Raw genomic sequence first — 144,179 nt, forward strand, 5'->3', positions numbered from 1 at the left:
CTTGGCAGAGTTTCCCTTTGCCCTCTCTCATACCATTCAGAATCAGGTGTGGTTATTTGGATGCCCTTTCCCATGCTCCCTTCCTTCCAAGGACTGAGTTGTCTTTTACTTGTTTCTTATCCCTTAATGGTTCTGGTAAGAATTCTTGCACTCCTCCATCAACATTATCCTTGCATTCCTCTCTATATACATATATCCCTTGAATGCCGCCCACACTTATTCCTTCCATTCTTCTGCTTTTGTACCACTTTGATGATGAGTTTGTTAAACTGCAATGCTTGCAGTTCAGCTATGGACTAATGAAAGTACTTGCCTTGTTATGAATTTTTGAGACATTAAACACACCTTGGAAGAACTACTTTTGACTAGCTGAATCTACTGTAGATCAAGTTCATTAGCTGACTCAGGAGTCTATTCCTTTTATTCATATTTATATTATCAGCCCATGAAGGGCAGGATATGAAAAACAAGAACAGAGTCAGCTTGAAAAATGTATTTTAAAATGATCACCTCTAGCAATAATTAATGTATAAGCTCAAAATACTGAAATAGAGCCAAAGATGAATTGGGCACTATGCCTTCAGAGAAATAAATGTTAATGCAGGAATGAAATAACCTTTCATCTTCAGGAAGATAAAGTATACATTCATATTCTAAAAAACAACTGGAGGCAAGCATGTTAAGCAAGCTTCGGCATGTAAACCTATCTAATTTTTATTTTCAGCTATTTATTTTGGTTTTTAATTATTTTCATGCAGAAGGGATGAAACCATATGACAAAGGAGTCATTGTTTCAATTGCTATCCTGAAATCTATGGATTGTTATGATGCTCTGTGTCCTACTTCATTTAAAACTTCCATAGGATCCTCCTGTCATCAGAAAACTGAAAGTCATGACTTCCGGGGAAGAAATGGTGAACTGAAGATGGCACTGCTAAAGCCTCAGGGGAATGAAGAGCCAGCAAGTAGACCAGCTCTTCATACTTCCCCTCTGGAAGAGGAGATGACTTGAGATCACCCACAAGTGTTCTCCAGACAGTTGCTCCTCACAAGGAGACCACAAGACAGCGGTCTTATAGCAGGTTTAGAGCTCTGGGAGATGACAGAATGATGTCTTCGCTTAAACTGCAGTCCGCACCTTTATGGACAGTGGGTGCACATACTTCCTTTTCTAATCACTTTTGAAAATTGCTTGTTAACTGCTTTTCAGCTATTAGGAACCTTTGGATCAACAGGTTTTATAGCACCAGTGAGTTTCCTTCAATCCTTAGTGAAAGAAGTTTTAAATACAAGTTTAAGGACTTTAAAAAATACTGTTTTTAGAATAAAAAGCAAACAGGTGATTGCTTCAAGTTCCCAGCCATGTCCAGAGTCTCCAGTCCAGCCTTGTCATGCCTCAAGTCCTCAGCCTTGCCTTGAATCTCCAGTTCAGCCTTGTCCAAAGTCTCCAGTACAGCTTTGTTGTGCTTTAAACCTTCAGCCTTGCCTTGGATCTCCAGCCCAGCCTAGCCACACCCCGGTTGCCCGACATTGCTCAGGAACTTCACATCTATCTTGTTGTGATTCGGGTTTTCAATCTTGCCTAGAACCTGTGGTCCAGCCCAGTCATGTTTCAAGCCCTTCGCCTAGTCCAGAACCTCCAGTCCAGCCAAGTCGTGTGCCTAGTCTCCAGCCCAGTCTGGAATCTTCAGGTGAGTCCAGCCTTGCTTCAAGTTCTCAGCCTTCTTCCGAGTCTCCAGTTTCGAGTATCAGTCCAGCCTGAGTCACAGAGCCCAGTCCAGTCCTGTCATTAGAGCCAAGACTTTTCCAGTGGGTCCAGTTCGGTCTCACCAAGTTTCACGGTGCCAACCTAGTTTGATTGGTGTTCCAGATCATGGACGTTCTTCTCCAGTCTCAGTAGTGCCACATGCCCTGGCTTCTTCCAGTCTTCCAGCTCCCGTCAGTGAATCCTGCTCTGCTGTTTTACCAGAGTTTCCTCCTGCAACCTTGATGGTCTCCTCGTTGCTACCCAGTTGGTCTTGATCGAAACCAGTCTACCTCTTGACCATAAGGACTTGCTTATTGTAAATAGTTATTTAATAAAGAATATTTTTTATATTAAATCTGCCTGGCCACCTCATAGTCTGAACAGGATAGACAGGCTGAATTTGAAGCCATTTATTCAGAATGAAGCAACTCACCATCTGATGGGGAATACTTAGGAATGATCTGCATCTCCAGTACATGAACATTTCAAATCCACTGAATATCTGCGCATTTGAATATCCTAAAAACAATAACAAAACATGAAGGTTTTAAAAGGGAAGGCAACTTTATATTTTAATGTTCTTATTTTAAATTCATTCACTGTGTTAAAATTCTATTATTACATCAGTAAGTATACTGATAAGAAAATAATTCATAGAGCTTCATTTATGCAGCTACTCAAGGCAATACTATTTATTTCCTTTGTATACAGGTTTTGTTGTTTATTTGTTCAGTCACTTCCAATTCTTCGTGAATTCATAGACCAGCCCACGCCAGAGCTTCCTGTCGGTCATCACCACCCCCAGCTCCCCCAGGGACGAGTCCGTCACCTCTAGAATATCATCCATCCACCTTGCCCTTGGTCGGCCCCTCTTCCTTTTGCCTTCCACTCTCCCTAGCATCAGCATCTTCTCCAGGGTGTCCTGTCTTCTCATTATGTGGCCAAAGTATTTCAGTTTTGCCTTTAATATCATTCCCTCAAGTGAGCAGTCTGGCTTAATTTCCTGGAGGATGGACTGGTTTGTTCTTCTTGCAGTCCAAGGTATATACAGGGAGTCCTCATTTAACAACCACAATAGGGACCAGCAACTCTGTTGCTAAGTGGCACGGTCGTTAAGTGAAACACCACGTGGCTGCACCGGAATTACGTCAGTTCCGCTGCAGTTGTTAAGTGAATCACCTGTGGTTGTTAAGTGAGACATCACATGACTGTGACTTGCAACTTCACTGCCGGCATCTCCATTGACTCTGCTTATAGGAAGCCAGCTGGGAAGCACACAAATGACAATCACGTGATTGTGGGGATGCTGTAATAGCTGTAAGTTCAAGGACCGGTCATAAAGTCACTTTTTCAGTGCCGTTGTAACTTCAAATGGTTGCTAAACAGGGCAGTCATTGAGGACTTTATATGACAATTCAGCAAGCTCATGTTTATTCCAATTTTCTCCTTCACATTTTTCTAAAAGAGAGTGACCCATGAAACAGCTTATATGAACTAGTCAGATTTAATCCAAAACAGTTCCACCTAAATCCTATCAATGAAACCCAATATTTGGACTTAAACTCAATTAAATATACAACTTTAATCCTACCAAATCAGCTTAAATATTCAACTTGTTTATGGACCAAGCTAATAATGTATTTATGAAATAAAATAGTCTTACGCTATGGGTTTATCTTCTTCGCCTTGTTCTGCAAAGTTATATATCATTTAGTTTGATTTAGAAATTTCTTGGTGAGACTTTTGTTAAACGTAAAGACTATTTGTTCCCAGGTCTATCCTTCATTAAATTCCCAGGCTAAAAGTGCTCTTTAATCCTGATTTGGAATACAATTATATGTTAAGTGAGTCAAAGAACATAGTGTAGAAGTTCAAAGTCATAATGAACATGGGGCTGATCTGCACAAACAGATTGCCCCAGCATCACTATGAGCCACTAGCTAGTTCATGAAGATATGAAAGTACAGTGTCATCTTCTACCTGTGCCAAGCTCACTGGGAAGACAGCCTCCACCCAGCATTTCTTATTACACATCAAAAGTTGTACCTTCCAACTTGTGCCAACACAACTGAGCCTGTCTGGTTCACCTTTTGCATTTTATATTATTATAGGCAACACCTCCATTCTACCTGGTTTCTGTGCACTGTGGTAGGAACACTCTCTCCCCCCACTGATTGCTGTCCTCCATTTTGTTTTCAACTGGCAGGCTGCCTGTAGCTCTTTTATTTGTTTCCATGATGGAGCTTTTCAAAAACAAACAAATAAGGATACTGATGAAAGAATAAAAAGACTTTCCAAGCCCTTTTTTAACCAGATGAAATTGGCAAGATTTCTGCCAGTTTACCCTTCTAGCCCATGTGATACAAGGAGAGCTAAAAGTCTTTTTTTAAACCAGTCTATCAGACAGGAAAGTGTCAACTACAGGGGGGAGACAATGGAGGGGGACTCATACAAACGGTCTATCAATGTAAATTCAAAGTTCTGTGAGCTAAAAATTCTTACAGATCCATTTAAAAAACAAAGCAGTTGGTGCTTGCTTTTCTGGCACAGGTGGGAGAGGTAAATAAGCAGGGGAATCCACCAATCAGATGGGATAAGCAGTAAATCCATTCAGAACCCCATGCCGCTGCAGGCAGGGCAGAAAAACTCTTGGACAGGTCATATACTTTATACTCAGTGCTTCCAGCGCAAAGTTCACAGTGCTGTCAGCCAAAAAAAAAAATCCCACTTACTTCCCACCAGCTAAGGGAATCTAACACTCTTTGGTATATGCATTTTACTGTGTTCCAGCCATACAATATGTGTGACATATGCAAGCAGGCAGTGTTGTTTTTATGACATCTCAGGGTGACCATATTTTCTCACCACCACCCACATTCGCTCAACATGTTGTTACTAGTGTTTCTCCACAACAATTTTAGTTCTTTTCTGTATGTTTTGGAAGCAATATAATCTCAGAATAAATGTGGTTATAGTGTAAATCCTGATTTTTTTATATACTGCAGATAGTTTCTCAACACAGCTAGTCAGTTGCAAACTCACTGCCTCAGTCCACCCCACCTGAGCCCTGCCCCAGTCACTTTTACAACCTGATTACAAAACCTTCTTTTTTTTCCTTCAGTCAGCCTCACAAGCAGACTTGAAACCTCAGTTTGTCTGATAGGAAGATAAGATCCCTCCCTCAGAAATAATGTGTCTGTGACTGGGATAAAATAGAAGACATTGTTGAAAACAAGGGAATAAACAGGAGATTTAAATAGCTACAGACATCACTGCTGAAAAGTGTGACTGCTGCTTTTCAGAATTAACTATTGCTTGGCATGGGATATTTGCAAAGTGATTTTTTAATTCTATATGTAATGTCCAAATTTTTATTCCTGTTGAGTTTCTTCTTCCCCTTACCTAATCTCCATTCAGTGTTGTTCCCTGCTTTCCATTTTTGTACATTCCTACTACAGTTTTTCACAACTTTATCCTGAGGGACAGGAATGCAGGTGTGTGCTTTCCTGTTTCACTGCATGAAAGTTTCTGAGAGAGAGAAATGGATGGCATATAGTTACTGGGGTTCAATTAATTTTATAAATTGGTTATTTCATTTTACAAGCAGTTAATTTTAATGAATAATTATAAATTTAATTAATATGTCTCCATGTTTTTGTTGGGACCCCGACCAAGTGTGGCTTCTGGCAATTATGTAATATATGCATACATAGATGCACACACAAATAAAAATTAGTCAGTTACATTGACCACCATATACTATTCTTTTCATGATTATGAATAAAAATGTGTCACGTGTATACATTTATGGGAGAAGGAAATCTCAATATTGGTTTCAGTTGGAGTTGGCAATCCTAAATTAACAAGTGGGAAAGTTGGACACTGAACAAGATCAGTGTGTGTGTGTGTGTGTGTCTGTGTATTCCCATATTTACCTTTTTTTAGGGAGACCATTTTAAATTCAGGGTCATTTTCCCTTCAGATAAAATGGTACTGAAGATATTCCTTTTGGATAAATATGGTGTATTAAACCTTACCCTCCCCCTTCTGTAGGTATTTTGAAAAAGCTTATTTGATTTGTTTTCAAACATCCCAGAGAAATAACCAGGACAGTTGCTCATTTTTTCCAGTGACAATTGCCATAAGGGGGATTAAATTTGGTACTATCAATCTGGAAGCTAAATGTTAATCTTGAATACATTGCTATGTATTCTATCAATTATTTAATGTGCTTTATCTTGTTACTGCTTTTCTTTTCTTTTCTTTTTAAGTTATTATACTTGATGTATGGGTCTTTGTAAATAAATATTAATAAAAAGACGAAGTACTATTTCTTCAAATGAAAAAGTGAAGGCAGCAATTGAAATAAGACAAGCTGTGTCTCAATATCATTTTCTTGTTACCTTTAAAAAAAAGTGGCAGCACTATACAGTTCAGGATGCTCCCTATTCTTGCATAATGAAGCTGTTTGTTTTAAATTGGCCATAGGCTAGTAAGAGGCTGGCAGCGTTACAGCTAGATCAGGGGTGTCCAGCCTTTTGGCTTCCCTGGGCCACACTGAGTGAAGAGGAATTGTCTTGGGCCACACATAAAATATAGAATAATGTATATAAGTAATAAAACTTCATTTATTTTTTTAAATATTTTTATCATATTTTTTTTAAAAAGAGGACAACATAAAACTAGTGGGATAGTTGACTTTGTTTTTGTGAAACTAATGCATCAATGAAAGTGGTTTGCAATTCTCAGTGAGTTTTCAAGGTGCTTGTCAGAAATTTTAATTCTAATTTTACTCTTTGTGTGCTTCATCCTTGAAAATAGTTACTCACAAATGTATGTGCTGCCAAAAAGTGGTGTCATGAATAAGGTGTGATTGTGAAGCAAGGGATATTTTTCTCTGGGAGGATAGGTCTTATAAAAGTCCAGTAAAGAGACATGATCAAATTTTTCTTTGAGATGAATGTCGGATTGCAACTCTATGCATTCCATTTGAAAATTCAGAGGTAATGTAGTTACGTTGACTGAAAATGGAGTCAAAAATATACCAAAATATTGATGATTTTTCCAGAAATCTTGAAACCTGTTCTCAAATTCCTGTATCAAACTGAAAACCAAGGCTGCATATTTCTTGCTGTTCACAGGAGAAATGTGTTTAGCCAACATATTAAAATGTATAAAATTATTTTCCATAACTTGAGCTTGCCATACTATAAGTTTCATTTTAAATCCTGTTATGGTTTGAAACATTGCAGTGATAAGTTGGTTTTCACCTTGAAGATGCATGTTTAACTCATTTAAATGAGCGGTCACATCCACCAAAAATGCTAAATCTGTGAGCCATTTTTCATCTTCAAGTTCTAGCACAAATTTTCTTTTTGATTCCATAAATGACTTGATTTCCTTTTGCAAATCATAAAATCTTTTCAGCATTTTACCCCAACTTAGCCACTGTACTTCAGAAAAGTAAAAGATGTTCCCATAATCAGCATCCATACTTTTAAGAAACTCCTGGAATTGGCAATTATTCAATCCCTTGGCCCTTACAAAATTCACTGCTTTGATGACAATTTGCATGACATTATCCATTTTTAAAGCTTTCACACATAAATTTTCTTGATGTAGAATGCAGTGATACTTCATCAAACGTGAGTTGCCGATCGTACTTGCATCTTTGCAAGTCCCTCACTTTTACCAACCATCGCCAGGGCATCATGTTGACAATGGTTAAAGAAAGAAAATTGCTTTAATGTCATTTTTACTGCTTTGTACAAATCAAGAGATTTAGTTGTGTCTTTTAATGGCACCAAAGAAGCCATTTCTTCACTGACATTATATTTGTTATCAATACCTCTAATAAAAATGGCAAGTTGAGCTGCATTTGTAGCATAAGTATTTTCATCCATCGCCAAAGCATAAAATTTGAAATTAGCCACTTTACTCTTCAAACTTCTTTCAATAGATTTTCCTATTTCTTCAGTTCGCCTAGCTATAGTCTGGTGAGACAAACTGATTTTAGAAAAATCGCTTTTTTTAATCAGGACAAATTATATCTGCCACACCTTCCATACATTGCTTAATAAACTCACCATCGGTAAATGGTTTTGAATTTTTTGCAATTAGATTTGCTACCAAATAACTAGCTTTTATAATAGAGTCCTTTTGAGTTGTGACTTTTAAAAAAAACATTGTTGAGACGACAGATTTTTTTTCAGTTCCGCTAATTTATCTTTACGACAAATTCCTTGATAAGAGTCGAATTTGGCAGCATATTTTTCCGTATAATGCCATTTCAAATTGTAGTCTTTGAAAACTGACACATTTTCCCGACAAATTAAGCATAGTGCCTTAGTATTTGTCTCGACAAAAAAGTATTCATCTGTCCATTTTTCATTGAATACTCTTCCTTCATCTGTGATTTTTATTTTTTTCTTTTATTTTTTGGGTTCTGTTTTCTGTTGAAACGATGTTGAAGCCATGCTGGAATAAATTTATTTAGGAATAAATATAAATAATAAATAAATATATTTTTTAAGAAATAACAAAACAAGCCCATTGTACATTGTTAGGCAGACAAATAAACAAAGCAAAGTTTAATAATCAAGTAAGAGTTTAAAATGGGTGAATTTAGGGGCACCCAACACTACATGCATGACTGCATTCTGGACCAGTTGTAACTTGTGGGTGGTCCTTAAGTGCAGCCCCATGTAGAGCACATTGCAGTAATCCAAACGAGTTGTAGCTGAAACACCATCATCTGGGCAAAAAGGTGTTGGAGTAAATTTATATTTCACTGCTGCCATGGTAGATCTCAAAAAACCCTATATCAGAATACAAAATGTGAGATTTGGTAGTTTCATGAATTCTGGGGGATTTTTCCCTCTTAAGAATATTTTAAAGAAGAACATCAATGTCCTATTTTATTTTGGAGATCCATGGACATAGTCTAGGGGCCCTGATGATCCATGACATAATGGATCTTGGATTTATTAGTTGCAACCAAATCATAAATTACTTAGCTATTAATTGGTTAGGCCTGGTGAGAAATGTAGAGGAAAACAGGAAGAGAACTGAAGGAAACAAAGACTATTGCTATTAACATAGACTTCAGCTGTGTCAGAGTGTGCTGGAAAGCATTTGGCCCAAGAGATCAGAAAAATCACACACCAGGCATTTCTATAAAAATACATGTATTTACAGAAAGCACAAAAAACATATTTTTACAAGCTGTGCATTCACATGCGCTCAGAGAAGACTGAGCTGAGAGGCTGCAAAAGCGAAACTAAACAAGTCCAGGCAGGTTCCTCCCCCAGGCAATGCAGCTTTTAACACCCAAACTGAGGACAATTAAGTTCGACCTCTTCCCCCTGCCGATACTTAAGGAAGCACTCAATTACCATGGTAACCTAGTGGCTTGGTCCGAGCAAAAACAAAGAAATGCCAACAAGCTGCTCTCAGACAAATGTTGTGTAATTGTCCTTCTTCAACATCAGACCCATAGTATTGACATCATTGGGTCCCCTTGAAACTTCTTGATTTGGACAAAAGCTGTTCTCTAGCACCAAATGAGATGTCAGGGACATAGAGGAGCTAAATTTGTCAAGTGCAATGTGGCTTAGTTCCCCACTTTTCTAGTTTTGATATGCACACTGTCACACTTTCTCCCCGAAGGAGACCTCCAGCACCACGTCTCCCAAACCCCTCCTTTGGGAGGAGAGGGCTGGGCAGGCAGCCCCCTGCCCTGGCTTCCCCACATGGGGACACCTCCACGGCCTCGCCTCCCCGGACAGCTGCAGTGCAGGCAGCCCTGGAAAGGAGGACAGGAGGGCCGATCCCTTTCTAGCCAAAAGGGATTGGCCCTAAATTCCTTCTTCCACCCTCCCTGGAGACCTCCAGTGCCAGGTCTCCCAAACCCCTCATTTGGGGGGAGAGGGCTGGGCAGGCAGCCCCCACCCTGGCTTTCCGGTGCAGAGATTTATAGGCTAAGCCTCACCAGCTGCACCAGGAAAAGAAAGGAGCCCACCTCGTGCTTGTTGCCCATTGCTGCAAACGCCTGATGGCACGCTCGCCCCAGCAGCAATCTGGGGCTGGCCAATAGCAACTCACTTCTCCACCTTGTGGCTTGCAGTGCACCCACCGCCCTACCCCCGGCCTCCTCTTTCTTTGACGCCCAAATCTGCCCTCTGCCGCTCATGCCCTACCCACACCTTCCCTTGGCTGCTGTTACCTGCTGGTCCGATCGCAAGGTACGAGTCACGAAAAAAATTGCAAAATAATGTTTTGGGGCCGCATTACTAGCTGTTCAGGGCTGCATGCACCCCACGGGCCACAGGTTGGACACTCCTGAGCTAGATCATCCATACAGTGTTAACTCAGATGTGAGCATTACTATGTTCAGAGAAATCACTCTCCATTTTAAAGCTCAGAATATTTTTTTTTTATCCCAGCAGCACCGTTAGTGGCAAATAACTATGGGAGTTGTATCCAAATCACTGTGAGGGAACCTTATTGCCCATTTGTGTTTTAAGACTTTATATTTATTGTACAGGAGTAGTGGAAAAGTTTCTTCACATTAGCATGTAAGGCAAGATCAGTGCGTCCATTTCTATTAACAGGTTTAAAACCTTGATTTTTTGCAAAACAAGAAGAATAAAAAACTAGTCTATTAGATAGCCATACCATTTGAAACTAGAAGTAGAAATCAACTTACCCAGAATGCATTAAACTGACATCACCAGAGGATCCACTTATGACAAACTAAACAAGAAGACAATATATTGGAAAATTGATAGAGAACCCGTATCTGACTAAAATAGGGTAGTTAAAATATTATCAGACAAGCATGTCCACCATGCTGGGGTGAAAGGCAGACTTTTCTCCTGTACTTGAAAATAAAAAGGCACAGCATTAATGAATATTGCAAAGATTTTTAAAGGACAATTCTTATTTGCTCTGGGATAGAAATCTTGTGTTTCATGCACCAGTCCATGAGAATGTACAGATGCTTCCTGTTTTTACTTCTCATCTTCTCCTGGACCTGCCCACTAGACCATAGATTTCTCAGTCTTTGTGTGGAAGACAGAGAAATATGAATGAGGAACACATTGCATCTTTGCCTATCTTAATGACAGATTAAAACTGCCCTGATTGCCTTGTAGTAAACATTATCTGAAATTCTGAAATAGACGGTAGCGAAACAATAGTGATAAAATGTCTGCCATCTTATTTTGTACATTTATGTTGATATAGAGGTGTACTAAAATGAATTCAAATTTCTTTGAATTTATATAAACACTGAAGCAAGAGCTTACACTATGCCTCTACGGTATATATTTCATTTTCTAAATAATGGTAATCTATCCAAAATTTATTTGATAAATGTACTGTCCTCCCTGAGTACATGAGGCTGAAACAATAGGACATAATCATGACTTCCATCTGCTATTGGTCAAAATATATTGGGTGAGGATATGGACTGCTTTATATATAGTAGGGTTTGTTGTTGTTGTTGTTGTTGTTGTTGTATGGGACAATGCTGGTTTCTAAGATACCAGTGGAATTTTAGAGACATTAAAGTCTAGAAGTTAATAGCAATCCTTCCTCTTATTTTTCCCTGGAACTATTTTGAGTATGAATTTGGCTGAGAGAATATCACTAGTCCAAAATCATCCAATGAGCTTCCATGCTGGACGGTGGGCTAGAATCTGGGTTTTCCTTCTCCTAATCCAACACTTATCCACTATGCCACACTGACTTTCTCATCTCACTAAAGAATTGTAGGACACTACATCATATATTCCATGAAATTATTTTGATGGAATTCTATGGATTATATGATTCTATTATTTAGAATTTTTAAGCCTTAGGATTTGTTTCTGTAAAGCATTACTTGTCCTATGTGGTTGTCTCCTTAATAATGAATGATAAATTGGGAGGTAAAGGATGCTTTCAAAAGTTGTGTATTTGGCTTTTTTACACTAGATAGAACTTTATGGCATGACCTGGAGAATTTACTTTGAAACCCATTTGGAGGTCTATACAGTGATAAGGATAACCGTTTGAGAAATAGCACATTTTGGATTAACCCTCTATTAACCCATCTAAAATATAACTAAAATAAATACAGGGCATCTAATTATGTGACCTATCTGTGGATAAAGAAACATGGTGGGAAGATATTTATGGTTAATTGATTATTTGTTATGCTGCTTGTACCATTATAATCCATTGATTATATCTTGAACAACTAAGGAAGTCTGGACCTGGTTAATAATTGGATGGACTGGGAAGTTGAAAAAGCATTTCAGAAGATGACAATAGCAAATCACTTCTGTACTGTCACCAAGAAAACCACATGGAGATGTCCATGAATTCCCCAGGAGTTAAGCTCAACTTGAAATACTGCTTAATCTATAATCATGAGGCAAAATGTGGGTTTTCCCAGTATAATGGGCAAAGAAGGACTTATGAACTGTCCTTAAAAATTTATTACATTTGTACCCCAACACATTCAACCAACTCTCAGTGGGGTGCAAATAAGATTTATTCAACAATGAACATCTGGCATCCCTAGGCAAGACTGGACTTCACAAGCCACTAAGAAGACAGCGACAGAGGCTGTCTGCTCATTCACTGTCTTTTGTGAGCAAGAAAAAATAGCTTTCATTCCTTCTACTCAGAGGCTGGGATGTTGGAGGATTGCTTTGCTGGGCAGAAATTCTATAGGTCCCATGCTCCCCGCAGAGACAGTGCTCAAACTAGGGAACAATGGAGTCCACCACTGCTTGCATACTTTTCTGTCTTTTCTCCACAGTGACACAACTCCCAGGGCAGCAAGGACAGAAAACACCTGGAGTTCTCCGAGGGCCTTCCCCTCTCCTGAACTGGCAGGGAAAAGGAACAGAGGCGGCGACTTAGTTTTATTCTTGCTCGGTGGGCATGAAGCAATACACAGAACTCGTGTCTCCTGTACTTTTCTCAGGAGCATAGTAAAATCGGTTAGCTTAAAGATGCCAGAAATCTCCCCGCTGTTGTTCTTTTGCCGCAAAAAGGCTGCCTCTCTCCTTGGGGGTGTAACCCCCCCCACTTTTTTAAAAAAACTGGCTCTAACGTCATCCGCTGTTAGGCCCCAACTTGTTTCGTACCCACGACCAAGGGAGGGCTGAAGCGGGGACCCAGCCTGGGCGGGAACTGCACGATCGAAACCCCTCCGCTCTTTGTAGTCTCCTTTCAAGTGAAGGGTGTTCGGTTTCAGGCGGCGAGGAGTTACCCCCGCCCCGGGCCACCCAGACCCCTCCTCCTGGTGTTGCGACTGGGAAGGGAAATATGAAGGGGAGTAGTTCTTGCTGCCTCTGTCGCCGCCGCCGCACTTCAGTAAGGACGAGGAAAAGCCGCAGGAGAAGACGCGGAGGGAAAACCGCCTGGAAAAAAGGGACGGGGTAGGCGCCCAAGGCGCGATCTGAGCAGGCAGCAGCTTCGGAAGGCTGGGAAAGCCTTGGGAGCTGCCTGGGCGCACGCCCAAAGCCCGTCGCCTCGGCCGGCACTAGGCGGACCGCCTTTCCTTGAAAACTTTCGGTCGGGAGCCAGTGGGGGAGCTGGAAGACTGAAGCCCGGGGCGGCAGCTGCCTGAAGACGCTGGAGCCTCGCTCTGCCTTCTGCAGTTGGCGTTTGCCCCGTGTTGGGAGAGAAAGGTGCGAGGGCTTGGGGGGGGTTGGATCCCGCCAAGTAGGTTGCGCGGATCCGGACTTCATCCTTGCGCAGAATCCTCGCTCGTTCTCGCGCTGGTTTTTGCCTTTTCTTAAAAAAGCGTGTGTGTTTGGGACTCAGTGTGCGCGTGAGGACTTCGGGGATTTGGAAGAACTTCAGCGGTGCGGAAGAAGGGGATTAAAGCAGAAGAGAAGAAAGTCGGGAGAATTTTTTTTTAAGGCGAAAAACAAGGTTGGAACAGAGAAGCCGTTGGAAAGCTGGAAATGTCCTGTCCCTGCTGCATCCTGGTTGGGTACTTGTTCCTAGTCCTGCTCTTGCATGGTGAGTACTGCAGAAAGAAACACGAATGCATCTGTAATATCCTTTTTATAATTCTTGTTGTAACAATGCAATTCTAGCATTTTCTAGCCAGACTTAAAGGTTGCTACCTCTTACCTTAACTGAAAACATTACTAGCACAGTTCTGATGGATAAAGATAATCGTACTTTTAATGATGGGATTGTCTTTTGTTATCTCAAACCTTTTGTCTTGTGGTGAAAAGGCATTGTAAATGTTTTCTTTTTGCTGTACAAATGGTTAGAAATGTTAGCCTTGATGTGTTTATTGGAGCTATTCTCATGACAGCCAGGTCTCTTATTTCTCTGGAAAAAGTGAAAGAGGCACATTGGAGAACAATTTAAATATGCAACATTTGTGGGGCTGATTTTTTATTAAAAATGTCAGCTCCAAAAGCAGAAATCGCTATATAGATGCATTCATTATAAACTCTGTTTTTTAATCCGTTGCATGATATTTGATATATAAGATCCTGAAAGATCTTATATATCTAACATTGTATCTGGGTAGAGAGAAAGATAAGATTTTGCTTTGATCAGGATGTTACCCATATTAGTATAGTCTCATTTTTTTTTGCCTGTTTAGAAGTTTCATAAAAGAGCTCGCACTTTCATTTTCTTAAATGCCTACCTTAATATACCCATGGGCTTAATTAATAGAGAGGCCAAGTTGTCTTCTGCATACAAGAGGACCTAGAAAAAATGGTCTTAGGCCATTGGCCCAAACTCATTTTTTGCTTCGGATGTATTGTTCACTAATAAAATGATTGTGCATTGCAGTCACAGTTCTTTTTCACTTAATAATGAAATGCCAACATATGTCCTAATTGGCGGTCTAAAAGTCATGTATATAAGAGTAGCCAACAGGATCACCCCAAGGATTTGTGTAGTTTACTTTCTGTTTCCAGCAATGCCTAGCTCAGTAGTCCACGAACAAGTTATGAGACCCATAGTGGTCCTTTGTAGTTTGACCCCAATAATTGGTATCCAAGAGTACTGTACATTGTTTTTACTAATATACTTTCCACCTAGTCATTGCCAAATCTTTTAAATTAATCTTAAAACGGGCATAATCTCATGCTGTAGTAGTGGATTCTATAAGCTACATGTTATGTGAAAAAATACATTTCTTGGTCTGCCTTAAATCTAATGTTAATTAATGCATATTGTAGTGTTATTCCATACTATTAGTGATTTAATTTACCTCTATCATGCTCCCCTTCAATTTTCTTATTTTCTGGAATGTAAAGTCCATTACTTTAGTGTTTTCTCAAATGGAAGATAATAACAACTCCATCATTTTTGCGCTTTTTCCATTGCTGTGATGTCATTTTTGGGATGGGATAACTAGAACTGTACATAAAATTGCAAATGATATAACACCATGCATCTGTGTAATAGTGTTATGATATAGCTGTCTTACTTTCAATCCTTGTAAATGATTTTTTTTACTGCTGATGCAAAATGTGGTATTCATGTTCCCCTGATACAGTTCCAATGTCTCCTTGATAATCATAACTTCTTAATATGTCATCAAAGTCTACATGTAATTGGAATTTTCTGCCTTAAATATCCAATATACTACTGTATTACTTTACATATATTTTTCACATTTTAAATTCTTTTCTGTGATTTTATTGTCTATGTCTTCAATATGAGGAGAGTGCCTTCAATATTCAGGAGTTGTTCATAGTCTGTGTTGTATTTCCCCATCCTGAATAATTTGATTACATCTGCAACCTGGTTGTATCCAGGTTTCTTTGTCTGTTGCCAGACTGGTATCTGCCCACAGAACAAATTCTTTCTGTTGCTTCCCTTTTGCACTAGAGCAAATATCAGGGAATTTGAATATGTGATAGGATTGTAAGGAAAAATTCAATTGTGCAAGAAGCCCATTTTTTGTTGCTTCTACTTCCAGATCATTATAGACCCATAAGGAAACCTTTACTCTTTTCATTCCTCCTTTTTGTTCTTTAGTGATTAATCTATAGGAGGACTTAAGTTTATATAGGAGCCTTTACTGAGAGATTTCATTTAAAAAACTTAGCTATAGACTAAAAATTGTTAAGAACGAGGCTAATATTCTGCAGCAAGGCTTGTTCTTTCATATAATTCTAGATTTGGTGATCTCCAGTTTAAAATGTCTATAAAACCTCTGGGTTCTCCAGTTATTGGGTTCTGATTCCCAGCTAGCATGAATGATGGGAATTCTAGTCCAGTAACATTGTGTTTTCCACCTTACCCTGAATGTTCTTTGACAGAAATATTTATTGAATGAATGAATATCTGAATAGCTGTCCAATATCTATTAAATTAATAGTAATTAGTTTAACATCAGCATATGAACATATATCAGTGGATTTTGTACAGGTTTTTTAAACTTATAGATGATACCTTCCCATCTGTTTGGGTACTCTAAAATGCAGAAATGCCACATCATCATCATCATCAAAAAGAACCTCCTGTACCTTCTAGGTGTCTTGTCATTTTATAGATAAAGAGGACTGTTTTCAAAAGAAGTACTTATTCTCCAATAACTCAATATAACATATATAGACTGTATAAATATATCTGGTTGAGACAGACCTGTTTGGGCGCCAAGGTGTACTTTAAAATTCTCTGATCTGAGAGTCTAGAAGTCAGAACGGAAGGTTTGAAGTTGGAGGCTAAGTAAGGAGAGAAGGTATAATTATAGGGTTAGACTCATAGGCTCATCTGCTTAGAATTACAGAGCTGTTTTAAACTTTGGCTGAAATGTGAAACAAATCAGGGCCAGTAGTCAGATCAAAACAGCCGCTGCCAAGAGAATTTGAAATGGGGAGTTTTGCTTGTCCCTCCCTCAGAGTACTATCAAATTGGGAACATGAGAAAAGAAAAAAGGGGGAGGAGAAAGAATCAATTTGTTGAGGCTATAGTAAACATAGATGTGGAGAGTGTTATAGAAAACCATAACCCTTTTGCATTTAAGTAAGGATAGACAATTGTATGGGAAGTACTTGGCCTCTTCTGTGTGAGTGGCTGCTTTTTTAAATTGCTAAATGTGTGCAATATTCATAATGGTGACATTTGTTTATGAATAAAGGAATCTATAGAGTGAGGCAACTGCCACCTTTATTTTTTATATATAATGCAGCTAACTAATCTGTATCATTTTCTTGTATGTAGAATCCTAAGCCTTTTGTTACTGTCATTAAAGGTCTAAACTCATTTTTTCCTGAACTAGTGTCCCTTAGATTAGTGGTTCTCAGTTGTTTTGTACAATATACCAAACATGGCATCAAAGGGCCTGGGGCCCATCTTGGGAGAAATAAAAGGATATTTTAAGGTTCATATACATTCTTTCATTACATTTATAATTTACAGTCTCAGCAACTTATCCTATAGCCTATTCTTTCTGAGTCCCACCTGTGGTACATATACTGCTAGTGGAGAATGACTGCTTTGTTATTGATCATTTTGGCTTGAGGTGGTAGCTCTTATTCAACTTTTGAGTAAGCAAGTTTAGAATCAATTTGCAAAGTTAGAAATCAGTGGTGGCTATATGGAACAGGGCTTTTTCACTAACTTGACATGTACTGCCCAAAGAGATCCAATTCAGTATATTGTTACTTCAGGAAAGTAAAATCAAACCATTTCTGAAAAAGATAGTAGGCCTGAGTTCACTGGTTTTGTAAGCAGTTCTGTTGAGTATAATGCAATATACGTAATATCTTACACAAATCTTTCAAACTTTGCTGGTTAGGTGGGATATAAATTTAGGGTTATCCAATTAATTCAGGGCAGAGGACAGAAATACTTCACACTATATATAACTAATTTAAGAACTTTTTTCCTTAAGATGTAATGGATTTGTTCACCTAGTTGGAGAAAAGATTTGTCAGACTATTCACCCTAATAATCATGCAGGAGTTTGCATGTTCAGAAATAGTACATTTCTGAACAACAGTTTCTTGCAAGCAAACATACATTGCCTCCCATGCTTGCTTTGTGGGTTTCTTATAAGCATCTGGCAGGCTACTGTTGGAAGTGTATGGCAGAGATAATCTAAATGATGTCTTTGATTTTTGCAGTTCTAAACTTGAGACTCTTTGTCTTTTATTTCTGTGACTCATATTCTCTGAATCTTTTCCAATTCCACCACTGGTCAAAACTTGAAAATCTTGTCTGGAAGATTCTATCTATTGGTGCTGAATAATAGTAATATTACATCCCAATCTCAGTATTTTGCTTTTTCTATGGAAGACTCAAGCTAAATTGTTATTTTGGGTAACACTGTTGCATATTGGCATCTACCATTAATGAATAGTTAGCCAAGATAAAACTGAAAAAGAAATCTGTCAAGATACTAGATTACATAGTTGTATCTAACCAAGGTGGACTACATGTGGCGATCCATAATTTATTATACATGTTTATATCAGAGATAAAAATTCTGCTATATTTTTAAAAAATCAAATTAATCTCTGTATCTGTTGGCATTATAAAATAGAATAAAATGTAAATCAAGAAAATTCATGAGAGAGAGAGAGAGAGAGAGAACGCACACATCATATCTCAGTAACTTAGAAAATGACTTTTAAAGACCTATATTTATTACTTATTGAATGTTAAAGAAGTTTTGCATCATATAACAAATGCTAAAATCTTTCTGCTACAGAAATTCTGATTAAGATGAGCAGTAAAATGGGGCTAATTTATTTTTCAATAAAATAGGAATAACAGAATAATATTCCAAAATTATTAGCATTTGTACATTAAATGCAATTTTGCTTATTTTATATTTTATTTCTCAAAGTAAATTTGTCACTGTTATATTGAGTTTTGAATATTTCAATTTATATTGAAATATCTGAATGTATGGCAAATTCATATATAGTACATATTGTAATTGCTTTTAAAATGTGTATTTGTGAACACTATAGATATTGTTATGAATGCTGTTTTTCTTTTCTTTATAAATTTAGTGTATACATAGCAGGTTACATTATCTAATGTTGTCTGGGCAGCCTACTACTATACCACATATATACATGTGTATAGTGCCTTCAAGTCAGTTTTGACTCCTCTGACTACATGGACAAGTCCCTGCAGTTTTCTTGGCAATGTTTTTGATTGGCCATTGGCCATTGCCTTCTTCCTAAGGCTGAGAGAGAATGACTGGCACAAAGTCGCCTAGCTGGCTTTGTGTTTGAAGCAGAAGTAGAACCCACAGTCTCCCAGTTTCTAGCTCAGTACTTTAATCACTACACCAAGCAGGCTATCACTCCCCACCCCTTCTTTATTTAAACAGAACATTAAAATGTGTCCAATATTAAGAATTAGAATTTGGGCTATAGAGGTATCAAAGTAAGGACCATTCTTGAATTTTCAGTGACATTATTATTTCAAACATCCATTAATGTTGGAAAGTAACCTTTGTTAAACTATATTAACAGTCATAATTATAATTCTAATAAGTAATTCTATCAAATTTTGTTTTTTATAGTTAGTTATTATATGATCTTCTAAGTATATAAATACCCTTATTGACTGAAGATTTTCCTACATAATATAACAATGTTAGTAGCATCTTGTTAGTTGTATACTAGAGATGCAGGCTGTAAAAAAAAAAATTCTGTTGGTGATAAAATATGTGCAAACTAAATATTTGAACAAATGAAATTAAACCATTTTAATCTACATTATTTAAATTTTGGAAGATCCTTACTAAATTATCTTACAAACTCTGCTATACACTGTCACAGGACACAGAAAACTGCTCCATTCTGTTCATTCTATGTTCATTTACCTGCTTCTTCTTATCATTATTATTATTACTATTAGATTTTATATATATATATAATATATATATATATATATATATATATATATATATATATATATATATATATTACAGTTCAGTTAATGTTTATTGTGCACATTGGGGATTGCAAGTGAAAGCAATAGTACACATTGGAAATTCCATATTAAAATGGATGCAGTTTGCCCATTGCTCTGATACTGGAGTCTCCGCTACATGAATCAGGTGGAAGGTTTGAAGTTGCCTTGACATTTCTGAGTTATATGCAATGGGGCTTTTCTTTCCCCTGCATCCCACATCATTGATGAAATGACTTGTCATGCCCTAGGTTGTATTTGTTGCCATATTGCACTTGTTCATGATCTTTGGTGGGCCAAGATGGGGTGGAATATCCATCATTGTCCTTCCTCATCTGTCAAAGACCTTCAATGCCATCAATCATGGTATCCTTCTGGACCAGCTTAGGATGTTGAGAGTGGGGGGATGGTGTTACAGTGGTTTTCCTCCTCCCTCTGGGGCTGGTTCCAATCAAATATTGGTTGGGGGAGAGGCCTGGCTCTAGGCCCTGTTTTGTGGGGTTGCCCAGAGCTCTACTTTCTGCCTACTTTTATTTAATATTTACATGAAGCCTCTAGATGAGGTTGTTCATTGGTATGAGGTTAACTATCATCAATATGCTGATGATACCCAATTGTACATCTTTACCCCTGCCCAACCATGTGATGTCACCTGGGTTCTTTTCCAGTAACTGGGGGCTATGAGTGTATGGATGAAGAACAGGCTTCAAAACCAAGTGGCTGTGGTTTTAGGACTCCCCAGATCTGAGGACTTTCCATCATTGGTTCTGGATGAGGTAGTGCTTCCCCAAACAGAACTGGTACACATTTGGGGATCCTCTTGGACTCACAGCTCCTATTTGAACAGCAGGTGGTTGCTGTGGCCAGGAATACTTTCAACAAACCTATGTTGTGCACTAATTGCACCAGCTCCTGAATCTGGAAGCCCTGTAGATGATCCCTCATACTTAATCACCTCCCCTTTGGACTACTGCAGTGCAAAGTACAAAGAAGTATCCTGGAAGACCATTTCAAGCTACAATTGGTCTTGGGGGACTCTTCTATCAGGCATTGGACTAGAATGTTAGACAAGCCTATTCTCTAAGGGTTAAGAGAGTGGGTGAGGTTGACCTTAGATGTCTTTTTTATTTTTTTATTTATTTTGTTGTCTTTTGTTTACTTGTTTTTCACCTGATGTTAGCTGCTGAGAGCCACAACTGTGAATTGGACAGCCATACAAACTGATTAATAAATTAATTAATAAGATAGTAGCTCTTCCTACTTAAACCAGTAAGATGGGAGATTGCACAATGTTGGAAAGAACAGTATGGAAACTTCCATATGGAGCTGGTTTATGAAAGTTTCATGGAGCTTTTAAAGACAGTAATTCATTAGAGCAAAGTTATTAAAGGACAATCAGATGCTCTTCTGAAATCCTGTGGCTATTTTTTCCTTATGTCTGTCAAAAAATATTTCAATATACATCCCTCAAACTACATGTCTCCTTTTGGAAGGGCTTAGTATGAAATGGAACAACATCAAAACTGAATAAAGGTGGAAAGGGATACTGGAGAATGGCTAACTATTTATGTTATTTTTTTGCTTTGCAATGGCTATATTCATCTGTTTTCTTGCTTATGTTTAAACCTGTGATCATGATGCAAACATACTCTAGGAAAAAAGATTTTAAAAGGGGAGGCGCTATAGCTCAGTGATAGAACACATGGTTTGTACATAAAAGGTCTTAAATTCAACCCCTGGTAGGACTATAAAAACTCTAACCTGAAAAAAAGGGCTGTTGTCAGTCAGAATTGATACACCTAAATTTAGATTATTACTAAGACCCAGTTTGGTGTAGTAGTCAAGCTGCTGGCCTAGAAACCAGGAGACTGTGAGTTGTAGGCCTCCCTTTGGCATGAAAGCCAACTCAGTGACTTTGGGCCAGTCACTCTGTCTCAGCCCAGCCTATTTCAAAGGGTTGTTGTTATGGGGAAATAGGATGCAGGAATATTAAGTATGTTCGATGCCTTGAGTTTTTATTTATATACTGTGTGTGTGTGTGTGTGTGTATACACATACACACACACACACACACACACACTGTATATCATATAATTTTCATATAATTTTTATATTTTAAATTTGGCATATTGTATCAATTCAGATTTCTCTCAGTTTCAGAATTTTAGAAATGAAGTGGGGGAAAAATAAATGGCAGTTCTGTATGTCAACTTTGAAGGGGATCTAGAACTTTTTAAAAATGTATTACAGGATGAAGAGTTTTCACAGGATATTGTATACTATATATAAAGTATACAATAGAGCACAAAGAGTTGGTTTTCCCTGCACAGGGATTAACTTATCAGTGCTGCCTAGAAAGTAATGTAACCCTACTATAGCTTGTCCAAATCTATATAAAAGCTAATTTCTAAACACATTCTAGCATAAACAAGAAATTTAAATGTATACAGATGAAGAAATTGGGATCTGCAGTCAGAAACAACTTGGTTTTTCAGAGGCTCCTGAAAGAACAATCATGTATTCCCTAATTAGAATAGAAGAGGGTGCTGAAAATAGAGGAATTACTGTGAGGTGCAAAAGGCCCAGCAGATGCCCCTGCTGCCCTTGAGGATTAGCTGTAGCTTAGAAGGGGCTGTCTGCCTACCAAATTTAACCCTTTTTAAAATGCCTAAACAGGTGTCTCTGTTTTCTTTCCTTCCTGCCTGGTTTCCTCTTTTCCTTGCCTCATCTTCATCTGGTTTTGTCTCCCTCCCTCCCTCCCTCTCTTCCCTTCCCTTTCTGTTTCTCTTTCTTCCCTTATCCTGTCCAGTCCTTTTTTTCCCCTTCTTTTTGCTGTTTCTGCCAGGAGGGAGGACAAAATATGTATGCATGTATATGTTATACATGTGACATTGGTTTATGCATGAGAAAGAATAGTTGGAATATGCAGATGGGCTCTTATTACTTTTGTAAAAAGGGTAACTTATTTTACTGACAATTTTAGGTAGTAGCCATTAATTTAACCCATATTAACTCCTTCCACCCCAGCCCAGCATTTTGAATTGTAGCTGCTGGCAGTATCCATATTTGCACACATAACAACAAATATGTCATTTGCATCATTTATTGACAAAAAGGAATTTCTAGAATTGTTTTCAGCTGATTCTGGCAACCCCAAGTTGATAAATTTGGAAGCTGGGCATTGCACAAAGTTAAACTTACAATTTTTTTCAGTTTATTTTTTGTCTTTGAATCATCCTCATTTCACCAAGTGTAGTGATAGCATGCATGTAATTTACTATATGTGGGATCCAAGTATTAGAAGCCATCAGTCAGGAAAGTTTTAGTAATATCTCTGCAGTCACTATAAAATTTCACTGATCGTCTCCGTTTCAAGCAAATGGTCATAATACATTTTTCTATCTAGAGGCCTGCATTCCCATAAAGGTATATAGATGTATATATCTCTAATTGCCAGAAACTGGAACTCATTTCTTATATATTTATTTTTATTAATCTAAATTCACCAGAATTTTTATGTTTCATCTTTGATTACTCAGGGCTGGGAGAAGGTTCTGCACTTCATGACAGCAGGACTCATCCTCAGTCATTAGAAAAGAGTGCATGGCGAACTTTCAAGGAATCACAGTGTCATCACATGCTGAAACATCTTCACAATGGAGCTCGGATCACTGTACAGATGCCACCTATAATTGAGGGACATTGGGTCTCAACTGGGTAAGATTTTAGGCAGACAAAATGATCATATTGGAAAATGCTACAGGCTAAAATGATTTAACTTGCAATCAGCTAAAGGATTTGAGTGCATTAATTTTTTCCTCCCCTTTCAATAATAGTAGTCTCTCTCTCTCTCTCTCTCTCTCTCTCTCTCTCTCTCCCCCCCTGTAATGTATAGTATCAAAGTCAGTTCTTACTGTAACATATGGCTGTTGTGACTGGACTGCAGAATTTTGTGACCACAATCTGCGTTTAAGCCATTTCAAATATTTTCTGTCATCCTTACTTGGAAACTGCAGCATAGTAGAAAATACTTCGCTTATTCATATGCTGCTCTTGTTTTGGAACATAAATATTATAGGATCTTGTGAATAACTTCATGGCTACATGCTTTATCATGTGACATTTGTACAAACAAATTCATTTACAAATTGAAATTATGGAGTTTTAGTTGACAACCCAAGCATGTGTAAATACTTAATTGATACCCCCATATAATCTAAATTATTTTCTTAGGATTATTCTCCAGATATACAGTACAGTTCCCTTCAAGCCTAATCCTGCAGTCCTTATTCAGACAAAAGCCATAATTAAAGTTATGGGACAAATACTTCAATAAATTGCAGTCTTCATTCAAGTCACTAAAAAGTTCTGTGAGAAGCTATAGAAGCCAATTACTTAGGCGAATTCTTGCCTACTTACGAAAATAGACAAATTGGTAGGAGTTCATTTCATATACCATCTCTTGCAATTATAATTTTTATACAACTATTTGATATATAATAATTGGAGTTTTATTTTATAACATACTAATTTTAGAATGCATTTATACTACTGATCTAAAATTTGGCAGATGGGTTTAGCCTTTTTATAAGAATGTGGATGAAGCATCTTTACAGAATTGCCATTAAACAAAATATCTGCATCGTGAGAAGTTGGAACAGAGCATACCATGCATCTGAACTCTTAATATGTAAAAAAAAGAGAAAACAATAAATAAAATAGGAAAACAAAATGCAGCATAATAAGTAGCAAGAGAAATGAAAGGCACCTTCCTGAAGTACTCTGTTAAGAAATCAAAGCAAATACTGTTACATGTAGGAAATGTTAAAGGTCAAGTATTCTAATTATCATTATTGAAAATACTACAAATATGTTGTTATTTATAGATACATGAGTAACAATATTAATACTAGTATCTGTTTTGAAAATAGATTATTTATAATTTCATACCTTAACCAAGTTTTTTTTTTCCTGTTTGACTACAGTTGCGAAGTTAGAGCAGGTCCAGAATTCATCACAAGATCCTACAGATTCTACCATAATAATACATTTAAAGCTTATCAGTTTTACTATGGAAGCAATCGATGTACAAACCCAATCTATACCTTAGTTATCCGTGGTAAAGTCCGCCTTCGTCAAGCATCCTGGATTATTCGAGGAGGGACTGAAGCTGATTATCAATTGCATAACATTCAGATCATCTGCCACAGTGAGGCAGTAGCTGATAAACTAAATCAGTTGGTGAACCGTACATGTCCTGGATTTGTACCAGAAGATAAACCTTGGGAGCAGAATGTAAGCTATGATTTATGGAGAGAAGAGAATGGCTATGAGTGCACAAAAGCACTGAATTTTGCTATGCATGAACTTCAACTGATTCGAGTAGAGAAGCAATACCTGCACCATAATTTAGACCACTTAGTAGAAGAACTGTTTCTTGGAGACATCCACACAGATCCTGCTCAGAGGATGTATTATCGTCCATCCAGTTATCAGCCTCCACTCCAAAATGCCAAGGTATGTGAACATTTCAGTTGTATTTCAAAGGCTTGCAAATGAAGTATGTTTTTAAAACTGAAAATGCTTGGCCCAGAACTTAAGTCCAGATCCCATGCAGGCTTTGTCTAATTCTCACTTGTATTCCTTATCAGGATTGCTTATCTCATCTGTCAGTTATGCCTTCTAGGCTTTATTATCCTCACTGTTACCTCTTCCTGTCTGACTAGCAAACTGTTATTTTCCCTTTGCTGGCTTATACATGTTGCCACTTTTCTAATTCATGTCTTTCCAACTTGCATCTTGTTCTTGAAAAGGGTTTCAGACTTCTAGGATCAAATTTGTTTCATGTTTTTAATATTTTAGTTAGAAATAAAGATGCAATGTGTCATTTTTTTCCCAATATATTCCTTTGCAGTAGTGGCATATGGAGGGGGAAGTGGGGGTCAAAATGATGAAAGCAGCACTGCAGTGTCATGACACAAGCCCTGCCTCTTTCATAGGTGTGTTGCAGTGTCACATACACGTACAAAAGGGCTGGAGCTAGCTGGCAGAATGCATCAATACTGCTTTGTCATTTTGACGAAAACAGCAAGATCCTGCAGACATTGCTGCTTGGCAGAATATCTTCCTTGGTGGCAAGGAAGCATTGGCCCATGCTCTCAAAAGTTTCTGCTCTTTAAAATCTGTCTGATAGTAGCAGGAGAATATGTTGCACCATTTCCTGAATGATTGAAAAAATATACCAAGTGGCCGGCCAGCCATCTGCCCACTTGAAAGGAAATTTCAGTTTTTATATTTTATTAAAAGTGAAATATTGTATATTTACAGGAAAGATAAAAGTAGATTAAGGTAAAGGCAGAGTTGTGTCTATAGATGTTCATAATGATTGTGAAAAAGAAACAGTGAATAATATATGCTAGTTCATTGCTTTTTAACATTTGCCATTTCAAAGTGCATCTTATAAGATTTTTCAAGGCCTGACTTTTTTCACATTTTATGCCACATACTTAATTGTTTTATAGTATTTTTACTCAGAATGGCTTACATATGATCAGCAACTGTTCTCCTCTCCCACTGGAAGGAAGAAGGGAAAGTGGGGGAAGCAAACTCAGGCACAATGTGTTAAAATGTTATTAAACATTAGTCTGCCACCACAGCTGATAGTATCTCTTCTCTCAAAATTGTAATAATTGTATGTCAACTCCAGTGCTTTCCTTTCGAAAGGAATTAATGTTATAAAGCAGCCGAACTTGGACAATCCTCCTCAATGCACAGCCTTAGTTTATATAATCTTCAAGCATCTTTGGGTTTCAACAGTTAAATTTTTGGGGGAGATGGCATCCATTTAGAAGATCATGAGCCACAATGAAACAAACCCAGTTATAGAAGCTAATATTAAAGGGGCACTGCCTATAACAGAATAGAATAATACATGATTAAGGATAAGCATATCATCATAAGAATCAAAGAAATAAATTCTTGCCTTACAAGTCTTGATTGAAATGTAGCATCCAAGACTGAAGAGAATAAAAATCAATGGAAGTAATTCCTGAAAAGATTTAATAGCATTTTCTCTATTCACCAATCTATTTATATTTGACAAGCTGAGTAATCAACCTCTTTGCTATCAAGTTGTTCCCTTTTGTCTCTGGTAGTTAATACTGCAGTGATTATAATGCACTACAATATTACACTGCATTATTACAATGTTTTGATATATGCCACGTAATGTGATTAAAATTAAAGCCCAAAAAGGTTGGTGCTAATGGGGAAGAATAATGTCAGTAATATACAATAATACCAATAATATAAAATTGTAAATACATTAAAATAAAATCCAGATGGCTAAAATATTCTCTGTATCCGCAAGCAAACAGGGCAATTCTATGGAGCTAACCATCCCCAAGAAGAACTATTCTCTTTTCCACCCTAGGCATGTTGACAGAGCCAGTTTTTTAAATTTTTTCAGACGTCCAGGAGCAAGGGGACCTGCCTCAACTCCGGGGGGAGAATGTTCCAAAGGGCAGGCGCTATTGCAGAGAAGACACGCTTCTGCGATCCCGCCAGATGAAACTCTTGGGATCCGTAGCATGCCCTCTCTGCATGCCCAGGTGGGATGGGTCAATGTAATGGGAACGAGACGGTCCCTCAGGTAGCCTGGTCCCATGCCATGTAGGGCTTTAAAGGTCATAACCAACACCTTGAATTGGACCCGGAAGCAAACTGGCACCCAGTGCAGCTCATGCAGTAAAGGTGTTACACGTGCCACCCTAGGGGCACCCAAAATGACCCGCGCAGCCACATTCTGGACCAGCTGTAGCTTCCGGATATTATTCAAGGGTAGTCCCATGTAGAACGCATTACAGTAGTCTATGTGGGAGATAACCAGGGCATGAGTGACTGTTCGAAGGGTCTCTCATTCCAGGAAGGGGTGTAACTGGCACACAACACAGTTTCTCAAGTGGTGGTACATGTACCCTTCACAATAACCTGAGGATCATTCCAGCATGCTGGCAGGTTGGTTGTTGATCAGGAGGATCAGAAGGATCACGCAGGACGAATGCACTTCTGTACTACAGCTAGGGGAAAGAGGCCTCCCCAGTTGCCTCTTTTGACACCTATTGGAAGGAGAAGGGAACTTGGGAGGAGCTGACAAGAATACAGAGGGTGGTACTGCTGGTCATAGCTCTGAGATTAGTATTGTATAGAGATTTACTTTTGCATTATGGAGTAACTTAGTTACATCATATTAGTCCAGTGCAGTGGAATACACCAATGTAAGAGAGATTTGGTTTTCTTTTGAGTAAGTTGTTACCACAAGCTTCTCTAATAGTTACCATTATCATTATGTCTAACAATTACTGTTATCACAACTTTCCTGGTAATGATTTCTTTTTCCTATCTTGGAGTTTTACAGCAGTAAAAACTATTATCAATAATTTTATTACTTTTTTTTTTTTTTACTTAGCATTGACTGTACATAATGGCTAAATGACATAATGTATATAAACATGCAAATATCCATTTTGGAAAACCTAATTTCCAAAAAAAGTCCACTTAGAGAATTAAAGTACTAACTCAATATTAAACTATGTGTGATCCAGGAACTAGATGACTGTTTTTTGTAAAACATGCTTCATAAAAAAGATCACAACTGAAGAGTTAACAATGTATTTAAAGAGGTATTTAAACATTTTAGCTGTAATGAAAACTGAAGCCACAGCACCTCAATGACCTATGTTATACACAAAAACATACATAGAAATGAGAATATATTGTTAAAGTTCCACAGTAGGGCTGTATATCTTTTCTGATGACATCTCAAAGGAATGTACACAGCAATTGGAACCACATTTGAGATCAGAGTTGTCATCAGTTATTTCCAGACAGAATGCTTTAGGGTCACTTCTAGTTTATTCTTTAAAGATTTTCATATCATGAAAATATGATCATAACTAGTTTGGTCTTTTTAAAATAAGGTAAAATTGAATGAACATATAAAATATTTATAAGCAAAGCAACTGTTTTTCTCGGTTGAATTGTATTAATCTTTCTGATCTTTTGTAGAATAATTTTGGACAGTATATATTTAAATGAAGCATATGGTATTATTTTATACTATATGTTATTGTATGCAATGTTATGAATTGTTTTATTTTCATGAATGTGCAGTAAGAAAACAGAAGAACTGTCTGGTTCAGATCCAGAGCCTTTTGATGTAATATTCCATTTCAAGCAAAAGTACAGATCTAACTCTGAAGTTTTTGGGTTAGACTGTGCAGTTGAATGTTGAGTTGATAGGGCAGCTTTCCCCAACAAAGTATCTTCCAGAAGTTTAACTACAAGAATGTTGAGCCAGCATAGCTAATGGGAAAATTGGGAATGCTGTGATAAGGTTTAAAAAAAGTAGAACATCTGTTTGAAGTATAATTGCAGTTTGAAGAAAGAATCCATGTGGCTGCAAAGAGTATTTATTACTTTTCCCAGGTCCTACTTTTAAAATATTCAACTTGCCTCCCCATGTTGTTTTTTACCCCAGCAGAACAGTTATGAACATATATCTTTTATATATATAGTCTTCTCAGAGGTAATGATTTTGAAAATTTTTCATGGAAATGTATTACATTATGGTTTCTCACATCTCTTTTGGTAAAAAAGATAATACCTTGGTAAAATATTCACCAAGTGAGCGACTGCATTTTGGCTATTTATGAGATAACCATAAAACAATACCAACATTAAAAATAAAATGGCTGTGCATAATTGTTATCCTTCACTCTTAAATTTCTTTTTCTAATTGCCCACAGCAACACTGATGAAAATCAGCTTAAATACTAACCTAGATTTAAAATCTCTAATCACAATTGCTTCTGGATATGGAAAAGAGAGCCATTAAATCCCCTTTTTTATATCAGATTTTTGGTCATCAAAAACAAAAGCAAAGAAAAAAAAACTCTGAAGCGAATAGAGTGTAGAGAATCTGTCTAGCAAAGATTGTTTGTTTTCCTCTTTTTAAAATTTAAAACATAGATATAAATCTACATATAACAAAGAAGATAGTTTAGAAGATTTTAAAAGTGAGGGACTCCATAGCCCAACTGCCATAAAACAGAACAGTAACCCCCCAGCATCACCTTCTAGAAATGGCCATTGAAATAGGATCGGAACTACCATAATACAGGGCCTTCACCTCCAACTCAGTCTGTCCAGGAGGATATCATGGTATTTTCAAAAGACACTGATAGGTCCAGGAGAACCAACAGGATTGCTATCTCCCTGTCTTTTTCCTGAAACAGGTCATCCCACAGGGCAACCAAGGTGGTTTCTGTTCCATTGCTGGGCCTGAAACCAGTTTGAATCGAATCTAGAAATCAGTTTCATCCAAGAGAATCTGGAATTGATCAGCCACCACCTGCACAAACACCTTGCCTAGGAAGGGAATATTGACCACTAGCATGCAACTGTTTTCATTTACTGGATCCAGGTTTGGCTTCTTCAGGAGCAGCTTGATTGCTGTCTTTTTTAAAGAGGTGGGAACCAAACCCTGTATCAACAAGACATTTACAACTTCCTGGATCTATTGGTCCTGGACTAGCAACAAGGGCCTTGTTAATAAGGATGCTGGTGTTTCTTTCCAGAATTGGCAGACTTTAGACTGTAGAGACTTTAGATTTATTAAATTCTGGTTGTTCCTGGCCTTTTTGGGTTTCCCTGTTTCCCAAGTTGGTGACTCAGTTCAACAAACAGCAGCCCAACGTAATAGCCAGGTCATCTGTTTTTCTTGTTTTATTTTTGAAAACGGAGAGCAAGGACTGAGGGTCTACAGACATCCCCACTGACAGGCATATTGATCTCTTGATCTCCCATATCTTCCAAGATACTGATATTCTAGGATATTCATAAATAAATAAATAATAAATATAGAATAATAAAACTGACAGCCTGAACATCTAATTCCATTCTGCCATTCTGTCAGGATTGAGTGATTGGTTTTCTTCGCCTGTAGGTGACACAGTGTGGGAGGGAAAGGAACTGCAGGGAATTCACTAATCACTACCCTGAACCTGTCCTGCTTTACCCTTCATGAAGTCAGCAACACTGACTGGCTGTGCTTGTGAGACATGATGTCCTAACAGCCAGGAAACACACTGAGACAAGGAACTGGTCTCTAATATTTATTGCTAGTATTTAACAGGAATCCTAACAAACTGAAGAAGCGTGGGAAAACCCAGACATATAAACCCCAAGGGTTAAGGCGGTCCCGATCTGTGTCTCTTTGAATGGCTGACCAATTCCTCAGTGCTACGCATGCGCTTGACAGTCTGGATGGGAGCCCCTTGCTCGCCATCCTTACTCATGACACATGATAAAAATAGGATGTGGGAGCAACACTTTTATATCAACATTCAGTCTCAAGGATGGGAGGGAAGCACATTAATGTGTTGTAAGGAAGAGCCCTACACATGCAGCGGACTGTATGAAAGTAATTTAGGTTCTTCTCATGTTCGACTTTACACAGCTTGCTCAGTAATTTGAAATGGACAAGGAATTAGTGACCAGTTTAGCTACTTCAATACAAGACTAATATAGCACTTACAGGAAGCACCGCAGGCCCTCCTGCTGCCTTCTGGACCAGTTGTGGTTTCTGGACACTGTTCAAAAGAGTACATTGCAGTAATCCAATCTTAAAGTTATTGGCTATGGTTTGTTAATAAAAAAGTCCCCCTTGCCATTTATGTAAAATAACTGCCAAGTGTCAGTGTCAGATTTAGGTGGAACACCAGGTAGGGTACTTAATCCTTAGGGGAAAGGGTCAGGACATCTTCCTAATTTCAAAGTTCAGCTCCCAGAATCAGCAACAACAGCTCTTACCTCATCTGAATTCAGCTTCTGCTTTATCTCTCACATCCAGTCCTTTATAGCCTAAAGATATTATAGAACATAGGAGATGAATAAAATTTGCTGGACCCCACAGATTGATTCCCAAGGGGCTGAGCAAGAATATTCCAACAACACATTTTGATACCTCTCAAAGAAGTATTTTAGAGAGATAGATGCAAAATAATGCTGTGGTTAGTGCATAAAAGCCACGCAGAGACCCTGGCATATCAATTGGATGGCGTTTCCCTTGTCTGTCTCCTGGTATAGACCTCGAGTAAGGCAGCCATGGCCATCATTATGCTAAGTCTGAAACTTACCTATATAATACATTCCCTCTAATCCTAAATATACATGTAAAAGTTGAAACAATGCATTCAAATGGATCTATATTATCAGCTGTTCAGGATGAAGCAACTGAAGTAAGTCAAATGTTGCCTTTCAACTGTTTTCTTATTTGAAACATTATTCTATATTAGGTGTGGAGATTTGTATTAACAAACATACCTTTATTTATGGTTACTATTAGATAATTAAGTGGGTAGGATAGACCATTTGCCACAGAACTCTAGAGATGTTATTGTTTTGGGGCAGTGATTGGGTAAGCAGGAGACCACACTCCATAAACTGATCAGCTGATCAACAAATAAGCAAATAAATAAGATGATGACAAAAGAATCTCTTCATACCTTTCACTAGCTACTGAAACGATTGTAGTAATTGCTGAACTGCATAGATTGAGATACAGTAATTCACCAAGATACTGTTTCAGAAGACAGATTATTTTTAATCCAACAAATTAGCTGTGCTTAAATTGTGAAAAAATTACATTACAATCATCTTTATTCTTATTTCCTGTAGTCTGTAATAGCATGTTAGAATTTTGAAGTATCAGAGTATTATACTGAGGAACTAAAGGAAGTTTTTTTTAAAATACCTTGCTTAAAATTAAGTAAATCCACACCGAAAATATATAGAAAAATCTTGAATTATCAGGCCATTCTAGGATGGCACAGTGCTGGTTACTCCCAAATGTCTGGTAAATCTAAAGGTATGCCATTTGTATCAATTTACTTCAGTTACATAATAATATCATTTGCATAATTACAGTATGTTGACAGATAAATTACTTACATTGACAGAAATAACTTAAAATTAAATGAATCCGGGATTACAATGGATTTAGTAGTTACTGCAGGTTAGAAACAAAGTTTGTCTCTTGCATCTCAGGTTTGTAAAACACTTTGGAAAAGCTTGCTCTGAACTGTATGATACCAATCCGTTGCTCCCCAGATGGTGTGGAATACAGTTCCTATATTTTTGATCGCGTTGACTGGGGTTGATGGGAGCTCTAATCCAAAACCAGGGCATCAGGATGGGGACAGCTCTTCTGGAGAGTCTTATCCAAATGTTATAGCCATAATTTTGTACCATAGTAGCATTTTAAAATACAGAGTACAGAGTAATTCTGACCTGGCATGCCTTTTTCATTATTTGTAACTCGACATTTTATGGGCTACAAGGTTCACAGCGAGTACTGATTTTAAAGCAAATCAAAGTCAGCTGAAATTAAAACAGTTCTCCTGGTTCTATTACCTGTAATAGATAGAATTGCTTGTTTGTAACTCTAGTTTTTTAACCAAAATACGTATCAATTCTTGATCTACAAACTGGAACTAGCATAACTTGACACAGGTTATTGGATAAAAGTTGATATACATCAGAGCATCTGAACATTTTTATTTGAAGTATGCTGGGATGCAGAGAAAAGGACAGGAAAGACATAATTTCTGAAACACTTTACTTTAATCTCACTAAAACTAAGTAATTACTATCATTAACCAAATTTTTAAAAAAGCTATCATAAATTTATTCAGAAAAAGTTACAAAAGAAGCAAATTGCATGTGCATTTTTTATTTAAAATGCTGGTCTCACAAGAGATGTTTTAGAAAAATTCGGTTAAACTCTGTGCAGTTCTTGAATTGCATTTTAATTTCACTGTTTCATCACTGAAAGGAGAAAGAATAAGCAAGGAGTAAAAGGTGACAGGTAAAAAAAGAATTTACTTTGGTTTCAACTACCTAAAGCTAAACTGTATTTCTTAACCTTTTATCTTTTTGGAAAGGATTCACATACCATATTTTAATTTCAGGTCATGTGCATCTGAGGTACAAAATAATTCTCCCTTTTTTTTTCTTCTATGCCAAAATATTCATTCCTTACCTTGTTTCTGATCATTTTCAAATTAGTATCCTTGTTAGAGTGTATGTTATGTGGGGAGTAGCTTTGAGTAAGATTTGGGTTTTAACATAGCGTTTCATTCTAAAATGTATAGGAAACTAACACTTTGCGTTCCCGGATGATTAAGTATAGAAGACGGAAGATCATTCTCCTGAAATGGTCCCACATGTAAAATGCTATATTTGCATCTGTGAAATGGGGAAATGAAGATGGATAATAAAAAGAGGATTCATGACTTGAGATTAAGATAGACTATATAAATCAAGTACAAAGTTTTGGTTTTTGTTCTAGAATATAAAATAGATTCCAGATTATCTCATGCATTTCCAGATTCCATCTTTAACATAGCAAGATACACTCAGTTTAAAACACAGGATTTAGGAGAGCCTTTAAGCAGTGTCCCACAAACCAAATTTATTATCTAAACTGCATTGCAGATTATTCTTTTTTGGGAATGGATTTTTAATCTCTGTCCTGATATTTCAGTGAAAGGAACAGAATTGCAGGGTAGCATTTTTAACAGCCATCAGAGAATAGATAAACAATTTTAATGTACATTCAAATTTCTTCCATTAAATTAAAGTTACCAATCTTAGTCTGGTTGTCTTGAAGGTTGACTTAGAAAAGGCACAGAAAGGTATTGGGAGCAGGGGAGAATTCAGTAGTTCTTTAAACAGAGTATGCTCCCTTAAATTGAGTACCGTATTGTGGGGAAAAAAAAGTTCTTGCTAAGCACATTTCCCTAACCTAACCCTATGCAGCTTTATATTTATCAAGGAATTTGGATTGCTTAACCTTGTTCTATAGAGTTGTACCGCCATAAGCAATAAAATACAACTTTTTCATAGCAATAAGATTTTGCTTCCGTAAGCAAATGTATTTAAATGTTAATGGAACTGAAATTCTGCCATTGTCCTATGTAATTATTGTCCCCTCAAGTAAATACTTGGTTTAATTGAGCTGTGTGGCCGGTCCTGCTGCCATTCTTAGCTTTTAGAAGATGTTTCTAGAGCCTCTTTCCTCTTCCTCAGTAGATTTTTTGTGGAAAGAAAGAAAAAAATAGAAAGGATTGGAAAACACAGGAGAATTATAAATTGTAAAACATTAAAGAAAGATCAGAATGTTTATTTTCACTACTATTAATTAACATGGTAATGCTTGGGAGTGCTCAAAGGCATTTTTTTTTTAAGTCTAAAGATTTACCTCCAGCATGAAATAATCTTCAGGCATCTTCATCTCTTAGGCAGCCAAAGCTAGTTTTGTCTGTTTTTTAGAATCTAGCCATATTTAACCACAGAACCTGTACAATATGCAAAAATTATGAGCATTATGAAGTGAGTTATAGCTTTTTGCCAAAAAAAAAAAAATTGTGTTTTATTTCAGAACCACGACCATTCTTGTATAGCATGTAGGATCATCTATCGGTCAGATGAACACCATCCTCCAATTTTGCCTCCAAAGGCTGATTTAACTATTGGATTACATGGGGAATGGGTGAGCCAGCGCTGTGAAGTACGCCCTGAGGTGCTCTTTCTTACTAGACACTTCATTTTCCACGACAACAATAATACCTGGGAAGGTCACTACTATCATTACTCTGATCCAATCTGCAAGCATCCCACCTTCACTATTTATGCCAAAGGCCGTTACAGCAGGGGAATACATTCATCCAAAGTGATGGGAGGAACAGAATTTGTCTTTAAAGGTAAGATACCATTCTCTTCAGATTCACATTCTTTCATTCTGGGTGACATGGTGATGTAATAAAGTTACTGGGAGAGGTGGAATTTAAGGCATATATTTCCTTCTGTTGGTTGTGGGGAGTGATTTTAAATTTTCATGAGAGGCTTAGTACACCTGTGGGTTTTTGCTTTTCTCTTATTTTCTGTCGAAAATTAGCAGGAAATCACACTGCTTCTGTTTGCCCATTTGTATTGTTGAAATTTGCATCTATAGGACATATATGCAAAAACTAAGTGGGGGGAAGGAGAGTTAAAATGCTTATTATTAAAGGGAAAAGAAGGTAAGGGCAAGTTTATGTTCTACGTAACAAGAAGATAAGTAGGAATTAAATAGTGGTTTAAGGCAGCTTTTCCCAGTCTTCTTCCCTCTTACACTGTGTGCACAATTATTAGGCAAGCGAGTATTTTCACCATATCATCATTTTTATGCATATTTTCCACCTCCAAGCTGTATAAACCTGAATGCTTATTGGATATAAGCATATCAGGTGATGTGTATTTGTGTAATGAGGGAGGGTGTGGCCTAAGGAGATCAACACCCTATATCAAGGTGTGCATAATTATTAGGCAGCTTCTTTTCCTCAGGCAAAATGGGCCAAAAAAGAGATTTAACTGACTCTGAAAAGTCAAAAATTGTAAAAAGTCTTTCAGAGGGATGCAGCACTCTTGAAATTGCTAAGATACTGGGGCGTGACCACAGAACTATCAAACGTTTTGTTGCAAATAGTCAACAGGGTTGCAAGAAACGTGTTGAGAAAAAAAGACGCAAATTAACTGCCAAAGATTTGAGAAGAATCAAACGTGAAGCTACCAGGAACCCATTATCCTCCAGTGCTGTCATATTCCAGAACTGCAACCTACCTGGAGTGCCCAGAAGTACAAGGTGTTCAGTGCTCAGAGACATGGCCAAGGTAAGGAAGGCTGAAACTCGACCACCACTGAACAAGACACGTAAGTTGAAACGGCAAGACTGGGCCAAGAAATATCTGAAGACAGAGTTTTCAAAGGTTTTATGGACTGATGAGAGCGACTCTTGACGGACCAGATGGATCGGCCCGTGGCTGGATCAGTAATGGGCACAGAGCTCTGCTTTGACTCAGATGCCAGCAAGGTGGAGGTGGGGTACTAGTATGGGCTGGTATTATTAAAGATGAGCTAATTAGATCTTTTCGGGTTGAAGATGGACTCAAAATCAATTCCCAAACCTACTGCCAGTTTTTAGAAGACGCTTTCTTCAAGCAGTGGTACAGGAAAAAATCTGCATCTTTCAAGAAGACCATGATGTTTATGCAGGACAATGCTCCATCACATGCATCGAAGTACTCCACTGCGTGAAGGCCTCAAAGATAAAAGAATGACATGGCTCCCTTCCTCATCTGAACTAAACCCTATTGAGAACTTGTGGGCCCTTCTCAAACGGGAGATTTATGGTGAAGGAAAACAGTACACCTCTCTGAACAGTGTCTGGGAGGCTGTGGTTGCTGCTGCACAAAAAGTTGATTGTCAACAGATCAAGAAACTGACAGACTCCACGAATGGCTTATGACTGTTATTGCAAAGAAGGGTGGCTATATTGGTCACTGATCTTTTGTTTGAAATGTCAGAAATGTTTATTTGTAAATTTTGAGTTGTTTATTCTCATTTTAACAGATGAAAATAAACGAGTGAGATGGGGGAATTTTCATTTTTCATTTAGTTGCATAATAATTCTGCACACTAATAATTGCCCAATAATTGTGCACACATAGATGTATTCCTAAGAAAGCCAAAACCTCACTTTTACTTTCTTAAATATTCAGGTTTGAGGTTTATTAACATTTTGGATTGACCGAGAGCACTGTAGTTGTTCAATAACGAAATTCATTCTCAAAAATACTCACTTGCCTAATAATTATGCACACAGTGTAGCTGTATTGTGGCTATACCTGCTGGAGCAGGGTTTCTCTGCTGGCTGGGGAATTCTGAGAGTTGAAGTCCATACATCTTAAAGTCGCTGAGATTGAGAAACACTGTGCTAGAGTTTTCAGGCAGAATTGTAGGCCCAATATATCTGAAGGGCACTCAATTGGAGAAGGCTGGCATAATAAAGACAGATCTTTGGAAGGAACTTTCACAATGTAAGTGCAGAGGTTAATAGAGCTGTTTTGGCCCCTTGATTTCAGACTGGGTGAAGGTAAATACCTGTCACCTACTTAACCCACACAGCTTCTCCTAGGATTATGCTGCTGCTCTGCAGGGCAGCCACACAATCCTGAGAAAAAGAAAATGTCCTGACTACCAGGAAACACACTGAGACAATGACTTGGTCTCTAATATTTATTACTAGTACTTAACAAGAATCCTAACAAACTGAGGAAGCGTGGGAAAAACCCAGCCATATAAACCCCAAAGGTTAAGGCGGTCCCGATCTGTGTCTCTTTGAATGGCTGAACAGTTCCTCAGTGCTACGCATGCGCTTGACAGTCTGGGTGGGAGCCCCCTGCTCGCCATCCTTACTCATGACAGAAAATTTGGCTCCAAGCGTTTCCAACAGGTGCTGTCTGTGAGCTCAGGCATGCGCTGAAACCTTTGAATCAGAAGTGTGGCCCCACCCGATTGGTTGAGACGTTGGACTTGGACCAGGCAGACACATCATAGCACTAAGTCTACAGAGTTGATTAACCACCTTTACTTTGCCTTTTTTAAAATCAAGTGACATCATGCAAAATTTAAAATGTAGCCTTTGCCTGTTAATTATAGAACAGCATCTCTGGCTCAATGGTCAGTTAACTGGTCACAAGTGCTGATTTTGACATTCCTGCCATAAATGTAAAATAAAGTAAAACTTCGTTTTGTTGTTGTTTATTCATTTATTCGCTTCCGACTCTTCGTGACTTCATGGACCAGCCCATGCCAGAGCTTCCTGTCGGTCGTCAACACCTCCAGCTCCCCCAGGGACGAGTCCGTCACCTCTAGAATATCATCCATCCATCTTGCCCTTGGTCGGCCCCTCTTCCTTTTGCCTTCCACTCTCCCTAGCATCAACATCTTCTCCAGGCTGTCCTGTCTTCTCATTATGTGGCCAAAGTATTTCAGTTTGGCCTTTAATATCATTCCCTCAAGTGAGCAGCCTGGCTTTATTTCCTGGAGGATGGACTGGTTTGATCTTCTTGCAGTCCAAGGCACTCTCAGAATTTTCCTCCCAACACCACAGTTCCAAAGCATCGATCTTCCTTCTCTCAGCCTTCCTTATGGTCCAGCTCTCGCAGCCATATGTTACTACTGGGAACACCATTGCTTTAACTATGTGGACCTTTGTTGTCAGTGTGATGTCTCTGCTCTTAACTATTTTATCGAGATTTGTCATTGCTCTTCTCCCAAGGATTAAGCGTCTTCTGATTTCCTGACTGCAGTCAGCATCTGCAGTAATCTTCGCACCTAGAAATACAAAGTCTTTCACTGCTTCTACATTTTCTCCCTCTATTTGCCAGTTATCAATCAAGCTGGTTGCCATAATCTTGGTTTTTTTGAGGTTTAGCTGCAAGCCAGCTTTTGCACTTTCTTCTTTCACCTTCATCATAAGGCTCCTCAGTTCCTCTTCGCTTTCAGCCATCAAAGTGGTATCATCTGCATATCTGAGATTGTTAATGTTTCTTCCAGCGATTTTAACTCCAGCCTTGGATTCCTCAAGCCCAGCTTGTTGCATGATGTGTTCTGTGTACAAGTTGAATAGGTAGGGTGAGAGGATACAGCCCTGCCGTACTCCTTTCCCAATCTTAAACCAGTCCGTTGTATATCTGTCTCTACACTTAGTACATTTATTTTATGGTCTGATTCTAAAATTGTAATATGTATGCATTTGTTGACTTACATGTCTATTTTAGAAAAAAAGTAGAATTACAGCATATAAAAACTAAAAGTAAAACTACTTTTAAAATGAAATTGCATCTGTATTGCTAATGACATGCAAAATAAGAGTTTTTATTGGGGTTTGATGAGTTTTTATATATGATTTTGCCACCTAGAACTGAAATGGAACCAATTTCTGTTCACTTGAGAATCCTTTTGAGGGAGACTATTCAGTTCAGCTGGAAGTCCAAACTAAAAGTCATTTCAGTTAAATCTTAATCTTCTCAGGATCAGGATAACTTGGTTCATGTAAATCAAGTTTGTTTCTCTAAAACACTGGCATTTATAGATTACCTTTTCTTCAGGAAATTATGCCAGATGAAGGCTCAAAAGAGGATAATGTATGTTAATGGGACTGCCATTCTATGTGATATTTAGTTCCCATTTGGCTATAGAAACATCTTTAGATGAGATTTAAGTGAAGTTTTGCATCATCTTCTCCACAATATTTCCATAAATACCAGCTTACAAGCTTGCCTGGGCCAGAGGCATTAAGAAACGAAGTTTTTATCTTCAACTTTCCTACCAAAAAGTAGTTTTTCAAATGGAGCATTCTCTTTATTTATAGCATAGTTATGTGCAAACCCTGGGCTGTGATAGTTTGTTGAATGCATTTAGAAAAGTTTGCATTGTTTTAAAAATGAGTGAATCAAGCACCTAACTGATCCAAAAATAAGTCAAGAATTGTCAATATAGTAGCCTTTAATGAGTAGATGTACTGTATATCTGTCTCTACACTTAGTACATTTATTTTATGGTCTGATTCTAAAATTGTAATATGTATGCATTTGTTGACTTACATGTCTATTTTAGAAAAAAAGTAGAATTACAGCATATGAAAAAATTGCTATCTACATACTGATTGCTTGGTGGAAGGATGGGGAATGGGGGGAAGGGAAATACATTTATCCCACTTTGCTCTCCTTACCAGCAAGAGAGATGAAATGATAGGATTTCTGCATTTCTAAGAGTTTCATATGCACAATTGTGTATGCATAGTTAAGACCAAACTGTGAATTACATTTATATTTTTTAAATGAAAGCTTTCTTTATGCTGCTACTTTGTTCTAATAAAAGAAGCTATAGGGCTTTGTTCCTGATCCAGTTTCCCAAGAAATAGCCTACACTCTCCTCCCAAGTGGTGTTTGCAAAAAATAGTGTATTAAGGGACAAATAAAAGTGTAATAGAATTTTCAACAAAACATCAGCATGAGATTTGTTTTCAAAATGGTAGCTTTAAGTGTACTTTTAAAAACTTAATATAGTTTGAGCATCAGATCAAAACTCTAATGGTTCTAGTAGTTTCAGGGTATAATCTCATGAGTAAGTTATCATGGAGTTATTTGTACCTAAGTTAAAGAAAATTACATGAGGAAGTTTGGGCAATAACTCTCATGGTTTCACTCCAATGCCTGTTTAAGATGAGTTACATTGACACCAGGAGGCACAATGTTACTGATCTCATCCTTATTAGTATTATCAAATGTGGGTAGTCCCATGTTATTCTGTGGGGTTCAACCCTCTACTGGGAATTGAACTCATGGACCTTCACAGTTGAACGACTATATAAAATATAGTAATCTGTACAATATACATCTGTATTTCTCTCCTCTTGGAGCTTAAGGGAAGGTGGATTTTATATACCATTCTGATAGCCTGTTTTGCACATAAAACTTCCTTATAACATTTTCTCCTAAAAGCTTATCTATTTCTATATTTCAGTCAACTCCCTCCTCCTTTAAAATCAAATGCAAATACCCACCTACAGGAAAGTTTCAGGTGTTCACTCTACTCAGATAGACAGACATGCACAGAACTTTGGCAATTAACAAGCAACACAATTATATATTTATAAACACTGTGCATATTAAAATCCTAAAAAAATACTTTGTTGAAATACTTGTTTATGAACAAAACTGATTCAAAACTGGCAGCTCATTACTTTTCTGGCTTCACAATATCCACACATATTGGATGCAGGGTGGTGACCTCTGGAAACTTCAGGATTCAGCAGAGCACAGCTACAACAAAATTGTTATACAGTGTTCCAGGCACATCATCTATTATTTGTAGATCACTAGACTATTGCAGTTTGTCATGATTAATGCAGCAAAAAACATTATGCAGCTTGTTTGCATCTTAGGAACTAGAGTACTAAACCAATGCTGTCATGAAGAGAGACTAATTCCTTTGAGCTTCAAATTGAAGCTACAGTTTGAAAATACGTTGAGGGATGTACCTAAGATAGACCTAAAAGGAATAGGGATGGGCTATTCCTATGGGTTATTCAGGGATGGGCAATAATAGGCTTTTCCACTTGGTTGGAGTTGTCCAGATGGCCAGCTGGGGAAGCATTGCCATCATTCAGATCAGCTCTGTTTGTTCTTAGTCAAGCCACTGCACTCATTACAGCAGCTCTGACTGGAACAATAAAGAAAGAAGTAGAGAGACTGAAACAAATAATAATGTCCAGATATACTGTAAAAGATGGACAGGTGATATTTTAGTTGCCCTCAAACATTCTTTTTAGGCTTACTTCTAAAAAGCAAGCATATATTGGGAATATCCATACAATATTGCAAAATACTCTGCTTAATTTTTAATTTGGTAAAAATGTGAGTTTTTCAGCTAAATATTTGTACAGTCTACAAATTGGTTACAGTGCTTTTGTTAAGTAGTGCAACAAAAAAAATCCAATGGACAAAAAACAAGTAAAATCTGTGTACTTTGCTTTTTATGACATCTGAGAATATTTTCATTCAGTGCATAACAATGCTGCTGCAAGATGTGATAGCCAGTAACTTAGGCACCTTTAAATATTAGTGACATTGATAGAGGATAGGTCTGTTAATAGATGTTAGTCATGAATGCTAATGGAATCCCCAGGTCTAAAAAGTAGTATCTGAAAACCAGTTGCTTAAAAGGAAACAAAAAGTGTTGATTTTTTCAAAGTATCTTGCTGACTACCCTTGGAAATAGGATGCTGGAATAGATAGGCAAATGTTGTAATTCCTTTGAAGCAAACTAACTTTAGATCTATTATAATTATATTAATGTGTAAAAGCTCAATTTAAAAGAAAATACCATGTTTTTTAAAGTAAGGATTTGGATCATTTTCACAAAATAGCATCAAGTTGTTATAAATCAAGACTGAACTATGCTATTAATTGCTATACTTCAAAATGTAATGAACAGTTTCTTCTATTTGCAGTAAATCATATGAAAGTTACTCCCATGGATATAGCTACAGCCTCTCTACTGAACGTCTTCAACGGAAATGAGTGTGGAGCAGAAGGATCCTGGCAAGTTGGGGTGCAGCAAGATGTAACTCACACGAATGGCTGTATTGCTTTGGGAATCCGTCTGCCTCACACAGAATACGAGATCTTCAAAATGGAGCAGGATGCCAGGGGCAGATACTTGCTATATAATGGCCAGAGGCCTAGTGATGGATCCAGCCCAGACAGACCAGAAAAAAGAGCCACATCCTACCAAATGCCCTTAATTCAATGCACATCAGCAGCCCCAAGAATAGAAGGAACATTAGAAGAAAACATACTAGGATGGTATAATAGTAGAGCATCAGCAAGGAATTCCTGTGCATTTGTGCTGGCCATAATACTGGCTATTTATACTGTGCCACACTTGGACCTTCTCAGCTAGAAGAGCATTTTGAAATGTCTCAGATCAGGGCAATATAAGACTTGAGATTCATGAGAATGGCAAAGGAAAAGGGCATTTTTAAACAAAAAAAGGACATTTATTTTCTTGATGCACTTGAATGCCTGATAACTCTTTGTTATTTCCTCATGCTTTCCTGTCTTTGAATCACGAACAGAACTCATTTCTTTGAACTTCATCCAGTCTGATCTAAGGCCTGACATGACTGCACAATAGCAATTGCACTTTAAGACTGCAGTTTCTTTCTTTCATGTTAAACTCTGTTACAACTAACCAGTACATTTTCTGCAACCTTTCTTCCATCAACTTTGCTGTTGCAGCTCGTTGACTTCAAAAAATTTATTCATTGAATTTAATTATCAGGTATTATACTTTTATCGTGCCAATACTAGAAAACTGCATCTTTCTTAAGCTACAGTGTATATATGTATATACAAAAAACTCAATCCATGGATTTATCTAAATATACTTTTATAGATTTTACATGTTAATGCTTAGAATAAAAAATACTGCGTGAAAAATCTGAAATCTTCAAAAATTAGTTGAAAATTTATATAGATGTTATGAAACTAAATTCAATGATACAGAATAACACATGACACATTTTATATTGCTGCTCAATACATGGTAATTTAATGATATGCTGATGTCTAGAAACTTGTAATTAAAGTTTTAAAGCAATATAAAATGGAGGGCAGGGAGGATTACAAGATTTCTCAATAGGATCAGTAACAGCCAAACTATTTTTAAATGTATTTTCATGAAAGGAATTTTTGTCATATTCATTGCACGTACCTTGAATCTCATTTTATTAAACTGGGAAATTTATTGAAACAGGACTAAGTTCTAATAAATGTCAGAAGCTTACAAGGAAGCTTTTAAAACAAAGAACATTTAGCAGTTTGTCAAAGAACAGAAATTTATAGGCAACTGAACCCAAACTACAAACTTTTATTGGTTGAGCAAAGTAGAAGCATTGTAGATTATGAGATTTCTTTATTAGTAATGGGGCAGAATGCACTACAAACACGTATCATTGCTTTTTCTTTAGAGTCACAGCCCCTTCACCAAATATGACAAGCCCAGAAAACACAAACAGTATTCCCTAGATTCTGTAGCTTAGTTACAGTTTATTCCTGTTTAATAAAATGCTTTATTGAAAATCAGAGTATGAAATTACAAGAAAATTCTTACCCATTTTTTTCCAGGAATTATGTCCAAAGCTGAATACACTGAGTACATTGTGATCTTTATTATTTCTCAAATGTTTCTAAACATATGATTTTAAAGATGCTTATCATCTACCTATTTCACTTTGGAAGACAAATGTATAATTCTGCAGTAGTGATAGTTGTACTTAAACCCTATTGTTTTCAAGAGTTTTTAAATTGGTATGGTAGCAGTCAACTAGCAGTCAACTTAAATTAAAACTAAAGTTGAGAAATAGAAGTTAAGACTGTTCCGTGTGCTTAAACTTCCAAGTCAGGACTTTATATTGTGTTTACTTCCATGTATCTCCCATGTACTATTTGAGGATATACGTGCATGTTTATTGACGTAAATTTCCTCTTACAAAAGTTTAGCTTACACACTGAGCTGATTGGCAAAAACCCTTCCACTTTTATTTTTAATAGGGAAGACTATGAGGGTATGACATGTCTCTGAAGTGAATATTGTTTTAAGGCAATGTAGTATATGAATTTTACTGTTTAATACTAATAAACAGAGCTCTGAAAGTTCCATCTCTTCCTGGTACCTGGGCAAGCTACTGAAATTTACACTAGTACTGGCTTAATAATTTCCTTCCAATTGCTTAGAAAAGGAAGAAAATTACTAAAACCAAAGGGAATGGGCAGATGAAATTATAAGCTTCCATTAAGATGTAACAGAAAACAAAAGCAGCCCATGATTGAGCATTCACAAGATATATGAAAACTACAGGGACATTCTTAGAAGCAAGTTTATATCATTTGAAAGATTCCATTATTGATACCCTGGCCCCATATTAATTTCCAGAAAGAAGAGATAGTTCATTTATACTAGGGGCATTCATTTAAATAATGAAAACTGCAATGTAAGCAGCTATATTTTCGGATACTGACAAGCAAAGGTATTTACGTGTGCAAAACTACATAAACCTACTGTATTAAAACCAATACATTAGTCTTCTGCACTAAAGAGTGCTGGACTGTGTGATTAGCATGATGCCATTTGGTGGATTCAAGCGTAGTTTTGGGGATTGGATTTTAAAGTGGCTTTATATTTGCGTACCTTGTAATCGTAAGATAAACTTTTTCTAGCATTTTGTAACTGTTCATTTTCTAATTTAAAGTGCTTTGGAAACTTGAGCACTTGTTAACTATTAAATACATGAAACTAGATACTAGAAGAATAACTAATTCTTTTAACTAGAACATGTTTTTGTCAACTACACCTGTCTCTCATCTGCTACTATCCAGATGTGTTGAGATTGAAACTCCCAAAATTCCTCTAGGAATTGCAGTTCTAAAACCTCTTAAGCGTGCAAGTCTGTGAAGATTGTTTTGTTAGATTGCAAGGTGAAACATTTTGCTCCGTTTTACAAAAAAGCAAGAAATGCTATAGTGAACTAAAACAAAACATTCTACATTCTAGTATGAATTAGCAGATTCACATAGATAAAAATGGTGCATATAAATTAATTCCGGTAGAAATTAGCTTTATCTGATTCACCTAGATGAAATTATCTATATCCAATTATCTTTACCTCTAAAATAGCAGGGCATGCTTACACAAGTAACTTGGCATGACATTGCAGCTAACATTCAAACACTTCCTTTTTGCTCTTACATTCTTTCAGAGGGGATATAAAAAATCTCCACCTACCGTTTAATTGTCCCCAAATCAGGCATTTATCTGTGCTTTGCATAAGTTGAGAGAGTAAATCCTGGTTTTATATTCATTAATCTTCTGCTATGCATACTGGCTATTCTGTAATACATTAAAAGAGCAATATGGCGCAAGCGTTTTTGAATGTACAGCAAATATAGCATGAATATAGCAAGATGATTTATGTTAACAGCTACTAGCACATGCCTCTACTAGAGACCAAAACTACATAGAAAAATGGTTGAGTATCTCCAAAAAGGGTTAAAATATTGCCATCTAGTGGTACCATATTGCCTCTCAAAGATGGATAGATTTCAGAATAGTAATTATCATCTTATCTTACAAATTTATCAGTCAGGAAAAATCAAGCAGCCAAACATTGTAGTAAAGTGTGGAATTACTATTTCAATAAAAAAAAAAAACCTCTGGTCTAGCTATTAGATAAAACTGCCACTAACATCTAGATTGCCAAGAGAAAACCACTTTAAAAAAAAAAGGCTCTGCTCTAATTTTGTTTGGACATGTGGTTTTCAAAAACTCATGATGAAAGCACATTCACTTTATTGTAAAATGCGTCTCTCCTAAGCTGCTAATTTAGGAATGTAATGCTACACAAGAGAAAATACATTGCACAAATTAGGTTGCCTCAGAAAATGTGAATTTTACAATTTGCTGTCTAGTAGAGAAAGTGGTTTTAAGCTAAAACAGGTTTTCCAGCTAGTAAATTTTGTACATTGTAGAAGTAATACTAATGTTTTCAAGATACAATCCCCTTCTCCTTTAAAGTTTATATACAGTTAAATACTGTACAGACATTTCTAAAGGTAATGCTTTCTACAACCCAACTTTCAATTACAAAAACTCAGCATATGATGTCACATCTGGTTGCAAATAGCACTTTCAAAGCCAGCATTTTTGTACTGCTTTGCACCATACAGAAAATAGTAAAAATAAACTTGCTTTGCTGTTCTCAAAGCAAATGTCAGAACTGCTCTCTGATCTCTTATAAATGCTTTGAAAATGTCATTGTACAACTCAGAAAGCTGCAATCTTCAGGACGTTTAAAAAAAAATATTTTTAGTCAAGCAGTACACTACTAAGGACAAGCAAGTAACTGTTTAAACAAAGGCATTTTTAAAAGGTTTTCTGTATTTGTGTTTATGAGATCCAGTTTGGTGTAGTGGTTAAGGCACCGGGCTAGAAACTGGGAGATCATGAGTTCTAATTCCGCCTTAGACACGAAGCCAGTTGGGTGACCTCGGGCCAGCCTCAGCCCTAGGAAGAAGGCAATGGCAAACCACTATTATCGGTCTTGGGAAGTAAGCAGGAGGACTGGAATGGGACTTATTTCTGTTGAACACCTGGATTTCTAAAAGAGTGGTAAAAACTGGCTCTTACAAGGAGCAAGAGGGAAGTGAAAACTTGCTTTGAGTGGATGTGCACGGGGTGCCCTAAGGGACAGATATCCAAGACATCCTTCCTAGCTTTAGGGAAACAGCTACCATTAGATGTCTTCTAAAAAGAATACTTAAATACTCAAGGTCACTGAGCCAGCAGGTCAGTCTCAGAACATTCTTCTAAATTATCTAACCACTGTGAATGATGCAAGGTTTATATGCCAACATTCGGAAATGGCACATCACATACAACTGAAAAGTGCAGAGTAAGACAAATGCCAAAATAAATATATTGAACTTTTCAGAGAAACTTTACCTTAAGTAGCTAATCAAATCCTGTATGACTGATTTTTCGTATTACCTTGAATGCTTATTTTCAGGTGAGCATGTATGAAATGACATGATGCGTCAAGATTATATCAAACATAAATTATTTATTAACACAGCAGATCAAACAAGATGTTCAGTATGGTCTGATCTCAAGTACTATAGTGAAAATACAGTTGTCTAGCCTCTCAAGATTTCTGAAGTCAGACCTTATGCAAAAACAAGTTTTCTAATACAAAATAATTCTGAGATATGTTGCATGAGGAATCACTAGGCCTAGAAAGAATTACACTGCTTTTGATATTTAGGCTGTCTGCAATTATTCTGTGATCACCTTATAGTGAACACTGGTGTGCGTGAAAGAAAGGTACAGACAGAAACAAATGAAAAGGATTGCAATTCCACTAAAAGGTTTCTTGCCCAAGAACTGATTATGCTACTAGAAAATATTCTTAGTTAACAACTTTGGTTCTTACAGATATTGCTACTTTATCACAATAGACTGCCACCTAGTGTATCAGCTTATAATTTTTTGCAGCCAATACAGCAAAAGTAGGTGTAATAAGATACGCATAAGGGAAATGGTTTTATTCTTTAATTTATAAATTCACAAGTTAGATAAAATAATCGAGTTGCTGAGAGTCAAGAACAAAATCAAACAGGGCCTCTCAAATTACCCACATATGTCTTTTCCCAGATAGCTAAGAATATGCATATCCTTAGGCAACATACTGATTCACAAAATATACTTACCTGAAGACGGGTATCAAGTTATCCCAGCAAGCTAGTTTTTACTGAACATGGTGATATTCAAAATCCAATGGCCTTTTTTTTATACACTTGATTACACAGCAGGCTATGTTAAAGTTGTATGATTGTTACTAAGATCTTATGGGGCAACCTCCACATTTTCTGCTTTACATTTCTCCTATAATCCTGGTCTTGGTGCAGGATGTACAGGAATTGTAATCCAAAAAAATTTGTGGGCATGTAGTTGCCAGCATCCCATCAATTGTTATGTACACCAAGTTTTAATTTGTTTTATAAACTTCGCATTGAACGTTAACAAAAATACTATCAATCATGAGTTACAAAAAACCATAGATACCATAACTCCTTTGCATGTTTTGTGAATTATCACTCAGTTCGTAACATATAAGGTGGTGTTACTTTCCCAATATCCTTAATAACACCTGAACGTACAAGACTTTTTGCCCCAAGAAATTAACTGGAAACTAATTTAATTTTACTTAAATGTAATTTTTTTCTTTGAAATTGATTAAACAGATTTTGGGCAGAGCTTCTTTCTCACTTCATACAAGAAGCAGAAGAAAAAACATTTCAGGAATTTTAAATAATTTTGTTTTCTGCCATAGTTTCTTGCCAGAAGCAAAGTCGTCAACCTTAAATATAAGGCTTGCATCACGCAAGCTGCAGGAGCCAATGATTCACTATACATGAGATCTACTGTTGTGAACAGACTTCATTTTCAGATGGAAGCACTTATTAACAAGAACAAATGTTCCTCACATTGATGTACACAAGCAAGCAGGCAAAGTTCTAACCATTTCAGGAACAGACAATTTAATCCATATTACATAATTTCACTAAATACAGTTGATATCATCCAAAATCACTCCTGAGAGTGAAATAGTTCAGCATTACATTTTATACAGTTATGAAAGGATTATTAGAAACTAGAAGCACATCCACATAAGCAGGAGTTCCTCCCTGTACTTACACTAATAGTTGTACCCAAATTCCGCATGAATCATTCCATAGAATTTGTGTTTGAAAGTTTTGCCCTGCTAAGCGGCCCAACTAGGCCCTAATTCTATACTTATGATCATCAGATTACAGGCTGCGGAATGCTTTTCGGGGGTGGGGGGCAGGAGATCATGCCTAGGTTCAAGTACCTCCCCATACTATGTTTCTATACAGTTCACGCTATCTGTAATCAATTCTAAGTTCAGGCTGATAAATTCTAAAGTATTTAGCCAGTACAAACCCTTGTATCTATTACTTTAATAGCAAACATATCTCTGAAGCTTTCCTCTTCCACAGAAATTTCAAAACATATCTAGAAGTTATAGCGTGTACGTAAGTCTTCGTAATCTTTCCCATGATCAACTTCCTTTAAGGAATAAATGCTTTCTTCTGATGTACCAGTGATACAATACAGTATGAACAGTACTGATTTTAGAACCAATTAAGTGAGAACCAGGTATGAACACACTTCTTCAAGTCACCACAGTCAGAGAACTCTTGAATGCAGATACCAGAAAACACAAAGATGAACTGTCTGTATTTGCATGCTTTTAGGTGAAACATCAGGCAGTGGTTTGTTCATCATCTTCTTTGTAAATTGCAAGATGTTTATAAAAGTTTACCACAGAGAATAGTGATGGTACCTGATATAAGTAGATCTTCCATTTAAAAAAGCATTAAAAATCAAAGGCAACCAAGATGTATATTTTTCCAAGAACAGTTCTCAGCTATGTAAAATCTAGCACAGCTTCATTATATCCAAGAACATACAAAATTCTGCTTACAAGTATAAGCCTTCCAAAATATCAATTTCAAATACTTCCTTACGATGGATTACTTTAGAATAGCTGTATTGTGCTTTCAAAATCATCTATTTAATGATGTGAAGAGCAGAAATTAAACAAACCACAAGATTAAGTGCAGAAAAGATATTTAAAACAAATAAAATGAATTTTATAGAATACAGAAGATATGCATAGCTAACAGGCAGCTGTGCCAAGACATTTGCTGAACAAAGCTTAATTTCTTTATGAAACTAAATGATCAACATTTTCTCAATCAGTATTAACTTTGGGCTATTTGGAAACATTACGGGGAATGTTCTTCTATGGAACACTTGGCCTAATAAGTCTGAATGAAAAATCAAGATACAATTGATTCCGTAAATTTAAAGGATTATCAGTGATGCAACAGAAGTACCTGAACATCCAAATACTATTTCTAAAAAGTAAATTTAAAGTATGTGTCCCATGTCCTAAAACAAATCGAATTCTGACCTTTCATTTTCCTAAAAAGCCAGGTAATTTTACAGCTGCTGCTGCACAATATGGAAACTGCTACATTTCTTCTGAAGCTTCACTGGCACCAGTCCAAGCCACAACTAGTGAACAATATAAATCTGTGACAAGAAGCAGGCTGTGTATAGCACATGTTGTGAAATCTTTCTAAAAGAACAATTCACAGAAACAAGCTACCCATCAGAAAGTCTGTTAACAGTTTTATTATTTTGTTAAATACCATGGGACAGGGCTGTCAAGATGATTATTTTTTTCTTCCACAACCACCTCACAAGGGTAAGAAATTTTGCCATGATATTAGCAAAGTAAGGTGAAGGAGAAAATGTACACACTAAGAGGAACATTTCCCCACAGAATGCCTCATCATTTTCCTGAATGAGCGAATTACCATTCTAATAATCATTCTTTCCAAGAGGCAAGAATAACAGATAAAATTTGAAAAGGATTATTAAAATAACATTTACAAGACTTTGAACAATTTTAACTCTTATTAAAACCACAAAAAGAAAGAACATTTTTTTATTTATGACTTTTCATAAAGGACTGAATGTGCAACTGACACCTGCTATTAATGAATTAATATACAATTTTGTCCAGCAGCCGAACAGTTTGTCTTTTTATCATGTTGTCTAACCGTGCAAGATCATTAGAGGCAAAGCCTGTATGATGCTGTACACAAAAATGGTCACTTTGGCCATACTACCAATGAAGTGGTAGGTAAATAATTTTTTCTGGCCAAGAAAAAAAAAAGGAAGCTGCATTCTGCATGCTTCTCTCTTCTCTCTCCCTTTCTACAAGATGAATTTCCCTAAAAAGAATCCAATGAAAATGGCTGCAATTACAACAAGGAGTGAGGGAAGAGGGTTGAAGCCATTATCTCGGAGGGCCAAGCCTGACGGTCCAGGTTTATCTGAGTGGGCCACCTTTCTCAGCCTCAAGCCTTCATCCTGAAAATACATGGAAGAAATCAATCAATAGGGGGAAAAAATCAAGAGACCACATCAAGCCTGAATATAACCAGTACAGTTAAACATTTCTGAGAAGTATTTAAATGCTATCATAGACTTTATTTGTTCATGCATGCTGCCTTTAAAGAGTGACACTTAACATAAAAGGGGCATAAAATATTAATCCTAAATAAAAAATAGGAACTAAGAAATTTCCCCATCCATATGACTGTATTATGGTCCAATATTTAAAATAATTGGGAACAGTGATTTGCCTGAAACACTACACTACTACTTATTTCAGCTTTAGGGTTACAAATGGTGGCACAGAGAAACTTCTAGGCTTTTGAGAACAGCAACCTGGCTTTGCAGAGCGTTCAGAAAGAAAAAGTTAAGTGAAACCTAAATTTACGTGTAAGCCAGAGATGCTACTAAGCTACTAAAATAACCTGTTTCACATTTAAACCAGTTTTTTTTTATCTGTCTTGATTAATGGAAGCCTGGCCTAATTAAATATTTGACCTACTATATGTGGGAAATTCATCGTTTTAGTAAATCCAGTTCCTTTTGTTCTAAAAACAAATTAATTTATCATCATTATTTATTGGATTGGTATTCTGCCCTTCCAGCCAAAAAAACCTGTGTTTATTATAAACAGTTCAGTGTAAGCAATTTTTAATTTCATGAACAAATCTGTGAAGTCCAATTTTACTGATGAAAAGCAACTCATCCTATATCCCGATACTTACTCTCAGATGTCTATTTTCCTCTGATAGTTTCACCACATCTGCCTGAAGTCTTTTGCATTCTTCCACTAGCTTCCTTGTTTCAGTGTCATTAAGCGAAACACTATGTGATTTTGGCACCAGACCATCTTGTTTTGTTGTATTCAGTATTGGAGCAGATTTACTCGTTTCTATTTCATTCTGGAAATATTAAAAAACAGAGATTCAAAACAGGTTTTTCAATGTTAATGTCATTTATTACTTTAAAAAATACAGATAATTTCCAAGATGATAAATCTGAAAAGGGTGTGGGGGAGCAGAACTTAACTTTTTAAAGAAATATTTCTTAGGTGACTGATAAAATTAGTAAGCTGGCAAAATAGAATTATATATTCACCCTGCATCTCCTTCTAAGGTAAGTAAATCCTCTAAAGAATTAATACATTTAGCTCTGAGGATAAAATGGATAGAAACTGCTCAGTTGAAACAATAACCCTGAAGAGGTTGGGAGACCATGTGCATGTCAAGGCTCTTTCCACTGTTTTCTAACTATGCTTTGCCAACTAAAATTTAAAGTTAGTCAGCATTGACATTTGGACAAACATAGCTCTGACAACTGGGACAGAGGGAAGAGGGGTATTTCTAAATCAGTATCATTTCAATTCGAACATCATTGGCATGGTTCGAACATATACAGAAAGTGCCATATACATAGAAAGAGGCCAATCTGCAATACCAATCAAGAAACTATTTACAGCAGATTTTTACTAGATTTTATCACAGTAGATGCAGTATAAACAATAAACTGCAAGAACCTGTTTGCATTTTTTCCACTAGCAGTTTCTAGTTTCTGTTGAAGGAACAGGGAGGGGGTTATTTCTCTTCCCCTTCTCAACTTCCACTATCCTGCTACTGTTGTGGTAGTCCCTAAGCCTTCAGAGCAGATTCTGAGCATACACAAGAGATGCTGCAGTGGGGAGGAGAAAATCTGCTTATTAAATTCCAGATATAAGTATATTCACCCACAGAACTGGGCTTCCTAAAATTCTCATCTTTATGTTAAAAGAGTATAATGTACTCTTTTGTTTAGGCAGTTACAAAGTCCAATTAAAATTGCCCATAAACCTGAAGAAAAACTTTTTTTTATAACAGGCAATTTCTCCTAATATTCTTTTGCTTTAATCAATATTCTTGACATGCCTGTTTTTTTAAGTAACAAAGCAAACCCACCAGTCTATGCTTAGTAAAATCCATAGTTTGGAAATGAATGAAAATATTCATTCTCATAACACCATACACATGAACCAAGCCAAATACCAGATACAGATTATCATGCCTTCACTTAATAATTTTTTGTTGCACATGTTGCCCCTTCGTGCTAAGTGACTGAACAAACTAAAAAATCTTCCATTAACTACAATTTCCTGTTTCAGCCAGAGAGAAATAATGCTTAACACCACGGTTCCCAAATGGGGCACCACAGTGAACTCACAGGGGGCACTGCAGGTTATTTTAAGCTTTTGAGAGAAACACAGTGATACTTGATGTCTATCAGACACTGCACAAGCTCCTAGCCTAGGGGCACAGTGAAACAATTACTGAGACACTAAGGACGTCATGAACCAAGAGGGAACCTCTGGCTTAATGGATTTGGAGTAAACCAAGATGACTTTAAATCCTGCCTTCTCCAAAGTAATTATGCACAATTTCCTACTTTGAGCAAATGGTTAACTGAAGAGTTCTGGATTTAATTTCACCACAAAACAAAAAGCAAAAGGGTTGTATGACCTTGTATAAGCATTGTTCCCATCACTGTTTATTAACCAGATAACTGTCATCCAAACTAGTCCATCACCACTTGGGCATTGATTCCAGTTGCTAAAGAAGCCTTGTAGAAAGGACCCCCACTGGTTCTATAGTCTTAATTATCAATTTGCCCCTTCCAAATAATGTATTTCATTTTACTTCCTTCCTATGCATCTCAATCCTAGCAACTTGCAGCAATCCAAATTTTGCAGAAATATAAATTATGCAAACTTTGCATAAAAAGTTCTATACAAAAGAGAATAAGCTTAATAATGTAGCTTTGTTTTTCATCTTGACTGAATTATAATATTGTCCTTGACTTTGAGCCTCTTTTGATTTTTTTCTTAGCTAGCTGCAACTGCTTTAATGAACCACTGAAGAACTAGAATAATCTTGGAGCTCTCAGCTCCCTCAAACAAACCTGATCCATCTTGTGTTTGACCTCACTGCCTGGTTCCATCATGTCAACCTTCTGGATATAATTTGCAGGCTTCTGAAGGAAGTTGCTGTTGGCTGGAGTTATGTATACAGATCCTGATAAAGGTAAAGCCTGAGATGGCAGGTGAGACATACCCTCAGCACTCAGGAGATCTCTCATTGCAGGACTTAAGGGAGTGACTAAACCAACGGCTAAAGGATTAGAGTCTGCAACCCCATTCTGCTACTTAGAAAAACATAAATGTTATGTATAAGCAGTCAAGCAATAGCTTAGAAAGCACTGGAATACACAAAAATAAAAGTTGTCTTTAGACACTTGAGTTTTACTGACTAAGGATGAAATCCTAAATGCACTTTTGCAGGATTAAGCCCACAGAAGATAATGTGATACAGAGTCATGATACATACTATGGACAGAACTAGAATTTTAGTCCAGGTCAATTTTTGATAGTTTCGCTACCAAGAAACAGTTGTTTCCAAATGTACAAATAGCTTGAAGTTGGCTGCTACAAACTTAAATAGCAAAGACAGCAAACTCAGTTCTGGCTGTGTTTGCAGCTCTAAGGATCTTACATAAAGATTAATTTCTATGATTATAAACATAAGCACCCTAATTTGGATTGTTTTCTTTTTTAAAAAAAGCCTTTTTTTGACTTGAACTGCTTTTCCTCTGAATGTGGCCTCACACAGATGTGTTACTTACCAGACTGAATGAACGTTCAGCACACACACATACAACTTATCTAGTATGGTAAATATCAGACCTGTGAAAACTGGACTGAGACCTTTCTGCCTGAATATTTGCTTTACACAAAAGTGAAACCAATGAACTACATCTGAATTGTCAGATTGTTCCACATTAAAAGTACACTAAATTACATTTCAGGGTTGAGACATTATTCCATAGCTTCTAATCATATGCATTCTACAAAATACTGAGACTTTTATCACAAAGGCTTGCACATATATTACGTGAATTTTAACCTCCACATAACTGTAATCAAAATAAAATACAGGTAGTCCTCAGTTAATGACAGTAATTGGGACCAGAATTTCTATCGCTAAATGATGTGGTCATAAAGCACATCATGTGACCACATCGCTTAGCAATGGCAATCCCGGAAGTCCCTGTTGCTGTCGTTAAGCGAGGATCGTGGATTGTTAACTCGTGACTTCCTGATGGCTTCCAAAAAGCAGTCAATGGGGAAGCCAGCAGGAAGTCATAAGTCCTGGGTGGCTTGCAAACAGGCTGGTGGGCAGCTAAGTGGCTGCTGTGGTATGGTGCGAGCAGGGTGAGAGGGTGTGCAAGCAGCTGCTGCAGCCCAACACAAGCACGGACAGGCCGGGAAGGCTGCTGCTGGGGGAGGCAGGGCACACAAGCTGGATCTTCAAGACCCGGTCTCAAGTACCACTCATTCATCACCGTTGTAACTTTGAACAGTCGCTGAAAGAGTGGTCGTTAACTGAGGACTACCTGCATACCATCTTTTACTTGAAATAATGTCATACCCCTAAAAATTTTCAACCTTCAAGTAACCATAATAAAATATATTATTAAAATTTACTTGGAAATATTTTATTCTTGCATTCTGTACAAAATTTTACTTGAGATAAAAATGCGAACCAATGGAAAAAACTGAACTGTGTACTAGAAGGAGTCTTTATATACAGCAGTGTCTCCTTATCAGTGAGGTGTAATATACAGAGAAGTCCCTTTAGGGAAAAAATAAAGTTTACATTGCTCCAATTTTCCTGTCATTTGTAATGAGAGTTAAATTAGGCATTCAGGTCACTTACTCTTGAGCTCTTTAACATTAGTAAAGCAAGCTCATGGTTCACTAAGGAGTATTGATGCTTACCCCATATACAGAATCATAGGGTTAGAAGGGACCTTGGAGATCTGCTAACTAATCCCTGCCCATACCATCCTATACCATTCCAGACAAATCAGTATCCAATCTTTCCTTGAAAACCTCCAGTGATGGAGCACTCCAGGAGACAGGCTGTTCTACTGTTTAATAGTTCTGGTAGGGAAATTCCTCCTTATTTCAAGTTTACAACTCCCTCTGTAAGGCTTCCCCACTTTGGTTCTTGTCCTACCCACAGGTGTTACAGAGAATAAATCCACATCCTCTTTCCTGTAACAGCCCTTCAGGTATTGGAAGACTGCTATCCTGTCTTCCCTTAACCTTCTCTTCTTTAGATTAAACCCACCCAATTTCTGTAACCATTTCTTACAGCTTCTAAGCTTCTTACCATTTTGTTATGTTGAAGATTCATCCTATCATTTATGTCCAAGGTTTATTCTATCATCTAATCAGATTCTACAAATTAACTGCATAACCTCTCCCAGTTAATTCAAATTCACTATGTCTTCTCTCCCACTTTCTGTTAAGCAATATTAAGTTTGACACAAAGCTGAGAGAACAGCCTCACAAGTATGCCATGTTAAAGCAACATGCCTGTTTTATAGCTTTTGTTATAGAATGAAGCTTAATAAAGGAAGTGCTTTATAAATAGAACAAACTAGTAAAAATAATCTTAAAATAATTTAAAATGTAAACTTCTATGCAGGGTAAACAAAGAGCACAACACTCCTTGATATTTTAAAACAGCAGTATGCAGCCTGAGGCCACCATGGTGGCATGCAGTCCCCAAATACCTAGGGCATAAACCTACTAACTCCAAAAAGTTATCAAGCTGTTATTGTTAATAACAAGCATTACTACTAGTAGTTATTTATTATTATTATTATTATTACTAATAATAATATATTAAACTTATATGCCACCTGACTCTGGGCAGCTCACAACAATCAAACAAAGAAACTACAGTAAAATCAGTAAGAGACAAACGATGGCAAGTGCAACAGACCAGATGGAATAAAGCAAGGGGTTTCACTTCACTCTCCCTTGCCCAAAGGCCTGTGTGAAGAGCCAGGTCTTCACAGCTTTTCTGAACAGTAGAGTGGGGCCATCCAGATAGATGCATGAATGGAGAATATATGTCAACTATGTTTCAATACAACGCAAATGTAAATTAAGTTAAATCAAATCAGATTTAATTTTTGTTCTTTTTGATGTGTATCCCCTGGAATATCACTTAAAAGCCTTTCTCTTATGAAAAATTGTGCACTCTGTCTTAAAATTCTTTCATACTAATGGGGAAATCTAGATTATGGATTGCATTCCCTCCCACTTCCATCTTTGTCTATTAGGGAGGCATTTCTGGGTATCTTGTCCTGAGAAACTACCCAACCTGTTAATTATCAGGTGTCTATATTATGTTAGGATACTGCATAGCATTTACTGTCTCTGACATAACTAGCAGACACAGCAATGACCAGCCTGAGAGCTGGAGCTAGACTCAGAAATGATGGCAAGCATTTCCTCAAATACACTGCTAAAGTATTATTTATTCCACATTTCCAAAAGGATTTCTTGACTACATGTTCATCCGTGGAAGCATATGGCAATCGCTTAGACAAGCAATAGAGAAAAAAAAGAAAAACAAACACAATACTAAGGACAACAGGTTTGAACAGAAAGAAGAATAAGGTTCTAAGAATCACATACAGGCAATTATGGTGTAAGTTGCTGGCCTATTATTCATTCCTTATTAATAGATGACAAAGCACATTTAAGAGTTCTCAATTATAAAAAACAGAATATAGAAGGCATTAATGTCATAGGATTCTTAGGCTTTCACAGGAGTAGACAGATTCTTTATTATATAATATTATTATATTATATTATTCTGTACCTTGGCAGTACAGAATTCTACACATCTTATCCAGAGTTCTATATACCATATTGTAGCATCCTTCTGCTTGTCAATATAATGGCATGTTTTCATGAGGTTTCAAGCACATCCATTCTTTGCAAGCAGCATGCCACTCACCTATTACCTTATAAGTATAGTTACAGAAAGCACATGAATATATGATCTAAATGATCGAAAGGAGAATATGGATGCATTGTATTCCAAGGCTCCATTTCTAAGGTATCATATTTTTAATTCTTAACTAAACACTGAGATCAAAAGCACAACTAGCTCCTAAAAAATAATCTCCAAGTTCCATAAATGTATATGCTTTAATATTTAGTAACATGGATTATTGTAGGAGTTCCTTGAATCCAATTGGCATGAAGACCTACAACCTTCACAATCAATTACAGCAGTGGGAAAAGGTGAATTCTTTAGAACTATCCATAATCTGCTCAAGTCTTGAGGTTACAAAGCAGTCCCAAACAAGTTACACCCACTGCCAGGATGCAATTCTTTTGTTTAGAATGCATATTTGTTTCTCAAAATAAAGTTTCTCATTACTGCCGAAAAGTTTCACTTTCACTGCATCTGTCCACAGAATATTGATCCATCAACCTATTCAATCATCCAGGCGGTCTTTGGCAAATTTGATAGACGTAGCATTCTCCCATGCACACAACTCTTGGTCAGTGTTTCCTTATGATGAACTCATGACCAATGCAAGAGTGCCTGCATATACACTGTTATTACCTTGAAGTTCTTTGCAACCCCCTGTAATAATTTATGTCTTCCCCTTGGGAAAGAATTACTATGGTGTTGCATACATTATCTGCCTGACTGTGGATTGATGGAGACCAGGTTTTGGCAGTGCTTCTGTAGCCTCTTCCAGTATCATGAGCATCAGCAAACCCCTTTTCTGAGGTCAAGATCTCTTTGATTAATGCATGGTTCACTTTTATAAACCTGTGTTATGAAGATTCCGATGTGGCAATTAACACATGTATGTTTTTTAATAGGGAAGGGTCACATTTCATTGTCATCTCCTTGACCTAACCTACGCAATTAAGAGAAGGCATCATATACTTTTCACAACAAAAACACTGAATGCCAGCTCAGTGTCTTAATAAACACACAACAGAGTATAACTTTGGATGTAGATAGTTTAACCAGAGTCTTTTTATCTATTGCAGGACTTAGATTAAGCTCTGATCACACTGCAGGAAACCAGAGTTCAGAATTACAGATAATTCTAAGGGGTTCACAAACTCTCTCACTACTCTGTGTGTGTCTGTATCTTAAGAAATTTCACTCTTTCAAGAAGACTGAATGTAAGCCAATTTCTTCTATCCACTTCCAACTAGCTATTTCTCCCTTTGCATATCCATGTTTCTTTTTTGTCTTTTGAGATATAGCCCATTTTCACAAATTATAGGCTTGCACTCATTATACAAACTATACTGCTTTATTGATGTTAAGCCAATTTTTACTTTGACTAAATTAACTGGGAATATACAGGCCCAGTTTCATGACATATGTTACTATAAAAGTAGCTTGATTAAAAGTTTACAAAAGCAGATCATTTCCACATTAGAAATAAGGCTGCAAAGCTTTGGAGGTTTTATTAAAGCACTAATTACAATCTCTGTATTTAACAATAATCAAGAGATCTAGGCAGAAAGTCAACTTTTCAATATATGTTTTACTTACCAGCTTATCATTTTCATTAGGCATTTCAAATACGCATCTCAATTTGGAGTCCATTAATTCCTCAGATTTTGCATCCTTCCACTATGACAACAATGAAATACATTAATTGTGTTACTAGATGTCTTCAAAGAATTTTCATAATATATAAACTCTGCTTCATTTACTGGTTTTCAATAACCAGCATGGCTTAGCAGGCAAATGGGTCTGAAAATAGGAAATCTAGATTGAAATCCTTGTTGTGATATGTAAATCATTCCTCATCATGCGTCAATATTTCTTCCAGTTTTGAATAGTCACAGCTTCCCTTTACATTTGAACCAAAAAGCTACAAATACCAGAATAGGGGTAAATCTACATCTGAAGCCATGGTTGAAGTCTGCTCAGGCATGTACCAATCTTATTAACAGTCTAATTCAGATGTAAAGGGAACCTACATTTAATAAAACCAATGAAGTTGTCTACGTTCATACTATACTGAGAAGGGGAAAGGTGGCATGTGCAGATATACAGTAGAATCTTGGTTAACCGGAACTCAAGCAACCAGCACTCTCAAGCAACCGGCAAAAAAAAATGAAGAAATAATATGTTAAATAAAAATTTAAATAAAATCATTTTTTAGCGGAAAGTAAGTTTAAACTCGGCACGCAGCGCCGCACCAATCCAATCCCCCTCCAGCAGGAAGGCAAGCCCAAACCCTGCGCTCCTCACCGCACCAACCCAACCCCGCCAGCAGAAAGGCAAGTCCAAAACCTGTGTTCCACACCGTGCCAACCTGACCCCACCCCAGCAAAAAGGCAAGTCCAAACCCACCTTTTTAAAGGTAAGCCCAAACCCACCCCTCTGCTAGGAAGGGATCAGCCGATCCCTCTCTAGCAGAAATGCAAATCCAAATGCAAGTGCGCCTATTTTTAATAGTGACCACCCTCAAGCAACCAGAAACTACATTTATCCAGCATCTACCAATCCCCAGGGGTGCCGGTTAACCAAGATTCTACTGTATATATAAATATATTTGATTATATATGCTACCATACTACCTCTGAGTTTAACTGCCAACACAAGGTTATTTCTAAGACAGCGGACAATATATATTTATGAATTCTTTTATTAGGAAATAAATTTGACACATTCTTAGCAAGAGGAAGCCTCCAAGGTTGTAATAGATCACAACCTGTAAAATTAGGGGGAAAAGACAAAACTCTAAATTGTTGCAATTCATATTTTTCTATAGAGCAGGAGAACTCATCAGCCATTTTGTAGTGATTCTCACAACACTGTCTTAAATATCCAAGTATGTCAATAGATTCAAAATTGTTGAAGATCCTCAAACAGACGAAGTACTGAAAACACTAAAGCTGCAGTGAGAAAGAATGCTTTTTCCCCCAAAACAGAAGCCATCCCAATTCCCCTACTTTGTCTCTAAATGGAATGAACATTTGAAATCTTTGATATTATCTGCCACTTCTTTAAAGCTAGCGAAACAGCTTCAGAGAAGTTGGAAAAATTTTGAGATATATGAGACAAAAAGAAGCCCAAGGAGGCTGTTTTTAAAAAGCCAGAGAATTTATTTATTTATTTATTTGTTTGTTTGTTTGTTATTCAAATTTTGTTACTGCCCATCTCCCTCAAAAGAGGGATTCTGGACTGTTTACAATAAAATAGATAGAAAATTCCATATCTATCCATTTACTAAAAATTGAAATTGTAGATAATTACATACCACTGCTTCCATATCTGTAATGTTTGGAGGGGCAAAGATCGTCTGTACCATAAACTTATGTTTACTCTTCTCATTTGGATCATAGTCAAAAGGCTGTAACATAACTGCATAATAGACAAAGTTTGTATTATATAAGAGTATGCAAACTTTTCTTGTGAACTTTTTAGTATATTGGAAACTCAGAAAATACTGTGTATAGTTTAATTTTTTTTTCAATGATCAATTACTTTTATTTAATATAATCACTGATTTCCTCATAACAAGCTATACTCTGTAATTTGAAAAATAAGGTGTTATTTCAAATAATTGTCCTTTTTCACTTAACAATTTCTAGTCTCAAATGAATACAAATTCGGAACAGACACATAATATGAAGTTCCACTAAGAAATGAGGAAATTTTTGTTAGATATTATAATTTAATGTTCTGAAGTCCATTAAAGATCATCAATAACTCTCAAATTAGATTCCAAAAAGCTCTGCATTTTTTCTGTTGAGTGTAGAATATACCGGTCATTCTGCTGACAAAGGCAGGCTGATGGAGAAAAGGAGAATCTCATCACATAAACAGAACTCAAAACATATTACACTGGATGCAGCCTTCTAGTACAGTATGCATTTCACGAAGGGTTTGAGTTGTACTACTTCTCAGCCAAGTTATTTACTTCAGACAACAACGTGCCCTTGCCTTCTGATTAACAATTAGAAAGCAAAGTAAAATAGAACAAAATACCCTCCCTCCCAAAAGCCCAGGCAGTTTCAACAGATAAAAATCATTGTATGAACTCTGATAAACATTTACCTAAACAGGATAAATTTTGCCCGGCAGAAGTATTATTCCTGGTTCATATATAATGATTAGGAAGCAATCAGAGAGCATCTATTGTAAACCATAGTTTATTTCTTGGGATTAGTTCACATACCACACTGAGCCAAAACTGAACAAATCACATTATAATTTTGCGTCATCTGACAGTAAAGTAAGGAAGCAACTGAACCTTCCAGTGCAAAAAATATTATGCATAATATTATAATTATTAGATGAACTCATCTAGCAAGGCACTAGCCACTCATGCCCTCAATATTACTAGGGTTTTCCTCTAAAAATCCAGTGGCTAGTAAACTAGTTTAAATGCTACAAGTTTCAATTCCTCTTCATGAGGAGGGAAGAACATAAAGCAATAGATACTGCTACATGAGGCCCTTTACATTATATATATAAAAGGGTTTACAGTATGTTGCATATATATTAGGGAAGCTGGAATGGAAGAAGATGAACATGGTTTTAAAACTGGAGGAAGAAATATCAATAACTTGCACTATACAGATGGTATTACCCTGATAGCCGAAAATGCAAAGGATCTGCAAGCCCTATGTCAGGGCCAGCCTCGCTTCGCAATAAGACACAGACTCACTTAATAGGTATTAAGGATTTCTGGTTTATTGGAATGATAGCTGACAGAACGAAAAACGGGAACGGGGTAGGTGGTGTGGGGGTGCCCCTTTTATACCCTCTTGTATTGCCCCGGGCTTCCCCACCCTGCTTTGACCCGATCCCTCTTGATGGGACCCTTGATGGCTGCCTGGGCGTTTTCCCGGTGTCTTCTTTTGTCTCCCAGCGACGGTGTGTCCTCCGGGGCACCAGGTGCGTCTTATCTTCGTTCCTCTGACGTCCTTCTTTTCAGCTGCTTATGGGTCCAGGGGTGTGGGTGCTTTTGGGTGCTTGTGTTAATCCCTGGTTTGATTATCTCCTTCCTCTTTTCCTTAATGATCATGATCCACGTTGTGAGGCTCTTTGTGCCTTGCAACGAGGTCATGACACCCTAGTACTAAAAGTCAAAGAGCACAATGAAAAAAAAGGGACTAAAATTAAATATAAAGAAGACCAAACTAATGACAACAGGTAGAACAACCAGCCTTAAAATTGACAATGAAGGTACTGAAGTGGTGGATAGCTTCTGCCTTTTAGGGTCAACCAGCAACAGTAAAGGACAAGCAGTCAGAAATAAGCCTCAGACTAGCACTTGGTAGAGCAGCCATGAAGGCCTTGGAAATGGTATTCAAATGGCACGATGTGTCTATGTCTACAAAGATCAGAACTGCGCAAGCCATGGTATTCCATGTGACACTCAATGGAAGAGATAGTTGGACTTTAAAGAAGCAGGATAGGAAGAGTATTGACGCCTTTGAACTTTGGTGTTGGAGAAGACTCCTGAGAATACCGTGAACTGCCAAGAAAACAAACTGATGAATCATTGAACAAATCAACTCAAGTACTATTTTGTACCTTCTTCCCTCTCACCAACTCCACAAATAATCCACTGGTTCAAAATATGCAGAACTAAGATGAGAATGAGGCTCAGTATGTTCCCTCAATACAGATAGTCTTCACTTACCGGCCAGCCACTTAAAGGCCCTTCGAAGTTACAATGGTACCCCAAAAGTAGATTTCCAACTGGGGCCCAAAATTATGACCCTCACAAGGCCTCTGCAATCATGTGACCTGGATTCGGCCATCCCGGAAGCAGTGGCCATTTTGGCTCACATAACCGTTCTTGGGTACCAGGAAGTCTTCCAGGCTTACAACACTGAATTTCTGAGGCAGCAGTCCCGGTCATGTGGTCACACTACTTCCTGTGATTCAGCAGCCGGCAGAGGGAGCCTAGTGTGTGCCTTACTGTCCAGAAAACGTAAGTACTTTTTTCTATACAGTACTATGTATTGACTTATGCTTGCCTTTAATTTTTTCCCAGTTTTTGTTTAACTTAAGTAGAGATTTGTATGGTAGCATGCATGTTCCATCCTCTGCCTAATTTTTAATTATATTTAACAATACTGAATGCTGGTTTACTGTTTTTAAAACAGTTGTTTTATAAAAATCAGTTATATACAGTACTGTACAGTAACAAAACCTGCAGAGTGTACTACAAGAAAAAAAAGTTACAGTACTGTACAGTACCTTTAAACCTGTTTAGTACTGTACTGTAGAACAAAGATTCCAATGAAAACCTTACAGTAAAAGTTTTTAATAATCAACCAGTAATATTAGTTGAAAGTAACAGTAATATTAACTGAAAATAATACTACTGTAGCCACAGAAGCATTTCCATAGTCATGTTTTGGTGGAAAACATGACTATCACACTGCACCCATTTACTGCAAAGTAACTCCTGGTTCCCTTAACAACCACACTGTTCACTTAACAACTGAAGGAAACCACAAGCCCCGATCTTGAATTGCCTTAATTACCACTGTGACTCGCTTAATTACCTTAATTACCACTGCGACTCGCTTAACAACCGTGGTTAAAAAAGGTTGTAAAAACGAGTCTACACTCACTTAACCACCGTTATGGCTTACAACCAAAAATCTGGGCTCAGTTGGCTTGTTAAGTGAAGACTACCTGTAGACAATTACTCCCTTATTCAATCCCCTCACACACACTACAAAGAGGATACAATTTTGCCATTTATGGACTTACAAAAACTCCATCTCATCATCCTCCTATTAAATATGGGACAGCTTCAGTCAGCAAAATTCATTTGAAGCTACTCATTATCCTGTTACAACTGCTCTTTATACAGAAGAATTTTAATATGTTGAGTTTGAAGTATTTATTTTAAGTTCTGCCTACTTTGCCTACCTAATTTCAACTGTTTTACCTGGATTAGATTTTCTCTGCCTAGAATTGGGCTTGCCAGATTGACAGTGGCTTCCCCTATGAGCCTTAGGTAGCTACAAAAATGGTGGACAGGATAAAGGTAAGAATGCTAAATGCATTCACTCCTAAGTATCATGCTTACTTTAGCCCATCATCTTAAATATTTCAACAAGACTAGACAAAGATGTTTTATTTTTGTCAATGACAAGTTCAAGGACATCTGCCACAATTTAGTAAAATATAACTGATTTTTTTCTTTTATGATTTAAGTCAGAATGCTGAACAACAACTAAAACAAAAAATTCATTGCACTTTAACTAAACAGCACAGCCTATGGGAGGAAACATGTACTAAAAAAAGAGAAAAAAAAGGTAACATATACTGACTAATGTTTATATTATAAAACTTGATTTTATTTTATATAAAACATCTGAACACAAAACTATATTTTTTAAAAAACTAAAATATTACAGCAGCTATAGTAGGAAAACATTAAATCACAGTACACTATCCAGAATAATTCTTTTCCTAAATCAAGGATTAAGAAAATGTTAGTGGCACCACCTTGTGGATTTGCAAAGAATATGGTGATAAAGCACTAGCAGAATTATAATGTATTTGCCTGAAAGAAAGACAATTCTGAATTTAAAGTGGTATCCCGCAAAAGGAACATAAGGTAGAGAAGTTATAAATTCAGACAAAAGTTTTAGCAACACACAGCTTTCTTGTCATCCTAAAGGCTGCCAATTCCAGCTCAAACAGAAGCTGGAAATTCCTAGTCCTAATACATGTATGCAAATGACAACCTGTTTATGAGTGGATATATGTGTATCTGCATATATGCTTGCCACAAACACTCCAGAAAAGTTCACTGCCAAATCAAATTTATTTATTTGATTAGTAATTATTTTACAGGGACTAATTAATTCCTGTAAAATTATAATTGCCTGTAAAATAAGACACCCCTTTTATAAAATCAAGTGACCCCCATCTGCCTATACCAACCATTCTCTCATACAAACCATCCTCAACACAGACGCATACAAGTACACACGCTTTTCCTCCCTCCTTTCCTCCAGAGGAAGGGGGGGAAAATACTGAGGGGAAGGTAAGAGGAAAGGGCAGCTGCACTAAAAAGGAAAAAAAAAGAAGAGGGAGAAAAATTGGATAGAGACCAGGGGGAGGGGAGGGAGACGGGGGAAGAAAGGAAAGGAAAAAGGAAGAAATATTTGTTTAGGCTAAATGTACCAGGCAAGCAGTCCCTCTCAACCCTCAGCCCAGTGACTTCTATTTTTCTTAGTGAATGTAAAATGGTACCCCCAATTCACAATTAATTATTTGGGGGAAAACCTCATTATGTCAAGTAAATATGGTGATATGTGAAAAAAATATTTATCCTGGTAGGTTTTCTTCTTCATGAAGATGAAAGAAAAGTTGCTTTCAGCAAAGCAATTCTAATGGATGGAGGGTTCATTAAGAGGAAGGCAGAAGGTGGATATCTGCATCTTTCTTTAAAACTTTTTCCCCACTCCTTCTATTTGGAATTAATTATATCAAAACTAGTTTAATCTAAAGAGCTTTGGTGAGGTACAGGTGAATGAAGTGGCTTTGAGTCCTGTATAACCATGGCCTCCTACTAATTTACATTCATTCTGAAGTAAATACACCAAAGTTTCACAGATGGAATCAAAGCAAAGTGTTCTGTTGGTCCACAGAAATCTACAGAGAAGACGGTCTCCAGTATCCAGTATCTCAGCTAACCCTCCCCACAAAAAAACAGGATTATTTTCTTAACCATGCCATTAGGTAGAATATAAGTAGTGTAAATGTTAACAATAGTATTGTTAGTTTCAACTGATATTTTAAAATAATTCAGTTAATAAGTAGAGAGTATTATTTATTAGCTTTTAATTATGTATTTCTTCCTAAATATTCCGTACCTTCTACAAATGAAAAAAGCCAAAAAAGGAACAAAATTATATTTAATATTTTTACCTGATACAGTTACTGAAGTTCCTGGGTCAATAATTCCACTATTTGGCCGCACACAGTATCGACGAGGTGCTGTAGTCTTTACCTTAAAGCATACTTTTCTGTCTGATGGATTTCGTAGTTTAAGATTTGTAGTGACTACATCTGTGAAAGGACCTGTGAAAAATTTCAAGGATTATTTTTAGGAATTAATTCTTAAAACTTTGACAAAAATGAAAAATCAGCAGACCATTCTTAGAAGATAGTAGAATGTGACCAGTTAGTATGCTTTTTTTAAAAGTGTTTCAATTCATTTTTAAGGCCTTGTGCTAGTATTTCTACCTGTACTCACAAAAATATGGGAACTTCTTTCTCAGTGGTTCTTACTTTCATTTAAGTCCTATCAATCACTCTGTTGGAGAACCCAAGTCCCACCAAATAGAAACAAGCTACTTTTTCCAAGAAAGACGTATATGTTTTTGTCTTATATAATGACATGATCCCATTTGCGACCTTCACTGCTGGCTTCTGACAAAGTCAATGGGAAAGCCAGCAGGAAGTTGCAAATGGCGATCACGAGACTGCAGGATGCAGCAACCACATGGGATTTGCCTATCTGCAGCAACTGGGACTGCCAGAACTGACGTCATAAGTTGGTGCAGTCACATGACTTCACGCCTTATGACCATATCGCTTAGCAATGGAATTCCTAGTCCCAGTTACCATCAGTAAGTGAGGACTACCTGTAAACAAAACAAAAACAAATCTCTGTAAATAAAGATGAGACCTTGAATAATGATCAATTGCTTTTATACACACACACATAATTTAATGAGCTTCTTACTAATTTGAGCACAATGATAAACTGCAACTGATAAGAGTGAAAAATAAAGATAGCAATTATAAGAACCAAAAATGAAGATGAAGCAATGAAAGAAATGGAACTCCCAAAGAAATGAAGAAAAGATAGAGAAGATAAACATGTGTGTCTTCTTGTTATTTTCAGCACAAATTTCAATAATTTGTTATGGAGAGTGTTGGTTTTCCAGGAAATGTGTAAGGACATCACATATTTAATCCTGAATATAAACAAACACAGACAGGGGTCACTAGTTTGATGTAGTGATTAAAGGCACTGGACTAAGATCGGGGAACCCAAGTTTTAGTCCTTCTTTTGGCACAAAAGACAGCTGGGTGACTTTAGGCCAGTCACACTCTCTCAGCCCTAGGAGAAGGTACTGGTAAAACCACTTCCATGTAGTCACCACGAGGCAAGACTGACTTAAAGCACCATGATAATAACAGTAACAATACACACACATGCACTCCATACCATGTAAACTGCTAAACTTTGCTTTTAACACCACTAGCCAAACTGTTCATACACAGGCTCAGTTGGGCCATAACACTGAATTATAGTGTAGGATAAGCAGTCAAGAAACATGCTACAGAGTAGCACTCGGCCGAGCAGGCATAAAGGCCTTGGAAAAGATAATCAAATGTTGTGATGTCTCTATACCTACAAAGGTCAATATGCAGGCCATGGTATTCCCTGTGACACTCAATGGAAGCAAAAGTGGGACTTTAAAGAAGCAGGATAAGAAGAGTATTGACACCTTTGAACTTTGGTGTTGGAGAAGACACCTGAGAATACCATGGACAGCCAAGAAAACAAACTGAGGATCATTTAACAAATCAACCCAGAGTTCTCACTCAAGGCACGAATGACCAGGCTCAAATTATCCTACTTCGGAATCCTTATGCGAAGACCCAGCTCTCTGTAAAAGGGTTCTAATGCTGGGAAAGATGGAAGGAAAGAGAAGAAGAGGATGACCAGCAGTAATGGTGGCAAAGAGTGCACCGTTGGGAGACTTGAAAGAACAGGTTAGCGATAGATTGACATGGAGAAAATCTAACTATGTGGTCCCTAGGAATCAAAAACAACTTGATGGCTCATAATCAATCAGTCAATCAGCAAGAGTGATTCTTAGACTAGCATGTTTTCTCTCTTATCAATGCAAATGCAGTGAAGGATATCAAAAACTTCTATTTTTTTTCATTTAACTGCAGTTTTAGTTTATCAGTCAAATACTAAACAATAGAAACCAGGAAACATAAGAAAATTATTCACAAACCTACACTTTTATAGTCGTTAATATTAAGAATATATGACCTTAGGTTTTTAGTGAAGGCAGAGACTGGTCAGGAAATTTCTTTTTCTAAATCACTATGAAAATATATTACCATGATTAGATATCTACCATGGAATGCTTGTTGGGGGTTTTTATTAACTCCACTGGGGAGGTAACAAAACCAAGCTTTACTCGCCCAATTAGAGTTAAGAATTTCATGGTACCAGAGTAGCTTTCCCTAATTTGTGTAGCATACAAATTAGGGAAAGCTACTCTGGTATCATACTATCACCACACCCAAAACATGAAATTATTCTTAACTCACAAAAAGGAATCAAACAAAAGAACTGACACCAAACCTCTGAAAGGAACTGAATATCACATTGCACATACTATTGAGCCTAAGATATAAAGCCATGAAAAAATATAAAATATATAAAAGCAGAGAAAAAGTTGAATCAACAAGCATTTTTAGACAGCTGCTACCATTAATATAATGAATATTTTGAGGTTACATACTCTAACCTTTTTGGGCTAGTGGTACATCTTGATGTTGTTAACATGCTGTGTGCTGCAGGGGTTATCAATTAAAATACCATAGGGACACCAATTGAGCAGACCATAGAATGTTACAGCATCTATAATCCTTCTGCATGATACCCTTCCATCTCCTGATTTTATCTTTGTTCTTTTCCAGGCAGGTGGTCAGCTTATTGTTTTTCAAAGGGGCAGACAGATACTCTTGCAGACACAGAATTGGACTGCAGTTACCCAACACTGTAATTGTTTAAGAAAGCTCACTAACATCAGGAGTAAAACCAGAGACCTCAAATAACTGTCAGCATAACCTACTTTATTATGGGGTTGTTAACATTAGGAAAAAATGGGAGGAAGAAGCACTATTTATGCGACCTTGAGCTCCTAAATGAAAGGCTAAATCTAACAAATAAACAAACACATTAAGTTTGTCTGCAAATGATACCACTGTATGTTAAACAGGCACTTTCATTTTCTTCAAATTGAAAATTCAAATTTCTTTTCAATTTCTTCAAATCTCTTTGATTCCCAAATCTATTCATATTTATTTCACACATACCAATGCTTATCATACTGCAAATATCCTCAAGGTAGCAAACCTTTTCCAAAGGACCTCCCACAAGGATCACATGGTATATTAACTGGGTCATGAATGGGATTAGTATGTCATGTAAATGCACAAACCAGTCAGCACTGGGGCAGGAATTTAAATCAAAACAGTTCCAGATTTGTGCAGTTGTGTTATGCAAGTCCAGAAGAGAGGATTAATCTTTTCTTCTGACCTCTTACACAGATGGAAGCCTACAGCAGAATTAGATGTCTTTGGGTATTTCTCTCTCGTTTTATTCTTTCCAACCCAGGAAAAGATTGAAAAGAAATTAAGTAAAAGAACTCCAGTCCATCTGTCCATCAGCAGAATAATTCTCCAAAAACAGAACAGAATGGTACATTTGGTATGGCTGGAGAAGTCAGCAAAAAGAAGTTTGATTTCGAACATGTGAGAACTACAGAGAATCTAGAAAAATATTCCCCAATTTATCCATATGGCAGATAGTGACTTGGAATGTGACTGACAGCCCCATTCTAAGCCTTGCTCCCTCCTGATCACATGACCCTGAATGAAGCATACACAGCCTGCCCTCTGCTTCCCAGTGCACATGCACACACAGAGAGAGAACACGTAATGCTAGCATGCTGACCTAGTAGGAAGGGATTATTAATTGGAAGGTCACCCAGAGGAGTTTATTAAAAACATTCCAACACCAGGATAGCCCCCATCCTGATTACACGCTGACTGACACATACCTACAAACGCACATAGGTAACACTTATGCACACACTTTTAGTCCTGGGGCAGAAAGTACATGCATGCATGTGTGCATATACACATACACATTACACACAAAAAATAAAAATGCCTCCTATGACTGCTGCTAATAAAGACACTGGAAAGAATTCCAGAAACCATGCTATTCATGGTTTCTATACCTTGTTTTTTTCCTATTTACATTCATTGCAGATGCACAGGGAAGAGGCTGAAATGCTGAAAAGAACTAGGAGGGGACACAGGTCTTCCCTGACCCCTCTCTAACAGTCCCTACTCCCCAAAATAATAAAATGTTGATTAAGCTTTTCAAAGGAAGGTGGGATGACTGTTCTTAATACAGCTAGGATAGCTTTGACTTCTGTGGATTCTGTGGTTTTGTGCCCTGCATTGCTGGGGCACTATCTTGGGAGAGGAGAATACTAAGACATGTATGTCATGCAAATCCAGAGCCTCTCTGTTTTTCATTGTATATTAACATTCAAAATATGTGCCTGTATCTGAAGTCATAAAAATGTGTGCCAGAGAAGTACATTCACACTGCCAGTATAAATGTTAAGTACATTTCTTTATTAAATCTAATTTATCAAATCTAACGTAAACACAAAAAACATAATCGCCAACAAGAGCTGCATATTTCACAGATCCTAATCAACGAAGTTCTATTAAATCTTGAAGACTAACACATTATACCACAGACAACACCCCCTTTGGCCAATTTTTTATTTATTCGTTCAGTCGCTTCCGACTCTTCGTGACTTCATGGACCAGCCCATGCCAGAGCTTCCTGTCGGTCGTCAAGACCCCCAACTCCCCCAGGGACAAGTCCGTCACCTCTAGAATATCATCCATCCACCTTGCCCTTGGTTGGCCCCTCTTCCTTTTGCCTTCCACTCTCCCTAGCATCAGCATCTTCTCCACGGTGTCCTGTCTTCTCATTATGTGGCCAAAGTATTTCAGTTTTGCCTTTAATATCATTCCCACCAGTGAGCAGTCTGGCTTTATTTCCTGGAGGATGGACTGGTTTGATCTTCTTGCAGTCCAAGGCACTCTCAGAATTTTCCTCCAACACCACAGTTCAAAAGCATCGATCTTCCTTCGCTCAGCCTTCCTTATGGTCCAGCTCTCACAGCCATATGTTACTAAAGGGAACACCATTGCTCTAACTATGCGGGCCTTTGTTCTCAGTGTGATGTCTCTGCTCTTAACTATTTTATCAAGATTGGTCATTGCTCTTCTCCCAAGGATTAAGCGTCTTCTGATTTCCTGACTGCAGTCAGCATCTGCAGTAATCTTCGCACCTAGAAATACAAAGTCTTTCACTGCTTCTACATTTTCTCCCTCTATTTGCCACTTATCAATCAAGCTGGTTGCCATAATCCTGGTGTTTTTGAGGTTTAGCTGCAAGCCAGCTTTTGCACTTTCTTCTTTCACCTTCATCATAAGGCTCCTCAGTTCCTCTTCGCTTTCAGCCATCAAAGTGGTATCATCTGCATATCTGAGATTGTTAATGTTTCTTCCAGCGATTTTAACTCCAGCCTTGGATTCGTCAAGCCCAGCATGTCACATGATGTGCTCTGCGTACAAGTTGAATAGGTAGGGTAAGAGTATACAGCCCTGCTGTACTCCTTTCCCAATCTTAAACCAGTCCGTTGTTCCGTGGTCTGTTCTTACTGTTGCTACTTGGTCGTTATACAGATTCTTCAGGAGGCAGACGAGATGACTTGGTATCCCCATACCACTAAGAACTTGCGACAATTTGTTATGGTCCACACAGTCAAAGGCTTTAGAATAGTCACTAAAACAGAAATAGATGTTTTTCTGAAACTCCCTGGCTTTTTCCATTATCCAGCGGATATTGGCAATTTGGTCCCTAGTTCCTCTGCCTTTTCTAAACTCAGCTTGTACATCTGGCAATTCTCGCTCCATGAATGGCTGAAGTCTACCTTGCAGGATCTTGAGCATTACCTTACTGGCATGTGAGATGAGTGCCACTGTTCGATAGTTTGAACATTCTTTAGTGTTCCCCTTTTTTGGTACGGAGATATAAGTTGATTTTTTCCAATCTGATGGCCATTCTTGTGTTTTCCAAATTTGCTGGCATATAGCATGCATTACCTTGACAGCATCATCTTGCAAGATTTTGAACAGCTCAGCTGGGATGCCGTCATCTCCTGCTGCCTTGTTATTAGCAATGCTTCTTAAGGCCCATTCAACCTCACTTTTCAGGATGTCTGGCTCTAGCTCACTGACCACACCGACAAAGCTATCCCCGATATTGTTATCCTTCCTATACAGGTCTTCTGTATATTCTTGCCACCTTTTCTTGATCTCTTCTTCTTCTCTTAGGTCCTTGCCATCTTTGTTTTTGATCATACCCATTTTGGCCTGGAATTTACCTCCAACGTTTCTAATTTTCTGGAAGAGGTCTCTTGTCCTTCCTATTCTATTGTCTTCTTCCACTTCCACGCATTGCTTCTTTAAAAATAATTCCTTATCTCTTCTGGCTAACCTCTGGAATTTTGCATTTAATTGGGCATATCTCCCCCTATCACTGCTGCCTTTTGCTTTCCTTCTTTCTTGGGCTACTTCTAGTGTCTCAGGAGACAGCCATTTTGCCTTCTTGGTTTTCTCTTTCTTTGGGATGTATTTTGTTGCTGCCTCCTGAACAATGTTGCGAACTTCTGTCCAGAGTTCTTCCGGGACCCTATCTACTAAGTCCAATCCCTTAAATCTATTTTTCACTTCCACTGCATATTCCTTAGGAATATTAGTGAGCTCATATCTAGCTGATCTGTGGGTCTTCCCTAATCCCTTTGGCCAATACATGAACTGTTATCCTGAGATCCAAGTATATTCCCATGGGGAAGACTGTAGATGCTTCTGTCTTCCAGGTCATTCTGTCACAGACTTTATAAAGCATTTGAACAACTGTTTAAAAGCCAATTTCAGTTCAGAACAACTAAAGAATAATTCATCAAGAAATTCAACAATATCTTCTGTGGCTTGAACTATGACAGTGAATTATCTTCACCAAGGCAACGAAGTGTGCATTATTAACTACTTTATATGAAAGGTCAGAGCCAGTTTGGTGCAGTGGTTAAGGCATCAGGCTAGAAACAGTGCCTACTAATTGGGCGTAAGAAGCTATCTTCTCTGTCATGGCACCTGCCTTTAGAACAGCAGACCAACCAAGATTCAGATGACCCTGACTCTGCTGTCCTTCCGTTAAGGCTTTAAAAACAAACTTAATTGTTCCCCCAAGCACTGGGTTAGGATGTTGGGTGAGCCTATTTTGAAAACTAGATCAGGATTTTGAATATTCTTTTTGTTTGTTTGTTTGGGGCCTCTGTTTATAGAGTTTTATATTGTTTTGCTGTGGTTCTTTTATATTTATGGTATATCTTGTTTTGTTTTTAATCCTAAATTAGCTGTCCAGAGTTGTATTTTATGAGGTGGGTGGCCATACAAGGTCTTTAAATAAATAAATAAATAAATAAATCTAACAAATAAATATCCAATGGGTGCATAGTACCAGCCATAATGAGCAGAGTAGACCAGAGAGAGATGGGATGATAAAATTTACTAATTTCTGCACTAAAAGTTAAATAGGGTTGGACCACCAGACAATTCTAGGGCTGGAGGATAGACTGTGGAGTAAACAAACAAACAAAAAAATTCCAGAAGGCAATGGAAAATCCCTTTCCTTTCCCTTCCTTTCCTTTCTCTTCCCCCCCCCCCCTCACACACACACACTTATAATTTGCTTAATCGTACACAAACTCTCAGTGGCCTGTTGCCAAGGAAACTATATGGGCATGTCCATGAAGTCACCAGTACAGTAGTCAAGCTTCATTCAAGGAAATCTTTACCTTTTTATCTTGTTTCAAGATGCAAGATATGAAAATACCCAAATGTGGAAAAAAAATTGAGTAAGACTATTCAAGGATAGTTGTAGAAAACTTGGCCCATTGTCTATTCTGAGAGATTATCTGGTAAGAGTAGAAAAATGAGAAGACAACTGACCATGAACACATTTATGGAATTTTGGCTACTTTTTTTCATATCGGTAAACAGGGATCATTCTAATGCAGCCCCACTTCAGCATACAGTACTTTGTTTTGGAGGGCATTTGATTCACAATTAATAGAATATATTATACGTATCATTAATTGAAAACACTAGAAAAGATGAGTTTATCTAAAATAACTTTTATACTTGTTTATTTTATCTCCATATATCTTACATAAGCAATTAAAAAAAAAGTAATGTCACAACCATGACTGCAGAAGCCAGTTTATAATTAAGGTTGTTCCACAACAGAGAAAAGAAAAACGTGTACAATAAGCAAACTCATCAACCTGGATTAACAGTGTAAACATATACAGTCATAAAGAAACCAACACATTTGAGTCACAACTATTCCTTTACTAGGAATGTTATTCCAGTACTCCTTTGTTAGATAGTTATTATAATTTATTCATATGCCACAATATTGTATGCTTTTAAATTTAAAAAAATGTAAAAAGAACTACTTTTAAACTGAGACTTGTCCAACCTTGTCCATGTAAACTTCTGGGGACATTTTTGGGCTGTTTTTATTAAGATGCTTTGTAATGGTAACACTGCATTTTAGAACCTTAAATATTATTATGGTATGAGTAACTTATACCAGAAGGAAATGGTTCTTTTCACTTTCACAGATTTATGTACTAGAATTTGACAATACATCTTAAGGCTTACATCTGTCATGAGTAAGGATGGCGAGCAGGGGGCTCCCATCCAGACTCTTAAGCGCATGCGTAGCACTGAGGAATTGGTCAGCCATTCAAAGGGGACCGCCTTAACCTATGGGGTTTATATGTCTGGGTTTTTCCCATGCTTCTTCAGTTTGTTAGGATTCCTGTTATGTATAAGCAATAAACATTAGAGACCAGTTCCTTGTCTCAGCGTGTTTCCTGGCTGTTAGGACATCTGGATAGGTAACTGGAGACCCCGGGGCCCTTTTTTCAAGTCCCTAATCACTTTTTGTCAGCTATTAACATGGTTTCCTGACATTCTAGGATGGGAAAAATTCAAAAATTGTAGCATACACCCTAAAATAAACTTAAACAAATTTCCCCAAACAAACAAAAAAACCCTACAAAATCTTGGTCCCACCCATTTTATACCAATATCCTCAGACAAGCAAAAAAATGTTAAGTGTACAGTAGGACTCAGCCATCAAAATGTGGCCCATTCTTGCTTCCCAGGTTCAGGTACTTTTACATAACAAATATCAATATAAGATGCTCCTGTAGTAGCAATTTTCTCCATTATATATATTTTTTAAAACTACTTTATAAAAATGTTATTTGATACATTAGTTTATTTTAAAATCTAAAACATTAATTCATGCTCACCATCCAAATAACTATTTGGGCAGATATTATGTAAGAAGCTATACAAAATGTGGAACAGTATTACGCTGAGCTGACCAGGACCACTAAGTACCTTGTAAACCATCTTTAATGTTAACAAATCAAATTAAGGACATATTGTGCCTTCAGATTTCTAATGTGTCGCTAAATGTTAAACAAAACTATCTCAAAATCTGTCATCCTCCCAACTTATACTTTGGTTGATTGCTTCAGCCAACTCCACATTCAACTGTTGCCACATGGAGATAAAAGAAGTTGACATGATATCCAATTGTACACTTCTATTACAATATCACTTTCACTCTAATTTTCTAGAGAGCCAGTTTGGTGTAGTGGTTAAGGCATCAGGCTAGAAATTGGGAAACTGTGAGTTCTAGTCCCGCCTTCAGCACAAAGCCAGCTGGGTGACCTTGGGCCAGTCACTCTCTCTCAGCCGTAGAAAGAAGGCAATGGCAAACCACCTCTGAAAAACCTTGCCAAGAAAACTGCAGGGACTTGCCTAGGCAGTCTCTGAGAATCAGACATGATTGAATGGATTTAAAAAAGAGATTATAATATCTCTTTCTCTATAATTTTCTAGCAATTTATTTTTTTCTGTCCTGTATTTTGTATTCAAAATAGCAAATATGAACATGGGTTCTAGCTTCCAAATCCTACAATTTAAACCAAAAATATGCTACTGTGTTGAAAGGGCAATTCCCCATTCACTGAGGCATGGCATGGGAAACTCCTTCCATCTGCACATTCAATCATACAGCAATACTCAATCCCAGATGGGCAGAACTCATAGAGACTGCAAAATTCAAGCTTCAAGGGTGATGGAGAAGGAAGAATCTTGCCCTGGCTTGCCCAACAGGTTGTCCTAATCCTCATAGTTGCTGACAAAAACTTTTGTCTGAAGACAAAGGAAGAATCAGTGGTATATCACCAGCAAGAGAACATCTAATGCAGCCAGTTTGGTGTAGTGGTTAAGGTACTGGCCTAGAAACCAGGAGACTGTGAGTTCTAGGCCTCCCTTAAGCATCAAAGCTGGCTGGGTGACTTTGGACCAATTGCCCTCTCACAGCCCAACCACCTCATAGGGTTGTGGTTGTAGGGAAAATAGGAGGCAGGAGTATTAGGTATGTTCACAGCTTTGAGTTATATATTAAAAAGGCAGGATAAACATCTAATAATAATAATAATCTGGAAGGGGGAGAAAGCAAGGCTGTGTGGAAACTTATAAGCAAAATGGAGATTGGAAATAGTCACACGGCCATGATGAGCTAGTTACCAGAAGCAGAGAGCTAAACAATGTTCAGGCAGCAGGAACTGTGGTAGGAATGAAGCCGGGCTTCTCTGGGACTAAAGGTTATGGTGTGACTTGGAACCAAGAATATCTTCAGGAAGAAGAGAACAAGGCCTCCTTAGGCAGGGAGAGGCAAAGATTCTAGGTAGACAGAGCTGATTTGCCTGGAAACCATGGTAACAGCACAGCTAGGTATCTCTGGGTTGAAGTGAGAAAAGGTGCTGAACCATTACCCACAAAACTCTAGCAAGTCAACAGGAGCTACAAGGAAGTGCTTCTAAAGCTTTGGTTGAAGGTTTCAATCTGAGGGAGTGAGGAATTAGTAAGGACCAGCTAAGTGGAGAGGCAAGTTAGAGAAAATCTCTACTCTAAATTCTAAGCCAGTATCTGCATGAAGATTACTTTGTTTTCAGATATGCTGACCTGCTTTAAAAATTACGATATGCAGAAAGTGATTGCTACCTATTTCAAAGAATAGCTGTTATCTGGCCACCTCAAAGTTGCTAGAACCAGGAAGTAATGCTATACCGAATTGCATCATAATTATTATTACGTTATGTTGCTCAGGCTGTAAGAGCCTCATCTCTCTCACAAACTAGAGATGAGGAGGAGCCTGGTCAAAGGATTTACTTCCTCCAGCAGGATTAGTGGTAACAATGTAAAGTACTACTAAACCAATAACCAAAAGCTGCACCATGCACCTCAGCAGAAGGGAGATGGGGCCAAAGGTCATGGCACAGAGGGTCAAAACCCCTCCAGCTGCATACACATACCCCAGCTAGCCACTCACTACAACTACTAAATGGTCTTAACCCATTCATTTCATCCAGTGTATTACATCCATGAGTTGAAAGATCTATCAGTGTACCAATTGCTAAAAACAATAGTCGTAAGAAGCGTATTAACTATAACTGCTTTGATCTTATGTGCAATCAGCCTAAGGCACTTAAGAGTGGAATTGTTTATCACTTGTAACTTCAAGAACACAGATTAAAAAAGCTTTAATAACAGTTGCTTTAATTCTACCTCTTTAATAGTTCTCTAATTCTGCCACTGTTTAGTATGTTTAGTTTATTAACAAATCAAAATAAATTAGGTTATTTTCATTATACTGTCACCTACCTCTGGATGATACAAACACATAAAATGTACATATTCTGATTTAAAGGTTTTAAACACAAGACTTCAGTTTACTACCTATCACACAACTTAATGGACTTCTTCACAAAATGTTTAATAATTGATACTTTAAACCTGCTTCTCATATTGCATATAGATCTACTTTCTTCTGTATTATTAGACATTCAGAAGCAAGTATTTATAATGAACAGTTAGGGGCCTATTTATTCTTAAGAACTATTTTTCAATCAAATTAAAATTTTGTAGATATACATTTATTATGTAATGAACAATTTTTGCATTTTAGCACCTCAATAAAGTATTTTATTTTTTTCCTCCCAAATATTAACTTTTTGGCAAAGGAAAGTATACCAAGAATATTTTCCTGGAAAGGCATCCCAGGAGCTGTAAGATAGATAGTTGTAGAGAGAAGCCCCCATGGAAAAAGAGAGGTCCTTTTGTAGCCCTTGTGAAAACCACAGTCCTTAGCTCTCTAAATCTAATGTGGGGATGGGGGTCAGCTGGCAGTTCATGGATATGCTGTGAGGGGGCTTGGTTGCAATATCTTTCCAGTAGCCACAGCTCCAACTAGCTATTTTACTCTTACATCAATATTTCTATTTTTAGTGGTAAACTACTTTTTATGCTTGTGCAACCAACTCTATTTGCAGTTGTGTATTTCACTAGTAATACCACAAGCAATTGTGAGCTATACTCCTGAACATGTATGTATTCAACACGTATTCAATGTTCACAGAAAATCTCAAGCTCAAGCTAACAATAAATCAAATATTTATTACAGTTATAGACCAGCATATAAACTAACAACCTGTAAGAATATCCTATATTGACTGATTAAGTGTAATAAATATGTGTCCTTTAATAAAAAATGTGCTAATATATGCAAGTTAACAAAACCATTACTTGAAATATCTAAAATTCTTATACTAGGTCAGTCCCATTAACAATTATGTGTTACTACTGGCTTTTCAAAATTATCAAATAAGATTTAATAAAATTATTTAATATTAATATTAAAAAGTATATGGTGGGTTTTTAAGAGTTATTAAAATACTGTTTTAGAATATAAAAAATGCAGTAAACAACTTATCAGTATGTCAACAAAGAAAAAGAGAAGAGGTCAGCTAACTTTCCTATTTTTTCATTTATCGTCCTACTGAAATTTTAGAAACTGATATACTTCTGAACTTTCTTCAAGTTTACCATTTCAAATGTTTAGCAATATATATAGCTAATTAAGGTCAGTCATCAGTACAACTTGTGTATTGCAACACCTTATATTTTAAACAGTTCAAAAGTTTATTTTAGGATATAAATCCAAGATTCTGGCAAGACTATGTTCTAAACATATAATGGGCAAAATATAGAACTCACAAAATAAGAGTGCCAATACAAGAAATATAATCGTTCTTTTTCATCTAATGATAATGAAGCTTTCCCTAAAATACTATAACTAAAAAGGTTTGACTGGCCTTCAAGTTTTGTATGAAGGCATTCAGAACTTCATACCAAATACAACGATTCATAAATACTGCATACTATATTTTCAATTATAACTGCAACCGTTATACTACTATTTTGTAGTGAAGGTAAGTTGTTTTTCCTGAATAATTTATGTATAAAAGGGTGAATTGTCTGCACTCTTTACTCAGAATATAGCAATGGCGTTTGACAGATTTCTTATGGGAAATCATCTTAAATTTAGGGTCATCTTACTTTTGAGGAAATATACTTTAAAAAACAACTTCATTGGTCATGTAAATTTTATTTATAAAAGTCAGTTATAACTCAGTTCTTAGCACAAATCCTAGCTTATCATCCCTAAACGTTTACAGAAATCTTAAGACTAGGCTATCAATCTTAGCAAGAAGTTATTTTGATACCTGCAGCACTTATACCTCAATCTTTAAAATTGGGAATGAATTTTTCTACCTGAAACATCAGCATATGGTCACAGTTATTATGCTGTTTTGGCACAGAATTTAATATATTCGCTCCAAAGCATTTAACATGAACTCAACTTACTTCTGAGTAAATATATGTATGCTAGATAAATAAATCTTTATTATAATCTTTGATGAACATGTTTGTGTGTACACACACACACACACACAAAATACACATTAAAGATGGCAATTAAAATAAGCTACATGAGTTAAAGAGGAAGAAAGGAATGGGAAAGGAGTTTTAAAGGTATCAAAGAAATGCAGTTTTGTTGGACAGAATTTGTTGCCTCACTCTTAAAGCAGCAAGGCAGAATGTGGCAAGAGTATAGGTGATAGTGCTTTTATGGTCTGCTAAAAGATAGGAGATGTACCATTGGTCATCTCTCCCTGGGAATTCCTTTACAAGTGGCTGGATTAATACCTCATGCAGGTTCAAATAGAAATTACAGTACAACAGGACATGCTGAACATCCTCTATGGCATGAGAGTCACAGCAGCAAAGTCATTTGTGGAAGGGAATTCTTTGGTATTTACCATCAATAACTGCTGAAGGGAGGGCATTGAATCTGGTCAGAGCAAATGCTCTTGTGATGTCTATTGTTTATTAGCGATTCACAATAATCAGCTGATTTGGCAGTAAAAAACAGTCTCCAAGACTTGTGTACCTTGGTGCTAAACTAATGTTATGTTACCATCCTGTATCAAGGATCCTCTCCTTCAGTTATCTTTCTGCTTGGTCATATCCCATATGTATTGCCTCATTACAATGGCCATAGGCTGCCAGTTTTTCTCTAATGGATATCTTCCAGGTAGATGGGAAGTTATCTCTGTTAATGAGGGATGTCAGGCATGTTGGGTTAAAGAGGAGTATAATTAAAGCCAGTAATTAAAAATAATGGCCCAGATCCTGGCTTCTATCCTTGTAATTCCTAATTCTAGTCTTAAGCTGCGCTGGATACACATCTAGGGACTTGCATGACCAATCTTAAGAACTTGGATTGTACCCTCTCAACTGCAGTTAAGTTAGTGTAAGGCCCCACTTGAATCCCATATAATAGTTGTGCCATAGCTTTTGCCTCAAAAAGTTTCAGGGCAGCTGGAATATAATGGCTACCTAGAGATAAAAGGACAGTATGGCTGTAGCACTCCTCTGGGCAACCTGCGATATATGGGCCAAGTGTGGGTCCCTGCATCAAGAACTGAAAGGTAATTCCCAAGTAGTTAAAGCATTTGACTTGCTCAATATTACTGCCATTGATATACCAACTATGAATTTAGGTCTTTTGTTAAAGGTCAGAATTTTTGTTTTTTGGTAATTTATCATCAATTTTTCTTTTTCACAATATTGAGCAAAGGATCTAAGGGTTCTTCATATCCCTAGCACAGATAATGACAGAATAATCATGTCATCAGCATACAGGAGAAATGAAAGGTGTCTATCAGCTAATTTTGTTGAGTAAAAATTGCCATTATTGAGGTGCTGTGTAACTGAGTATATGTAAACATTAAAAAGTAATGAAGCAAGAATACAGCCTTGCTTTACTCATGTTGCAACTGAGTTGGTTAGTTGCCCTTGGGGACCACATGTTACCCTCAGGTTGGTATTATTATAAAGTTTATATATTAGGAGAAGTAAATCATTTATATATGTTGGTAGACAGCAGCTTCTTCCATCTACATAAGCTGCATAAAGAGAGCCTTTGGATTCAGAGGTGTATTTCTCTACTAGGTATTATAGAATTATCACTTGGTCTCTGATAGATCTTCCAGGTTCTTCAGCTAGGTTATTGTTGTATGTATATCACAGTACTCTACACCAAGACTGAAATGTCTTCATAATCTATCCTAACAAGCTTCTTCAGGCAAAAACCCCATCCTAGCAATCCCATCATGGTTTCCTTTCACTGAAAATGTCAATGATTGGTATGTTCTACTATTCCACATACCAATATGTGGTATGTTCTACTATTTAAGCTGATGCTACCACCTTGCTTTATGCTATAGATTCTTCTAAAAATATGAATAAACAGATTGTGCAAAAAAATAATGTATTTGCTCATGTTCATAAAAACTTGAACTGTATGAACCTTATAGGAAAACTGTATGTAATCCTGTGCTAATTTCACATAACGAGTTTAAAAAATCCATGCTTATCATTTTTCTTGACAGCTTCAGAACTTTCTCTAAAGTCCTATCCATTTTAAACACTTTATTTTTCCCCAAATTGTAAACAATTAAAAGACAAGATTCCATAATAATTCAGCAAAATAATAATGTACCCTCAACACTCAATTCACTTTTAAGCATACTGCTTTTCCTGCTCAGGTTTTGAATTGTTTAAGAATCTGGTCCCCTAAAGCCCCAAACCAATCAATTTTTGAATTTCAGAATTTTAAAGAATTACTCTGGAGCTTTTTTTAGAATTATTATTTAATGCAAAAGAGGCTATAAGAATTATACTTTCAAGTCCGTTTCCTACACCTAGTTCATTCTATTAAAAAGCACAATTATCTTATTTTAAAATGATCTACAGAATCTGGAACTAATTAGGGATAGTATACAATCCTACCAGCAGAAGAAATATGTTTGTTTTTAGTTATCTTACCTTACTGAAATATTTTTAACATGGCACTATAATTTTATAACCACCACTGCTCTTCTAATGGAGCCAATCAGAAAGTAACACTTTTTACCACCTATTATATAACAGCCCTATTTCAAATCAGGATCTACTAAGTATACAACAAACATCCAAGGCGCATAAAGTTCTCCGAGTCTTAAACACCGTTTCATCAAACTCCAGCTGGAACTGCCTTTTCTTGTATCATCTATAACAACACGAGTGTAAATTATAAAATGCAAAATGGCATAAGCGTTGCAGTGGAAAACGCCCTGAACTGAGTACATACATGACACATCAAAGGGTGTTGGTGCAAGATATCACCACTCTATTGCTGCCGTACCCGCACGGACAAACAGCCGCGATCATGCGCTACACACAGCTCCATACTGTACTGAATGCAAGAAGGCAACCCCTTCACCAGCCCCAATACAAAACAGACAGCCACACCGTCTAAAAACACGGGACGCGTGCAGAGTTACCACCCCCGTCCATAACGAGGGCCATCCGCAACTTGGGCCTCTCCTAGCCAACAGGGGAGGGCGGGGTAAGTCTATTAGAAAAGACTTAATTTCATTCCTGTGACAGAGGCCATCCCCGCCTCGTAGCAGGAGAAATATCATGGCTCTCTGGCTGGCGAGCAGCCGAATTTCCCAGGGGTCAGGGACGGAGGGTGCTGCGGTGCAGCAAAAAAGGAGCGCCTGCCAGGTCTTAAGGCCGACTCTGCAGGTCCGCCGACCGGTTGGCTCTCTTCTCCCCTCCACTGGCAGACCTCGAGTAGCCACTGAGGGAGACCAGCAACCAGAGATGACTTAAGAGAGAAGCAAACGAAGCCGCCGCCGCCGCCTTTACCACTCACTACGGCAAACCCACCGGGAATTGGGGCGGGGGAGGCGGGGAGGCGGGGAGGCGGGGAGGGGGTGGCGTAAAGATAGAGAACAGCAAAATGGCGACGGCGGCGCTTCGTCCTGTTCCCCCGAATCGAACCTCCTTCCCAGGCCCCAGAAGGGGGTGTGTGGGGGAAACGACTGGCCCAGGCCTCCTCGGGATCCGGAGGCTGTCCCACTACTCTCCCCCCCATCCGCAGGCTCCTACACGCGGGAAGGATCTCGCGGAGAGGCAAATGTTTTCCTTTCTGGCCTTCTCGCCCTCGGCTCTCCATTCCTCTATCAGTATTTCTATTACCTTTGAATTTTAGGTCGGTGGGCGGATCGAGCACCAGGATCTGATCGTGCTTGGTCAGAGCTCCGGCGGCCGCCATCGCTGCTCACACGTTCGCTCACTCCTGGAGGAAGGAGAGGGCGGGCACGGGGAGGACGCTTCGCTCGTGAGGGAGGAGGGAAGCCTGCCGAGGGGGACTTGCAGCAGCAGCGGCGGCGGCAAGGCTCGCAGCCGCCACCTCCTCCACGTTCCCTCGTAGACCCGCAAGCACGCGGGCGCAGAGGCGCGCGGGTCGCCCACTACCTCCGCGTTCCCGTCCTCCCTCCCCTGCCACTGTAACAACTGACTCACTCGCTCCCCGGCGCACTGCGATCAACGCCAACACTGGCGCGGTCACGAGGGCAGTGGCCGAGAAGTTCGAGCACCCGCGCGCCAACGGTGCGGGGAGCAGCGCGGGCGCGAGCGAAGACGGAGATACCGCCTCCGCGCGCTCCCCTCCCTTTTTCACCCTTCTCTCTCCCTGCCCTCGTTGGTTGACAGCTCGCTAGTCGGGCATCGCCACCGCCGCCGGCTCTCGCGCGGTCCGTGGCTTGTCACGCAAGAGGGAACGTAGAGACCAAACGCAAAGGGTCAATCGGGAGGGACTTCTCTCGAGAGGGAGCAGCGCGTGACCTTCTGGGTACGCTGAAAGGAGAAAATTGACACAAGGGCGTTAGGCGTCTGAATTTCCAACGTCGCTGAAAAGGCGGCTTGACCGCTGTGACTCCACGCGTCAACGCGCACCCGAGTTTCGTTGAGATGCATGCTGGGAATTGTAGTCTTCAAGTAAATGGGAAAGAGATGTTATGCGCCCTTCATTGTTTCAGAACTTGGCTCTCGACTTCAGGACGTTCTAGTGTGCCTGAGTGGCAGTTCTCTGTCACGACTCAAGAGCGGAGAGACTGAATTAGGGCTGCACAAATACAGATGACCTTTAGGTGTCATCAAAGAGATATGTATTGATTATGTGCCATCAAGTCGTTTTCGACTCCTAGCGACCACACTGTATTGGTGGTCTAAAATTTTGCAGCCCAGTTCTGATAGCTCTCTCTCTAGTGATTAGCTTCTCAATGAAACGAAAATCAAATCTTCCTTCCTGCTACACTAACATAATGCAAAGAAATCTTTGTTAAGCTTAATCAAGAGAAAAAGGCACTTTCCCACACTAAAAGAATAGAATACGGTCTGCAATGCGTGTTTATCTCAGAGGAAAGAAAATTTCTGAGCTTGATGGTGAGGGCTACCAGATCTGAGCTGCAAATATCTGGGCAATCTCTAGGTGGCAGCAAACCTATAGAAAAGGCTAGTACAGTACTGTAGTTATTGGGATGTTTGCAGGCCCTGTAGGGTTGCCTCAATTTAATAAATACTTAACGTCAATTCAAAACTGACGAACCTGTTTGCTCTGCAGGATTGATGTTCTTTCTCCTGATAACTGTTTGACTGCTTACTTTATTTGATACGAATACATTATTACAGTATAAGTGAATATTGTGAGCAAAAGATGGAAAGAAAATATATTCTACAAAATGGCACAAATCATGTGCAATCCAATGTCAAGCAGAGCATTTCCATTTCAGTAATAGCCAGTGTTTGCAAAAATAAGAAACTGGATTACACACTCTTTAATAAGCATACTCCGCAGTAATGTCAGGGTCTTGGCCGTTGACTCATACCAAAAGCAATCCTTTTCACAGCTACAAATCACACAGAATCTTCTTACCAAGATTTTCTGAAGAGAAGGCTTTCAGCAACAGAATTATGTCACATTTAGAACTGATTTCTCTAAGACATTAGGGCAATGCCTTTTGTAACTTAGAATGGATTTTCTGTGAACTGTCAAGGAAGCAGGTCTTGTTACTGATGAGTTTGCAGGTATCTATTAACCAAACTGTTTCCTGAATCCTTTTCAACTTAAGGACCAAGCTGTACAAATAAGCCATCCCAGATGTATAATCATACATTGTTTGAGGTAGTCTTTAGGAGTTGTATTCAATCATGTTTAATCCAATGTTTATTTCAAGCAGTATAAGCAATATACTGTCAAATGGATGCTTCCCATCTGTATGTCATCTTGTAGAGGACTCTCTTCTGCATGTGTATGTATATGATTAGGAACATCCCAAGTTTATTTGTATTCCTTGGTTGGAAATGCCATGTTTGACAGTATCTTGTGTCCAGGGAAAACCTTAATTAGACATCACTGAATGCAATCACATAGAAGATCTTTATTTGAAAATATATAATATAGAGTGAAGCAATATTTATTGTGGAAAATGCAGCCTCTGTTCCTTACTTTCTTCTGCCATCAGAGGTAACCAAACATTAATGAATGTAGCATAAAAATGACAGCTTTGTCATTTTGAATTTTAGCTCTTGAGGTGGTTAAGGTGCTAGGCTAGAAACCAGGAGACAGTGAGTTCTAGTCTCGCCTTAGGCATGAAAGCTGGCTGGGTGACCTTGGGCCAGTCATTCTCTCTCAGCCCAACTCACCTCACAGGGTTGTTGTTGTGGGGCAAATAGGAGGAGGAATGAGTATTAGGTATGTTCACTACCTTGAGTTATGTATAAAATTAATAAAGGCGGGATAAAAATAAAATAGATAAAATAGCTCCTTGATCCTGGAGAAACATGATTTAGGGTAAGTTAGACATTATTTTAGCACAGAGTGGCATGTAAACAAAACTTCCTCACTAAGTTTAACTTTGTTTTGAACTTTTGTGCAAATAAGGAATTCTGAATTAGAGAACAGCTTTAGCATCATGTTTCTTATCATAACTTAAGTAAATACAGTGTGAAAGATGAGTGGTGAATGGCAATTATCTAAATTCATTTTCTGTCAAATCAAAAAGTCAAACGCAATATATATTTTAATAATGATTTGGGAAGATACTATTAAAATACATGTAAGGCTATCCTACTTAAATACAGTAAAGATATTTAAATATTAATTTATGAGGTATATTACAGTTTGACAATTATACAAGGGCCATATTTTTAACTTAAAAAGTTAAGCTTTGTTGTTATGAGATTGTGTCTAACTTGACTTATGCATTAGGCCTCTATCTCATTTTTTCCCACTAAGTCTAGATAGCTTTTCTGACAACTGTTTTCCCAGAAATAATTGCTGGGCTGTGGAAAACAAAAATCCACAGTTCTGTGCTATCTTTTTTAGAACCATCCAAAATAGGACAAGAGCGTAGAAGCTTTTGAGTTCTTCAGGGCTCTACATCAGGCAAAATGCTCTAGAACTCAGGATGCAATGATTTTGGGCCATTCAGGCCAAACAATACTGTAACACTTTTTTAAAATACCCGTATTTACCCTAGGTACTCAAGGATAAGCCCATTGGCAGATAAGCAGACCCTTGAAGTTTTAACCAAAATACCATGAAAAATGTGAGTTGGCTTATTCACAGGTAGCACATTTTTCATGATATTTGGGTTAAATGTTTGAGGGTCAGCTTATCCATAGTTGGACTTATATGCAAGTATATACAGTAACATTTGTCTTTTTAACAGCTGCATCACACTGTTGGCTCACATTGAGCTTGTAGTGTAATGAAACAACCAGATTTTTTCACATATATGAATACAAAGCCAGGTCTTCCCTATTCTATACTTTTGCCTTTCATTTTTTTTCTCCCCACATGAAGGATTTCATATTTCTCCCAGTTAAATCTCATCCTGTTGCTTTCGGCCTAGTTCTCAAGCCTATCTAGATCATTCTGAATCTTCTCTTTCTCCTAGCCACTCCTCTTTGTTGTGTGTCATCTGCAAATTTGTTAATCATCCCCTTAAACCAGTTTTTTGAGACTTCACCAATGTTTCAGGAATTCTCAAAGATTACAAGGAACAGTTCCATAACCACCTTCATTGATTCTTTTAGTACCCCAGGGTGTAATTAATGTGGCCTTGCAACAGATCCACAACAGCTTTGCCTTTCTTTTTGTTTCTTATGTACCCAAAGTATATTTTTGTTGTTTTAGGTAGTTCTCCCAAGTTTCGTCTTACTCTAAACTTTGGTCTTTCTGACACAATCCTTTCAGTTTCCTGCTATTGTTGCATTTTTTTTTCAAAATCAGAAGAGATTTATGAAATATTTATTTCTTTTCAATCGGCTGGCACAGTTTTATAGCTGGAATCATTGACAGTCTTCTCTTGAATTATTTACAGGCCAGTGTAACAGTGATACTAATGAGAAATTGCTACATTGCAGCTTGTAACTGATACACTCTACATGTGCTGGTGTGTTTATCTGACCTTCCTTTTTTCAGATCTTGTGTCCTTTTTCTATTATTTGTTATTCCTGTTTATATAGCATTTAAGAATATAGGCAGCATTTGGAAAGACAGAAACACTGCTGCATAGTGTTGCTTTCAGCATCCAGGTCCTTTCTGTGGCACAGTGTGTTCAAACCATTATAAGAGGAAACATTGTGCCAAGGATTATTTGGCCCCAGTAGAACTGTCTATCTCAATACCTGAAGCTTTGCCCCAATTACATAAATATGATGTCTGGGCGAATTGGTGGATTTGTATAAAACCTAAGAGGCTTTTATTTCAGAAGCCTGATGAACACTTTTACAGATTAGAATGAGCAGAAAAATGGTTTCTCTAGATATATTGCCATGAGCCCTAACAAGACCTAACAAGACCTATCTTATTTTGAAGATATTGCTTTGCCCTATTTTACATGGCAAATGTTACTTCACTATGCTACTGCAGTGGCTAACTTTGAATAAGCAATTCTCAACTTGTGTGGCCCCAAACACAAGATGTTTTCACCTGTTACTTTAGTCACTTTCAATGCCTGGGTCTATGGTTCTGCTGAATGATATAAGATAAAATCAAAGCTTTTGTTGCCTGGAGATGTTTCAGCAAAGACTGGGTAACCATCTGACAGAAAGGCTTCAGCTGCGTCATGCATTGCAGATTCTGCACTGAATAGGGGGTTGGGATCTCCAAGGTCCCTTTCAGCTCCGTTTAGTAATCAGGCCTTTCAAGAAAAATATATCCAGTCATTAACCATTAGTATGACATTTTAGCTACTTTATTATTCAGTATAGTAGCAAAAAAAAAATTCTATACAGTATTGCCAGTTTTTTTTTTAATCTGTTAAGTGAGATTATCCTTATCCCTTATGTAGAGTTCCTTACAGAGGTAAAGAACTCTACATAACCCATGAACCATGTTCATTGGACTAGATGCTGTTAGTGTGTAGGATCACCTCCCTTAAGACTCATCTTCCATCCACTTTTTTCACCAAATGGAAGCTCCCATGCAGAAGGTGCCATTATATCTTGTTTATTGGCTTTCCATAGCCAACTGGTAGGTCATAATGGAATAAGAATGCTGGATAAGGCCTTTCATTGATCAAGCACACTTTCCTGATCTTTTCAAATATCATGTAAGGGTTTTATACTCAGCTCCTTATCTATTATTGGGCAAAATCATAGAAGCATGAGTTTTGAAGTCGTTTTTTATGGACTTCAGGAAATGTATTTATTACACATATTTCTATACTGCCCAGGACCTAAGACCCAATATAAATATTGTAAAACAAACAGCCCCCCCAAAGGAAAAATAATAAAAACCTATGGCCCATTTCACTGTAAAACCAACACAAAAATATAAGAATCTCCCAAATCAGATCAATCAATCAATCCAAATCACCTCCCCAAAGCCTGCTCAAACAGAATTGTCTTGGTTGTCCTATGAAAGGCCAATAGAGTCAGGCAAACTTTCAGTGGCAAAGTGTTTCACAACATTGGTGCCATCACAGAGTAGGATTGTGTTTGGGGCCATGTCCCCATGTCACTTAGACCAGACTCCAAACATCCCCTTCTGGAAACGTGCGTGGAAAGAGCAGAATCACTTTGGAAATAGTTCCTAAGATACTTCGAATCAAGCCATAGTTTTATAGGTCAAAACTAGCACCATTAATTGGACTTGAAAACCTATTGTTAATCAAGAGTGATTGCAAAACAGTTACCTTACAGGAGTGACTCTTACCCACAGACTAACCATATCTTGTACCAACTGCTGTTTCTGAGTTGTCATCAAATGAAGCCCCACATAAAGCACATTACAGTAACTTGAGGTGATGAGTCACTGCTGTCAGTCTCTCAGTTCAAATAGGGATGTAATTGGTGTTTTAGTGGGAGTTATAGGTGCAACAGAACCCTCCAGCTGTGGACCAGTTCCTTCAGAGAAAGTACCATCCTCATCTAGAGTAATAACTAGATCAAGATTATAGCCCTTACATTTTTAGACAAATAACAACTCTATCTTGCTGGGATCCAATCTGAGTTTCTTTAGTCTTATCAAGTACCAACAGACTCCAGATCAAGACTTCCATGGCAACTCCAGCCTGGCTTGGGATGAAAATGTACAAATGAAATAGCATGGAGGAGACGGCCAAGCCCTGTGATGGTCATTAGGGCAACCAGGGCTCAATTGTTCCTTCCCCATGATTACCGATTGTGAATGGGAATGGAACTACTAAAAACCACTGCCTCCCACTCTGTTTCTGCAAGACCAGAAAGTTTCCATGCTTGATAGCATCATAAACCACCAAAATGTCTAACTGAATTAAGAGGTGTATACTCCACCATCCAGTCCCAACAAAGGTAATCAGCCTGAGTGAGAGCAACCAATGCCATTTGACCATCATGGCTAAGCCTGAGTTCATCTGAAAGGGATCCAGATTATCTGTTTCATTATGGTTCCTTAACTGAAGTCTCACCATCTTCTCCAGCATCTTCACCAAAAAAGGAAGGTTGGAGATTGGAGAGATGTTGTCTAATGCAGACAGATTTGGAGATAATCTCTTGTGGTGATAAGGGAGGACCACTGCCTCTTTCAAAGCTGACAGCACAACCCTCTCATAAAGAGCATTAATCACCTTCCACATCCATGTGTACCTGCCTCTCCAGGTGTTTTAAGTAGCCAGGCAGGTGGTGAGTTGAGCCACAGGTGCAGAGCTTGTATCATCTAGAACCCTATCTACTTCTTCAGACTCTTCAAAATCAAAGGTACCCAGATGACCTCATAGGCAGGTAACCCAATCATCTCAGTAGATTATCCATGTTGTGTCTATCACAAAGTGAATAGATTATTTTATCCATTAAGAATCTTGCAAGAACTTTCTGTTTTTCAGTTATAGTTAATTTAGTTATCGAAAAAAAGACCAAGTCACAGAAATTACAAACATTTATTAGTATCACTTACTAGAGGTTAAGTTAAAACATTGTTATAGGCTTAAATCTTGTTGGTGATTGTACAATTATTATATAGAGCAAACATAATTAATAGATTATAACATTCTATACATTAATGGGTCCAGCCCAAAGTTTGATATAAACAATTCAAAGAGTACAATGCATTATATTTGTTTAGGTTTAAACAAATCTGGTATTTTTTAAAAAAGGTGTACTGGACAGAATATAAGGCTACATAAAAAGCAAAGTGCCCTGTGCACTGAAACATTACTACAATTGGCTATACTGTATAATGAAAGATTAGAATTAAATACTATCGACCTGGATATGAATAAAAGAATCTGTCAATACCTAACAGAAAAATGGTTTGATTCTCTTGTTTGGGGAACATGATTCTACTGTTTCTATAAACAAATAAATTTACATGCCATCTTATACTTCAGAATAACAAGTATCTGGCATAAAAGCTGGTATGCTATTTTATTTATAGAGAAAATGGGAATTGGGCCTAGTGGAAGTGCACCCTAAATCCAATTTACTTTCATTTTACCAATTCTTCTCTCTCCAAAGAGACCATTTATGAGTTCTTTTGGAATCTGAAAGAGGTATGCCACAGGATACACATTTCAGTGTCCTATTCTACCTACCTTCATTATTGTTTTGGAGGCAAAGGAGTTGATTTGAGAGGATTCTTTTACAGAAAACTTTCCAGTGGAATACCATAAAGCCAATTCCAAGCATTAAGCCTCAACAGTGGGAATTCACCCTACATGCATTACTCAAATTCTGGTATATGCAGAGGGTTCTACGAACATTTGAAATGAAACCCCTTCATGTTGAGAACTTTTTCTTCTATCTAAAGGGTGGCCCACAGGAAGTTGTTGGTGGAAGGATGTTTCTTTGCGGTCCCATGCCTTTTTATTTAGCTTCGTTCACACAACACTCATGGTTAGCTGAAACATAATTAGTAAACTAGTAAACATAATAGTATGTTTACTAGTTTAATAGTAAAGGGACGTGGTGGCGCTGCGGGTTAAACCGCTGAGCTGCTGAGCTTGCCAATCGGAAGGTCGGCAGTTCGAATCCGCATGACGGGGTGAGCTCCCGTTGCTAGTCCCAGCTCCTGCCAACCTAGCAGTTCGAAAACATGCAAATGTGAGTAGATTAATAGGTACCGCTTCGGCGGGCAGGTAACAGCGTTCCGTGTAGTCATGCTGGCCACATGACCACGGAAGTGTCTACGGACAAACGCTGGCTCTTCGGCTTTGAAACTGAGATGAGCACCGCCCCCTAGAGTCGGACACGACTGGACTTAATGTCAAGGGAAACCTTTACCTTTACCTAAACATAATAGTAAACATAATTTACTAAATTAACCCATTTCCTTAAGTTCGTATCATATCCTGAACCATAAATCACATTTCCACAACATACTTTGGTCTAGCATGTTATGCAAACCCAGACTTAATCTGAGGTTAAGGATTGTTCTGTGATGAGAACTTTTCTCCTAGTTAAGAGGGAAGTGAAACATGTTCATTTCCCACACAGTTAGCAAACTTTCACTACTTCTTATAATACAGAGATATTCCTTTATGACTTGAGATCTGCAAGCATGAACCATACACAACTGAGATTATTTTTCTACAGGAGTAAGTGATTTGTTTTTTCATAGAGATTTTGATTTCTTCTCCTATCATTAAGCTTCTTTTAACATAGCAGGAAAAGATTATTTACCAGTCTGAACAATTTTAGAGATGAAACCACCATTACTTCAGAACATATTTAATGGCATACTGGAAATGTTGCAATGAGTTCTTAAAAAAAATTCACATGTAGCTATAGTGTGTACAACCCAACACTATTATATACTATATGGCAGGAGTATTTTCTGATGATGCAATGTTCATAAAGAAAATTTACTAGAATCTCAGTGACAGCATGTACTGTAAAGTCCTCTAACAATCTGAGGTACATGCCAAATTGTGGGCAAAAGTGGAATAAAGAAACTTTTTCAAGTAATAAATCTTTATCAGTACTTGCCATTGTATGTGTGTGAGCGTGCGCGTGTGTGTTTATACCAGGCAATATGTTGTTGTACACTGTCGCAATTCTGTTGTGGTTTTATTCATCCTTTTTTTTTTAACTGTTCCTTAACATATTTAAGTGTGCAAAATTAAATCTATAAACATTCAATTTTGGAAACAACAGGGTCAACAGAAGTCATCATCACACAGAAGTCTCTTGTATTTATATCTAAGTTTTTATAGAGGTACCACTTCAGATCTCCCTTGATCAAAAATTAAGACAACCAATTATTAATTATGATTAAAATTAATTATGCATGTAAGGGGTGAACAATCCTTTGATAGCTACATTAACATTTTGGGGTGCTAAGATGCGCAGTACATGAAATTTTGTTTTTTGGGGGGTATTTGACAGGAGACTGTTTTACAATTATGTGAAGTTGGTTAAAGTTAATTTAATTTATACTACTTTTTTGTTTTCTGCCTAAAATAGCAAGTAACATACAAGTGTCATTAGAGGGCTTTCAGAGGCTCCCCACCCTACCAAAAAATAAGCAGCTCTGGGCCCAGATTTATGTGAAAACAATTGTTATCTACCTGAGCATGCAAAGGACTCTGAGATATATATTCGTAAGGACTTTACATGATTAGGTATAGGAAGATGAACAATACATCTGAATGCAATTTTTCTCTCATATACCTTCCTTTCTCAATTCTGAAATATGGGATTTACATTTTGATCTGAAGGATTAAATCTGATCTTTGAAGTGTTATAAAATCACTCCTCCAGAAATTCAGACTGCTCCTTTATTGGTCAGTTTTAAGAAATTGTAAAACTTTTTTTATACTTCAGATTCTCTCCAAAAGAATCTGGTTTTTAAAGATTGCTGTCTGGATACTTTCATGATGGAAGCTGGATATTTTTATGGCCTATGTATTTTTTTTTTGTGCTGGATTTCATTTGTTCTAATTTAAATATTTAGATTTTGTCCATTAAATCTTATCTAACACATTGCTGATTTTTTAAAGTTTCAAATTGTTTAACTCAATAGTGGTTATATTTTCCTCAGCAAAATACCTGCAATTTGAATATGACTTTAAAATAAACTTAAAATGCTACACACAAAATTTAAAAGGCAGGATGGTTATTACTTATTTATAACAAGATTTGAATTTATTTGTATAGCATGATTTGTTTAGCTTCACCTTAACTGCAATACTGAACACAAAACAAGAAAAGAAATTCATATAACCTGCCGCCTTCAAGTAAAATGTGTAACAAAAAAAAAAATCCTAAAGCAATCTTATGTCTATTTATGTAGTAGTAAGCCCACAGAATGTCATGTGATATATTTCTGAGTACATATTTGTTGGATTGCAGAGTACACTAGTTTCTGATATTGTCCACTGTAAACTGAACTGATAGTGAGCTTTGCTTTCTTCCATTTTAAGTTTCATGTATAAAGTTGACTCTCAAATATTTTATGTATAAACCACCATGCTGCATATAAATCTAAATATTCCAGCAAGCTTTTGCAAAGAATGAACCTAAAACTATCTAATATTCAATTTTTTTATACTCTTCCACTAAAAATTATACTGTTTTCTCCTTATTCTTATGTCAATCTTCCCAGCAAAATTAGATTTGAATTCTGGCAGAAAATTTCAACCAGAAAAAGTAATTCACTACTTATTCACAGAAAAAGATGATTACAGCTTTCTTTTAGGCTACTGTTAGATGGTTATTGTAATTTGACTGTTTTCACTATCAAAAGAGCTGGGATTTAGCTAAAGGTCGGTATTTCATAACGAAAGAATGAGTATTGAAACTTCTAAACAGAAAAGTGCTTCTATTTATTTCAAAGGAGTTTTCAAGGACCTTCTTTCTGTAGCCACCCAAAAACATATTATGTTGAATTTATTATTCAACATGAGTATCCCACAGATGGCAAAAATTAGTTTTCCTCCCATTTCCACATAGAAATATTTTGTGCCTCTACAACTTCTACAAAAAAACATCTAAACATGCAATTCTGTAATACCAATCAATATTAACATACTACTTCAAGCAGGTAGTTAGACTAAATGATTGTTGATATTCCTTCTACTTTATGGGTCCACTAAATGACTTTTAGTAGAATTTTATGATTCTAACTTATGACTCTACTAAATGATCGTTGATATTCGTTCTACCTTTGATTCTTCCCAGTGGATCTGTCATGAGTAAGGATGGCGAGCAGGGGGCTCCCACCCAGACTGTCAAGCGCATGCGTAGCACTGAGGAACTGTTCAGCCATTCAAAGAGACACAGATCGGGACCGCCTTAACCTTTGGGGTTTATATGGCTGGGTTTTTCCCACGCTTCCTCAGTTTGTTAGGATTCTTGTTAAGTACTAGTAATAAATATTAGAGACCAAGTCTTTGTCTCAGTGTGTTTCCTGGTAGTTAGGACAGGATCAGTATCATACATGTAGAATTGATTATGTACCATCAAGTCAGGGTTGACTCTTAAGAGATCATATAGATAGATAGATTTTCTTCAGGAGGATCTGTTCCCAACCATTGTATATGTATAAGAACATGAAAATACATCTATAGAATTTCCTAATTTCGTATTTGTCACTTTTTGCTACTATAAACTTCTGTGGCAGAATCTTTATCAGTTTACTGCAGATAGCAACTTCAAGGTAGATGCAATTTACAATAAAGGAAGCATGAAGTAAAATGTATCAGTTGCTGAGGCCTTTCAAACGTTTTTTTTTTTTGGTATTAGCTTTGTATGGTATTAGTTTAATATTCAATTTGTTATGAAAATGGAGCAGACAAAAAACTTGTTTGTATTGTTCTCAACTTCCTTGGATGACTTCTTGAACCTGTATGTCACTAAGTCAGGAACAGACAGATCAAAGATATAGATGCAGATAATTGCACTAGGTCATGATATTAAACTAAATAGCAAGAGAAAAATACAACTACAGTACTGATGTATTCAGACTGTTGTACTTAACTGCCAGGTTGGTGTTAAATTACTTCAAATTTAAATGAATCCAATAGAAAGTGTTATCATGCTCTTTTTTGGCTTTTGGTGTAATGTCTGTTTGCAGTATTTATGCCCAAAGCCTCTGCTTCTGTCTAACTTATTTTAAAACATTGTTTGCATTTCAATGAATTTACTTTTCAAATGCAGAAGCGTTTAAAATTTGCCAGAATGTTGTTATTGTTATGAGATTTTATCTGTGTTGGATGCAGAAGGATAAGTACCTAATTTATACCTATAAAAATAGTTCTAAAAAGCCACAGAAGCCAAATCCAGTAAGATAAAAGTACTTCCTTCATTTGATTAAATTATTATGCATTATAATTCTGTAAAAGACTACATGACAAGAAACATATTGAAAATACAAAAAGTATTTATAAAAAATGTACTAATTGCTTACTTAAAATAGTCATTGGTTTAAACAGATTATTCCAAATAATCTGAGTCATTGTTTTAACCAATTTACTGCTTAAATTTATTGTCTACATAATTCTGCAGAACTCATTTGAAGAACATTTTTCTCCTACTTATCCCATTGATAAAGAACAGCGATATTACTGTTTTTAGAGAGTACGCTGTGTCATTGGATTTCTGAAGTCTGTTGTTCAATAAATAAATGATGTCATTTTATTTTCAAGTGCATCAAATCAGCTCTGGTCTGTTTAACAGCATCTCCGTGTTGTCTGAGCAGTCTGCTTCCCAAGTCTGATTGTTCCACTGTTGCCGTTTTCATGAGTTTCTAAAGGTGGAATCTGCCGGCCTAGAAATGTTTAAAAGCAAAACAAAACATATACAATTGTTAAAGCCTTATAGCTTGCTTGCTTATTTATTAATTAAACAGATTTATAAGGCTGCCCAACTCACACACAGTGACTCTGGTAGGCTTACAGAATTAAAAATAGACACTCCCCGGCAGCAGCAAACCCATTCATACCAGCTACTTGACTGGCTCTGAAGCAGCTTGGGGTCCCCAGGCCCATTGACAGAATCATGTCTTCAGGGCCTTCTGGAACAGGAGCAAGTAGGAGGCCAATCTTGTATCTGGGGGAATGATGTTCCAAAGGGAGGGAGCCACTACGGCGAAGGCCCTTTTCCTTGGTCCCACTAGATGTACTTTCCCAACTGAAGGGACCTGCAACATGCTCTGGCTCCCTGCTCTGGTGGGCTGGGTGGGTATAACTGGGGAAAGGTGGTCCTGCAAATGACCTGGCCCCAAGGTCATATCACCCAAGGTGATAACCAGCACCTTGAATTGGACCCAGAAGCAAATCGGCAACCAATGCAGCTCCCGCAAAATTGGTGACACATCAGCAAGTCTATTCTTCATGTGATGGAATGTGTTCCTGAAAGGTGGGGTGATGTGGTAGATTCTGGCACTGCCGCTAGTTCTCAGGAAGAGAGGAGCACATTCTAGAGGATTCAGTCCAGAAAGGGTTGGTGGGAAAGCTAAGAGCTTCAGGATCACCCTGCCCTAGAGTCTCTCAGGTTACTTGTGCTTAGGTCAGTTAGAGTAGCTTTAGTCTGGCAAGATTCTGTCTATATGGTGAGAACAATAAAGAACTAGAGTTGGAAATATTGGTGCAGCATGGTTCTTGGCCTGGTTCCTGACACTTGCGCAAAACTATGAGGCCGCTGCATTTTGAACTAACTGAAGCTTCCGGATACTTTTCAAAGGCAGCCCCATGTACAGCACATTACAATAGTCCGAACAGGAGGTGACTAGGGCATGGGTAACTGTGAGAAGGGCCTGTTGGTCCAGGAATGGGCATAACTGGCGCACAACATGCAGTTGTGCAAAGGCTCTCCTGGCCACAACTGCCACCTGCTCTCTGAGCAGGATTCATGAGTCCAGGAGAACCCTCAGGTTATGCACAGGGTCTGTCTGGGGCAGTGCAACCCATCCAAGACCAAAGATGGTAATTCTCTGGAAACCAAAGAGCCCCGAACCCACAGCTATTCCATCTTGCCAGGGTTCAACTTCAACCTGTTATTCCCCATCCAGACCTCAACAGCCTCCAGGCACCAAGAGAGGGCAGTCACAGCATCACCTGTTACTCCCCATCCAGACCTCAACAGCCTCCAGGCACCAAGAGAGGGCAGTCACAGCATCACTTAACTCACCGTGGGCAGAGATGTACAACTGACTATCATAAGCATACTGGTGATGGATGATCTCACCCAGAGGCTTCATGCAGATGTTAAACAGGAGCGGAGAGAGCACCGAACCCTGCGGCACCCCACAAAGCAGGGGCCGAGGATGGGACCTCTCGCCTCCAATCAACACCCACTGGAAATGGCCCCGGAGGAAGGAGGTAAACCAGCACAACACAGTGCCCCCCACTCCCAACGCTGCTCCAGGATACTATGGTCGATGGTATCAAAAGCCGCCAAGAGGTCAAGTAGAGCCAGGATGGTTGCACACCCTCCATCCCGCTCCCGCCAAAGATCATAGAAAAGCACAACCAATGCCATTTCTGTCCCATATCCAGGCCTGAATCCTAACTGAAAGGGATCCAGATAATCCGTTTCATCCAGGATCCTCTGGAGCTGCAGCGCAACCACCTTCTCAACAACCTTCCCCAAAAAGGAGAGGTTTGAGACAGGATGAAAACTGTCCATCAGGATGGGATCAGGATGGCTTAAGGAGGGGGCGAACCACAGCCTCTTTAAAAGGCCGGGGCACAACCCCCTCCTCCAGAGATGCATTAGCCACTGCCAGTACCCACCCACATGTCACCTCCTGGGAGGCTTTTATTAGCCAGTGGAGACATGGATCCAACACACAAGTGACCAAGCTCACAGTCCTTAGGATCCTGTCCACTTCCTCAGGAGCAACAGGGTCGTGTTCCCAGGTAACTGGGCAAGAACCTACCCCAGGCATCTCCACCGGACCATTGTCCACACTGGCATCCAACTGGGAACAAATCTCAGTGATTATCTAAATGCTTGAAAATAGGATTTCCTATCTATAGGATTTCCTACTTCTTATCCCCTTTATGACAGGGGGTTTAAAGATTAAAAGAAAATATGGGAAGCTAACCTGACATCTTTCATCATGACCCTAATCCATAGCAGGATCCTTCCAGAGAGTTCTTTTGCTTTTTAAATCTTAAAACTAAAAAATTAACTTCCAGCTGGTAACGGAAATGGGTTGAATTTAAACCCTAGGTCTTCCTCTTATTTAGGGAGCTATTCCCTCATCTTTGGACTGCTGTACTGATTATATAATATATTCATACTAGAATGTAAAAAATCAAAAGTTTTATTATGCACTTAAACAGAAACATGTTTCTAGTGAAATTTCTCAAGAAGAATCGAGGGAAAAAGAATCAAGGTTCTTTTTCCTGATTTATTTGTGTGATTTATCCACCATCTCAATCTAGATGGAATTTTAGGAGGGTTCCAAATGCCATTGTCCTGCATTATTAATCTTTCTTTGCTGGTTTTTTGCATCAACTCTTGACATTTTTTTTCCTTAAAGAAAAGGAGGAAAAGAAGTAATTGCAGAATGCCGTTTGATTGGTTGTGTAGGCATCCTTTGCCTGGAAACACTCACACTGTAGTTTGAAATACTTTCCATTGATATTCTATTGCCAACTTTCTGAAACACTTATTAAGACATAGACAACACCAGAAAAAGCCCATGCCTGAAATTACTTACAAACATTGTTGAAATTACTTACATTGTTAACTGAAAAATATGTGAAGCCAAGTCAATCCCATTAAATGCTATCTTAAATGTTTACTAAATCATTAACAGAATGTTTGATAATTAACATTTTCCAAATATGACAAAAAGTCATGCAACCCCAAATTTCAAAAATTAATCTAATCCACCTTTTATTATATTTGACTGGGATTACCATTATGATATATCTGGATGAACCCAACGATGCACATTAGTAACAAAAGTTATAGTTTAAGGCCAACAGTTGGGTAAATTAGGCAATCTGTTTTGTCTTTGTGCTCATCAGCACACTATAAACTCAATGACAAGAAGAATACTGCAATTTTTCTCTAGTAAGAAACTGAATTCTTATGCTGTGAATAGGCTTGTAATTCTATTTGTGAATAGGCTTGTGATGCTTATTTCTTTCATAAAACAGCTGCAAACAGATGCTTTTTAAAAGGACTTTAATTAATCATGTTCTGCATCATCAAAGGAATATAAGATTGGTATCATGGTTATTAGCAATCAGATAGCTATGTTCTATTTCCAGAATATAATTTACTACAAATCTCCAGTAAAGTGCATTGCTCTACAATTGAAACTGGCTGCAGTAGCCTCATGTTGAGATGAACTGTTGCTATTATAAATGACATAATATATACCTTAGAAAACTAAAGTTGAGCCCTGAAAGCAATATAATGCTCTGCACAAAATTAGAAAATCTTTACAACTTGGTAAAATTATTGCATGTGGAGTCTTTCACATGTGCTGTCCTTTGCTGCAAAAGAATAAAGATGCAGCATATTTTAAACTAATGAGAACATTTATTCTAAAACTCAGGGGAGAATTTAGTGATAGCCATATGATTATATAAATGCAAGTTAGCTGTTGTGACTGAATTAATTTAAGATAAAATTCACACAAAATCTGGTTTTCTAAGGAATTATATTTAAAATGGTGTCAAAAGATCTTTTATGAAATATATGGAAACAAGAAACTGAGGAAAAACATGCTCTTCCAGCATGTAGCTGAGGAGATCCTATTTAAATCGTGGGAATTCAGCAATGGTGCACTCTTTTCTCAGACTGCATTTTTTATAATCAGGTCAATTTTAATGAATCACTACTGATATATAGAAATGGGTGAAATTATATTCTATTATTCAAGTAACTGCCAGTTCCTTAGAGCAGAGAAAAATGACTTCATTAGGAAATTCATAATGACTTTTATCCACTGCCATACACTGATAGAGCTGTGCGGCACTAGGATTCAAAGGCAAAAATGTGATTTAGAACATGCTTGTAGCATCTGTCAAAAACATCCTAAGGCAACCACAGGATGGTACAGTAGCTTGCAAAGAGCATCCGCCTGGGAAAAGTAGCAATTGTTTTAAGGTGTTTTTGATAGGCAACCCACGCATGACCATATGGCTCTGAAGCATATTTCTTCCTTTGAATTTGCAGCACCGCACACCCCTAATATTGGATAGTTCCTTCTTGCTAGGACGTGCCTAATTCAGATGTCAGCCTTTTGTATTGATTTCATTGCTCCTAGTGCCCTGAAAACTAACTGTATTCTTTTAAAAAGTTCTTTGCCAATGTAAGCTCCCTAGACATCAAAGACATTTCCAGTATTAACATACTTTGATGATCAAGAATTCAATTTTTATGTTACTACTAGAATACACATCTCACAAAAATCTGTGAAATTCAGCTCTCAAAAATCTACTCATGCTTTTGAGTCACAAGTCAAAGAAGCAAGGGCTCTGTCTTATCCTGGTGCTTGGAGGCTGTGAGGGTCTGGATGGGGAACAACAGGCTTCGGTTGAACCCTGGCAAGACAGTGGCTTTGGGTTCTGGGGCCTGCTGGTCCTAGGACTATGCCATCTTTGGTGCTGGAGGGGGTTGCACTGCCCCAAACAGACCTGGATTCACAACTCCTGCTCAAAGAGCAGGTGGCAGTTGCGGCTAGGAGGGCCTTTGCACCATTTCGTATTGTGCACCAGTTGCGCCTATTCCTAGATCGGGGGGCTCTGCTCAGATTCACTCATGCCCTAGTCACCTCCCAATTTGACTACTGTAATAAGTTCTACATGGGGCTGCCCTTGAAGAGTATCCGGAGGCTTCAGCTGGTGCAAAATGCAGTCGTGTGCTGTTATCTGTGTCTCTAGAACAGCATGTGTTATATTTCTGCTCCACAAGCTGCACTGGTTGCCAGTCTGCTTCCAGGTCCAATTCAAGGTGCTGAGTTTGACCTTTAGAGCCCTTCATGGCACGGGGCCGGGTTATTTGAGGGACCAGCTCTCCCTGATTATATCTGCCTGTCTCATCAGATCCAGTAGAAGAGGCATGCTGCGGGTCCTGTCTGCTAGGGAGCTATACTTTGTGGGTCCCAGGAGGCAGGCTGTCCTGGCTAAGCAAAGACCACGCTGAGACGAGGACAAAGTCTCTAGCGTTTTATTTAACTGCTATTGTAGACAGAAAATCCTACCAAACTGAAGAAGCGTGGGAAAACCCAGACAGATAAACCCCAAAACTCAAGGCAGGTCTGTTCTGGGTTTCTTTGAATGACAGCTCAAAGTCTCTCAAGTACGCGTTTTCCCCCCTGGATAGGGGCTTCCTCCTGCTCGCCATCCATACCCATGACACAGGCCTTCTCTGCCATGGCACCCGCCTTATGGAACATCCTCCCTACCCCCCAAAGTGAAGCTGGTAACATCCCTGTTGTTTTTCCAGAAGCTCCTCAAAACCTGGTTATGCCATCAGGCCTGGGGGCCCCAGGGGACTGGCAAGTTACTGAGGTTGCTCCACTGTTAACATTTGCTGCCCTTTCTTAGCCTTGTGATTTTTTCTTCTGAGTAAGAATAGTTTTTTATATATTAACTGTTCTATAGTTTTATTGTATGCCACCCACTTTTTTGTGAGATGGGAGGCCATATAAATTTAATGAATAAATAAATTTAAAAAAAGAAATGATCTTGTACAACTCCCTTTCTGTGTTGGTGAAACTTTCTCCAGATCAGCTCAGGCAATTCAGATTACAGTGCCCCAGTCTCTTACTGCGTACCATATAATAATATAAGGATCAAGAGAGGGTCTCTGATCACTGATTCCATTACCTCTCTGGGACCTAGCTTGAATGTCTCAGTCACACCACTGCTTGGATCTCTCCAATTAGATGGAACTTTTAACTTAAATTTTCATAAAACTTCCTTCAGAGTATTGGAACAATATGTGAGAGTCTCCTTTTATCCTACATATCAGGGAATGAAAAATGAGTTCCAGGAGAATTAAAATATTGTATCATTTAACATAAGAGATTGTTACTGCTTGGGAAACAACTCTAACTGAATATTGAGGAACTCGCTATCAAGGCCTATTGTAAGAAGTCCCAAATTGTCTCTGCAAAATGAAGCCCATCCTGTAAGGAAGTGAAAGATACAAAATTATCAAGCATAGAAAAATAAGCAGCACATAATTCAACTTAAGAAAGATGAAGACAGGTACACAATATCAGTGTAATTAATTATTACTGCCATAAGGCTGATCATACATATTGAATTATCTCATCTTAGCAGAAGAGTAAAAATAATGTAATATTGATAGATGTATTTAATTAAGCAGTTGTACTGTTAGATATAAAACAGCAGCAGCTGCTGCAAATTTCTTACAAGTTCATATCTGTAAGACTAACTGGGTGGCATAATACATTAGCATGACTTTTGAAAAATCCTTCATGAAAGCTTAAGAGGAAATCAGATAAAATATGCCGTTTATGACTCGATGAATCTTGCCTATGTTATGGAAGTAGGATTAGGTATCCCTCAGATCTTTTTCCAGAGCTTCAATTCTACAATACTAAGGAAAGACTGCTTTACCCTATATACCTTCTCATCATGCAGATGTACTTCTAAATAGGAAAATACTTCACATCATACTAATTCAGATGGCTAATCCATGAATTATTTTTCTTATATTATAAATGGAGGAATTCATATCTTTAAGAATAGTATAGCATTACTTTGCTTATTCTCTATGAAACTATTTATTTTTCATTCATAAACAATTACCTCTGTCATTTTTGTGCTTCCATGAGAAATAAACTAGGACTTTAGCAAGACTGTAACTCAAATAACAAACAATTAAGTTGCACATGCTTAAATATGCAAAAAAAAATTCTAAGTTTACTTACTGATTGCCTGAAAGAGTTCTTCAATGTTAATTGCATTTTTGGCACTGGTCTCAACAACAATTGCACCTATAGATTCTGCATATTCTTTGGCATCTTTCATAGGTACCTCCCTAAAATAAAGTTTTATAAGTTTAAGTTAAGTTGTTGTGCAACATGAAATTTTGGTTCAACTATTATTATTATTATTCTCCATAACTTGAGCACACTGGATATTCTTTTATTTCTTACTGCATGTTTCTCAGATGAGAAATATAATTAGTTCTCGTTCTCCCCAATCTATAGAAGATGGAGAGAGGTTGTACAAACAGAATTCTAAACTTATAGTTAGACAGTCTAATATACGCTTGTTCTACAGTGCAGTACAACACAAAATCCATTAGAGCATTCTGACAGCATTAGGATCTGTCTTCCTTCCATTCTAAAGAAAATTGTGACTGTAACTTCCAGACTTCTCAGCCACTGGTGCCTGTTTATTTATTGCACATTTATACCACAAATGACTTCCATTAGAATAACAATAAAATTCTTTAAGATGCATTAAAAAATTCAATGAGAGTTCAGTTAATAATTTAATGAAAAATGTAAAGAAAAATTCAAACCTAATTACACATAATCAATTGATCATTTAAAAAAACTATTTTATTTTCAATTATTTTACTTTGGCCAGTTTTGAAATAATTCAGAAGCTTTAATTCTTTACAAATATTTCCCATACATACCTAGTGTTTTATAGATCCTCTTGTGATAATCAGATAATGAATTTGTGTTGTATGATAATGTATTTTTGCAAATTGGGTATATGCAAAACATTCCATGCAGGAACTTTTCCACGCCAGCAACTGCTGCTCTAGAGTGATCCATGCCTGAAATCCATCTTGATACCTCCTTAAATTCAGTATCCCATTTTGAGAGATTAAGAGTTCCCCATGTTCACATAAATCATAATCTATTGGAAGTTTGATTATATTTTACACTTTGATTTTTCCTTTTATTCAGCTCTTTTAAGTTCAGACCTACCACACTGATATTTAAATCTTTCACTAGATTCTATAGATCACATTTTTTCAACTTTTGTATTTTCTGCAACAATAAAACTTGTACTTGGTTCAATGAATAAACTAGTGAAAAAGTGTGTACCTTCCCTTTAATAAGCCTTGTAGAATTTAAAAAAAAACTGTATTTTTTATTTTTATCAATTTAAAATTAATAACTGCCTTGGCAAGAAAAATAACGAACACTTGATTTGTTTGACCCCAGAGCAAAACATTATTTGCCATACTATTAATGTTTCAACTGTAACATCATTCCATCTATCTTATATTTCTTGATGCATAATTACACAGGTTTTCAAAGAAATTAAATGTTTTATAGCTTTTTATAACCCTCATTTTTAATGCTATTTTAAACATCTCCACCATCAAAATAAACTACAATAAGCTTTCCCTTCTGTACTCTCAAATTTAGTATTTGTTCTATTACTAAGCATTTTAGCAAAAATGTTTGATTTAATTGCATAACTCATTCTACCTCCCAATTTCCCTACCTTCCACTAAAATTATTTTCTGAAGTTCGTATCTCTCAAATGCTTTAACCTCTCCCATATTTATGGAAGCCAGGGTTAATGAAATAAACCATATACACTGTATGGACCTAACACCTAAACTGAAGTTGATCTAGGCCTTCTTTGTTATATTAAACTTTATATGGGTGTGAAGTATACAGTATATCTAACACAAAATTCCATACAGTATTACAGCCACTTTATTTTGTCTTTATATATATATATATAACTATTAATGATTAAATATAAAATGATGAAAGTTATAAAATGTTAAACTATCTTAATGTTTTTATTAACTTAAATTAACACTGAAGTATTTTGTAGCTTATAGCATATAGTTTCATAGGTGAACTTCCTGTTGTAGAAGGCTGCTTCTGGTTTTGTGTTCTCATGTTTGGTTAGAAGAAGCCTTTCCTACTCCTCCTCTTCTTTTTACAAGTCTAAATATGGTCAGGCTAATCAAAACTTGGAAAAAAGATCCTTTGCCCAAACATTAAAAATAGGATCATTTAAGCCTTAGGCTTAAAAGCTTAGGCTTAAATTAATACACATAATTTTAAATAATTAAGAATATAAGCAAGAAAAAAATGTTAATGACTTATGAATACACAAAGGGCTTCACTGTGCCTGAACATCTAAGGACAGGAAATCATGTGGTTCCATCAAAAACAATGAGATTGTAATTATATGGTTCTGTTCCCACCATTTAATTGCAGTTTGTAAGCAAATCTCATGGCCTGCAACTCTTAATTTAATAAAGGAAATGTCTGAGAACATGCTACATTTTTTCATTCCCTTTTATTATTATTTCTAAGTGTTCCTCTTTAAATACCATATTGACAAAGGCATGATGTAAGTTGAATCCTGATCAGTTTTAAAGTAAAATTGTATGAAAACACTTCATACAATTTAGTGTACAGTGGTTAAGGTGTGGGACTTGAAGCAGAGAGACCAACATTCAGTCCTCATTCTACTACACTACTCAGCTGATAACTCTGAGCAGCCCCAAGCTCTTAGTCCACCCTACTTCAGAGGTTTGCTGGTGTGAGGATAAAATTAGGGGAAATTCCCCATGTAAACCATTTTGAGTAATAATTTATAAATAAAATAAAATGCATTACCAAAATGTTTATTCTTAAGCTCTAGATCCAGACAATATATTGGATAATATAATTTACGTTTAACATAAAATATGTTTTCTGCTTAAATTTTTAGAGACTATCCACCATTATCCTAAAATTTAGCCTTGCTTTTCAAAATTTACAGAAAGCAATATGTAACTGATTGAAAGGTGGTGATCCTTTCCAATGGTTATACTGAATTGGATGTATTGATTGTATTTACATGCTATGTTTTGTATTTGAGTTTTTAAAAGTGGTTTTAGCATGGGTGTAAGTTTTTTGTTTTTATTTATATTTTTACTGTTTTTGCTCTTGTTTTTAATTGTTGTGACCATCCAGAGTCACATGTGTGAAATGAATTAGATAAATAATAAACAACAGGATAAGTTGTTTTATATATGTTGTTTATTCGTTCAGTCGCTTCTGACTCTTCGTGACTTCATGGACCAGCCCACGCCAGAGCTTCCTGTCGGTCAACACCCCCAGCTCCCCCAGGGATGAGTAAATCACCTCTAGAATATCATCCATCCTTGGTCGGCCCTTCTTCCTTTTGCCTTCCACTCTCCCTAGCATCAGCATCTTCTCCAGGGTGTCCTGTCTTCTCATTATGTGGCCAAAGTATTTCAGTTTTGCCTTTAATATCATTCCCTCAAGTGAGCAGTCTGGCTTTATTTCCTGGAGGATGGACTGGTTTGATCTTCTTGCAGTCCAAGGCACTCTCAGAATTTTCCTCCAACACCACAGTTCCAAAGCATCTATCTTCCTTCTCTCAGCCTTCCTTATGGTCCAGCTCTCGCAGCCATATTGTCATGAGCACCGTTGAGCTGATTGTGTCAGCACAACAGCACACATAACAATACCAAGGAAGCAGGGGCAAGGGATTAAGAGATATGTAAGCAACACACAAAGACAGGCAACAGACACCGGCAACAAAGTAACGACTCCAGCCAGAAAGATCCAATCAAGAAGATACATTGTTGCAAAGGGTGAAACTGACAACGCCTGAGCACAAGGCACGCCTGGAGCTGTCAACGGAAGCGCAGAAGATCATCGCCCGGCTTTAAGTCATCACCGGCCGGAGGAGAAAGATTAATCAAGACGCCCGGGGCACCAGCAGGGGCCCCGCGACCCCTCACCCACCGGCAACGGGACATTTGGGGCTCGGGGTTTTACGCAACGGAGGGAAGCGGGAGCGCTGACTGGCGCGGGCTATTTAAATCCTGTACCGGCACACTCCCTCCACTCTCAGCTTTTAACTAGGCATGCACTATACTTGAATAAACTCAGAACCTGATTTTCCCTAAATTGGCGTCTGTGTCTTATTAAGTAGCAGGCAGAGCCTGACACATATGTTACTACTGGGAATACCATTGCTTTAACTATGCGGACCTTTGTTGTCAGTGTGATGTCTCTGCTCTTAACTATTTTATCGAGATTGGTCATTGCTCTTCTCCCAAGGATTAAGCGTCTTCTGATTTCCTGACTGCAGTCAGCATCTGCAGTAATCTTCGCACCTAGAAATACAAAGTCTTTCACTGCTTCTACATTTTCTCCCTCTATTTGCCACTTATCAATCAAGCTGGTTGCCATAATCTTGGTGTTTTTGAGGTTCAGCTGCAAGCCAGCTTTTGCACTTTCTTCTTTCACCTTCATCATAAGGCTCCTCAGTTCCTCTTTGCTTTCAGCCATCAAAGTGGTATCATCTGCATATCTGAGATTGTTAATATTTCCTCCAGTGATTTTAACCCCAGCCTTGGATTCCTCAAGCCCAGCTTGTCGCATGATGTGTTCTGCGTACAAGTTGAATAGGTAGGGTGAGAGTATACAGCTGCCGTACTCCTTTCCCAATCTTAAACCTGTCCGTTGTTCCGTGGTCTGTTCTTACTGTTGCTACTTGGTCGTTATACAGATTTTTCAGGAGGCAGACAAGATGACTTGGTATCCCCATACCACTAAGAACTTGCGACAATTTGTTATGGTCCACACAGTCAAAGGCTTTAAAATAGTCAATAAAACAGAAATAGATGTTTTTCTGAAACTTCTGTCCAGAGTTCTTCCGGGACCCTATCTACTAAGTCCAGTCCCTTAAATCTATTCTTCACCTCCACTGCATATTCCTTAGGGATATTAGTGAGCTCATATCTAGCTGATCTGTGGGTCTTCCCTAATCTCTTTAGTCTGATCCTAAATTGTGCAAGAAGAAGTTCGTGATCTGAACTACAGTCAGCTCCAGGTCTTGTTTTTACCGACTGTATAGATGTCTGCCACCTTTGGCTGCAAAGGATGTAGTCAATCTGATTTTGGTGTTGTCCATCTGGGGAAGTCCATGTATAAAGCCGTCTCTTAGGTTGTTGGAAGAGAGAGTTTGTTATGCAGAGTGAGTTGTCTTGGCAAAATTCTATCAGCCTATGTCCTGCTTTGTTTTGTTCTCCCAGGCCATGCTTACCTGTAATTCCAGGTGTCATTTGACTGCCCACCTTAGCATTCCAGTCTCCTGTGATGAAAATAACATCTCTTTTAGGCTTGTTGTCCAGTAGGTGCTGCAGATCCTCATAGAACTGCTCTACTTCAGCTTCTTCAGCATCTGTGGTTGGGGCGTATATTTGGATCACTGTGATGTTAGATGGCTTGCCCTGAATTCGAATTGAAATCATTCTATCGTTTTTTGGATTGTATCCAAGCACTGCTTTAGCCACTTTACTATTAATTATGAAGGCTACTCCATTTCTTCTGTGGGCCTCTTGTCCACAGTAGTAGATCTGGTGGTCATTTGATGTGAAGTGGCCCAGTCCAGTCCATTTCAGTTCACTGATGCCCAAAATGTCTATCTTTAATCTTGACATCTCACCAATAGCCACATCCAATTTACCCTGGCTCATAGATCTTACATTCCAGGTTCCAATGGTGTGTTGATCCTTAGAACATCGGATTCGCCATTCACCACCAGCACCGTCGGCCGCTAGCCGTCCTTTCGGCTTTGAGCTAGCCGCGTCATCACGTCTGGGGCTAGTTGAACTCATCCTCTGTTCCTCCCCAGTAGCATTTTGACCATCTTCCGACCTGGGGGTCTCATCTTCCGATGGTATAGTGACATATCTCTGGTTGTATTGATCCATTTAGTTTTCACGGCAAGAATACTGGGGTGGGTTGCCATTACCTTCCCCAGGGATGTAATATGCATGTCAAATTGAATGTAATAGTGTCATGAGTGCCGTTGAGCTGAAGTCATCAGCGCAATGGCACACATGACAATAGCAAGGAAATAGGAGAAGGGGCTCAAGATAAGTAGCCATCAACTCACAACGACTAACGGCCAACAAACAATAACTAAACGGATCACAGAGCACACCCAAGCCATCAGCGCCAATACAACGGAGATCGCCCAGCTGACAGCAATCACCGGATGAATAGAAAACCCGATGATGGGCGATCCCGGAACGCCAGCGGGGCCTCACAACCCCTCACCCACCGGCAGGGCAACGTATTGGACAAAGGGGGGTGACGTGACCGCGAGTGAGGGGGCGCTGACCGGCGCGGGGTATTTAAACCCCGCACCGGCGCGCTCCTGTCACTCTCAGCTTTTTTCTTCCGACGCTGTAACTGCGCTGTGAATAAACCAGAGCCTGATCCATCGAACCAGTGTCTGTGCATTATTCAGAGGCAGGCAGCGCATGACAAATAGCATGTCAAATTGCAGTAGATGTGTTGCATTCACTTGCCAATACTCAAATGCTAAAAACATAGCTATTTTTGAAAGAATATTTGAATTTGGAAACTACAACTATATTTTTTTGTATTAAAAACTTTTTAAATAGTTAATCTTTTCTGTGGTTTTTATAATCCTTGTTTAGCATTTTCCCATTATCTCTACAGTCATAAAACTCATACTCTGTTTTAATCCAAAATCTAGTGTTGAACTTTTGTGGACTATTGTCTGTATACCAACATATCTCTGGTTGTACTGATCCATTTAGTTTTCACGGCAAGAATACTGGGGTGGGTTGCCATTACCTTCCCCAGGGATCGCATTTAGTCTGACCTCTCTGTCATGACCTTCCCGTCTTGGGTGGCCCTTCACGGTTTAACTCATGGCATCATTGAGGTGCTCAAGCTCCAGCACCACGGCAAGGTAACGATCCTTTGCTGAAGTTTATATATGCTAATTAACCACTAAATCATTTTGCCTTTTGAGAAAATAATTCATTTTTGAAAGAAAGAAGTTGAGTTCACTAGCTTTTTATATAACCCATCATCAGCAATAAATTTAAAATGTTCCAATAAAAGAGACTGTTATTAAAAACAAAAATTTAATTTGTTCCAATAGAAAGTTTACACAACAGAAAATCTGTCTCAGTGATAGATACTTAGCCACTAGCAAATTAACAAACACAAAAGCAAATTAACAAACACTAGCAAATTAACAAACACAAAAAACAGTTGTTTATGTAATCAGGAATAGAGACCAAATCCAGGCTAGAGTTCTTACACAGAAGCAGTTTCTGGATACTGTGACCAGACCTAATGAACAGGGAGCCAAACAAGGACATTTTGCATGGGAGTTTGACAGAGGAACTATGCAGGGGAGACTCCAAGCACCATGGATACAATGGACTCCTTGTGGTGATATGCAAGGTATGTGCAATGTTTGCTCCCCTGCTGGGAGAAAACCCAAGCTACATCTGCTGGAGGTGCAAGCTTGTGTTTTTAATGGAGGAAAAGTTTAAAGAGCTTGAGGAAAGCATTTCTACCCGGAAACGCTGAGGAAAACTATGAAGTTCCTAGATAGGACAGATGAGGCTCCTCAGCAGGGACAGAGATGGGATGTGAACTCCACAGATCACAAAGGGGAAGATTGCTCTAGAACGCAATCCTGAGCTACTATGAAGGCTTAATTTCATTTGAATTAATTTACATTAATTATTTACTTAGAGGCAGAAGGCTGTGACCATGGAATGGAGACAGATAACGGAAACCAGACTGCTGCCCTTCCTAACAGCGTGAAAAGGAATGGTGTAAAAGGGATGCAGTATATGGGAAAAATAAAGCCACTGTTTATAGGACTAAATAACAGTATCCAGGAAGACAGAATTCTAATAGTATAGAGCAGTGTTTTTCAAAGTTGGCAACTTTCAGATGTGTAGACTTCAACTCCCAGAATTCCGCAGCCACCATGCTGGCTGGGGAATTCTAGGAGTTGAAGTTCACACATCTTAAAATTACCACATTTGAAAAACACTGGTACAGAGGAATTCAGGGCACCTTAGTTAAGTCATCCTCAAATGTTTTATCAAAGGCATTCCAGTTTAGAGGTCATACTATGATTTACAGTATTTTCTTTCATCAATCCTATGTAACAAACAAAAAATATATAACCTGTAACCATGCTGTGTTCCGGGCTCTTTTGCAGTTCTTTAGTGAGGAGCCCAATGTATGTTTGTACATACTTTGTTGCATGTATCTCCAATCCCTTTGGCCCCTCATTTAAAGTGGGCATTTCTCCCACTATATTAGCTAAGCAACTCCGATCTGCCCTCAACAGAACAGGGCAGATGACCAAAGAATTACTTCAAGAAATAAGAGGCATGTTATGGTGGGGACTCCTTGCCGAGAGGAATTAAGCCCTCCGTAAACAGACCTGATACAACGTTTCAAGGACTCTGCTGTCTTCTAGATGCCCATATCTCAGATGCGACAGGTAAACTGCCAAGACTCTTCAAACAAACCAATAATTATCCCTTCCTACTGTTTCATGTGGGAATGTATGCCACTGCCAGAAAGACCTCAGGACCATAGTCCAAAACTATGAGGTCCTGAGCAATAATGTTTTTGTTAACCTTCCAGCTGATAGTCATGGCAGAAGACAGAACAAAATCCTGGAAGTGAACAAATGGCTACACAGATGGTGCTGCTGAGAAGGGTCTGGGTTCCTCATGAACTGTATTACCTACATGAAGGAATCTTGGCCAGAGATGGGCCTCCATCTCATGAAGACTGGGGAAGGTTTGATTGGCATCTTGCCAATCTCATAAGAATTCCATTAAAGTAGAGCAAAACAGGGTGATCTGGATTTAGGAGGGGCATATAACCAAAGAGGAACACAAAGCCATTCCCCAAAACTATAAGAACATGTCAGAAAGCCTAAAGCTCTCAGAATGACATGAGGTTTGCCTTTAGTACACACGCCACAAAGACCTGAACAGAATGGTTTCACAAAATTAGGATAATGGTCCTGTCAAATTTAAGTAACAGCAAAACAGTTTTGCAATAAACCAATCCAAAAAGCTTGCACTGTGTATTCCAGACATGTAACAAAGCTATCTTATCATCAAAGGAATAAAATATTAGCAGATATTAAGGAAATGTTCCATTTCATGTATAAAGACTATTTTATATCAAATATATGCAATCAAGCTAGATTGTTTTACTGCAAAGGTAGTGTTGAGGATAGCATATATATATAGTGGGAGTTTTGAAGAAATAAAACAACTTGGACAAAAAAGTAGACAAGCCCAGAACAAAACAGTAAAAAAAGTTTAAAACAGAATATTATAATAATACTATTATTTTGAAACTGTAGACTTTTTTTTCTTAGCTTTCATTCTTTTGTTTTCATTTTTCATTTTTGAGATAACAGTTTAAATAAAATGCAGGTAGACATTTTTGTTATTATTTGTATTATCTTTATTATTATTTGTATTGGTTTAAAAATTTAATATTAAAAAAAATTATAATCCTCAAAAGTATTTCTGTATTTGTCATAGTATAGAAGAAAGCAATGGAAAACTGCAAAAACAAAAATTACCTAGTATCAGAAAGGTCACACTTGTTTCCAGCGATAGCCATTACAATGTTTTCAGGACCATGTTCTTTTAGTTCTTTTACCCACTTCTTCAGTGTATGAAATGAATCCTAAATTAAATACATAAGCCAAAAGGAACTTGCTAAATTGAGACATAATATATGAAGACAATATACAAAATCCATAATGGTACGAAGATTCTAGAATACCAGGCAAAATGAGGTATGGTCAATATAGTTTGATAATATGAGCTTAACTTGCATGTTTAATATCTCAAACAGCATTCAGCTGAGGCCAATAGTATGTTTGTATCACGCCACAGCCAGCCAATAAAAGGTGTATAGAGATATGCTAAGACTCATAACAGCTTATGATCATAGTGAGATCTATGTATCACAGGCTCCCCCCCACCCATATATTCAGAAAACATATATAAGTGTGTGAGAAAGGAATAAAGAAAGCACTCATATTTTCAGGACATGCTTATGAATGCAAGGCTTGTTCATAGCAAGTAACAATTAACATCTGCAAAAGAAGCATCTGGGCCAATATAGTTATACGATTCATTTTTTAATTAGATAAAACTTTCACAAAAATGTTCTGGGAATAAAAAATGCACATTCCACTTTGCAGTTATTTTACAAAAGATAGCAAAGCCTGGAATGTAAATAAAAATCAGTGCTAACGCTAGTGCTAAGTGGAGATAGTATGTGTAGATCTTTCTGAGTTCAGGGCTGTCATTGAAGCAGGATTTCAGAAAAGGATATTCTTAGCCCAACTCAGCAGAATGAGTAAAAGAGACCTCAAATACAATAAGGCTAACTTAACATATTTTAAAGTAAGCAGTCTAATATGCATCACCATCTATCAAAATCAGAATTGATTTTTAGTTGTAACAGCAGATCATAACACACTTTAGAAAATAATAATAATGAAGCTTAAAATACAGTAGAGAATGAAAAACAAAGTAACAGAATAAAGATAAAATTATATCCTAATAATTTATAGTGATAATTATTAATTATAATGTATTATTTATATTAAATAATATAAATTATATTAAATTATTATTGTGACATTAAATTCTGTAACTAAAATAAGACTAATTCTAAGAGTACAGTTATCCTAAAATGTGGATGGTCTAGTCCTCTAAGTTTACAATACAATAAAGCAAAAATGGCCATGATACCTGATGTAACAAATCACATCCATCAGCAAATCTTTAATGCATTGTTTCAGAACCTGCAAATGTATCAATATCCAAGCCCAGCATTTTATTGTTTCATAAACAGGGCAATGTAGATCGTAATATTTAATATCTTCAACTGCATGCAGAGAGAAACGGTTTTATGAAGCCTATCTTTGAAATACTGTATGCAAAAAGCGTGGCTTGTATAGGTAAGTTAATAAATGTCATACTTAATAGTGCATAGGAGAGAGTGGATAAGTACTGTGAAATTAACCTGCTTTTCCTAAAATAATACCATTTAAACATTTCATACATTGCACCAAACCAGCATGTCAGTTATCATACCGCTCAAGGAAAAGTCATGGAGTTTTTTCCCGGTGCCTAGCAAGAGAAGAGGTATATGGCTCAGCGTATTTTTCAACTTCCTTCCTTCCCAGTAATATTTAGAATAAGATTTAGTTAATTTATTCCAGTTAAATCCTTCTCCTTCTCTATTATTAAATGAGCAGAAAAAGTGCCTTCAGGGAGACCAGAATTTTCCTAAGAAAACTAATTCTTGGAATTATTTTCTAATTTCCACCCGCAAATATCCACCCGATACAAAATGCATGTAACTATGCTATGCTGCCTCGACATGGCCATATTGTGTGTTTGTGTATGTGTTCTTTGGAGAGTGAGTGAAGCAAGCCATGAGTGTATACCAAAAAGGTACTTCCAGCAGGGTTACCCAAGGCACAAAAGTCATCCAAGCTGTCCTGCTAAGGCAAGCAGATACCCATATTGGGCAGCAGTATATAGGAAGGTGCTGGAGGCACATGATCACTTTAGTGACAGTGGCAAGCATCATTTCATACTGTCTGGGAGAAGATAACCACTCATATATTATACCAAGAAAACTACAGGGATAAAGTGACTGTCATCTACTGCCGGATAACGGGCCCCTCACGCCAGATGACACTCAACATGCTAATGAGGAAAAGCTGAGGATCTTTCAGAATACTAAAGGTGTGTATGACACAGCTAGATTAAAGACATTAAGTTGCTGATGTTACCATGTGGAAAAAGGATAGCCAAAGGTACAAAGACAGAATTACAATGGGAATACGTAAGAAGCATGAACATGGGAAAGCTCAACACAACCAAAAATTAAAAAATCAATTACATATTGACTTCTTGGGCATAAGCAAATTTGAAGTGAACTGCAGTTGGACAGAAAATCTTACTGTTTAATACTCAAGGTGTGAAAAACAAAGAAGGAACTCTGCTGCTTTCAGAGCATAGTCCAAATTGACCAGGGCAAAATAGATTGGCTCCAGGTTGGCAAGTGAGTGAGACCAAATGCATACTCTCTCCCCTTATTTATTCAACCTATAGGCTGGACATATATTAAGAGAAGCTGGATTTGAAGATGAGCATGGCTTTAAAACTGGAGGGAGAAACATCAATAACCTGCACTATGTTTATGACACTACTCTAATAGCTGAAAATGCAATAGGATCTGCAAGCTCTTGTAATAAAAATCTAGAAGCACAGTGAAAAATTGAACTAAAATTAAATATAAGGAAGACCAAACTAATGACAACAGGAACAACAACCAGCCTTAGAATTGACAATGAAAACACTAAAGTGGTGGGTGTCATGTTCACTGTTTCAATGTGCGCTGTACATCGTAACATTTCACATGCCATGGTGCTGACGCGCATTTCTGTTGGGAGGGAGCTGCTGTGAAACCTTGTGCCAAGCTCTGTATCTATGTTCATTTCAATGGAATGTGTTTGGGTTATGTGCTCTGCTCAAGGACTTTTCCCGCAGACCATCAGAAGCCATTAGGAGCACCTGGGATTGTGAACCTGGGAAGATTCTACGGGGGGAGGGATCTCGTTTGCACCGAGGGGTTTTTAGTTTGCATTTGGCGTGCTTTTTCCATTCTCAGCTTTCTTTGTGATCCTGCATACTATTCTTTAATAAATCAGGTATCTTTATGATCCTGTTTATGAGTCTGATGGTGTTTTAGAATAGGCAATCCTTACAGTGGGTAGCTTTTGCTTTTAGGATTATCAATAGTAAAAGAAGCAGCAATCAAGAAATACATTGCAGACTAGCACTTGGTAGGGTAGCAATGAAAGTTTAGAATAATGCATGCAATAGTTTACTCTATGACAATCTGTGGATGAGAAAGTTGGTCCCTGAAGCAGGATAGAAAAAGATTTAAAAAAATTTTTTTAAATAAAAATACATGGCTCCCACACCTAGATACCCAAAATAGTCAGGCCAACAGGGAGTTGCCCACTTCTGCAAACTCTGACCTCAAACAAGTTCCTCTTGATTTCCAGACAGAAAGAGTATTGCCTTTTTTGGTATTGGAGAAGACACTTGAGGATACTAAGGACAGCCAAGAAGACAAATGGTTCAAAGAACAAGTATCAAATTATTATATATGGGACCCATTATGTGACAATCCAGCTCCCTTGATAAGTCCATTAATAGTGGGACATGTGGAAGAAAGAGAAGAGGACAACCAGCAGCAAGATAGAAGGACTCGATTGCAACAGCAATGAATGTACCACTGAGAAACCTAAAATGTTAAAGACAGATAATCCTAGAGAAAGTCTATCTATGTGGTCGCTAAGAGTCAACACTGATTTGATAGAACCAATCAATCAATCAGTCAATAAATTTGACCCTGAAATATGCTCAGAACAAGAGGAATTGATTGACCCAACTTGAATTTAAAAAAAGGCACGCCTTGTAGGATAAAGACGGTGGAAGGCACAAGGCATGCAGATATCTAAAAGAAGGACGCTGCTGCATTTGCTAGGTGTTCATTATCCATCTATGCTTGATGCAGTTTCTGCAGAAGACCACCAATGTTTTGTCATAACCAGGGCCGCAACTAGGATCTGTGTCACCCAGGGCAAACATGGATTCCGCGCCCATTTTGGCGCCCCCACCAGCGCTTATTTTGGCATCCCACCAGTGCGGCGCCCAGGGCACATGCCCTGGTTGCCCCCCCCTAGTTGCGACCCTGGTCATAACTGTCCTTATGCATTCCTTTTCACAGTAATCAGCCAATCTAGCATAGAAGTAAGTGCCATATCATCAGCATACCTCAGTACTGAGATTTTATATCCATTAAGGGGGGAAAAAACTCATGGACAATCTCAGTAATATAAAAATGGAGTAAGAAAGGCATCAATGAACAGTATTGTTTATTTCTTAAAAAAAAAACAAAAGCAAAATAACATAGAGACTCTTATCAATCCACTCTTGTCCTTTTCATGATATTAGAAAGTGACTCAATCAGTAGTCTGAAGAACCATACATAAATAGCCCACTATCAAATTTTTCCCATTGTGTAGTACTTTGGGTAGAAAATCTGATTTTGTACAATCCTCCCTCAACCACAGTTATATACTAATTTAAAGTGCGAATTTAAATACTGTATGCCTGCAAGTTTCATCCAATTCTGCTAAAGCAATTTTTTTTTAAAGTTATGGGCATTTGTTGATTTTCAGTGATATAGGAACTCATAAAGCTCAAACTTCACAAAGTGAAATTCCAAATTGAGAAGCAGGCCTCAAAACCTGCCTGAACTGAATCTGACTATTTTATGAAGTGATATAGCAAAGTTCAGATTGAATTATGTGACTGATGCACAGAGAAATCTGTCTACAGTCCATGGAGCATCCCATAACATCACTGCTGAAATTCAGCAACAAAAATGTAAAAAAATAAGTGTTCCAAAATACACCAAGCACCTTCCTTAAAACTCCTCAACCTCAAAAGACTGCCTACCCCAGTTTAAATGACTCAAAGAAAATAGTCTATCTTCTAATTATCGTGATTTAATAATGCCTAAAAATCTTATGAAAATATAAGTTACCAACTTTTATGCTGGATTATCTTTTAAGCCAGCACAGTAGGATGCTGGCAGAAAAACACAATGAGCACTGATGCAGTTTGGATTTTGAGTGCATGTCAATAATGGGATAATAGTAAGCTTACCTGCTTGGTTATGTCATAAACTATAACAGCTGCTGCTGATCCACGATAGTACATAGGCGCCAGAGAATGAAACTATGAAACATTGAACGTAAAAACAGAATCAGAAAAAAGTTACAATTTCTTGCACTTATGTACGTCAGCAAGATATGGTAGGATTACATTAATATCACTGTGAGTTCTCTCTCTCCCCCCACTCTCATATTTACCTACCAAACAGCTCTGTGATATACATCATGCAACAAAAAACATTAAAATAAAATCGTAACACTCAAAACACTACCTCCTACCCAATGTGGGTAGGTCAATCCTCATTCCCCAAATGCTTTCCTGACTCTCTGTGATTTTTAAGACTCTTTGGAAGCCCAATAAGGTGGGAATGGTCTGCACGTCAGGGACAAGGTGTTCCACAGAAGGGGTCTACCACTGAGAAGACTCAACTTGAAGGTCCCTACAGGTGGCATTCCTAAGTGACGGGACCCCTAAAAAGCTTCCTCTTCCAGCTTTTACTGGGCAGGCAGACCCAGCCCAGGGCAGACAGTCTTAAAGGTATCTAAACCCTGCCCATTCAGCGCTTTAAAGGTGATAACCAGCACCCTGAACATTAGTAGCCAATGCAACTCCCAAAGTCGTCACATTGGTGAATCTAGATATGCCCATAGCTATCCAGGTCATCTCACGCTGCACCAGCTGAAGCTTCCAGAAGATCATCAAGGGCAGCCCAATGCAGAGCGAATCACAACAGTCTAGCTGCAAAGTGACGAGGACATAAATGACTGTGCACAAATCCTCCTGAGCCAAGAAACACCTCCTGATCCTGCAGAGGTTCTCGTGGTCATGTCTTTCATCTGCTGTTCAAGCAGGAGCTGTGAGTTCAGGCAAACCTGCAAACTGTGAGCCAGCTTTGTTAAGGGAGCACAAACCTGTCCAGAGATAAGAATGGATTCTCCCCAGATTCAACTGGCCTTTGAATCTACAGCTACTCCATTGTACCACGGTTCAGTCTGAGCCCGTTTGCCCATCCAGATCCTAAGAGCCTCCAAGCATCGAGTCAGAACATCCTCCGCACCTCAGAGATATATGACTGGGTATCATCTGTACATTGATACCACCTCATTCTCATGCTGATAAACTCACACAGAGGTTAAAAAGCAGGGGGAAAAGTCCCAAGTCCTATGGCACCCTAGAGTGGAGGGCCTCACTTAGGAAGGAGGACCACTGCAACATAGTGCGCCCCCATCCCAATCCTTGTAGCCAGTCCAGCAGGATACCATAACTAATGGTTTCCAGAACCTCCAAGAGAATCAGCAAGACCCGGACTGTCACACTCAACAATCCTAGACCTGCCAAAGGTCATCCAACAGGGCAACAAATGTGGTTGTCATTCCATACCCAGTCCTGAATCCTTTTTTTAAAAAAATATTTTTAATTGAAGAATTTTTTAATACTAAAAGATAATACAAACTAAAGTCAGAAATAAAGAGAAGAATAGAAAAGAGAAGAAATACAAAGTGCAAAGAAATAATAAATAAAAAGAACAGAGAAGGAAAAGAAGTGAGAAAAAAGAATATTTAAAGAAGCAACTCCCGATCTTCCTTGCAACAAGTACCAGCAAATTAATATTTTCCCACCCCCTATGCAGTTAGATGCATAATTCGCTTCATCTCATAACCCCTCCCTTCACTTTATCCAATTACAAATCCAAACATTGTTGTTATTTCTGTCCGGTTTTCGGCAAAAAATCCATAAAGGGTTTCCAAAATTTTATAAAGATAGTTCTTATTTTAACCCTGATCAAATAAATCGGCTTTGTATTCCTTCCTTTTGCCACTAACAGCCTTAAACTTTAATCAATCAAGTTGCTGTTGTAGGGTTGAATCTCCATTCAAATTGTCTTTCTCCCATCTCAAAAACGACCTGGACATTTTCTCCCATCTCAGAAATGACCTGGACCTTCATTTCTTCAAGGCTCTAGACACCTTCTTTTGTAAATCCAATAATAAGTCCTTGTTCAGGTCATTTTTCATCTCTTGATTTGTATTTCCATTCTAATAATCATCTGTTTTATAATCCACAATTCTTCATTTTCCAATATTTCTACATCATTTGGGGTTTTCCACATCTTTTACATCTCCGACTTCTTCAAAATCTTTGAGAAATACATTGGCAGGTATACAAATTACTGCTGTCAGTTTAGTTATATGTTTATATGTCATGATCACTGTTGCGATGCTTGTGACATCGCAACAGCTCGCATGACAATGCAGGGAAATGGGTACTGGGCGGATTAAGGGAAAAGGCAACTAGCTAACAAAAGAGAGCAACAGGTGCTGGCAACAAAGTATCAACTCTAGCCAGAGGCGCAGAAGAGAAAGAAACAATGTTGCAAAGAAAGCAATTGACAAGACCAGACCACGAGGCGCGCCCGAGCTGTCAAAGAGATTACGAACCTGATCGCCCGGCAATGAACCACCACCGGCCAGGGAAGCAATTAAGGAAATGCCCGGAGCACAGGAGGGGCTCCACGACCCCTCACCTACCGGCAACGGAACCGACGGGGCTTGGGGCGCACCCAAAGTAAGAAGGGGTGGAGCGCTGACCGGCACGGGCTATTTAAATCCCGTTCCGGCGCGCTCCACTCACTCTCAGCTTTTCTTAAAAGGCACGCATACTGTTACTCAAATAAAACCAGAACCTAAGCCTACACTAGCGTCTGCATTTTTACTGGGTAGCAGGCAGAGCCTGACATAAAGCTGAGAGTCACCAAACCAAAGTCGCCAAGCTCCACCGGACGAAAATTTTCCGCGGGAGAGATCAACTGGCGAAAACGGAACCGGGGACAGCAATGGAGCCAGCACTTCGCACCAGAGGCATGAAGGACGGCCCGCAAGAGGCAGAGGCAACCCGACAGCTGCTGGAGGCGGCGCACCCGGAATGGGACACGGACACCCTCCCTGCCCACACCGCACCCCAGTTCCAGACCTGGAGCTCCAACCCAGATGGGAGAGCCCCGACGGAAGACGAAGTCGGGGACCAGCAACCCCTCACATGGGCCGGCAGAGCAGGACCCTGGACGGGAACACCCTACTCCACCTGGAGGCTCCGCTATCCCCAAACGCCCGAGCAGGAAGGCGCAAGACTACAGACCGGACAGCATCTGGCAGCACCGTCGGACGACCAGGGCACGCCAGACAGGGTCACGGCCCTGGAAGCTAGGGTACGATACCTTGAACACCTGCTCCTGTCCCCGACATCGGCAGACCGGAGCACGCCAGACAAGGACACGGCCCTGGAAGCCAAGGTACGAGAGCCAGACAAGGACACGGCCCTGGAAGCCAAGGTACGAGACCTGGAGCAGGTGTTGCTCCAGTCCCTGGCAACGATCGTAGGTGAGCGCTCCAAGACTGAGGCGGCACAGGGGGCAAGAGGGGATCGAGGCACCATACCCACCCCGCCAACAACCCCGAGCGGAAGGGGCCAAGCACGAGACTCTGTCGCAGGGCTTCGTGGCCCCAGGACAGTGGGAGCCATCCCTCACCACCCACAGGTAGGGGTCCTGCAAATTGGGAGGTTCGCCAAAGACTTCCCTGTACAATTTGACGGGAACCCTACGAAACTGTCCTTCTTCCTAACAAATGTGAGGGACTACATGGCCCAATACGGCCATTGCTTCAGCACAGAAGCTGCAAAAATCTCGGCAGTGGTCACCAAGCTCCAAGATAGGGCCGCGGACTGGTACGTACAGATGTCCGAGTCCGGAGCCCCAGCCTTGGCCAATTTGCACGACTTCCTAGCCGAGCTGAAGCATTACTTTGAGGACCCCCTGGCGAAGGAAAGGGCCAAGTGCACACTTCAAGCGCTGCGCCAGGGAAGAAAAACGGTGGCCGACTACGCCCTTGAGTTCAGGGTCCTCGCAGGCAAAATCACGGAATGGTCTGAGGCCACCCTGATTGACATGTTCAAGCGTGACCTCAACCGGGAGGTGCTACAATGGGCACTCTACAGGGACGACCCAGCCTCCCTTCATGGGTGGATTTGCCTAGCCAGAAAAGCGGAGCACGCTCAGCGCATGTTCCTGCTCACAACTGCAGAGGACAAAATCCCTCCCAGCACCAGAGGACCAGTCCCACAGTCGGACCCAACCTGGCACGCGGACCAACAACGGAGGCTTGCCCGCGGGCAGTGTACCAGGTGTGGGAAGATGGGCCACCGAGTGGCGGACTGTTACAAAAACAGGACAATGGATCGCCCACCCAGACCCACACCGAAGATGCCGCACAAGCCATCCAACCCCCCCAGACGCCTGACAGGAGTGTTAGCGACCCTGGACGAGGACGCGGACGCCTACCTTGCAGGGGACGCGATTGACGCCCAAGAACAGCCGGCGGAAAACGCTCCCCATCTGCTCTAAGCAGCGCCGCTGGGCAGGTGGTGAAGAAGGGGTGCAACAACCCCAGGGTGAGTGACGATTGCTCCATCCTGGCAGGGACAATTAAATTCTCTTATGGCGCTAGAGCCATTACGGTCGAAGCTCTGGTGGATTCTGGGTGCTCCAGAAATCTGATCCACCCAGACATTGTCGCCGCACTAAAACTGCCCTGTTCCCCCCTCCCTAAACCGCTGGCGTTCCAACAACTAGACGGCTCTACAGCGGGGGGGGGGGAACCGGCCACCCAGAGGACCGGAATGGTCACCCTGACAATGAGCACCCACAAGGAATCCATAGACTTTGTGGAAACCCAGATAGGGAAACCCATAGTAGTGCTGGGGATCCCCTGGCTAGCACGCAACAACCCACACATAGACTGGAGGACACGCTCCATCAAGTTCAAAGATGGGGTCTACCAGGCACCGACACCGGACAAACCATCTGTTCCGACGGTGGGGAGGGCGGAAGTCGTCGACCATACCCACGACCCCCCCCCCAGAAGGACTGCCGGAGCAATATGCAGACTTTGCAGATGTCTTCGGAGAAGAGGAGGCAGACCAATTACCCCCCCCACCGCAAGACGGACTGCACAATTGAACTGCTCCCAGACGTCCCATTACCCAAGCCCAAGATCTACCCCATGACCCAGAGAGAATTAGCGGCGCTGCGGGAATTCTTGGACAAAAACCTCTCCAGGGGCTTCAGAGAACCAGCGAACTTGCCGGTTGGAGCACCCATCCTATTTCGGGAAAAGAAGGACGGCACCCTGAGACTATGCACCGATTACCGCGGATTAAATTCCGCTTCCCTATCCAACAAATACCCCCTACCCCTCGTAAAGGACATGCTAGCACACCTGTCAAAGGGAAGGGTGTTTTCCAAACTCGACCTCTGCAAGGTGTATTACAGAATCCGCATCAGGGAGGGGGACGAGTGGAAAACGGCATTCAACTGCCCCTTGGGCTCCTTCCAATACAAGGTACTGCCATTCGGTCTTGCGGGGGCCCCGGGGGTCTTCATGCAACTCACCAACAAGGTACTGCATGAACACCTATTCAAGGGCGTACTGGTTTACCTGGATGATGTCCTCATCTACACGAGGATGCAGAGGGAACACGAGAGGTTAGTGAGGCAAGTCCTCACTAAGCTCCGGAAAGCCAAACTCTACGCTAAGATGTCCAAGTGCGAATTCCACAAGTCGCGCTTGGACTACCTAGGGTACAGAATCTCTGACAAAGACATAGAGATGGACCCCGCGAAGGTTCAGGAAGTCTTGAGCTGGGAACGCCCACGCACCAGGCGCCAGCTTCAAAGCTTCCTCAGGTTCACGAATTTCTATAGGTCCTTCGCGAGGGGGTTCGCGGAAATTGCCCTACCCTTAACCGATTTGCTCAAGACCAAAGGCGTCGGGGAGACGCGCAAGGTAAAAAACCCGGGGGCCGTACTTAATTGGACTCCTGCCTGTCAAACCGCGTTTGACAGGCTAAAAGCGCTGTTCACAGCGGAGCCAATTCTAGCTCACCCGGACCCCGAACGGCCTTTTGTGGTGCAGGTGGACGCCTCTGACTTCTCAATAGGCGCCATCCTGCTGCAAAAGGATTCCGCTGGAATCCTGAAGCCATGCGCCTATCTCTTGAGGAAATTCTCGGAGACAGAAAGGCGCTGGCACGTGTGGGAAAAGGAAGCATTTGCGGTTAAAGCAGCACTGGAGGCTTGGCGTCACCTTTTGGAAGGGACGACTTGCCCGTTTGAGGTCTGGACAGACCACCACAACCTCAAGGCGCTCCGTATGCCCCGGTGCCTCAGTCCCAAGCAAATATGCTGGGCTCAGTTCTTCAGCCGGTTCAACTTCCAGCTGAAGTTCATACCAGGCAAAAAGAACTTCCTGGCAAACGCACTCTCCCGACTGCCTCAGGATGCGGAGCCTATCTCTGACATCGTAGGGACGGTGCTTTCCGATTCCCAGCTGGGTATGGCAGTGGTCACCCGGGGTCGTGCTCGGGGACAGCCTGCCCCCCCCTTGAAAACAACTACGATGCAACCCGCCCCTAGACGCAGGCAACCTCAAATGCCAGGTGGGCTACGGGCAGATTTCATAACGGCATTAAAATCTGACCCCTGGCTCCTCACCAACCCCAACAAGGTCACCATGGACCAGGACCTAGCACGGGCAGAGGGAAGGTTATATGTACCTGACTCACAACGGCAGGCAATCCTCAACAGATCGCATGACAGCAAACAGGCTGGTCACTTCGGGTTCTTGAAAACCCTACACCTGACTCGGAGACAGTTTTGGTGGCCCTCGCTGAGGAAGGACGTCAAGACGTATGTGGCGTCCTGCCCAGTGTGCGCTATGGCCAAGCGACCGGCTGGCAAACCCCAGGGGCTGCTGCAACCTGTGACTGAACCCTCCCGCCCTTGGGATGAGATCTCAATGGACTTCATAGTTGACTTACCGCCCAACCAAAAGAAAACAGTCATTTGGGTGGTAAAAGACTACTTTTCAAAACAAGCGCATTTTATCCCCTGCGCCTCAATCCCGTCAGCCCAACAGCTGGCGAAACTGTTCCTAGTCCACATGTACCGCCTACACGGCTGCCCCTCCCGCTTGGTGACTGATAGGGGCACACAATTTACCTCAAGGTTTTGGCGGGCTTTTTTGAAACTAATAGGTACCCAGCAAGCCCTGTCAACCTCCTGGCATCCCCAGACGGACGGATTCACAGAGATCCTTAATGCCACACTGGAGCAATTCCTCCACTCCTACAAAAACTATCACCAAGACGACTGGGTGGACCTCCTCCCGTTTGCAGAGGTCGCATACAACAACGCGATACACCAAAGCACGGGAAAAAACCCCTTTGGGGTAGCGTCGGGTCGGGAGTTCGTCCCCATCCCTGAACTACCTCAGCCTCCGTCCCCAACAGTGGCCGCCTGTGATTGGGGTGAGAAACTCGCAGATTCCTGGCCGGTCATCAAGGATGCACTTAAAAAGGCACAAACGGTGTACAAATTACAAGCGGACAAACACCGGCGCCAGCAACCAACATTTCAGGTGGGGGACATGGTCTATCTATCCACCAAATTCATAAAATCGCCGCAACCGTCGAAGAAGCTGGCCCCCAAGTTCATTGGACCATTCCAGGTGACACAAATCGTGAACCCAGTCACGGTGCGCTTGGACCTGCCCCATAATTTAAAGAGACTGCACCCGGTATTTCACTGCAGCTTACTCAAGCCGGCAAGTGATCCCTCCCGGTGGTACCCACACACGCCCCCCCCTCCACCAGTGATGATAGATGGGCAGCAACACTTTGAAGTAAAGGAGGTACTTGACTCCCGCAAGCGGCGGGGCTCCCGCCAATACCTCGTAAAGTGGAAACACTTCCCACACCCTGAGTGGGTCGCTGCCCGTGACGTCCAGGCCCCCAACCTGATCTGCACCTTCCATACCGCCTACCCCTCCAAACCCGCGGCTTAACCTTCTCAAAGGGGGGCAGTATGTCATGATCACCGTTGCGATGCTTGTGACATCACAACGGCTCGCATGACAATGCAGGGAAGTGGGTACCGAGCGGATTAAGGGAAAAGGCAACTAGCTAACAAAAGAGAGCAACAGGTGCTGGCAACAAAGTATCAACTCTAGCCAGAGGCGCGGAAGAGATACAATGTTGCAAAGAAGGTAACTGACAAGACCAGACCACGAGGTGCGCCCAAGCTGTCAAAGAGATTACGAACCTGATCGCCCGGCAATGAACCACCACCGGCCAGGGAAGCAATTAAGGAAATGCCCGGAGCACAGGAGGGGCTCCACGACCCCTCACCTACTGGCAACGGAACTGACGGGGCTCGGGGCGCACCCGAAGTAAGAAGGGGTGGAGCGCTGACCGGCGCGGGCTATTTAAATCCCGTTCCGGCGCGCTCCACTCACTCTCAGCTTTTCTTAAAGGGCACGCATACTGTTACTCAAATAAAACCAGAACCTAAGCCTACACTAGCGTCTGCGTTTTTACTGGGTAGCAGGCAGAGCCTGACATTATATCCCAGTTCTTCAAAGATCCTTTGAAATGTCTTAAGCATGATACCTTTATTGGTCATTTTGTAAGTTTCATTGTTCTTTTTCCAATGTGAACTTTAGTCTCCTCTAGTGTCCCATTTCTATATTCATGAAATCTCAAGTTTCTTTATTCTGTATTTCCAACTTTCTACCAATAATCTCTGTCCTCATATACTAAACAATTCACATTCCCATGAAAATGTTTTGTTTTATTTACTCAATTTTTCAAATCTCTTAGCAAAAATCCTAATATTCCAAATTTGTCTGGTCCCTTAATCTGTTTAAAGCTTTCTTAGGTTAAATTCCTATTTAGCTTTTTGCCATTTATTTTATGTTCCTAAATTATTTAACCTGTAAGTTAATTTTTCTTCTATTTCATGATGTTTTACTCACCAGGTAGATTTTCAGACTTGTTGTTTGGAAGACCTCTTTTAACTTCAAAATAATTATAAATCCAAAAGTGATTGTACTCCCAGCTTGTCCCTTTGAAGCCATTTTTAAAATTAGAAATTTAGTGTCCTTAAAGGCTCCACTGTGGTTGTCATGGGGGGCTCGAAGTCCGAGTGAGAGGACGAGGAAGAGCGTCCAGGGACAGCTTCTGAGGGTGTGCAGGCAGCGACGGGAGCAACGAAGGTCCATCTGGGCAGGCAGAGGAGGCAGGGCTGGCCAATGAGCAGCAGGGTCAGGTGTCACTGCTCAGCAGTGATGAGGATGCGGGGTTGCCACCCCCTCTCAGCCCAAGAGCAAGAACAGCAGAAAGGAGAGAGCAAACAGCAAAACTTGGAGAGGCTACACGTGAGAAAGCAGCCCCGCGCTCCTAAATAAGCTCCACCTGGTTCTGCCTCTATAAAAAGGGAGCCGCAAGCCCAGACCAGTGGTTGGAGACAACCGCCTGCTTACCAGATTCCATGTGCCTTGACTCCTAATCGGAAACCTAGCGACTTGACTCTGGACCCTTGGACTCGCTTGACTAATCTTGTTTTGAACGTGAAACTCCTTTAAGGCAAGGTCTCAGGACTTTGGGGCTTGTTTCTGCATAGTGTATGCATTTGCACTCACACTTCCTTGGAATCTGTTCGTTTACCTCACAAGTTCCTCAGTAAGGTTTGCAAGTGCTATTGTGCTCACTCTTCCTTGCCGCCTGTTCGTTTATCTCACAAGTTTCTTAGTAAACTGCCTCCCTGGTGTACTGTGTGTGATTTGGGCTGGGACAGGACAGTGGTTGAGAGCTTGATAGCTTCCCTAGTCTCCCAGTGCTCGGATCTACAGGAGAACCACTGTCTTGCAGTCTCCTCATGAGGAGCAGCCATCTGGAGCACAAGTGGGCCATCTCTCATTCTCTCATTGTCCAGAGGGGCTCTGTTGGACCGAGCTCGCCGCTGGTCTGTCAGTCATCGGTGCGGCGTTGTCTCTGCTCATTTGGAGATGTCTAATTCACCATTTTCCTCACCCACAAGTCCCACATATCCAGTCCTGAATCCTGACTGATAGGAAACCAGATCTCTCTTTCATCCAAGATTCTCTGTAGCTATGTGGTTTCTAAAGTCCCCTGGAACCCATTTAAAATGACTTCCAAGGGACAAGCTGGGGATACGTCTGTTGAACCATCACCTAAAATCGGAAGGTTGGAGATAGGACAACAGTTGTTTTAAAAAGTCAGCTTGAGCAATGCCTGCTTGAGGAAGGGATGCACCACCATACCTATATCAAGGTAGAAGATAAACACCCCTCCTTCAAGCATGGATTCACCACCACCCAAACCCAGCCTCCTGTAACCACCCTGGCAATTTTCACTAGTCAGGTAAGGCGAGATCTAATCCACAAGTGGTTGTACAGTTCCTCAGGATCCACAGCTACAAACTGTGATAACATCACAAAATCTCTGTAATCTCAGCTGGACTTGCCCAGATGGTGTTGAAGTCTGAACAAATATGAGCTGTTTTAGGTTCCAAGTGCTATGCAAACTCTTTGCAACAGCCCAGCAGCTGATTTTTCAGCCCTAGATTTCTCCAGCAAGGAGTGGTAAAAGGTAAAGGTAAAGGTTTCCCTTGACGTAAAGTCCAGTCGTGTCCGACTCTAGGGGGCGGTGCTCATCTCCGTTTCTAAGCCTTAGAGCCGGCGTTGTCATAGACACTTCCGGGTCATGTGGCCAGCATGACTCGCGGAACGCCGTTACCTTCCCGCCGAAGCGGTACCAATTAATCTACTCACATTTGCATGTTTTCGAACTGCTTGGTGTGCAGGAGCTGGGACTAGCAACGGGAGCTCACCCCGCCGCGCGGTTTCGAACCGCCAACCTTCCGATCGACAGCTCAGCGGTTTAACCCGCAGCGCCACCGCGTCCCACCCAGCAAGGAGTGGGTTACTTTAAATAAGGCTCCTGGGAAGCTATCGACAGATGCAAGAACAGAGACGTAGGCCCACTTCACTGCTGTAACCATCATGCTGTAAGCTCAAATTTGAGCTCTTATTTGTGTCTGATCACATTAATTCTTTGCCAGCATCTGTCATGTTCCCGTTCCGATGTTTATGGTTCCTCGTAACGTTTCACATGTCATATCTGCAGTTGCGTGCCTGCCTGGCCACGCTGGTAAATTTCCTTTGTGCTGACTTGTGATCTTCTGGAATGTATGTTTGGGTTATCTCTGCTGTTCAAGGTTACTTTCTCAGGCCGATTCTAACGGTTGCTAGCATCTGGGGTGGGTGGTTGCTATGCTAGCCTGAGGGGAGGGTTCGCAACGGGAGCAAGGCTTTTTAAGTTTGTAATTGGCGCGCTTTTGCTCATTCTCAGCTTTCTTCGTACTTTGCATACTATTCATTCAATAAATTAGTTTTCTCTAGTAATTACTGATGAGACTCCTTTTATTGGAATAGGCAATCATTACATAAAGCTGAGAATCTTTAATATCAGTCTGCTAGCAACCATCCAGTTTCCTGTGAGGAGTTTAATTAGCGATGACTGAAACTGCCCCAACCTCAACCACCGGCTCGGGGGAAAGTCAGCTCTCCAGAGGTGGGGAACAAGAGCCCATGGGACCGCGGAGAGAGGGGACTCTCACGCCAGGGTCGGATGACCTCTCCGAGGCAACGGATTCCAGTTGCGATACGGAGAAGGCAGTGAAGTCAGTGGTAGTCAAGAAGACGGAGGGACCCTTGTATGGGTCGCCACCAGCCCCAGCCAAGCCGGTGTATTCCTCGCTGTTTCCGACCGTGCAGATCACCAAAAGGACAAGAGCAGTGACACCTACGGAGATGGAGACGGAGAAATCCCAGCAGCTGGAGGCGAGGATGAAATCCATAGAGGATTTGTTGGCAAAGTTAACCTTTACCAGGGACACTCAGAAAAAGGAAAAGATGGGAGGTGAAGAAGGTAGTGACTCTCCTGACACCTCCGCGTCCCCAACCCCCCCTTCCCCCGTAGACAAACAGGGAAAGCAACGGAAATATTGGGGGGGAGGGCCCCCGCCGAGCAGGCCTCCAAAGAAAGCCTCCTTACCTTCCCCAAGTAGGGAGCAGAAGGAGAGAGGACGGAGCCGGGAGGGGGGGAGACGTGTGAAACTTCGACTGGCAGAGGCTCAAGAAATAGCGCCAGAGGGGCAGGAGGAAGAGCCACCACAGCCACGAAGGGCTAAGCACAAAAAGAGACACGATAGCCCAACCCGGGTCCGATATCGAGACTTTAATGTGAAGTTTAATGGGGATCCCACAAAGCTGTCATTTTTTTTGACGAATGCACACAGCTATATGGAAGAGTTTGGGAGCGTGTTTCGTTCTGAGCGGGCTAAGATTAATGCTGTCGCGACCCAACTAGAGGAGAGGGCAGCAGACTGGTTCGTGAGACTGGTTGACATGGACGCTTTGGAGTTGGATTGCTTTGATGATTTCATGTGGGCAATGAAAATGCATTTTGGTGATCCTCTAGCTGAGGAAAAAGCAAAGGTAGCCCTAAGGGAGTTGGTTCAAGGCTCCAGATCAGTCTCGGATTATGCGCTGGAGTTTCAAGCACTCTCCGGCAAAGTACAGGATTGGTCTGCCACCACCCTTGTAGAGATGTTCAAAGATGGACTAAGACCAGATATACTACGATGGGCGGTTGTACGGGACGACCCAGCAACGCTGTATGAGTGGATACAATTGGCTGCGAAGGTTGAGCAAGCCCAAGCTAAGTATACTCAAACTAAAAGAGGTCCCAAACAACAAGCGATGGGGAAACCTACAAGGCCAGCAGCTACTGCTAGCAAACCAGTGAGACGGTCGTGGCAAGAAGAAAAAGAAAGCCGTTTTGCCAAAGGATTGTGCCTGCGGTGTGGTAAGGAGGGGCACCTGGCAGCTGCATGTCCCCGCAGGAAGCCAGAGGAACGGAGAGACAGATCGGGGGGGAAATCACCAGTGGCACCGAGGAAGCTGAAAGCGACAGTAGCAGAGCTGGTGGAGGATGCAGACTTGTTTTATGGTGGGCAAGACGAAAAAGAAGCCTCCCAACCGGCGGAAAACTCCAGCCACCTGCTCTAAAAAGCGCCAAAGAGCAGGTGGAAGAAGAGGGGCGCGATCATGTCTCGGTGAGTGGAAATTTCCCAACGTTAACTGTGAGACTTAAGCTCGGTTCCCCTACAAAAACTGTGGAACTATGGGCTATGATTGATTCTGGATGCTCACGTTCCTTAATGCATCCTGATGTAGTAGCTGCTTTGGAGTTACCCACCTTCCCGTTGAAACGTCCCATGATTTTCACCCAATTGGATGGATCTATATCGGGGGGAAAACCAGTCACCCAGTCTACAGCGTTAGTGGCTTTGCAACTGGGTAGCCACTGGGAAAAGTTGCCCTTTGTAGTTGCACCGGTGGGTGGTCCCTTGGTCATTCTGGGGATGCCTTGGTTTGTTCAACAGAACCCTAGTATAAACTGGGTACACCGAACTGTTACTTTTGCAGATGGGTTCTATAAAGCCCCTCCTGGGGATGATGAGGAGGAGGATACCAATGTGGGGAGGGCAGCACTGTCAATGCTGCATACCCTCGCTGTACCATTGGAAGGGCTCCCGGACCAATACCAGGACTTTGCCGATGTGTTCGGGGAGAAGGAGGCAGATCGGCTGCCGCCTCATCGGAAAACTGACTGTGCCATTGAAATTCTTCCCAATGCCAAGTTGCCCAAACCAAGGGTATATGCAATGACCCCAAAGGAATTGGCTACTCTTCGTGAATTCATAGACAAAAACTTACAGCGGGGCTTCATAGAACCAGCCAATTCACCAGTGGGTGCTCCAGTACTCTTTAGATCAAAGAAAGACGGAACTTTAAGACTATGCACGGATTTCCGTGGGTTAAATGCAGTCTCCCTATTAAACAAATCTCCCCTCCCGGTCATCAAGGAAATGTTAGCCCACTTGGCGGGGGGGAAAATCTTCTCTAAATTGGACTTAAGGGAGGCGTATTATCGCATTCGCATTCGGGAGGGGGATGAATGGAAAACAGCTTTTAATTGTGCATTTGGGGCTTTTCAGTATAAAGTGTTACCGTTTGGATTGGCTGGGGCACCTGGGGTTTTTATGCAGTTGATAAATGAGGTCTTGCACGACCACTTGTTCAATGGGGTTTTGGTTTATTTAGATGATGTGTTAATATATTCAAAAACCATGAGGGAACATGTGCAATTGGTTAGGCAAGTGTTAACCAAATTGAGAAAGGCTGACTTGTATGCCAAGCTATCCAAATGTGCATTTCATCAAACACAAATTGATTATTTGGGGTATAGGATTTCAGATAAAGGCATTGAAATGGATCCTGCCAAAATTGAGGCTATTTTAGTATGGGAGCCCCCACGCACACGCAAACAGCTGCAATCGTTTCTCGGATTTGCGAATTTTTATCGTCCATTTTTGGAAAAATTTGCTGAGATTGCCTTACCCCTAACCGAATTACTCAAAACAAAGGGTGTGGGAGACACCCGCAAATCAAAGAATCCAGGGGCACTCCTAAAATGGACGCCTGCTTGTCAACAGGCGTTTGACCAACTCAAGCGACTGTTTACCTCTGAACCAATCTTGCAACACCCCGATCCTGACAAACCATTTGTGGTGCAAGTCGATGCCTCAGACTTTTCTATTGGTGCCCTCTTATTGCAAGGCAATGAGCAAGGACAATTAAAGCCTTGTGCTTATCTGTCACGTAAATTCTCTGAGACAGAGAGACACTGGCATGTTTGGGAGAAGGAGGCTTTTGCGGTGAAAGCCGCTTTGGAGAATTGGAGGCATCTATTGGAGGGGGCGGCACACCCTTTTGAAGTGTGGACTGATCATAAAAACTTGGAGTCCCTTACTGCCTCTCGTAAACTCAGCCCTAAGCAAGTGCGATGGGCTCAGTACTTCAGCCGCTTTGATTTTAAACTCAGATTCATTCCGGGAAAGAAAAACTTTTTAGCTGATGCACTGTCGCGCCAACCCCAGGATTCAGGAACAGCCCCAGATGTGGTGGGAACCCTCTGGACAGATTCCCAAATGGCACTAGCAGCAGTCACTCGCAGTCAGACGCGAGCGCAGCAACCTGACACCCCTGCCGGTCCTAGAGCGATACATGTATCCGTTCCTGCAGATTTGCAACAAAGGTTTCTGGCAGAGTTGAAATCGGATACTTGGTTGCAAAACAATCAGAGCGCGGTTACTTTGAAGCAAGGTTTGGCATGGAAAGATGATCGCCTCTATGTGCCTGTAACCTTGCGCAAAACCGTGCTATTCAGGTCTCATGACGATAAAACAGCTGGGCATTTTGGCTTTACAAAAACTATTCATCTAGTGCGTCGACAGTTCTGGTGGCCAACCCTCCGGCGAGATGTAAAAGCATATGTCAAGTCTTGCCCTGTCTGTGCTACTGCAAAACGAAAAGGGGGGAAACCCCAGGGCTTTGTGCAGCCAGTGGCCAATCCCTCCCACCCCTGGGAGGAAATCTCTATGGATTTTATTGTGGATCTACCTCCTAGCCAGAGAAAGACTGTCATTTGGGTTGTTAAGGATTTTTTCTCGAAGCAAGCTCATTTCGTCCCTTGTGCGTCTCTACCATCTGCACAACAGCTGGCACGCCTCTTTCTAGTTCACGTGTACAGATTACACGGTAGCCCCGCCCGCTTGGTGACCGACAGAGGAACACAATTTACTTCACGCTTTTGGCGGGAATTTATGAAACTATTGGGCACTAAACAGGCGCTATCCACGGCTTTTCATCCCCAAACAGATGGGAATACTGAGGCGGTTAATGCCACGTTGGAGCAATATTTACGTGCTTTTGTTAATTATCAACAAGACAACTGCGTAGACCTCCTGCCATTTGCTGAAGTTGCTTACAATAATGCTGTGCATCAAAGTACTGGGGCGGTGCCCTTTCGTACTGTATTTGGCCATGACTTTGTCCCTATTCCTGAATTGCCTCCACCGTCTACTTCGCCCACCTCCCCGACCGATTGGGCCTCACAACTGGCAGATTCCTGGCCAAAACTACAGCAAGCTTTAGCCGATGCTCAAGCCACTTATCAACGACATGCCAACGAAAAAAGGGCACCACAACCTCTTTTTCAAATAGGGGATAGAGTATACCTTTCCACCAAATACATCAAATCCCCTCAACCATCCAAAAAACTGGCGCCCAAGTTCATAGGTCCATTTCCTATTGTTGCTCAGATTAATCCTGTTACCTTTAAGTTGGACTTACCTCACAATCTCAAGCGCTTACACCCTGTTTTTCATTGCAGTTTGCTTAAACCATTCGTGGAGTCTACCCATTGGCATCCTGAGCCGCCTGCACCTCCCCCCATAATGATTGATGGTCAACAACATTTCGAAGTCAAGGAAATACTAGACTCTAGACGTTTCCATTCCACTCTGCAATATCTGATTCGCTGGAAGCATTTCTCTCATCCAGAGTGGGTCCCTGCACAACATGTGCGCTCTCCCCACTTGGTTGCTCAGTTTCATGCTGCTTACCCTGATAAACCTGCGCCTTAACAATTAAGTTTTTTTTCTTTGTGGGGGGGCGGTATGTCATGTTCCCGTTCCGATGTTTATGGTTCCTCGTAACGTTTCACATGTCATATCTGCAGTTGCGTGCCTGCCTGGCCACGCTGGTAAATTTCCTTTGTGCTGACTTGTGATCTTCTGGAATGTATGTTTGGGTTATCTCTGCTGTTCAAGGTTACTTTCTCAGGCCGATTCTAACGGTTGCTAGCATCTGGGGTGGGTGGTTGCTATGCTAGCCTGAGGGGAGGGTTCGCAACGGGAGCAAGGCTTTTTAAGTTTGTAATTGGCGCGCTTTTGCTCATTCTCAGCTTTCTTCGTACTTTGCATACTATTCATTCAATAAATTAGTTTTCTCTAGTAATTACTGATGAGACTCCTTTTATTGGAATAGGCAATCATTACAGCATCACTCTAGGTGTCTCTTCTGCTATTTCATCTCCCATAGCTCCTCAGTAAGCCAAGGAACTCCCTTGGACAGACTAACAAGAAGAGGCTGCTCGGAGACAATCCTGTCAAGCACCGCTGTTGACTATAGATTTGAGTGATTGACCAGGCACACCACAGAACTACTCACCAGAGCTTTGGAAATTCCTCTAAACACCACTTAGAAACCCATGAGATCCATCAATTGCCTGGGATGGATCAATCAAATGGATCCTCTCTCTCTGTGGATAGTTATGACACTTCAAGGAAATCAGAGTATTTGATCATGACAACAAACTAGTTGAAATGTCCTCAGATCACATCTTAGCTGCTTCAATCACTTTGACCTTCTCCACTTCCATTTTCTTTGAACCATATTACTAACATTACAGGTAGTCGAGTTATGACTGCAATTAGGACTGGAATTGCCATTGCTAAGCGATGCGGTCATAAAGTGCTAAGTCGGGTGACCGCATTGCTTAGCAATGGTAATCCAGGCACTCCCGGGTGTTGTTGAGAAGCAGAGACTGATCCAGGGTGCTGCAGTGGAGTAGGGGAGGCTCTAGGAGGCCCAGTGCAGGCCATGCCCAAGTTGGGGGAGGGAGGCGCTGGGGTGCAGTGCAAGCTCAGGAAGGCCGGGGAAAGAGCATGCGGGTTGCATGCGAACACAGGGAGGCTGGGGAAAGAGGGCGCAGGATGCGTGTGAGCAAAGGGGGGAAGGAGGGCATGGTGTGTGCGAGCGAAGAAAGGCTGGGGGTGGGGGAGACTTACCCAAGTGACTTGTGACCTTCCCTGCTGGCTTCCCCATTGACTTTGGTTGTGGGAAGCCGGTAGGGAAGATTGCAAATGGCAATCATGTGATCACAGGACACCACAACGGCCTGAACTTCTTTGGTGACTAGTTGTAAGTCCCTTCGTTGAGCCAAAACTTTGAATGGTCATAACCCTAGGACTACCTATAGATGTGCAACCCTCAACCCACCAGTTCTAAGAGCCAAAAGATTACCTGCTCCTGCCATATCCATTGAGAATGGATTTCAACCAGTGTCTCCTAGCCCTAAATTGGACCAGTTATCATTTTTAGAGTAGCTGTTGTAGTAACAGTGTAATTCTTGCTAGACTTGCCAGAAATGCCAGAAAGAGTAGAACTTCATCTCTAATTCATTGTAACTTAAGGAAGCACAGATTATTTTTCAAACTTTAGAGTTTGCTAAATAATCAAGGATCCAAGAAAAGGACAGGGAAAAGAAAGGATTGTTGCACCTGGCCATTCTCTCTCTCTCTCCTTTCTCTCTCACTCTTTCTCTCTCTCTCTCTCTCTCTCTCACACACACACACAAACATATACACAAACAAAACACACACATGATTTTTATATGAGCAAACATGCACATCAGACTTTTCAGCTCAGAAGAGAACAGAGTTAATTTTCTGGAATGCAAGGCATTTGGGATTTAATGCAAGTAGAACACAAAAAAATTCATGTGACATTAGAAACTCTCTTTTGGTATGACCTTCAGAAAATAGTATACTCCTCCACAATGATTATTCTACTAAGTTCTGACATTCTTTAATACATTTTTAAAAAAATCTAAAAACTGTACTAAGAAGACTTTTGCTCTCTTGGCATACAAGTTTGCTATATGGAAGATGAGATAAAATATTCCCCTTTTTCCCAAGATCAGGAAATCTAATATTTTCAGCAAACTTTGATAATTATATGGAGCAACAATAAGCTACTAGTGGAAATCAATAATAATATACTGTGCTCAAGACAACTGTAATGGAAGGGTTAGAGAAGTGAACTAAGAGCTTTGCTTGCCATTGTCAAATAAGACTGTGTCAGCAACGGAAAAACCTTATCTCCACCACGATACTAATTAAGTACAAAGCAATGTACCAACTTGATCATACCATAACAATTTACACATACACATATAAACAAGTTAGCATTGTTACACTAGTAGTCATGCAATCCCTCACTTATACTAACTTTCAAAAGCTTTCAGACAACATGGTCAAACCAACTGATGAACTGAGCAATAGTTTTTTTCAGTGGGACAAATGGGAAGGATCTGAAGGTTTGAATCAGTATTATGATGTAGCAAATAAAAAGGCAATGCAGATGTAAGCTGCCCCTTCATACCGCAATGTTGGCTGGTTGCAAGAGGCCAGTCATCAGATCCCCTCTCAGCCCACCAACAGACAGCAGCAAGTAGCAGAAGAGTCTGAACCAGTTTTGAAACAGAGGAAAGTACATGGGACACTGCACTGAAGGACGTTCAAGTTTGCATTGCTGGCATAACTACTTCACCTCCCTTCCTTCGAGACCAGTTGCAGTAAATAAGAATATCATGTCAGCAATGGGGAGAGAAAAGGAAACAGTAAGGAGCTCAGAGATTGGGCCATTAATTGAATATGAGCCTAGAAGGTCCTGAGAAACCAGAAATTAGAGAGTCTGGGGGTTCACAGTTTTTGCCTTTCCAGAAGCCTGAGACTAGAGCTTGGCTGCCTATTGTTGTGATTGGTGAAACAGTCAATCTGTTGATGGTTTAGGGTTCTGTTTGTTTAATCTCTATCATACAACTGTTTCTGTTGGAACAGGGAAAACTGAAATATCTTGAAGTGCTGGCTCAGGCTCATCCTTCTGTGCCACATGTGACAACACAGAACCAGCAACATGAACTAGCAGGAATAATTAATTTGTTGGGAGGAGGAGCATTTCATCTTTTGAAGCTACAGCCCTAGAGTAGTTTAAATGTTTTTGGCAGAGGTGGGCAGGGGCAGGCTGCTTCAAATGATGTACGAAATTCATCATAAAATTGAAGTTCAAGGTTTTAACATATTTCTGATGATCCAGTTTGTGGAGCATCAACTAGTAATATTCTGGAAAGGAAGACTGAACAAACTTTGAATATGTATGCAAGAAATTATACTTAATGTCTTTGGGTGGCTAAGTTGGAACTTGATCAATCAAGTGCTTTTGAAATGGAAGACCCATTAAAGTGCATTAAGGAAATTCACTGGGAATGGAGATCAACCCCCCCTAAATTGTTTATTGCATAAGTTATGCAGGTGGTAGAATTTATTTTTCTGGTTGAAGAATTTAGATTACTGTGATGTTTTAGAACAGTATAAACATACCATGCCTTCTTGGCTTCAGAAGACAAGGATCTTATAATGCTACAGATGCCTATTCCCCTTAATTTTATTAATAGTAATATTAATAATACAAAACATGACATGCAATTGTCTTTAGATAAAAGAATCATACTCACCCTCTCCTGACCTGCTGTGTCCCAGATCAGAAATTTATGAAGTTCATTCCCACAAGGGACTGTTTTAGTCATAAAAGAAGCTCTAAAATTGGTAAGAAGAGTTGCACATTGTTTAAAAATAAGACGAATTTACATAAAATCGTCACTAAAGTGTATGTATTTGCCAGTTAAGAAAACAACACTTCTCAGGAACCTAATCTTCACAAAGGAAGAAACAAAGCATTTCTTCATAATGTTGTTTGGAATTGCAAAGATATTATATGTATTTCAGGCAATCTAAAAGTTAAATTAAACATAATGATGTATACATGCACAGAATAGGGTCTTTTATCATTTGCCAGAAAGGATTCACATTTGTAAAATTTGAAGTTCTGGAAGAATTAATGAAAATGAATGACACAGTAGCCCCTTAAACCACACTATCCTATTTTGTTAAAATGTGATGAGTTACAAAATGAAACTGTTCTTTCAACTAAAGCAGATACACGCCTAGGAAATTTCAGCTAATCGCTCCTAAATCTTATAATTTGATTTTTGACAACATTCAGATAGAAGTGTTTAAAATATGTTAAATGAGAGATTAAGTAAACAGGAATCTCTCTTCTAAGCTACATTTAATCCTAAACGAAAAAGAAAAAGGCAGAATCATTTTTTTTCCTGGATGGTACTGTTCATTGAGATTTCCTGCATATACCATCATCACCTGGATAATTAATTCCAACTGTCCCAATTAATTACATCAAAGTATATCAAAAGGGATAATAGGACCCAAATCTACAAATCACTTTTATTATAGCTGAATGTTGATTGTAAAACTGGAAAGGAATAGAAAACTATAACAGTTTATGAATGTTTTATGGCTGAGAGAAAATAAAAATTAGTTATGAACTGCTATCGGAGAAGCCTGAACATCTTTCATTGCCTCACACACAACTGGACATAACCAGAATGTGAGACCTTGTGGCTGAAATTGGCCTTTTCAGAACTGTTGCATCAGTTGCTGCTATATCAGCCTCCCTACACAGCAGCAACTGCCCTGCCTGAGCAGCTTGACAGAATGGAGACTCCAAGACTGATACATAGTTCTGGGAGACGTTAACCTGACTTTGTGTATCACAGAGTTTGGAGCAGCTGAGGAATTCATGGCCAATGTGGAACAGACCCAAGTCATTAGATCTGGTTTTTGTCTTTAATGGTAACGTCTTCCACTTTCAGAACACATTAGTCCTCTGTCATGGTCAGAACTCTCTCTGGATGCTTTCTGGCTTGCTACTGCTAACCCACCCACCCGTGAGGAGGTTGAACTATTAGTTTGATCCACTCTAGATGACTAATGGACCTCTATGGGTTTCAGAAGAAGTTTGGGGATTTTCAGAAGGATCTGATTCAAGGCCTTAGTTTCCACCTGGCATGGCTATATGACCAAGAGGCAGTGATGGACCTGTCAGCTGTTCAAGAAAGGCAAGGTCAAGGAATAGACATGGCAGGGATTCAAGGAATACTACTTTATTGTTGTAGGATGTATTAACAGAATCCTGAAAGCATGTCCAAAACTTTCACTGCCCTTTTTAAGGACAACAAGGTCAAGGTGGGGCTGTTCTGAGTCTCTTTCTCATACTTTCTACTTTCCCAGAGTTGAGCAACCCTTTTCTTTCTCATTCCTCCTTTTCAGTGCTGGAGCTGAATTACTCTGCAGCCCCCACCTCAGGAAGCCATCGCTGGACCAGTGATTCTGGACAATTTTCATCCAGTCTCCAAGCTTCCCTTTTTGGAAAAGGTTGCTGAGAAGGTGGTTGTGCTGCAGCTTCAGAAGGCTGGAAGAAATGGATTATCTGGGACCGTTTCAGTCAAGGTTCAGGCTGGGATGTAATGATATCCTCAGATAGAGCTGGGATGGGGGTCGTGTGACATCCTGGTTCTTAATTTTTCAGAGAACTTTCAATACCATTGATCATGATATACTTCTAGACCAACTACTTTCTCCATGAGTGGTTCCAGTCTTCATTAATTGGGACAGAAGTCAAGCCCAAAGCCTCTAGTTTGTGGGTGCCTCAGGACTCAACACTTTTGTCCCTCCTGTTTAACATCAACATGAAGTGGTAACTAAAATCAACTGTCTACACAGGGTCAGACATCATTAGTAGGTTGATGATACTCAGCTGTATATTTCAACTCCTGGTTGACCAAGTTATGCTGTTGAGGTCTTGTCCCACTGTCTGGAGGCAGTTACAGCCTGGATGGGGAGGAATTAGCTTAACTCAACCCTGACAAGAAGTAACTATGGGTTCATGATTCTTCCAGTACCAGATATTTTCTATCTTTAGTTTTGAATGGGGTTGCACTTCCCAAACAAAACTGGTTTGTGATTTGGGGTTTTTTCTGGACTCACAGCTCCAGCTCAAAGAATGGGTTGTGACTGTGGCCAGGAAGTCCTTTGCGCATATTCACCTGATGTGCCAATTGCACCTTTCCCTTGACTTGAAATTTCTTCTCAGTCACTAATGCCTTAGTCACTTTGTGCATGGACTACTGCAATGTGTCCTATATGGGACTGCCCTTGAAGCTATAGCTGGTCCAGAATGCAATGACACAAGCTGTTATGGGCCTGCCTCAAAACACTGATGTAACACTTCTGCTATGTGAGCAGCACTGGTTACCGGTGAACTTCTGGATGCAATTCAAGATGCTGGTTATCACCTGTAAAGTCCTTCATAGCACAGGGCCTGGTTTTTTGAGGGACTGACCCTCTCTTATTGTTTCTGCCCATTCTGTAAGATCTGATAGAGTGGGCATGCTTCAGGACCCACCCATTAAGCGATACCATCTGATGGGGCCCAGGAAGTGTGCCTTCTATATGCTGCCTCCTTGTGGAACAGCATACCCCTGGAGGTTTTAACTGACCTGACCCTACAGTCCTATAAACAAGTTTTGAAAACTCAACTTTTTCTCGAAGGTCTGGGATAAGTTGGTTGGGTACTATATTACATCCATTTGCTATAGTGTATGTTTGTTCCCTGTTACTTTTGTTTTTGTTTCAGGGACAGTGGTTGTTTTTAACTCGTACATCACCTAGAGTCACTGTTGAATCAGGGAGCCTTAGAAATGTAAAGTATAAATAAATAAATAAATGTAAAATGTAAAAACACTTTTCAAAAACTATGGATTTAAATTAGGAATAATCAATGATTCATGGAGAAACACTCGGCATCCAAACCTTCTGGAGAACCATGAGGTCATCTTGTGATATAAACGTCATTGTAATGGGCAGGATCAACTTTTCTGTCCATTTTTTCAGGATTTTAACAGTGGGAATGGGAATAGGAGACATATTCCTCCCATCTCTACCCTTAAAAACATACAATCCTCTACCCCAAAACAGGCCTAAATTGCTGAGTTTTGGTAGTTAGTTGTGGGAGTGGGAGCCTCAACAAAAAATAGGAGAATTAAAATATGTTGCAATTGGCATTAATAGCGGAAGGTAGTATGTTCACGCAATTAATAATGTCCCATGTTAAAACAGGGATGGAAACTGAAATACATATACAGCTATTTTGAGTAATGAACTCTCCCTACTTTAAATTAAAAAGGAATTCATCAGTGTTTATTTAGCTTAACTGAACATGGTACTTACCCAATTGTAGGGCTAATATTGTGGTCAAAATGATCCTGAACAAATCGACAAACTATACTTGATTTGCCAACTCCAGTATCCTAAAATTTAAGAAAGGAAGAATGAGCCCAACATTATCCTGAACTCTCATCTGTCTTAAACGAACAATCCCTTGGGTTTGGGTATATTTACTTAAGAGGCCATACTGTACTCTCCAAGTAAATGGTTGAAGGATATCAGAATATGGAAATGCTGCTCCATCAGCTCATCCAGTATCAGGGAATCTCCCATAGCAGCAGCAACTGCAGCAGCAATTTTCATAGTTAGGCCCAAAATAGGTATTTTGAGTGTGTGATGAGGAAAGTCAGAGATGCACAAGTTTGTAACCCTTTCAAATCTCAGGAAATAACATACCAGACTTGAAACTGACACAAGATCAGAGAAGGTATAAGAAACAAAAAAT

General features: G+C 39.3%; 3 protein-coding genes across 5 annotated transcripts in view; 1 reads left to right on the plus strand and 2 right to left on the minus strand.

Annotated features, from left to right (window-relative positions):
- Positions 1-13,236: 13,236 nt before the first annotated feature.
- On the plus strand, positions 13,237-43,578 carry APCDD1 (APC down-regulated 1). The gene is made up of 5 exons (XM_063299101.1): positions 13,237-13,771; positions 23,203-23,380; positions 24,649-25,180; positions 35,166-35,487; positions 42,624-43,578. Exons 1-5 carry the CDS (start codon positions 13,714-13,716, stop codon positions 43,073-43,075), a joined length of 1,542 nt encoding a protein of 513 aa, XP_063155171.1. The 5' UTR covers positions 13,237-13,713; the 3' UTR covers positions 43,076-43,578.
- Positions 43,579-49,061: 5,483 nt separating this feature from the next.
- Positions 49,062-85,400, minus strand: VAPA (VAMP associated protein A). 3 transcript variants are annotated; one of them, XM_063299102.1, is made up of 7 exons: positions 85,084-85,400; positions 67,516-67,668; positions 61,862-61,965; positions 60,142-60,222; positions 54,650-54,889; positions 52,447-52,623; positions 49,062-51,697 (listed from the first exon to the last, which is right to left on the minus strand). In XM_063299102.1, exons 1-7 carry the CDS (start codon positions 85,157-85,159, stop codon positions 51,542-51,544), a joined length of 987 nt encoding a protein of 328 aa, XP_063155172.1. In that variant the 5' UTR covers positions 85,160-85,400; the 3' UTR covers positions 49,062-51,541. The 3 variants fall into 3 exon arrangements, with proteins under 3 accessions (XP_063155172.1, XP_063155173.1, XP_063155174.1); XM_063299103.1 differs by having other exon boundaries at positions 54,650-54,778; positions 85,084-85,397; XM_063299104.1 differs by lacking the exon at positions 54,650-54,889 and having other exon boundaries at positions 49,244-51,697; positions 85,084-85,392.
- A 12,365-nt stretch (positions 85,401-97,765) lies between these two features.
- RAB31 (RAB31, member RAS oncogene family) overlaps positions 97,766-144,179 on the minus strand; it is a 57,697-nt gene continuing 11,283 nt past the window's right edge. The window contains exons 2-7 of the mRNA XM_063300225.1: positions 143,738-143,817; positions 140,107-140,188; positions 119,917-119,988; positions 114,726-114,832; positions 105,242-105,351; positions 97,766-98,140 (exon numbers count right to left, since the gene is read on the minus strand). Coding sequence (XP_063156295.1) covers positions 98,043-98,140; positions 105,242-105,351; positions 114,726-114,832; positions 119,917-119,988; positions 140,107-140,188; positions 143,738-143,817 — 549 coding nt within the window. The 3' untranslated portion in view covers positions 97,766-98,042. The remainder of the gene's footprint in view (positions 98,141-105,241; positions 105,352-114,725; positions 114,833-119,916; positions 119,989-140,106; positions 140,189-143,737; positions 143,818-144,179) is intronic.

Source organism: Candoia aspera, chromosome 3, assembly GCF_035149785.1.
Source record: "Candoia aspera isolate rCanAsp1 chromosome 3, rCanAsp1.hap2, whole genome shotgun sequence".
NCBI classification, from domain to species: Eukaryota; Metazoa; Chordata; class Lepidosauria; order Squamata; family Boidae; genus Candoia; species Candoia aspera.

Coding starts and splice junctions, on each gene's coding strand:
- APCDD1 (XM_063299101.1), top strand. CDS start 13,714: ATGTCCTGTCCCTGCTGCATCCTGGTTGGGTACTTGTTCCTAGTCCTG. Junction 23,381..24,648: donor GGACATTGGGTCTCAACTGG/GTAAGATTTTAG, acceptor GTTTGACTACAG/TTGCGAAGTTAGAGCAGGTC. Junction 35,488..42,623: donor AACAGAATTTGTCTTTAAAG/GTAAGATACCAT, acceptor TTCTATTTGCAG/TAAATCATATGAAAGTTACT.
- VAPA (XM_063299102.1), bottom strand. CDS start 85,159: ATGGCGGCCGCCGGAGCTCTGACCAAGCACGATCAGATCCTGGTGCTC. Junction 67,669..85,083: donor CACCGACCTAAAATTCAAAG/GTAATAGAAATA, acceptor AATTTTTCACAG/GTCCTTTCACAGATGTAGTC. Junction 60,223..61,861: donor TTACAGATATGGAAGCAGTG/GTATGTAATTAT, acceptor TTGTTGTCATAG/TGGAAGGATGCAAAATCTGA.